The sequence below is a fragment of the Cryptomeria japonica genome, chromosome 5, assembly GCF_030272615.1.
Source record: "Cryptomeria japonica chromosome 5, Sugi_1.0, whole genome shotgun sequence".
Classification (NCBI taxonomy): domain Eukaryota; kingdom Viridiplantae; phylum Streptophyta; class Pinopsida; order Cupressales; family Cupressaceae; genus Cryptomeria; species Cryptomeria japonica.
In genome coordinates this window covers 597,546,915-597,691,093 of record NC_081409.1, presented here as the reverse complement: position 1 = coordinate 597,691,093, position 144,179 = coordinate 597,546,915, and positions in this window count along the sequence as shown.

The following is a 144,179-nucleotide window of genomic DNA, read 5'->3' as shown; positions in this document are numbered from 1 at the left end:
ACTATACTCCTTTATGCCACTGGGGAGAGACCGAGAACATCATGCAAACCAAGATATGAGCATTGTAGTCTATGCACAATATCCCTACAACCTTCTTTTGAAGTATATGATCATTATGTGCTAGTGCTATTAGAGAAATACATTGAATTAATGAAACTAGAGCATCCTAGACTAACTGTAATACTTCAATACTTAGGATAATGCATTGTGCTACACCAAATCATTTGAAACTTAGATGACTGAAACCTTATACCTCTCTGATCATATCCCCAATTCTGATCAAACATATCTATCAATCTAGATAAATATAGACCATTCTGGTAAACCTCTAAGACACTTTATTATAGTGCAATCTAAAGAATAGCCAATCCTAACTTTTACTATGGAAAATGTTATGACATGACAAATTGGAAATGACCTCCTTGGTAACTGACAATATTAAATACTTTGGAGATGGTAGCAGGTGAGGGTAGCAGAGATGGTAGTGGGTTGTAGAAAGATGGCATTGTTGAAGGTGATGGAGATGGCAATAATGTTCCAAGATAGACAGTTGGTTTTTCATCCTTTGTTGGAGCTGTCACGAGCACAAGAACTGAGAGTGATTCTCGGTTTCTCACGACCCATCACCTCAGGTGGACCCAGATAAAAAATTGGCTTCCAACAATGGTTTTAAATTTCCCCAAGGGGATTCACATGATGCTAGGGGCCTTGTTAACAATGCACAAGATGACTCTGCCTTGGGGCCCAGTGTCGGTGACTCTGTTTCTGACAGAAACATTCAGAATTTAAATTTGAAATTGGGTCAGAAAGAGGTTGGGAAAAAAAATTTGGGCTTCCCCCTTTGGAGTCAAACCAAATGGTAAATCCTCTTTTCCACCTGTAAAGGTTTCCACTGATCTCAGCAGTGGTTGTGTTTCAATATTGGTTCTAGACTTGGTGATTGACCATAGCATTTCCTTGATATCATTATCTCTGGTTAGGAAGTTTATGGATCCAAGGCCAAATATCAAAACTCTTAGAGAGTTTGTGAGAAATAAATGGTGTTTGAAAGGGCAAGTGGAGGTTGTTTCTTTGCCTAAAGGCTTTTTCTCCTTCTCATTCTCATGCGAAGAGAACATTTCAGCAGACTATTGTGGAGGGCCTTGGGTTATTGGCAAGTCATCGTTGGCTTTAAAAAAATGGGCTCCTAATGGTCTTGATTCTTGAAACTTCTATGAAGTTGTTTCGGTTTGGGTTAGGCTTCCTAGGCTCCCCGTGGAATTTTGGAATGAAGATGTGTTTAGAGGAATTGCAATCTCTTTCGGGGAGATATTATCAATAGATCAAGTGACTACTGCTAGGAAGAGGTTGGTCCTCACCAGGATCTATGTGAGTATTGTTCAATCCACTTATCTCCCCTCTTCAATTGAGATTCTCTCTAAGTTATGGAAATGGGTTCAACCAATTGAATTTGATACCCTTCCTTTTGTGTGTTTCAACTATAAAAAATAGGGTCATTGGGAAAAAATTTGTCCAAACAATGGTACGATACCAAAAGGCAAGGGAAAAAAAGTCTAGAAAGTTAAGAATGATCCTCTAGAAGGAAAAAACCCTAAGGAATCTCATGGTACCAAGGAAGTGGTGGCTGGTAACAATTCTACCCTTGATGGTGGAGAGCATCCAATGGAGGCAGAGAAAAATGCCCAACCTAAAGGAAAATTTTTGGAGGAAATTTCTAGTGAAAAGGGGGAAGAGATTGTTAGGGATTCTCTTTAGAAGGAAGATAATGTCCCTAGGTCTGTTCAAAAGCAATATAATAGAGAAGAAACTCATCATGAGGTGATCCCTAACTCTCCCATCCTGTCTTTGGAGGAATCCTTGAATAGCTAGAGTGAGAATGTGTCTTAAGACTCAAATGAAATTGTCAATTGTGTCAAATCTACATTCCCCCCAAATGGCGAGGTTGTTTTGGGGAATGTTTTTCAACCTACCACTAAGGAGCACATTCAGAGTTCAATGTTGAAAAAGAAAATAATTGGAAAGCTTAAAGAGAGAAATTATGATTTAGGCAAAGAGAATTTGAGTGTGGAAGAAATAGATTACAAAGAGTACAGTGGGTTCTCTACAGTTATCAGGAAGAAAAGTAGAAAGAAAAAGAAAGCTCCTAGAATGTCTACACGGAATAAAACAAGAGTTAATGTGGGGCCGAGAGGAAGTGTTGGGATCTTCAAGATGGCATAGAGAGAAAGATAGTAGCTAAGACATTGCAGATGGGATACAACGTACTATCCCTGAGATTTGTCAGAACCTAACTCTAGGTAAGAAATGAAGATAATGTAATAGAATATGCGAGGAATAAATAGCTCTCATAAACAAAACAAAAAATTGCATAATCTAATTAGAGATCATAAACCTAATATTGTTCTAGTTCAAGAGTCAAAAATGCCAAAGGATAGAGTGGAAAGATTGAGGTTCTTCACCTCCAATGGTGTTCATGATAACATCTCTGAGGGGGCTTCTGGAGGAATTGCCTCTTTTTGGACTCTTAACATTATTAGTGTTACTCCTATTTGAGAAGATTCTAATAATGTAGCTACTAAATTTCATCATGTTAGAGATAACTTTAGCTAGATTCTATCAAATATCTATGCCCCAAATGGTAAATCTGCAAGAAGAAAGTTTTGGAAGTCTCTAGCTAAATTTAGAGCCAAATACCCTAATGATATCTGGATTGTTATGGGAGATTTCAACACCCCAATCAATGATTCAGAAAAATTAGGTGGATCCAAAGTGCAATTGGATAGTAAATTGGATCTATTGGAGTTTAAAAACAATCATGGCCTAATTGATATGGACCTTAAAGGTGCCTCCTTCACCTGGACTAATTGAAGAGTTGTTAAGGATCTTATACAGGTCAAACTTGATTGAGATCTAGTTTCCAATGATTGGTTGTGTCATTATTTGTGTTCTCTTTCAATGCTTTCAAGAATTGGTTCTAATCACTTTCCAATTAGTTTTGCTGCTGACTCCTTTTCAAAGAAAAGAAGTTTTCCAATTAGATTTTGAGAAAACGTGGCTTGCTCATCCTTCTCTTCATGATAAAGTCAAAGAGTGGTTGAATAATGGTATCAATGGTACAAACATGTTTAGAGTTGCGAAGAAGCTAGGAGAGGTAAAGAAGAATACCAGAAAATAGAACAAGGATTCCCCTGAGCACATATTCATCAATAAGACTGCTATCTAGATGGAGTTGAAAGAGATCCAAGACAAAATCTAAGAAGAAGGTTATAAGGATGGTTATTTAGCCAGAGAAAATGATGTTCTCTCTAAATACCATGACATTATTACTAAGGAAGAGGAATTTTGGAAGGAAAGGTCAAGAGACACTTAGTTAGCTTCTGGTGATAGGAATACCAAGTTCTTCCACCCATCTACTATGAAACGTCAGGCTTCCAATATAATCAATTCCATTTTAAGAAATGGCACCAAGTTTGAATCTGAGGAATAAATTAGAAGTGAAGGGGTCCTGTACTTTAGTGAGCTCTTATCTACTGATTTGAGATGAATCTTGAGGCTCAATAGTGTCTTATTGAGGCCATTACATGCATACTTAATGATGAGCATAATAAAATGCTCTCGGCTATTCCTTCCAGTCAAGAAATTAAAAAATTTGTAATTTCTTTTGAAGGCAATAAGGCTCCAGGTCCCCATGGTTTCCCAATGTTCTTTTTTCAGATTTTTTGGGACATTGTTGTTGATGATGTTTTTAATGCTATGAAGGGGTTTTTTGGTGCTAGGGGGATCTTAAAAGATATTAATTCTACTTTCATCATTCTCATCCATTCCTGGAAGAGATTCTTTTGATACTTTCCATCCTATCAGCCTTTGTAATTCCTTTTACAAGATTATATCTAAAGTGCTCACTTCCAGATTGCTGACTGTTCTTCCTCTTCTCATTTCTTCTCAAAAAACTGATTTTGTTCCTGAAGACAAATCCTTGATTCAATTGTTACGGTGCGTAAAAATATTCACTCTCTTGTGGAATCCAAAAAATAGGGTTTTTTGTTAAAGCTAGATTTATCTAAATCATTTGACAGAACGGACTGGAATTTTCTTATTAAGGTCTTGGTGGCTTTTGGTTTTGGTAATAAGGTTTTGGAACTTATCTAGCAATTGGTTTATATGACCAATACTATTATTCTGGTTAATGGTTCGCCTTCTCATGTCTTCCAATCTTATAGGGGGATAAGACAGGGGCATATCCTTGGTCCTCTTCACTATAATGATGGAAAGTCTTGGAAGGTACTTGCAAAATATGGTTAGAGATGGTTGTTTAAAAGGGCTCCACCACTCATCTAATACTACTATTCTCTCTCATCAACAATTTGTTGATGATACTATTCTCCTGGGAACTTCAGCAATTGGAGAGGTCAGAGCCTTCAAAAAAGTCCTCATCACTTATGAAGAAGCATTAGGGCAGTTTATTAATAGAGGTAAATATTCTCTCTTTTTCCTGAATACTCCAGCTAAAAGACAACAAAGAATTGATAATATCTTGGGGTGTTGTATTGGGGATTTCCCTTTAATTTACCTTAGTCTTCCTTTCGAAACTATGCCACTAGATTCTTTATGGTTGTCTCTTGTGGAAAATTTTTATAAGAAGCTTGTTGTGTAATGCCCCGCCAGGAACCCTAAAGGATTGCAACACTACAAGGCAACTAAAGGGTGAAATATTTTTTATTTTTTTTAAGATTAAGTGAATTAATTATAACCTTGCACAAATAATTAACACAAGCGGAAGTCTATCATTGACATCCTAAAGGGTTACCAACGAAGATTACTTCTAATTAAAACTACATCACATTATAATCCAATTATCCATCTAAATTAGGGAAAATCAATTACGATAAATTAACTCAAATTCATAAACTGTTTTCAAAGAGATAGGTTCAAAGAGTTACAACATATATGCTTCCAATGATCCATTTATACATAAGATAAAAGGTAACTAAAATACATACAATCCATTGAACTTTAAATTACAACATTCCATAAATTACAGGGCTTCAATCGAATAATTAAAGTACATAGGTTACAAAATTACTGATATAATGACCACACGGGCCTCAAAGGGTACAATATCAAGAGCATGAGTTGATACACGAAGCATGAACCAAGATACACCGGCGAAGCCAATCCTTGCATGAAGGTAAGAACAAGATATCCGATGGGAAGTGGCACTACCACCCGACCATGTGATCCCATAATGGAACCACCCCACCGTGCTAGGAGATAGCAGAAGACCCTCAAGCAAGCAATAAGATAAGTACAACAGTACACATGACTCTGCAGTACACAAGTGACTCAACTCACAAAACACTAGTGACCCTAAAGAGAGAGTGTCATCACATGGCTTAAGATGGTTACCCTAGGTAGGTCTCCATAGGTCCCGGGCCCCATCTTGGGTTATCTTGGTAACCTCTCCCAAACCCCCAGCTCCATCTAAGCATCATGCGGACCCTACCAACCTTTCGTGAGGACAAGGCGGTAGGTTTTCCATTCTAGGCCTTCCCAAACACCTTGAGCCTATACAAGCACTCAACCATGTGCGGGGTACATTATCTTAATTAATTTAATAACTACCCACCCCCTAATCAAGTTATTAGGTTATCACTTAATAGCTGACTTTCGAGGGGTTATCCTACCATTCACTTTGGGTGCACCCCCCGCTCGAAAGCCACTCTCTCTACAAGGACACTAACAGGATAAGACTCTCTATGAGAACTCTATGGCGAAACTGACAGCCATATCTAATCCTGACATTACACAGGTGAAGGACTCACAGTCACAAACCCAGGATTGACCATTAGGAACATAACACATAATGGCTCACATCCTCAAGGTTTAAACATCGACACCTGACTAAGGGGTAAACATCAATGACATAATGACAATTTTAACAATATTGCAATGACATTTAAACAACTAGACTGCAAATATTATTAACACAAGATCCTACACAAGCAATCTTTCTTTTAAGCAGTCAACAACATAAAATACTTGCAATAAAGATTTCTGGAAATAAAGAAATCATATCTATTTAACATAAAGAAACGGTGAAGTCACATGTCTAATAAGGTTGAATTGGAACCACATTTAAAATTTTAAACCCCCAATCAATTGATTATGATAAAATTATAATTTACCCAAATCGACCATAACCAAGTCAACATTTAAATCAAATTTAAACAAATATATAAAATAACATAAAATAATCCCAATATAATATATATTCATTGAATATAATATCATATGATTATATTACATTACTTATATAAAGAAAATTAATATTTAATGTAACCAATTTCACTTTTATTCCAAAAGTTAATAATAACTTCCATTTATTTTTATATATTTTTCCAAAATACAAAAAAAAAGGAACTAATCGCTAAATAGAAGTAATATTAATTAACATTAATATTATTATTAATAATAAATAACTTTAATATTATTATTTAATATTAAATAATATTAATATTATTATTATTTTTAAATAACAATAATATTATTATTTATTATTAAAATAACATTAATTATTTTTTTTTTTAACATTAAATTTTTTTTTTCTTAACTTAAAGAAAAATATTAAAAAAAATTAAAAAAAACCAAGTTCCACGTGGGGCCCCAAGCCTCCACGGCAGCAAGTGCTGCTGCCCCAAGCATGAGGTAGCAGTGCTTGCTACAACCTCAAGCTTGGGATAGCAGCACTGCTGCTAACCCCAAGATTGGGGACGCAACAAGCTGCAGGGGAAGGGGTGCATGCGCTAGGTTGAGCCCAGCTCCCCGCCACCGCCCCAAACTCCATTTTAATCAATTTTTTTTTTCTTTTTCTATTAAATTAATTTTTTTTAAAAGAAATTCTGATAACATTTTAAGGAATCAAAATTGAAATACAGAGATGAAAATCTCTGTTAAAAAAAAATAACAACCAATCCCCAATTAATTTTTTTTAACAAATATTTTAAACAAATAGAGATATCAAATAAGTCACTAGTAATAAAAAATTTACCAGCAATAAAATCTCTGAGACAAAAAAAAAATAGTGATAGGAAGAAGTCTCTCAAATCAAACCAATTCATTACTAAAATCAAATTGAATGGGAACAAGCTTGATCTCCATTCCCCAATTGATTTTCTTTGCCCAAACAAGAATGGACAAGAAGAAATTTAACTCATAATTATTTTTCCAATCTGGAAATTACCAAGAAGAAACTATTTGGGGAAAATCTTGGCAAAATTTTGCCAGCATATCTCTACTCAAAAACACAAAAACAACCCAAACTACAAACACCAAGAACAAAGAATTTCTTGCTTAAACAAAATGAAAAACATAATTTAAATTATGAAATTGCTTGGAGAGTTTGAGTTTGAAATTTGATAACCAAATTGATGGGATTTTTTTTTTCAACAATCTCATGGCAAACAAAAATTCATAACCCAATACTTATAAAACCAAACTTTTAACAACAATAAGAAATTGGAAAGAAGCATGGATTTTTTTAAAATAAACAAGCAGAATTCAACCAACCTTTGGAGTTCCCAAGAAGAAATTGTGAGCTTCAACAGAATTCCAAGCCAAATCAAAACCCAAAATCCTCCTTCCAAGAAATTTTTCCAAAATTTTGTTTTCTCCTCCAAACAAGCATATGCTTCCAAAAATATTTACAAGGGTAAAATAGGAAAAATATTTTAACCTAATCTTTTAGGTTGAAATATTTTTCTATTAAAAAAAACATTTAAATAAATACAATTGACTTTTTTCCCATATTCCTCCAAAAATAAATGGGAATTTCTTTTTTTTGAAAAAAAAATACATTTCTCACATTTAGAAATTTAATCAACTTTTCAACTAAAATAGAAATCAATAATTTAACTTTATTTTGTTTTTCTCAAAGCAATTAACTTTATTTATCTTACTTCTTCCATTTGATTTAGACATGATTACTTTTCCAAAATAAAACAACTATAGATTTAAATCTAATAAATTAACCAAATAAGCTAGGTTCAAGACATAAAGGCATAATAATGAATAAATTGCTTATACCAACAATGAATGACAACTTAAACTTAAATAAATAACCGAACCACTATGGCATGCAAATCGAGGAAATGCAAGAAGACTCAAAGGTCGAACAAAAGGGATGGACGACTGATTGACGACACTCACAAGAGTAGACTGAGGGTAAGAGCTAGGGTCAACAACTATCTCCTCCACTCCCATCGGACATATAAGGCACGCTCAGACCTGTGAAGCCAGGTGGAGACGATACCTCGTACCTACCCGGTACTTGTACTTGCAATATCCTGTATCATCAAATCACACATGCATGCATATAAATATAGAATACACGACACACACACCGATGAAGGAAAATCGCGACGTTCCCTGTCTCACCAAAATGAGTGAAGGAAAATCGTCCCCTTGCATCCAATACAATTGCAGACATGCAACATATATATGACACATCGCCTAGATAAAGTAAGATGTCGGTACAAAGTAATAATCCATGAAATACTACAAATCACTAGTACCAAAATACTGAAAATAACTCATGCATCTAATATCCAGATAAACATGAAATAATATCAAATACATCTGAATAATGTCAAGCAATAAAGTGTCAACTGAATAGTAAACTGCAACATAATATCAGTCTAATAAGTCCGATCGAGAAGGGGTACTACATGTTGGCTGGAAAGGCGATCTTCTCAGTCAGGCTAGGAAAATTCAATTATTGAAGGCTACTTTGCAGAATCTTCCTATCTATGCTTTAAGTCTTTTTAGAATCCCAACTAAATTTGTTGAAATAATTGATAACATTCAAAATAGATTCATGTAGTCTGGTGCTGAGAATAAAAAAAGAGAATTCCTTTGATTTCCTAGAATGAGGTGTGCAAGCCTAAGAAATTAGGAGGCTTTGGGTTGTGGGACATAAGAACTTTTAATGAGTTGTTGTTGGCAAAGTAGGTGTGGAGAATTTTCTCTAATAAAATGGAATGGAATTCGATATTGCATAGTAAATACTCACGTCAAGTTACCTCTTTCAAGGACTTCATTTCTTTTGATTGTTTACCCCGAGGATCCTATCTCTGGAACGATATCATAAAGGTTAGAAGTCTTGTCGCTAAAGGTGTTGTATGGAAGTTGGTTAATGGCTCTAGCATCTACTTTTGGGAGGATTCTTGGATTGGAAATGAGCCTCTTATTTTTAACACTTCATTCAATCCCTTCAGAGAAGATTGTAGGGCCATATGGTTGCAGATTATTGGAGGGTTGTTGGGTTAATCTATTTTAGATTAGTTCAGAGTTATGTCTCTTTAAATTCTTCTGAACTGGTCGGAGGACATGATGGTGTGAAAAGATGATTCTACTGGTTTGTATTTGATTTCCTCTACCTTTTCTCTTCTTTCTTAGAGTCATAATACCTCAAGCCCTATTTGGGTCAAGGCCTGGATTAAAAAACTTATCCCAAAAGTTAATATCTTCACCTAGATTCTCATCCAAAACAAGATCCTTATCACAGACAATTGTTGGCATATGATGAAGCGGTGACAATGTATGTTGTCATTGATGTCAATAGGTGAGCCAATATGAACTGTTATGAAGATTGGAAGTGGTTATGGTCAACCGAGATGGAGTGGACTGGTGTTGGGGTTCACTAAGTGTGACTACCAGTTGGTAGTCTTTGTTCAGCTCTAGGGTTTCCACTTTGGCTTATGTGGTGCAACTGATGACATTCTGTGATGAGTTAGTTAAGAGATAAGGATGAGATCATGGTGTCATGTCAGTTATGTGCATGTGAAGGATTTCTTTGAGGATATTGCGCATGAAGATCGAATGTCTACCTCAGGAATGCATGATGTTTTGAGCGGTGTATGGAGTGTGCATGATGGGTAACTGATTTCCAGATGCGGTGAAGATTGGATGATGTAGAATGACTTGAGATCTATTTTAGATCGCTTCATTATATGCAATGGAGCTAACGGTCAAGATTGGACCGCTCGTAATTGTAAACCTAAAATTTTTAGGGTTTAGGATTTATGCTACCGACCTAATTGTTGTCTATAAGGTCAATGATGTTTGTTATTGTTTGTGTTGAAAAATGATGTGTCTGTGTGTTGAGATACTTGCCAAACCAGAGTGTGGAATTTGTAGAGTGTGATTGCAGAGGAGAGGAGCTGAAAAGGATTTGCCTTAGCAAATAATGTTGTTATCAGATCAAAGATTTACCTATTGACTTCTAACCATTTCAACAAAAGGAAAATCCCTTGACCGGGTAGCTTTAACAGGCTTGTTGCAAATCTTCTAACCAGGTGACTCAAGTTCATTGAGTTCTTTAAATCCTCTAGCGAGGTAACCTTTAACAAGGTTTCAACCTTTAATAGGGTTTATAGCCATCCCTTAATCGGGTGATCCCTAACAGGATCGGTTCCTAACAAAATTATTGTAAAGTCTTTAATTGGACTAGGCTCCTAACAGAGAGGACTTCAAAAGAGTTCAAAACAAGCTTGTGGGTATTCATCCCCACCGTGGTTTTTCCCATTTGGGTTTCCAAGTGAAAAAATCAGTGTGTTATGGGTTGTGAGTTTTCATGTGATGATTGAGTAGTTGTTGATTAAGTTAGTTATGCATGCAGTGCTAAATGATTGTGGTATTGTTGATACAACTCATGCTTGATTATATCAGGAAGTAGTCATCAAGATTTAAGATCTGTCAAATGATGTCTGAAGTATCTGTGTTTAATTGGTATACCCATGGTTAAGTTCAGTGGTGAAAACAACCGGTCAACATTGTTTTAATATGATGAAGTGTTGAGAAAGTTTTTGTCTGTACTGATTCACCCCCCATCTCAGTACCATTTAGGGTATTATTTGTTCATCATTATTCATCAATTGGTATCAGAGCAACTCCAGGTCCTCGGTGATATAAGCTTAATCGCTTGAGGCAAAAGATCTAACTTTAATGATGAAGATGGAAGGTCCTAAGTTCAATAGGGATAACTTCAAAATATGGAAGGGCAGAATGAAGATTTATATCAAGAGTTTGGGTGCTCAACAATGGAGCTATATTGAGAATGCCTATGTAATCCCCACTGGCACTCTAAGCGATGATCAGAAAAGAGAGATTCAAGAAAATGGGCAAGTCATGGAAGCCCTTATTAGCAGCCTATCCAATATTGAGTTCATTGATGTACAAGATAAGGACAATCCTAAGGATGTATGGGACACACTGGAAACCATTTATGGCGGTGATAAGCATGTCAAGCAGGCTAAGGAAGAAAGCCTTAGAGGAAAATTTGAAGACATGAGGATGGTTGAAGGTGAGACCATTCAACAATATGGCATAAGGATCAAGACTGTGGTTGAAGATATCAAGAGAACCAGTAGAACAATTGATGATGCAACCATTGTTAGTAAAGTTCTGAGATTATTGTTACCGGTCTATGCAATCAGGGTTGCTTCTATTCAGGATTTAAGGTCTATCAACAAGACAAAGGTATCTCTAGACTTTATCATTGCAAAGTTGACTTCATATGAATTGAATAACTATGATGGTAGTGTTCAAAAGACATAGTCAGTCTTTAGAGCATCCATTTCCTCCGCACCAACCAGGAAAGGAAAAGAAGTCAGCACCAGTTATGAATCTAGGCCAAGCAGAGACATGGATGATGAGGAGATTCTGATGGAGTTTGAAGCTCTTCTTGCCAAGAGACTTCCAAAAGGCACTAGAAAATATAGAGGTAAGCTTCCTCTAAAAGTTTTTCTTTAAATAAGATAGGACATATAGTTGTTAACTGTCCTAACAATGACAATAAGGATAAACCAGAAAGGTTTAGAAAGTAGAAAGGAGGAGGTGGGAGAAATTGTCTTGTTGCAGTAGATGAAGGTGTTACCGATGAAGAATCTAAGGATGAAGAGAATGAGTACATAGTGTTTGTAGCTATAAAGGAAGAGTTGTCTGATCAGGAAGCCCTTATCTCTTGCATTGACAACTCTAATGAGTGGATCATTGATAGTGGGTGTTCTCACCACATGACTAGTGACCAGAGAAAGTTTTTGTCTCTAGAAGAATATGATGGAGTTGTTGTCAGGTTTGGCAATGATGCACCTTGCATGGTGAAAGGAAAAGGATCCATCTCACTAAATGGAAAAAGCAGTGTGGATGATGTCTATTGGGTGGAAGGCCTTAAGCACAACCTTTTGAGTGTTGCTCAGCTGAACGACAAAGGACTCATTCTGGAGTTTAAAGGTGGAGTTTGTAGAATAATTGGAAAGAGTGGTGAACTTATTACCACTGGTAAGCAGACCAGAGGAAACCTATTTTAGCTGAATGCCAAGAATAGTTAGTGCTTGATGGCAATGTTTCATGACATTTGGATATGGCATAGGAGACTTTGTCATATGAATTTTGATAATATTGTAAAGGTGAGTAAGATCAAGGCAATAAGAGGATTGCCTTTGCTAAACAAACCAGAGAATGCTTTATGCGGAGAATATCAACTTGGGAAGATGTCTTCCTCAACATTTATAGGTAAGTCTTTTTCAGCAGAGAACCTACTTGATCTAGTGCACACTGATATGTGTGGTCCAATGAAAACTAGAACCATTTAGGGAGATCGATACTTCATGATTCTCACTGATGAATGCTCAAGAATGATGTGGGTCACATTCTTGAAAGACAAGCCTAAGGCGTTTGAAAAGTTCAAAGCCTTTAGAGCATTGGTGGAAAAGGTGAGTGACAAAAGAATAAAATGCCTAAGAATTGATCAGGGAGGTGAATTCACTTCTGATGAATTCAACAAGTATTGTGAAGAGAACGATATCAAGAGGCAGTTGTCTACCCCAAGGACACCACAAAAAAAAGGAATAACAGGATTGTAGTTGAAGCGGCCAGAACTATGTTGATCCAAGGAAAGGTGTCTCACACTTTTTGGAGAGAAGTGGTGAGTACTGTAGTCTATACCATGAACCGGGTACTCATCAAGAAAGTTAAAGACAAAACCCCCTATGAGTACTGGAACGGGAGAACTCCTAATGTGAGTTATTTCAAAGTGTTTGGCAGTAAGTGCTATATCAGGAGAGGTGAGCATCTAATTAAGTTTGATGCTAAATGTGATGAAGGAATATTTCTGGGATATTCCACTAAAAGCAAAGCTCTCAAATGCTACAACAATAGGACTCAAAAAATTGTTGAGAGTATCAATGTCAGGGTTGATGAATCCCCTGAGGAAACCTGCAACAAGCAAGCGAAAGATGAACCGGGTGTAGCCTTCTGGGAACCGGTTAAGAAAGAAACAATTTGCAAACACCAGAAAGACCTCAGTGTTCCTATATCGGTAGAAGTTGCAGTAGGTGAAGAAGAAGATGAAGTGGAAGAAGAAGAGGAAAAGCAAGCAGAACCAGCTAGGGTCATTCCTAGGTATGTGAAACTACATCATGATCCGAAGCAGATCATAGGAGATAAAGATACAGGGATACTCACAAGGAGAAAGGTGAAAAAAAAATCTTGCATGATTTCAAAATTTGAGCCTAAGACCACTAGAGAGGCACTTATCGATGAAAACTGGATAGAGGCAATGGAAGAGGACCTAGACTAGATAGAAAAGAATGCAACATGGTCCTTGGTACCCAAAATGGAACACAAGAATGTAATAGGTACCAAATGGGTCTTCAGGAATAAGCTGAATGAAAAAGGAAGAGTGGTAAGGAACAAGGCAAGATTTGTATGCAAGGGATATGCTCAGGAAGAGGGAGAAGACTATGGAGAAACCTTTGCCCGAGTGGCTAGACTGGAAGGTGTCCAAATGCTACTTGCATTTGCAACATTCAAGGGATTTAAGGTATATCAAATGGATGTGAAGTCTACATTCCTGAATGGAATCCTAGAAGAAGAAGTGTATATTGAGCAACAAGATGGGTTTGCTTTGTCAGAATATAGTAACATGGCGTGTAGATTACACAAGGCCGTGCATGGATTGAAACAAGCACCAAGGGCATGGTATGAATGGTTACACTCTCATCTTGTGAAGATAGGATTTTAGAGAACAAGTGAGGACAACAACATCTACCTAAAATATGAAGGTGATTAGATTATGATCTGCGAAGTATTTGTAGATGACATAATCTTCGGAGGAGATGATGAAATGAGCCATGCATTCGCAGATGAAATGAAGAAAGAGTTTGAGATGTCTTTGATTGGAGAGATAAAGTTATTCATTGGTCTACAGATTCAACAAATGAAGGAGGGTGTCTTCATTACCCAATCCAAGTATATCAAAGAGGTATTGTGTTAGGTCCCGAGGACAACTGAGAGGGGGGGGGGGGGGGTGAATCAATTGTCAACTAATTTCAAACCAAAAACAATTTAATCAATTACTGCTTTAATATCGGTGAGACAGTCTGTTATACCAGTGAACAATTTTAACAATTAATTGCTATACCGGTAAACATTAATGCATGAAACATAAACAAAAAGTCATCCACAACATAATAACACCAATATTTGTACGTGGAAACCCTGTAAGGGGAAAAACCACGGTGGGAAACCTTACCCACAATCAGATGATACTACTGCAGATAGTAAGTGTACATAAATGGGGTTTGCACATGTAGAAAGGCCAAGCGCCTAGAGCTCACTGCTCAAACATAAATGGGAGTCACACTGACTACAATTTGGATGGTTAAATCTAATAAGAATGTACTGCTTGAAATAGCATCTTCATATGCTGGATTCAATACTAGTGTAATGTTGATATGCCTTCACAAAAACCCTAACTTCACCTTTAAATGATGTCTTCATGTATATCTCTGCTTAATCTCGCATATCCCTTCACAATATGCCTTCTTCACATTCCACACTTGATCTTACAATCGAGATCTTACATTTATACCATAACCTATGACCAATTTTAGTAGCTCAACTCTACAAGATATTATAATAAAACATTTTACAAACAATATAATATCCGATGCAATAACCGATTGAACATGTCGGCTTAATGCATTTACAACATTAATTAATCATTTCCATAGCGTGCCATGCTGATTTGGAAAAGATAAACCTACTGGTGTAACCCTAGGTAACCCTGGACCTATTTGTCGGTAAAAGCAAAATATGCAAATATGAATATACCAATGATTACTTCTCCAAGATAAGATGTCCACATGATGTCTTTATCATTTCCAAATGTCTTCCATGCCATATCAGGTGCCGGTGATCATTATATCCTACTGATGTACCATATACCAGTAACTGTGCAATAGTTACTTCCTTGCCGGTGAGTGCTGCTGGATCTCCAAAGTGCTAGTGTTTTAATAGGTGTTGACATCAATGACAAAACCATACCAAAATACCAACAATCTCCCCCTTTGGCATTAATGGCAACACAAGATGGAAAAACCATCAAAGTGCCAGAACAGAAATGCCAAAAACCAGCAATCTCTAAAAGAAATCATAACCAGAATACAAAGAGTAATAGTCTCTCCTAAACAACAATCTCTCCCCTTGGGAGAAACATGTGTTATCCAAAGTTTTCATACCAATCTCTCCAAAAGAAGATAATGTGTTTTTCCATAGATATCTCTCCCCCTTTGACATCAAATGCCAAAGTTGTAACATACCAATTGTTTTATACAAAATAACAACCAATTTCACTATACCAACTACTCCCCCTGAGAAGTAGCTTCCTCATCAAAGCTGGAGTAAGAATATATCTCAGTTAATTCTGACGGTTGATGATAGACATCAACTCTCTAAGTATCTATTGGTGGGGATATGACCCCAAGTTGTTCTCTAAGATATTCAAAGGTCTCCTTAGGAAAAGGTTTAGTGAAAATATCTGCAAACTGTTCTTTAGTATTCACATATTCTAGTTGTATTTCTTTTGCTTCAACTTTTTCCCTTAGAAAATTTAGTTTGATAGAGACATGTTTTGTTTTAGAATGTAATACCGGATTCTTAGGTATACAATTGTTGTTGTGTTATCACTATAGATAGTTATAGGTTCTTTGCATTCTACCTTCAGGTCTTTCAACATTTGTTTAAGCCAAATTACCTGTGTACAGTTAGTTGCTGCTACAACATATTCTGATTCTGTTGTTGATAATGATGTATAGCTCTGTTTCTTACTTAACCAAGAAACTAATCTATTTCCAAGAAAAAATGCTCCTCCGGTGGTGCTTTTTCTGTCATCAATGTCTCTTGCCCAATTTGTATCTGTGTATGCACATAATTCAAAGTTTTCATTTTTAGGATACCATAGCCCAAGATTTGGGGTGCCTTGTAGGTATCGAAAAATCCTTTTTACTGTTGATTCATGATTTTCTCTGGGATTACTCTGAAATCTTGAAACAATACATACTGCATTCATGATATCAGGTCTTGTTTGTGTTAAATATAGTAAACCTCCTATCATAGATTTGTACCTTGTTGGATTAACTGGTGTAGATTCATCTCTTAAAGATAGTTTGTCATTTGTAGTCATAGGTGTGCTTACCGGTTTAGAGTTTTCCATCCCAAATTTCTTGAGTAACTCCTTTAAGTATTTTGATTAACTCAAGAATATACCTTTCTCAGTCTGTGAAATCTACAATCCTAAAAAGAATCTTACTTCACCAATCATAGACATTTCAAATTCTTGGTGCATTTTGATAGAAAATTATTTACACAATCCATCTTCTCCTCCAAAAACTATATCATCAACAAAAACTTCAATAGCCAAGATGTCATCATTAGTCACTTTATAGTATAATTTACTGTCAGCATTACCTTTAGAAAAACCAATTTTCAAAAGATACTTATCCAATCTTGCATACCAAGCTCTTGGGGCTTGCTTTAATCCATATAAAGCTTTCCTTAACCTGCAAACCATATCTTTGTTATTTGACAAAGAAAATCCATCAGGTTGTTCAATATAGACTTCCTCTTCAAGATTTCCATTCAGAAATGCACATTTAATTTCCATCTGATATAATTTGTAGTTCTTATGTGCTACAAAAGCCAAAAATAATCTAACTGCCTCAATTCTAGCTATCGGTGCAAAGGTTTCATTGTAGTCAATTCCTTCCTTCTGAGAATATCCCTTACACACTAGTCTTTCTTTATTTCTGATAACTTTACCATCTTCATGAAGTTTGTTTTTGAATACCCATTTGGTTCCAATTACATTTTTATCTTTAGGTCGAGGAACTAATGTCCAAGTATTATTTTTCTCAATTTGTTCTAATTCTTCTTTCATAGCTTTAGTCCAATACTTATCTTCACATGCCTCATTAACTGATGATGGTTCAATTTGAGAAATAAGACATACCTCTTCATTTGTCAATCTTCCTCTTGTCATAACTCCTTTGTATTTGTTTCCAATTATCTGATCTTCAGAATGATTCAACTTTATATACCGGGGTGTCTTTGTTTGTTGTTGTTCTTCAGGTATAGTGGAATTTTCAGATGATACCGGTGTACCTAGATCTTCACTTTGTATCGGTGGATTCAGTGTAGGTTCATTTATTAGAATTTCTATTAATGGTTCAGAATCTATGTACCTTGAAGTTCCTTTAAATTGTTCATCAATCTTTACATTTGTACTTTCATCAATTTTCTGTAATCTCTTTTTAAAACATCTATATGCTTTACTCTTAGATGAATAACCAAGAAATATACCTTAATCACTTCTAGGATCAAATTTCCCAATATGCTCATCTCTTCTAATGTAACATTTGCTTCCAAATATTCTAAAATATTTAAGAGTAGGAGTAATACCAAACCATAGTTCATGAGGGGTCTTACCGGTTTCACCTTTGATGTGAACTTTGTTGAATGTATAGACCATTGTACTGACTGCTTCTTTACAATACACGTGGTAAATTTGCTTCTGATATCATACTTCTTGTTGCATCCAAGATAGTTCTATTTTTTCTTTCAACAACTCCATTTTGCTGAGGTGTCAGGGGTGCTGATAGTTGTCTTCTGATTCCATTCACTTCACATAATGTATTAAACTCTTTAGATGTGAATTCTCCTCCTTGATTTGATCTTAAGTACTTAATTTTCTTACCAGTTTCATTTTCAACCATTTCTTTGAACAATCTAAATTTTCCAAGTGCTTCAGATTTTTCTCTGAGAAAAGTAACCCAACACATTCTAGAATAGTCATCAATGATTAGCATGAAATATCTATCACCTTGTAAGGTTTTGGTTCTAGCTGGACCACATAAATCAGTATGAATTAAATCAAGAGCATTCTTTGATTTTTTAGGAATGCTTTTGAAACTAGCTCTAACCTGTTTTCCAAATTGACATTCCTTACATATTGTATTATGAGGTTGACAATCTTAGGTAAGTCCTAACTGCCTTAGTAGTACTAATCTTTACCATGCAATCAAAGTTTACATGACAGAGTCTCTTATGCCATAACCAACTTTCATCTATATGTGCAATCAAGCATGACTTTTCACTGTTATTTAAATGAAAGATATTACCTCTAGTCTGATTACCGATTTGAATTTCTAAGCCAGTTCTGTTCATGATTTTGCATTTTCCATTCTTAAATTGTAACTGAAATCCTTTCTCAACTAATTGACCAACACTCAAAAGATTATGCTTTAAACCTTCAACATAGTAGACATTATCTGTGTTATGTTTACCATCAAGAGATATTGAACCCTTACCTCTAATTTGACAAGCTTTGTCATCTCCAAATCTTACTAAGCCACCATTGTATTCTTGAAAGTTTAAGAATTTAGCTTTATCACCTGTCATATGATGTGAGCATCCAGAGTCAATGATCCATTCATCTTTTACCTCAATTTTAGCTACCAAGGCTTGTTCTACTGGTTGCACTGCAGGTGCCGGTTGATCTTCTGTTATAGCAACAAAAACCCATCCATTGTCTGTCGGATCCTCATCAGGACCATCAGTCACACCTTCATCTACAATGTAACAAGATTTGTCTTTGTTTTTCTTAAATCTGTATCTCTGATATTCAGGATTAGGCTTGTATGTCCTTCTAGCTTCTTCTCTTAGTATAGCATGTCTATCAGGGCATCTCGAAGCCATATGACCAATCTTATTGCAGTTAAAACATTTAAAGGGTGCTTTACCTTCATACTTACTTCCAATTGGACCTTTAGGCATTTTCCTTGCAAATAGTGCTTCAAGTTCTTCAAGTTCTTCATTTTCTTTCCTTCTTTCTTCAAGTTCTCTTGCATAAAAGGCTTTCCAATCAAATTTTTCAAATGATGGAGTAGATGATGTTGATGTTTTAAAGGCCAAGTTTGTCTTTATAGTAGCAACAGGACCAAATTCCTCAATTTCAAAAGCTGAAAGTTTCCCAATCAATGTGTCCCTAGTTACTGATGTATTAGGCATTGTTCTTAATTCATTTATAGTAGTAACTATATTTCCCAGTCTACAATTGAGGCAGAGTATGTGGCAGCTTTTATGAACTACACTCAGGCAATCTAGATGAAGCATTTACTGAATGGCTTCAAAGTGCCTACATCTGAACCAGTGAGTATTTTCTGTGATAATACCAGTGCAATGAATATTTCCAAAAATCCGGTATTGCATGCTAGGACAAAGCACATTGAACTCAAGTATCATTTTTTGAGAGAAAAGGTTCAGAATAAAGAGGTTGTATTAGAACATGTTTCCAACAAGGAGCAACTAGCAAACATATTCACTAAGCCCTTACCGAAGACTACATTTACCTATTTGAGAGGTGAATTAGGGGTTCTGCCCCTTCATGAAGTTAACTAAACTTATGTGCTCCACATCAGTCAAGTACTACCATGTCAGATCTTACAGGGTTTTTGTGTTGAAGGATGCTACTCCACAGGGGGAGTAGCATAGTGGAGCTTGGAAGCTTGTGCCTCCACTTTGGCATTGTTGTCAAAGGGGGAGAAGATATATGATAAAGAAGATATATTGTTTGGGGAGAACATATTGAGCATGTACACACTAACCAGTCCAGATGGTGGTAGAAGTGATCATTTGACATTGAACCAGTATATGTTACTAAGCAATGATACACTGAGTATTGCTATCAATGCCAAAGGGGGAGATTGTTGGCATATGATGAAGTGATGATAATGTATGTTGTCATTGATGTCAATAGGTGAACTGGTATGAACTGTTATGAAGATTGGAAGTGGTTATGGTCAACTGGGATGGAGTGGACCAGTGTCGGGGTTCACTAAGTGTGACTATCGGTTGGTAGTCTCTGTTCAGCTTTAGGGTTTTCGGTTTGGCTTATGCGGTGCAACCAATGCCATTAAGTGATGAGTTAGTTAAGAGATAAGGATGAGATCGTGGTGCCATGTCAGTTATGTGCATGTGAAGGATTTCTTTGAGGATCTTGCATGTGAAGATCGAATGCATTGAATGTCTACCTCAGGAATGCACGATGTTCTAAGTGGTGTATGAAGTGTGCATGATGGGTTACTGATTTCTAGATGCAGTGAAGATTGGACGATGCAGAATGACTTGAGATCTATTTTAGATCGCTTCATTCTATGCAATGGGTCTAATGGTCAATATTGGACCACTTGTAATTGTAAACCTAAAATTTTAAGGGTTTAGGGTCTATGCTACCGACCTAATTGTTGTCTATAAGGTCGATGATGTTTGTTATTGTTTGTGTTGGAAAATGATGTGTTTGTGTGTTGAGATACTTGCCAAACCAGAGTGTGGAATCTGTAGTGTGATTGCAAAGGAGAGGAGCTAAAAAGGATCTGCCTTAGAAAGTAGTGCTATTATCAGATTAAAGCTTTACTTGTTGACTTCTAACCATTTCAATAGAAGGAAAATCCCTTGACTGGGTAGATTTAACAGGCTTGTTGAAAATCCTCTAACCAGGTGACTCAAGTTCATTGATTCCTTTAAATCCTCTAGTGAGGTAACCTTTAACAGGGTTTATAGCCATCCCTTAACTGGGTGATCTCTAACAGGATCGGTTCCTAACAGAACCTTATGGTAATGTGTTTAACCGGACTAGGCTCCTAACAAAGCGGACTTCAAAAGAGTTCAAAACAAGCTTGTGGGTATTCATCCCCACCGTGGTTTTTCCTATTTGGGTTTCCACATGAAAAAATATGTGTTATGGGTTGTGAGTTTTCATGTGATGATTGAGTAGTTGTTGATTAAGTTAGTTATGCATGCAGTGCTAAATGATTGTGGTATTGTTGATACAACTCATGCTTGATTATATCAGGAAGTAGTCATCAAGATTTAAGATCTGTCAAATGTTGTCTGAAGTATCTGTGTTTAACCGGTATACCCATGGTTAAGTTCACTGGTGAAGACAACCGGCCATCATTGTTTTAATATGATAAAGTGTTGAGAAATTTTTTGTCTATATTGATTCACGCCCCCCTCTCAGTACCAGTTAGGGTATTATTTGTTCATCATTATTCATCAACAACTTATGCAAAAGGGGTTTTTTTCTTCCCAACATATGTCTTCTCTGTATGGCCAATGTTGAATCTATTTCCCATATTTTTATTGAGTGCCCCTTTGCTTAGGAAATTTGGGGAAGAATGCTTCAACTCTGGGATCTTTGTTGGGTTTTTCCATCTGCTATGCCATAATTGTTCTTTCTATGGAGAGCTCCTAGTCAAAATCAAGTAATCAAAAGACTTTGGTTTTATACCTTCCTCATCTAGTTTGGGGTATATGGAAAGAAAGGAACAATAGGATTTTTAGAGACTCTGCCTTATCAGCTGAGATTGTTTTCCATAAAATCTACAGAGTTGTGAAGAAAAATTTCAATTGTCTTAACAATTTCCATGTGAGAAAAGAGATTCAAAGTTGCATTGACTATGATCATAGGATTGAAAATGCTTGGAAAATTCATTTGGATATTGCCAGAGTTTTCAATCCTATCAGAAAACCCCGTGAGGGTACTTGCTGGCATGTGCCTCCTTCGGGTTGGGTTAAAATTAACTTTGATGGGGCGGTGAAGGGGAATCCGGGTCCAGCTGGGTGTGGGGGAGTGATTAGGGATTGTAATGTCATTTGCATTTTGGTAGTGGCACTCCCCTTGGGTAGCCAGGAAAACCACATTGCCAAAGCCATTGGAGCCTACCAGGATCTCTTGATTGCTAAACATACAAATTATTCAAAGTCATGGATAGAAGGAGACTCCAAACATTATTCAGTGTCTCAAAAAAGAAACTAATCCATCATGGAACATTGCTAGTTGGATTGGTTTATCCCATAAAATTATTGGTTCTTTTGAAAATCATCACATTTCCCACATATATAGGGAAAGTACTAAAGTCACAGATTAATTCACCAACTTTGGAGTTCAAGTTTATGATAAATGAATATGGTGAAAAGAGGACCAATTGGATGATTAAGTGAGGGGATTATTAAGGTTGGATAACCTAACTAGCAGAGAACTTAACCTGCCATGAGTGTTTGTCGAGCTTGTTGTGCAAGGAACATGTCACGAGGCTCCTTGCATTGATTTTCATTCTAGAGGTTTCTCCTCGCATGTTTTCTTGGTGCAATTGGGGTTATTGTGTATGGACCTTCAGTTTGGGGCCATTTCCTGTTCGAATAACTCCAGCACTTCTATCAAATACAGAATATTCCCTCTTCCTGTGTATAGTGGTTATCACAATATGGGTGGGGACTTGAAATAGGTGGAGCCGATGGACAACATTGAGTTGAAAAATAACAAAACCATATGGCGTATTCTGGAGAAGGGTGGTTTTACTGCCTATATTGAAAAATTGCATGGCGTCAAAGCCAAGGTGATGAGAGGGTTTATAAAAAATTACAAGGGGACGGTCACCCTTTTTGGAAGTGAAATTGTTGTTAATGAAGACCTTATTACAGAGGTTACTAGTCTTTCAACTGATGGAGTGAGGTTTTATAAAGAACGAAAATTCTCTGATAAGGTGGTCAATATTTTTTCGAAAGAGGAGAAGGAGAAGAAAGACTTGGTGAGAGACGGGACTGCAAGCTACAACATAGCGAAGATAAAGACTATCTGGGGTGATGTCCTGAAAGTGCTCATGGAGTACATTACCCTTGAGGGGAGGTACACAAGAGCTTTTGCCTACCACTTTGTTCTCCTTAATCACTTTTGACATAAGATTAGAATCTCTTTCCCCTTATTCCTTGCATCCTCATTGAATGCCAACATTGTAGAACATAAGAAGGATCTTGTTAAAAACCCTGTATTGCACGAAGGTTTGATCCTTTTAATTTTTGAACATGCTAAGTCTCTTCCGCCTATGTCCTCCTCCCCCCCTGAGGTTAATCTTGATTCAGGTTACTCTCAGTCTTTGAGGGATGACTACCATACTAAGACTGATAATGATGACTTCTCTTCTAGAGAATCCCTCCTAAGACCAATGGTAAATCCCTTGCTATTAAAATCCCCAAATCTAAAAAACCTTGTAGATCTAGCTCCCCTCTCCCTATCCGAAATCTTTACCTAGGCTCTAAGACTATTGGTATTTTGGATGACTATCCTTTGGGTCATGACAAGCCTCCCTCCTTCAGCTTCCATTGATTCTCAACCTAACCTTAACACTGAGAGGTGACCTTCTTTTTGAATACCCTTGACCCATCTTCACCTTTGCTCAGTGCTGAGAAAGAGTCCGTATCTAATGCCCTTGCCTTACCCAGAGATGGGGCGATGGATATATTCAAAATTTTAAAATGGATCTTCCATGAGATCAAATATATCCAACTTAAACGAAGAGAAAATAGTAGTAACTTGGAGGTAATGAAAGAAAAATTTAAGGATATGGATAATGTGCATGTTTATGATGAGAATGGTTCCTGGTCTGAGAAAGAGAAGGCCTTTGTTATCAATTGTCTAAAGACAACTATGAAGGCCTTTGATAATTTCAAAAAAGACTATGAAGCTAGGATGGTGACACAGGAAGAACAGATTGGGAAAATAAAGGATTCCATCAAAGTTGTTGTTAAAACTAGTCATGGTGTGATTGGTTCCACAATCGAGAGCTTTAAGAATATGATTAACAAACTTGAAGAACAGTTTCAGCTGAAAGACATTGTGGATATGGACACCAATAATGATCAGGATATCTCCTCAGGCCCTAGCAAAAGAACGAGAGGAATTTTGAAGAGAAAGGTTGGGGGACCTCCTCCTAATTTTCAGAAGCTAAAGAAGATCACCAACACAATGATTGAGATTGAAAAGGAAATGGCATAGTCAAGGAAGTTGTTGGACTAGTGTTGGTATTCTACTGCCTCTTCGCTGAATTTGTTGTTGCTGAAATTTTTGTTCTCTGGTTTTCTCTACTGTGTTTAGGCTTTTGTTTTTTTTGTCTATTTTTTTGTTTGCCCCCTGTTTATTATGAAGCTTTATGCATATCTTATGGGGTAGTTTGGTCTTTTGTTGTCTCTTTTTGGCTTAATGTCTTGTTAAGTTTTGACTACTCTATGTTATGTTGTTAATGAGTTTTGAGTCCTTTAAAACCTGTTTTTACCTATATAAAAAAATGACAATATTAAATCTAGAACTACAAGGCTAGATATTGTAATGTGGAGGAATGTAAACCAAAATGTTGAGACTTTGTCAGTAGAAAATATACTACTTATGTCTTAGACAAATTTTATCACATGCACAAGTATGCATAAATACTCAACTGATATTAATATAACTCCTTGAAACATGCAGAAACCAATCTATTCCTCATTCAAAGTATGAAATATGTGAAACTAACATAACCATATATATACCATACTTCTAGATTGTCTTACTATCATCTTATGTCATGATTACATATGCTTGGTATTTTGGATTTTGTTACTATCATCAAGTATATTGATTCTATGTGTTCATAAATGTCAATTCGTCTCTCTCAATCATGGTACCGATTCCATGTCTTCATCTATGTCAAACCATCTCTCTCAATCATGTTGGTCTCAAACCATTTCTCTAACTCTTCAACTACGTCAATCCATCTCTATACAAAAATGATTGGTTGACATCAATGACAACATATTGCACATATTGCAAAATATATCCCCCTTTGTAGTTGATGGAAACACTTAGTTACTCTCTCTCTCTCACACTCTCCCTTTGACATCAAGGGAAAAGGGCATAAGGTCTCCTTCTTATGAAAACCAAATTTATGCATGTACTCCCCCTAATTGTATGATATCTACCTGAATGCTCCCCTTAAGATGGAGATGCCCCAAAAATTGATGCTATGTATATAATGTCTTGATCAAAAAACAAAAACTAGTATTGCAAGCCTCTCCAAGTTTATACAAAGATAAAAATGTCTTATCTACATCAATCTTGTAAATCACTTGGAGGATAGAATATTCTTGTAAATTACCTTGAGTTGAGTAAGAGTTGTGTCCCAGTTTTCTTTTGTTGAAGATAGGATGTGATTCTGACATACAAATTGAATGTATAGGTCCTCTACCTCGTCTACATTGCTAGGTGCCTTCATCTTCTGATCAATCTTCTTCACATCAACTAGGAACCCAAACAATGATGAAAGCCTTAGGTTAACTTCTTCCCTTATATGATTTAATCATTTCTTGATTTTCTCTCTCCGATCTTGAAGCAGTCATAATTGTGAGTGCATATTTTTAATTTTAGCTCTTGTTGATGTATCCTTATATTTTCTTAGATCATATATGATGTCCATTTGTGTGATTTGTGACTCAATGAAGATGACCCTTTATGATTTTGGTGGAATTTGGCCATCTTAGGCAAAACTAATATAGTGTGGTGACCTCATCTACACATTCCTAAAAGGTCTTCATATTTCTTGTTTCTCTTTTTGGATTCGATTGTGTTTGTATTTTCGCATCAACATTTTGGATCACACTTTGTCATCCATTATCAAGATGTTAGAGATCTCAAGGATTAGAAGGATGGATTTTTGTAGACCCAAGGTGAATAAAAATATGTAAGATAGGGAGAGGAGAGAGAGAGAGAGAGAGGTTACACATGGCACAAAGTGATTGGACACTTTAGAAATTGAATATTATAGAAACTATAACAAACAATGTTAATATGTAATATACTACCACATATGTATTAATAATATAAAGGAAACAAAAGAAAAGGTCTTATTATTTTCTTGCAACTTGTTGTGTGCATTAACACAACTATTAGAGGCTTCTTCCATCCTCTTATCTCTTATATTTCTCAATGACTCTCACTCTACCTTTTCTTCAATTTGAGAAGAATGGACTTTAAACGAGTCCAACAAAAGCTTCATCTTTTTCTTTGGAGGCAGAGATGAATCAATGTTTATCTCAGGTAAACCTTCTTGGATAATCTTCATAACATCATCTAAAAGAACAATAATCTCTAAATGTTATTACATGATATCTTTTCTTGCCAATGAGTGCAAGATATCACCAAGTTGCAACTTGTGAAGTGGAGAAATACTGGACAAGTCAACTTGTCCCTCATGCATAGGAATTTGTAGCGATTGTGGTGTCACTACTAGTGAAATTGCATCTATAGTATCGATATGCCTTTGAATGAGTCTATTGAGGGAGAAGAGGATCCCTGACCTATTTCATGGTTGCCCTTGGAATCATCAATTTCATTCTTACCAGTTTGTTGATCTCTCTTAGGATTATCTTATGTCTTCTTCTCATCATACCATGTCTTCAAAAGAGGTGTTTAGTTATTCACCTTGATTTGTGTTCCTCGAAGGAGGGATACCCAATGATCCTTGTTATCCTGCATCTCATGCATATATGGTCTCTATAGGAGTAGTATCCTTGTTTTGGTTATCATTCTTATCTACTGCATTATTTTTTGAGATGTTAACATCAAAAGATGAAAGATCTATGTCCTAGGAAAACAAATCAAGTATATCTTACAAGTCAAAAGCATCCAAAGGAGCTTGTTCTTCAAAAACCACTTCAACCTTCTTCATTTCCTCCAAGATTTTAGCAACATTTTCTTTATTTTCTCTTTCCATCCTCTATATATATTCTTTTCCCATGCCCATTAAAATATTAACTCTTTCTTTGGTTTTGATCTCTTATGCCTATCTTTGATATAATCTATCTCTTTCTTCTTGAGTCATGGATGATCTAGCCTTGTTAATTGCCTATTGTCTCATCTTAGATTCTTTTAGTGTTTCTTCTTTCCTATTATAACTAATTATAATTGCAAGTCTCTCCAAAACTTGATCAATGATTATTGAGAGTGACATTAAAAATCATCTTGTACATTACTATGCACTTTTCAATAATGGCCTTGTAAGTAGGAGGTACCTCAGCATAAATTTCTATTGTCAATTTTAGTGCCTTTAATTATACGATAAAATTTAAATTTCTCAATTTGTAGAGGCACATGTGGATGTGGAGGGTATTTTTTAGTTTTCTTTTCTTTTTCCTTTCATTTTGAGGTCCCTTCCTCTTCACCTTGTGGTTGTCTAGTTCTCTTCTCTCTTCTTTCTATCTTAGAAGATCATTCTTCTTCTTCTTCTTCTTCATCTTCTACAACCATCAGTTTGATTATCACCCTTTTGGCATACTTCTTAGTCATTTTCTTCTTATTTTATGCAGACTTTATCTGCACGAGTACTTTAGAAGTTGGTCTTCTTCTACTAGGGGATGTTTGTGAAGGTACGAATGGTTGAGCAGAAGTAGTGGTAGAAAAATTGGACCTACTTGTCCTTCTAAGTCACTATGGTATTTAAGGAGTGGTGGAAGCAACTTGTGGCACAACCATAGGGCCCTCACATGTGGATTTTGGTGGAATGTCCAACTTTCTTTCTAGATCTGGCCTATTTTTTCAATTTTTTTGTCTACACTCTCCCAATTTTGCTTCTAAATGATCTCATTGTAGGTTCAAAATCTCTCAACAGTGGTTTCCTTGGGTTTTGAGCAATATGTTAGCATATACAATCCATTCTAGTCCAAAAACCTCATAAAGGTAACTTAGGAATCCAAATTGTCCTTATTTCAATTGCCTCAGTATAGCAATTATGTTTTTCCACCATAAAGGTAATGAAACTCTTATAGTTATCCACCACCTCATCAGGTATTTCATACCTTATGTGCATATGATTTTGGAATGTCTTAGAAACCCCCATTACATAGTGCTACATTGTTTACTATTAGGAAACCTTCACATATGATCCCTAATTCGAGTGGCAACTAGAATATATCTTTTCTAGACCACACCCTTGAAACCAAGTAATTATTTAAAAAAATAAAACATAAGACATATGTTCAGGGTTCCATACCAAAAAATGTAGCATGTCTCCTTAGTTCTTTGCAGATTCTCTATCAATTGTTGTCACAAGAGCTCATAGATGTCATAATCCTTTCCTTTCTTCACCATTTGATGAGAAGAGTAGATGGAAATGGCAATAGTAGATCCTTCTCTACTCACGTAATAAATCTTGTATGCAATGCCCATTGTGGCATATCAGACCCCTAGGTCAATGATATCATCCATAATTAGAGTTCTCTTCTCAAATCTTTCTTTGATAAGCCTTATAACCTCATCATTTTCTACCCCTTCAGTGCTGGCACAAGTCTAGTGGAGCACAACCGATTCACATCCCTAATTGCTTCCTTTGTAATCCAGATAGGGTTGATCAAGATGCATACATTCTTCATGAATCCGAATCAAAATGATTCTTACCCAATCATCTTCTTAGAAAAAATTGGGGAAATCCTTTGACACATTTAATCATTTTGCCTCCACATTTGCATACTTCAAATTGCGTAGGAAATTGTCATCTAACAACTAATTACTCCTAAACTCTTCCAACATCAAGTGGTTGTATTCATTTAGTTGTGAGTGAATATAGATGCAAACATATTTAGTATGTAGTACATTGATCAAAATGTGGGAGAACACTCCATCCTTGTTGGCCTTTGTTGATTTGTATAGATGCTTTTTTAATGTGGGTATTGACCTCTTAGAAATATCAATGACCCTAGGTTTTACCATGATGCAACTTTACAAAACTAGGGTTTTGCAAGAAAAATTTACAATACTGGTATGAATACTGTTGTTAGGGTTTTAATGCAAGATCCCTAAAAACCTTTTTCTCTTCCTTGGCTCTTGAACACATTTGATATTTGTTCAAATGGGATCATATTTGATCAAGTAAGGTTAAATATGATTCACGACTGCCCTAGTTACTCCACATTAAATTCATTTTTATTTCTTGACAAAGGTAGCTTTTCACTATTCTAGGATATCATAGGGATCCATGATCATTCAACAATCTTTCTCAAGGAGTTTAAATGCTCTGAAAACTTAAGAAAATATGGTGATATCACTTGCTAAATGAATCCAAAGGTTAGGATGTCATCATTTAGCTTGTATACTGAAGATTTTAACATCTCATGCTTCATAGGGGTTTGAAAGATTTACAATTTTAACTCCCCCTGAGCCAATACTTTCATTCAATTACCAGAGGATTGTTTTGCACCTGGCATAGCCAAAAACCCTTCCTTCACTTCATTATCCTTTTCTAACTTCTTTCTCCATATATTTTCCATCTCCTTTTTCTGATCTAGATCAATTTTTGTTTGTGGAGTAGAAGGTCTCATATTTTTCATCTTACAAAACCTTGCTATATGTCTAGAGTTATTGCATTTATAATAGGCTACATTATTTTGTGGAGCATAACCATTTTTTCTTACATTTGATATGCAATCAACATCCTTATGACCAAACGTGATGCTTGTGTAGTAGTAGCCATAGAAGGATTGAGAGATCGAAGTATTGTTCATTTCTCATGTAACTATTCATCCTCACCTTACTTCTATAGTCAATAGCTTTATGACCAAACTTGTTGCAAGAATAGCACTAAACATGAAAGGATTGATAATTTATGGAATTCTACCTTGGAGGCCTAAATGAATTATTACTCATCTTTCTACTACATTCAATAGCCTTATGACAAACCTTATTACAAGAATATAAATTTACCATTAAAAGATTGAGAGTACCTGGTTGGAGAAGTTTGTTTAGAATTTTGAAGTTCTTATGTATTTGAACTTATGTGAATTTATTCTTCTTTCCTTCTATCTTATTAAATTTTTCATGTGCATTCTCTTCCTTCTTGTCAACCTTATCTTTAGCCATATTTGTTTAGAGATTTCCCCTTTTTCAAAACCAGGACCACCATTATCTTTTAGTGATTTTTAGCTACCAATTAACTCATCAAGCATGTTGGTGCTCTTCTTAAATTATAGAAGTTTTTTCACCTAATATTTGGTCTATTGTATCTCTTTCCTTAGGTAAATAATTTATTCTTCAATCTTAGTGCATTCTGCAAATTTGTCATCAAGCTTTGAATTCAAACAATTAGAATCCCTCTTACATTCTTCAAATTGATATTTTAGGTTAACAAATTTATCTTTAGCCTTCTTGACTTTGATTTCACATTCTTTGTTTCTTTGAATTTGATATTTCAGTTTGAAAATTGTCTTTTATGCTTTATTGAACTTGATCTTGTATTCTTTTCACTCTACCCTTGTAGATCCATGTCTTCAAGAGCAGACTTGAGTTATCCTTCAAGATCTACTTCATAATCATTTGGATTGAGGGGCCAAATTCCTTCAGGTTCCATTGACTCTAGATCTACTTCAAGAATAATCATACCATTAAACACCACTTCAGTTCCCATGTGTTAAAGTGCAAGATCTACCTCAGTTGTTAGACTATTATCACAAAACCTTACTTTGATACCAATTGATGAACACACTGGAATACTGAGAGGGAGAGGTGAATCAATATTTAATTTTACTTAAACAATTCCATTTATAAATTAAACATGAAATCATATTTTCTAAAGTGAATAACTTAAAGAAAAGCATGCACCACAATATTCCACACAAGGACACCAATATTTTTACGTGGAATACCTAATGAGGGAAAACCATGACGAGAGTTATCTCACAATATATGGAAAAGTATTACAATTTTTTTAAGGCCCTTTACCTAAGGAAACTATAGACACTTAAATTAATTATTTTTATTTATTTATTTAATTTTCTCTCATAATTAATTTATTAATTATGCCAATCCCTATTCTTTCTCAATATTAATTAAATATAATTAATATTGTCACTATAGTCTAGTGATTGATTTATTTAATGAATCAATCTACCTTTATTCTTCTAAAATCCTTAAAATTAATTCTCTCCAAATTCCTCCTTTTAATTAGTTAATCTCAATTAATTAATTGATCCAGGGGATTCCTACAAATCACCTTTTCCTAATCCATCATTAACCTAATGAATTCTTCTAGAAGCACCCCTAATCTCACTTATCATTATTCTTCTAATTTTTAATTCCCTCCACTCATTCTCTCTCCTAGTCAAATCCTCCTTCAAATCCCATTTGTCCTAATCCCACCTAATAATTCTTCTAACCCCTCTCCTAATGAGTTTCTAGTGGCTAATCCTCATGATTAGCCACAAAGTCAACTCCTTGCCTCCTCACTCACCCACCTTCCTTAAATGCCCTTTCCCTAGGTGAATCTCCTCTAGGTATCCCCCCACCTAAGGAATTTTTAATTCGTCTCTATTCCTCAAATCCCTATGAACATTCTTTTAAGGAATTTTTAATTCCTTCTTCTCATCTCTCAAGGAATATTTTATTCCTTTTCTCTTCCCTAGGTGCATTGGGAAGCCTTCCCAATGAACCTTGAGGAGTGTGGAGACAAGAAATGCCTTTAAGGCATATCTCTTGGACTCCGCACTTGTCTTGTCATCTCTTCTTGGGCCATGTGTGGGCTCACATGCAATCCTAACCCTCCACCTTGGATCAATCTTAGAACTTCATTTTCTCCCCTCTTCTCCTATAAATTAGAGGCTCCACTCGTTCATTTGACATCTCCAAGTTATCCAAGTTTATGCTATCTGTTTGAGACTAGAAAACCATCCAAATATCCAAACTCTAGCCAAATTATCATTCACCTATCACTTAGCCAATTTCTCATCCATTCCATCTCATCATCCAATACCTTGTGCACAATTTTGGAGAGCCATCCACATCAAACAAGAGAGCCAATCCAATCAAGCCAATAAGGGGTGCATCTTTGGCTTCATCAAAGGCTCAATCCGAAGGATAAGGAGAAGATTACAAAGGTATAATGGTTTCTTAGGTGTTTTCATGTGTTTCTTGCATATTTTATTATATTTCATCATTGTATCTTCCTTCCAATCTTTCCCCCTCTTTATTTTGGCACGCCCGATGGGACCCACATCCCTAAATTTAACCTTTTTTTGGAGTTTTTGTAAGTTTTTTGATCTCATGTATCGAAATAGCCCGAGTGACTACAAACAAGCGTGACCACCTTGGGATCAGTGCAATTGATTCATACTTCAGCGCGTGTGCAAGCGCTTCAGCGCAAGCAATTTGAAATTTGAAATACTAACCCACCTTCTACAGGATCCTAGAACAATGCAAGCGCTACCAAAACAACGCATCCAAAAGCATATTTATAAGAGTTGTTTTTCTGATTAGCATCTTAGTATATTTTCTGTCTTATTACTTAATTAGCAGTAAAAAAAACACTAAAAAAATTAGGAAAGGTAGAAAAAAAAATTAAAAAAATCCTTAGCATAATCTAACCATATTTTGTTTCAAAATTTGTGGTTCAGTGTGCACTCTTTGCGAATAGCCTAAGTGCTCTAATAGAGTTCCCGCTTGTTTTTAATTTTTTAATTTTGCAGATTTTTTTTTGTTTTCTGTATTAACCTGTTTTAGTGCGTACGTCTGCGCTTCAGTACCTCAGAAAGCCTATCAACGCAATCACAAGGTATATTCTGTAGTTTTTAATTCTCTGTATGATTCTGTTGTTTTTATTTTCTTCCCCCTTTAGCGTGTACGCAGACGCTTTAGTGCAGGTGTCTGCAGAACAATGCGAGCGCTATTTTTGCAAACTTGCCTTTACTAATCATAATTTTGTGAGTTTTGCAGGTCTATCTAATTGTCCAAGGCTTAAAATAAATCTACTAATCAGATTTTCTGCAGGTTGCCTAAGAAAATCCAACCAAACTTTGTGCTTTCTTAATTTTTCTAGGCACTTAGTTTTAATTAGGAGTGAAAGAACTAAAGTGATTGGTCTTGTTTGAGAAAATTGTGAAAGTAGGAGAGTATGCTCTTGTCTATCTAGAAAATCAGAAATCCAGACCTTTGGTACTTTTCTAGCTTATTGTGTGCTTTCCCTTAGCGGGCTTGCCCTCTCAATTTTCTTAGGCATTGGTGAGAGGGGAACGACCCAAGTGAGTATAGCCAGACCTAGGCATTTTGACTCACTATAATAAATAGGCCTCTTGAGACAGAAGTTTCAGAGGACGAAGCTATTTGAGAGTTCACTCTCATATTGGGAATTTTGTAGGGCCTTTAGGTCTCAATCACGCTTGTGTGACTACATCTTGCTTAGTACTTTGTAGGGCTATAGGCCTCAATCGCTCTTGTGCGACTACAAGGAGTAGTCTTCGAACAAAAATCCTTATTAAGAACTCTAGGATTAGAGACCACCTGGTTCACCTCAGAAAGGTGGATAATCTTTGTGCAAGGGAGTTAGTAACTCCCCCAAGAGACTTGTCATATCATGCCCCCATTAGCATTTAGAGTCGGCTAATGCGGCATTGGGAATCCATTGCATGAGACTGAGCATCCGTATTCTAATTAGCTATTGATTGTGTACTTGAGTCAGCAAGAAAAGGTTTTCCCCCTCAGCCAATTTCATAGGGTAGCTTCATATGCTTGATGTGCTTATTTGAATTAATGGCCAATGTGTTTGCTTTGTCTTCTTGCCAAGAGTAGAATTAGTTAACATCCTAGTCATTATCATCAAAATAAAGTCTAGTCCACATCATATTCAATTCATACCCAAATCATGTCCTAGTTATACACAAATTTTGGGCCAACATCAATCAAGTCCAAGTCATAACAAACTCAAGTCTTCCAAACAAGTCCCAAACTACATAAGAACTTCGTCCATCTCATGTTTCATAAGCTCAAGTTGTATAAGAATCCCAAAAAGTCAATCTACCGACCAAACAAGAAGAAGAAGCTCACGCAAGCACAACTCGTTAGACGTCAGAAGTTTTGGTACACCAATCGCAAACTCTTGCTTAAACATAGGACCTTTTTTCACCATTACCATGATTACATCCATGGTCATAGCAACGAGTTTGATGCTAGTGATGAATTAAGAGTCTGTGCCCTCTATCAAGGTTCAAGTTTGTCTTTTAACACCAACTATCATCAGAATCAGGGTGGTCGCATCCCTTCATACAACTTGCCACCTAAACCAATTATCTATTGATTCATGTTCATACCAAGAATAGTCTAGTCACCAAATTTATTCTAATCATCACTATCACCTCTCTTTGATCAATCATCCTCAATCTTTCCTAAAAACTTAGCGCATGAACCAATTCTCAATGAATCATTTTTAATTAAATCAATCCTCAATCAACCATATTCAATCAATCATCCTTTAATCCAATTAACCTCACGTTAAGGTTTTATGACTTGTGAAGTTTTATTTAGACCTCATCTTTAATCAATCAATCATTTGTCTTCTATGCTTGAAGAAGAAACCTCTCCAAGTACCTTCTCCCCATCCTTTGAGTCGATCAAGACTCTTATCTTGCGTCTTTATTTTGCTTAGGATCATTCGTCAATCCTTAGTAGAACAAAGACTTTGATCATCATCCTAAGGTCTAAATTTTACCCAACTTGTGGCTTCATCAACATCCCCCACCTAAAATCCCCATTCAAGGATTAAGGTGCAGTCTTAATCAAACTCATGTCCTAATCCAAGGACTTTATCAATCAATCAAATCCAATTTCGTCAAATCCAAATTAAATCCAAAATCCAAGATCTCTTCTAAGTCCTTTCATCAAATCTTTTTCCTCTAATCAATCTTTCTAAGGCTATTCTTGTATGGTCACAACTCGATCTCAAAAGAAAAAGATGGTCGAACAACAATATGGCATGTCGGACATTAGTGTCCTATATCAAGACTCTACACAAGATCTTACACACAGTGTGCAACCCAGCATCCAAAATCAACCACAAGAGGACCCTAATATGGTTGATCAAGATGAACTCTCTCTGGAGGTGCAAACATTTTTAGAGGACTCTTATAATCAAGAAATGATGGAGAAATTTATCTAACATAATCCTAGTTCTCTTCTAAAAACTCTTATTGAAAATGGAGCTCACCTTCCCCCAATTTTGATAGATCCATTCTTGATCAACAACCACAAGGAGACCTTGATCCTACTCATATCATCACACCCGTTATTCAACCTCAATCAATTGTGCCCCCACCCATCATCCAACCCCAATCAAAAGCACCCACGACATCTATCCCCGTGGTCTTCATTCCGCCTTCTTCCTTCTTAGCATTTATGCCAATATCCAATCTGATCGCGTTTATTTTCCAACATGCTTCTATACCATCTTCTTCTACCCGACCATACATTTCTATTCCACAATCCTCCATTCCTCTCAACAATGTCGCTAACTTCATTCGAGCTTCACTTCGTCCATTCACAACAATTTGTGGGTCGCAACCAATTGTCACTCAAGTCCCCGTGATATCGGTCATCACATCTCACATCCCCGATTCCTTGTCATATCAATACATTAGTGGTGGTGGTCCACCTTCCATGGCTCATCCAATTCTAGGGGCAAACACAATTCATGATGTTCAAAATCCATAACAAGATATCATTAAGGAAATCCAGGACATGAAAAACATTATCAAAAACATGAAGGGAGGGAGTAACAAAAGAAAACCTTACTCATTTGAGGAATTTTGTCCTTGTCCTTATGAACCATCTATATCAGTTGCACCATACCCACCAGGGTTTGAGATGCCTAAGTTCACAAAGTATGAGGGCAAAGGGGACCCCGAGACCATGTTCATGAGTTTCAGATCTTATGTCAAGAAGTCTCCTATAGTGACTTATACCTTCAAAGGGTCTTCCCTAAGAGTCTCACGGGAGATGCTCTTGCATGGTTCTAGTCCTTACCTCGAGGTTCTATCACTTCCTTCCCAAAATTAGTAGAAAAGTTCGTGGCCCACTATGCCTACAACATTTTTAATGATGTTTCTATGATGGACCTTTGTAACACAAAACAAAGGCCTGGAGAGACTTTCGCTAACTTCTTGCAACAATGGAGACATCTCATCAAGAAATTTCAGTGGGACATGCTAGAACAACACCAAATTGAATTATTTCAAAAGAATCTAGTGCCTGAACTATCGAGACCCTTGACATCTTAATGTATCAAATATTTCCAAAAATTGACTGACAAGGGCCTAGCTGTTGAACGCGTCTTGTTAGAGGAAGGAACCTTAAAACATTACAAAAATTCAAGTCAAAATTATTCCTCTTACCATAATGATAAACCAAAATTTTGGTCCAAAAACAAGAACGTAGTCAATGATGATGCGACTGATTTAAAATGGGTCCAGACCGTGGCCGCTCCTCCAAATCCCACCACCACCAATCTCCAATTCAACAATCAAAACAATAAAAATCAATATTAAAAGCCTCATAATAATGTCTCAGTTTAGGGGCAACCACCCTGATCTAACAACAAGACTCCAAGAGACTTCACTCCTCTTGTTGAGCCCATTGAGGCTGTGTTCCAAAATCTTGTCCAAGCAGGCATGGTAGTTTTTCTGATAACTCACTCGTTTTGATCCTAATCAACCCAAACCTAGGTGGTATAATAAGAGTGAATATTGTGAATATAATTGTATCAATAGTCATGATACACGAAAGTGCCTAAAGTTGAAAATCTACATACAAGACCTCATCGATAAGGGTGATATTGAAGTAGCGACAACCAAACCTTGTAACAACAATGACAAACTTAAGATGTACCAGGAACCTTTCCCAAAACATGATAAAGGTAAAGGCTCATCATCTAATGATGTGAACTATGATTACACTAATCATATAACAAGCTTTGAATTTTTAGTGGGTCGCATTGAGCCCGCAAAGAACCATGTCAATGTCATAACTATCCAAGAAGCTAACCCTCCCCCTTCCCAAAGTAGACCTAACCCTGCTAAGATAGTCATTGAAGGTGCCACACCTTCTGCTTCCCACTCTTAGAATGACAACAACATAACCACCTACTAAGGCAGAGTCTCTATCCAAGGAGCCCCTCCCTCACCAAACCCTCCCCCCATGTCCTCCACCCACTGATATGACCTAATTGACCATCTTGGGAAGACCCCCACATGGATCTCCATCCTAGAACTTCTCAAGACTTCCCCTATCCACAAGGATATTTTGGAACAAGCCCCGCTTGAGTCTCACGTTCCCAATAATATCAATGCTGCCCAATTTCAAGCTCCCATTGGAAACCTTGTTGTCCAACAACACCTTGTGTTCACTTCCAATGACGCTCCTGCAGATAAAGACCATAATAAACCTTTGCACATTGAAGCCCTTATCTAGAAGCACAAGGTTAAATGTATCTTGATAGACAGTGGATCCAGACTCAATCTGTGTACATATAAATTAATAAAACAATTGGGGCTTTCTGAGGACCTGGTAGATACATCAGGAAGAATCAAAATAAAAAGTATATGATGACATAGAAAGAGTTTCTAAAGGAATGATCACCTTGCGTCTTCAAGTGGGCCCTATTACAATTGAGACCCCTTGCAAGGTCCTGGATCTTGATCTCCCTTATATCATCCTCTCTGGATGACCGTGGATTCATTCCCTCCAGGCCGTCCCTTCCACTTATCATCAATGCATCAAATTCTCCTTTAATGAAAGAGAGATCACTATCAAAGGTGATTTACAACCCTTTCAATATTGCGAGCTCTTAGAGGGGAAGCATCCATATCATTTCCCATTAAATAGACCCTCTCCAACTCCTCCATCTGACACATCAAACGTCACCTCCACCTCATCCCAAGCAGAGCCCAAAATCAAGATCTTGGATAATGGTTACGGGGAATACAAACTCGAGGATGTCTTATTAATAAGCAATATCCTCATGTCTCCCAAGTCATTTGGCAAGCCAAAAGAAATTAAAAAGATGAAAAACTTATTATACAATGCAAAGATACCACCTTTCAGCAACGGGTTCCACTTGATGAGGAGAGTCTTGAGACATATTTGTCTTCATGGTTGTATCGGGAAGAAGACTAAGACCTAGCAAAAATACGTAAGAAAATGTATCCAAAAGCATCAGCTATAGTAGAAAAGATGGGTTACAAAGGACATGGCCTAGGACCAGAAGAGAAAGGAATAAAAGCACCAATAAATCCCATCTTATACAAGTATAATAGGGGCTTGGGTTATAATTCAGTGCCTAAGATCACTATCACTGGTGCCCCTTCAAGTCCTTCTTTGAATGTTGAAGACTCTGATGAAGATGAGTTCCATGAAATGCCTTTTGAATATGAAGATGGTATCTTCTTTGACACCCACATTAACAACATCACTCCCATAACCCCTCCCATTCTGCATGATCTACAACTTGTCCATCCTGAACTTATAGATTGGGGCCAACGAGACAAACCTGCTTTAGACGTCTGCGTCGATGACAATGCTCTCATGACTCTCCTGACTATGAGCAATTTTGAAGATGTAACAAAGTTCATGGGATTCAACTACATGAAAAAGGATACTTTGGTAGTCATTTCAATGCCCTTAGTCGCAAAATAAAAAATAAAAATAAAAACCATGATTCCCTAGGTGAAAACCTCTCTGAGGCACCTTTGGATGAATAAAAAGAAAAAATAAAGGGCGTATCTAGAAGTGAAAACCTAGATCAGGCACTTGAGGATGAGGGACTTGACCTCCCCACCATTGTTCCTCCTCATGAAGATAGGCCAACTTTACTGATAGAGGAAACAAACAATATCAATATGGGCACCGAAGACACTCTAAAGAACGTGCTCATTTCCAAATCCCTCATGGATCAAGAGAGACATGACTTCATCAGTTTTATCACAAAAACAAAGATAAATTTTTCCTAGTCATATGCTGACATACCAGGCCTAGATCTTGACTTGGTAGTTCACATTCTTGTTGTTCATCTAGATGCAAATCTAGTAAAGCAGAAGTTACACAAGATGCATCCACATATTGCACTCCTGGTCAAAGTAGAACTTCAAAAGATGTTGGATGCAGAATTCATCAAACCAATAGACTACCCTGAATGGGTATCCAACATTGTACCTATCGCCAAAGTTGTTGGGGGCATCCGCATTTGTACTGATTTCTATTATTTGAATAAAGCCTGCCCCAAGGATGATTTCCCGCTCCCCAACATAGACATGATTGTAGACCTCACAATGGGACATGAGATGCTATCACTTATAGATGGATTTTCTAGATAATTAGATCAGGATCGCAGAGGAAGATCAACACAAAACAACATTCACAACACCATGGGGTACCTTTTGTTATCGAGTCACGCCCTTTGGTCTCAAGAAATCCGGAGCTACATATCAACATGCAATGACAATAATTTTCCATGACCTCTTGCACAAAATCATGGAGGACTACGTGGATGATCTTTTAGGAAAATCCAAGACAAGAAATGAGCACATCCCTAGCTTAAGGAATTTTTTTGAAAGATTGGAAGAATACAAACTGCGCCTCAATCCTAAGAAATGTGTCTTTGGTGTCAAATTGGGAAAACTGCTAGGTTTCATCATTTCCCACAAAGGCATAGAGGTTGATCCCGCAAAGGTGAAAGCTATCATGGAAACGCCTCCCCCAAAGACCCTTAGATAGATGTGCAGCCTCCAATGAAAGCTCTTGTCTATCAGACACTTCATCTCACAACTTGCAGACAAATGACACCCATTTGCTCACTTCTTATGCAAAGATACCAAATTCAAATAAGATTGCCTGTGTCAAAAGGATTTTGAGAAGCTTAAGGAATATCTTGCATCACCTCTGGTTCTCATGCCTCCTATTCCAGGAAAACCACTTCTTTTGTACATATCTGCTACTGTAGTGGCATTGGGGGTATTATTGGCATAGACAGATGATCAAGGAAAACAACATGCTATATACTACATCAGTCACACACTAGTAGGGTATGAGATCAATTCTACCCCCATTGAAAGAGAATTCTTAGCACTTGTTTTTAGCACGCAAAATATTCAACACAACATTCTTCACAACAAAACAAAACTAATTGCTAAGATTGACCCTCTCAAATACCTCTTGGCAAAAGCTGCTCTTAGTGGTAGAACTACTAAATGGGTCGTGTTGTTAAGTGAATTTGACATTGAATATGTGAACAAAAAAGAAATCAAAGGACAGGTAATAGCATACCAACTGGTCGACGCTCCATTTCCAGGTGACCATCCAATCCTTACAAATTTTTTAGACGAATTCATAATGACTATCACCACATCCTCCATATGACAGATGTACTTTCATGTTTCTTGCACCCAAAACAGATCAGGGGCAGGAATACTATTGATCACACCTCAAGGAGATTGCATCCTAAAATCACACAAGATAGCCTTTGCATGTGCCAACAACATCGCAAAATATGAAACATTGATTACTGGACTATGCTTGGCTATCTAATGGAAGATATTGGAATTACATGTCTATGGTGATTCCCAACTTGTCATAAAACAAGTCAATGATGAATATCAAATAAAAGATGACAAGATTCTTCCCTATCCTGGTATGGTTGAAGATCTCATGCAACACTTCACATCAATCAAGTTTTGATCAAATTCCACAAACAAACAACAGAGTTGCAGATGCAATTGCCATGATTGGCTCCCTCCTTCAAATGTCAGAACATAGTTAGAAGTGTGAGTTCTTGGTCGAGCAACTCTTCATAGCGATATATGATTTACCAGTGTCTGAAATGGTGTGCATACTCATTGGTCCCAAATCCCCCTGGTATCAAGAGACCTTCGCTTACCTAAGAGAAAAAACCATTCCCCCACACCTCACCAAAACCCAACAACAAACCTTCATTTGTTGATGTGATCGTTACACTATCCTTGGAGACACCTTGTTCAGAAGGCATTTTGATGGTTCCCTCCTAAGGTGTTTAGACAAATAAGAGGCTGAATGGGCACTCCATGAAGTGCAAAAAGGTATTTGTGGGGCACACTCAAGTGGGCTCACTTTCACTAAAAAGATCTTGTGAATGAGATATTACTAGCCTACAATAGAAGTAGATGCATATAATTATGTGAAGAAATGTATCCCTTGCCAGAAATATGGTGACAAGATCCATGCTCCATCACGAGAATTACAGTCGTTCATTACACCCTCGCCCTTCTCATAATGGGGGCTCGATCTCATTGGGAAAATCTACCCTACATCCTCCAACGGTCATAAATTCATTATCACCACCACCTAATATTTCACCAAGTGGGTGGAGGCAATCCCTCTTACCTTCACCACTGGTAAGTAGATCTCTAAATTCATTCTAAACTATTTGATATCTCGATATGGAATCCCCAAAGTTATCATCACAGATAATGACAACCATTCAAAAATAAAGATGTTAAAGAGCTCTGTCAAAAATTTGACATCCAATACTGCTTCTCCACTCCATATTGCCCGCAAGGTAACGCTCAAGTTGAGGCTTCTAACAAAACCCTAATCAAAATCCTAAAAAAGACAGTCAATGAAGTTGGCCATGATTGGCACCTCCAACTCCACCCTACTCTATGGGCTTACTACACCTCCATCCACACACCCACAGGTGCCACCCCATATTCTCTTGTCTTTGGCTCTAAAGTCATCCCCCCTCTTGAGATCGAGATCCCCTCCCTAAGGGTGTCATTGCAGAATATCCTCCTAGACGAGGAATATAGAGTTGCCAGACTACAAGAGCTAGAACTGTTGGATGAAAGGCTCATAAAGGCATTAAACCATCTTCGAGTATATCAGAATCGACTACGCTTGAGTTACCACAAGAAGGTCAAAACCTAGGAATTTGAAGTTGGTGATCTTGTCCTCATGGAAAATCAGAAAAAACCTTCAAGAAAGAGAGAAGAAAGGCAAGTTTGAGCCTAATTGGATTGGACCATATGTGATCACAACAAAGTATGGATTAGGGGAATATCAGTTGGCTACTCCTAAAGGAGATCCTTTGGATGATCCAATGAACATCATGCACCTAAAGAGATTATATGCCTAGTCCTCAGAAGGTCATCAATTGTCATAAAACCAAAAAAATCAAAAAAATCAAGAAAAATGCTAAAAAAAGATCACCACTCTGGTGAAAACCTAGTAAACAAGTGGCTTGTGAAACAAAAAAAATCAGAAAAAGTAAAGAAAAATCAATTAGTCCATTAGTGAAAACCACTTTGTGGCACTATGGGCAAGTACCTTGGTGAAAACTTGCATGCAGGCACCAAAGTAAATAATCTAGATCAATCATCTTTTAAATCAAACCCCTTCACTGCTTGCCCATCTGATATCCATAACACCCCCTACCATGCTCCTGGTAGAATAATCACTCGTATGATGACGAGTCTTTTCCCAAATCATGAATAAGGATTGTCCCATCAAACCGAGCTTTATCCCATCCACCTGTGATTTTATCTCCCATTTCCTGAGCTTGTGCCTCCATGTGAGCTTCATCAAGTCTTGATGTTAGTCCTACATTTATAGGTTGGTCCTCATGCTCATCTGGTCAATTGTCTATTCAATCGTAATCCACCCCATCCTTTTTCCCTCAGGATGAATCCTTCCCTCATCCAATACTTTAATCTTCCATCCTAATCCTACTCTTGGTAAGAGACATCAGATGGTCATGTATGGGTGACTTGTTTGATTTATTGGATTTTCATTTTGACTTGCATCTTTTGTCCTACGACCGCATCTATCTACGACTGCCCGAATCTTCCATATCTGGGTATGTTTACAATAGGTGTATATTGGGGCATATTTTCATGGCATGGCATGTTTTGGATCTCTCTTGTATGAACCAACGACCTGGTACTGGTGTTTATCAACACTTACCTTGTCGTGTACAAGAGATATCGGTGTGTTTCAAGGTTTCCTTGCACATACCCACAACTTTGTACCAGTGTTCTTCAACACTTACATAGCTGTGTGTAAGGAATTCCTGCTTGACAGTGAGTCAGTCCACGCTTTAGGTTTCTCATGACATCTTGGTTCCTATAATCAATGGTGCACATTACCTAGGGCAATATTAAACTAGGTTGGATCTCCACATCTTTTGTGCACAACTCTTCCCATCATTCCATAAATTCCTAATTCCCCCATCTAATAACCCAGTGGAGTCTTCAATTTTTCCCTCCTATTCTTCTTTTTTTAATCTAAGATCATTGTATTATCACGGGTATATTCACAAAAACATTTTCCAGTACTCATTTATATTGCATTATCCATTCATTTCATTACCCACTTATGTAGCATCTTTCATTTAGATTGCACTATACATTCATTTCATTATTCATCTAGATTGCATTATCTATTCATTTAGCTTACATTATCCATTCATTTCATTGCATTATTCGCTTATATTACATTATCCATTAATCATTTCCACAAGCATTAACCACTTAGATTGCATTGCAATTTACATTCATTTTTCATACGTCATTTAGGTTACATTATCCGTTTATATTATAATCATTCGCTTAGATTACATTCATCGATCATCTTACATTTACATTGCATTATTCATTCATTTCATCATACATTTAGATCTCATTATTTGCATTGCATTATCCATGTAGGTGGCATTACATTTATCATTCATTTCTCATTTAGATTGCATTTATTACTCATTTAGACTAAGTTATCATTAATCATTAATCATTTGCATCCACATTTATTATTACATTGCATATTCATTTTCTCACATCATCATATCCATTATACATTAAACATCATCATATACAACATATATACACACCAAAACATCTCAGAAACATGTGCACCCACATAATCACTCTTCCTGCATCCACAAAATATCATACACACATGCACATGCATCCATCCTGCATCCATGAACATGTTATTAATGCATCATAAGCATAGATATATAAGCATCCATCCTGCATCACAAATAGGTCAGCACAATACATCCATAATCATCATCCATGCATCACATCATAATATAATAAATAGAGTCCATCATAATAAGATACATGTATCACCACCACCAAAAATCATATATGTATAAGCTCAAAGATGAAAATGTTAGTCATAATACAATGATCACTCCAAGGGTCAAAATATAACACACAAGCTAAAGTGGAGCTATCTCTCTCCTCCCTTGGATCCTCCTACTCCCCCTGCTCTAGGTGGCCTAAAACCACTGATCCACCCATCCAGTGGCTCTGTGTGGGTCGTTGGTTGTGTGTCCTGTGAGATTGCACACTCTTAGTGTATGAGGCTTCTCATTGCTCCACAGGTACCACTCAATGGCATAACCCTCTATAATAGGCTACCTCCTGACATGCCATATCTGCTTTCTCTCTCTCTGCTACATCATATCAGAATACATCTACCCAAGCCCTATGGGGAACAACATCTAACGTGATGCATCCCTCTCCCCCCACAGATGTGTATAATTTTCCTTTGCCCTATGCACCCTCTCTCGTATCCCCTCCAACTCCTCATCTTGTATTCAAAGAGTGTCCTGTAATGTGCCAATGGCAGTCCTTGACCTAGCCTCCTCCAACATCTGCTCTGACTCCTCCCTATCCATCCTCAGATCATCCACCTTTGTCCTCGCTATCTGGAGGCTCTCTGTCAAATTTGTTGCCTCTCGTCATAACCACTCAGCGTTTGCCTCTAGGCTTTGTCCCCTAGCTCTCTCAATCTGTAGCTCATCCTCGAGCGAGTGTAGCCTCTCCCGGGTGGTATCTCTCTGCTGCTAGAGTCTGTTAAAATTAGCTTGTGACACTCCTCCCCTAACCCATGCCCTTGCAACCTGTACCCGTGCCTCTGGAATGTCCATAGGTACAGCCTCCTCTACCCCACCATCCCCTCCCTCGACTGCCTCCCCTACCGCTAGTGCTCCTGCCTATCCCTATCCTGCCACAGGCTCTCTCCTCCATACCACCCTAACCCCCCTTTGTTGTCTGCTAGCACCCCTCCTTGCTCCCACCAGAACCCTTTCACCAGGTGCATCATCCTCTCCACCGACTACCTCATCTACTGACAGCTACAACTTATCATCCTCCAAAAGTCTAGGGATGGTAAAGTGCACTGGAAAATGTACCTCCCACCAGCTCATGTATCCTCCAGTGCCAAATTCGCTTACATCCAAGTAAACCACTCCATAATCTCATATTCTTGGCCGTATCCTATTCTCAATGACTTATGGTGCCCCTCCAAGCCATATTCTATACCAAATCTCCCATTTTATTCTCCCTTGGCACACACACCGACTTACTTAGCACTCGCGCCAAACTCGTGGTGTTCGCACTATGCCACAATTGCATGCGCTAACCGACTCCGATTTTGGGTCCTCAGACCTAATCAATGCAAGCGCCCACACTGAGCGACCTTCTTCCCTCCCCAACCTAACCCTAACTTGCCCTAGCACAAATGCTCACGTTGTGCTACCCTTTCCCAACCCTAAACCTAACCCTAATTGTCCCTAGCATGAGTGCCTGCGCCAAACATGATTGCTCGCCCTAGAACCCCTTGTTCTTCCCTTTGACCCGTGAGTGCTCGCGTTACCCTAGAGGCGCATGTGCCAAAATGATGATCAACTTGTTTGCCTCATTAGACTTCTATGCCTATTCTAAGCCCTAATTCTAACCTAAATCTATAAAATCACAAAGAAGGTTAGTCGTACATATCGGTGGTCCATAGCCTTGAGGTTTGTCATACCACCGAACCCTCTCGGAGTGGTGTTCACGTATTGGAATGCGATGCATCTCTCTTTCTCTTCTTCCAGGCTCTAAAATGCTCAAATTCTTATGTATGACAATGACCCTTCATTGGGCCCACTCCCTTGCTCAAATGCTTACGTATGACAATGACCCATCATTGGGCCCTACGTGGCTTATATGCACCCCCTTGTGGGCCCACTCCCTTCGTGTTCTCCCTTCTTCTATCTTCTCTTCTATTTTCTCAATCCCCTCTATGTTTCTTTCTCATTCACTCATCACCCCTTCTCCTTCCTTCTTCTTTTTGAGAATTTTCGTCAATTTTCCAAAAAATTCTGAAAAAATTCTCGAGGGGGCATACACCACCCACGCTTTGTGCTCGGGCATCTTACTTCTTCTATCTTTTACCCATCGCTAATTTTTCCATTGCGTAAAAGAGGGGCAAAATGTAGACACTTAAATTAATTATTTTAATCAATTTATTTAATATCCTTGCATAATTAATTTATTAATTATGCCAATCCATATTCTTTCTCAATATTAATTAAATATAATTAATATTGTCACTATAGTCTAGTGATTGATTTATTTAATAAATCAGTCTACCTTTATTCTTTTAAAATCCCTAAAATTAATTCTCTCCAAATTCCTCCTTTTAATTAGTTAATCTTAATTAATTAATTGATCTAGGGGATTCCTACAAATCACCTTTTCCTAATCCATCATTAACCTAATGAATTCTTCTAGAAGCACCCCTAATCTCACTTATCATTATTGTTCTAATTTTTAATTCCCTCCACTCATTCTCTCTCCTAGTCAAATCCTCCTACAAATCCCATTTGTCCTAATCCCACCTAATCATTCTTCTAACCCCTCTCCTAATGAGTTTCTAGTGGCTAATCCTCATGATTAGCCATAAAGTCAACTCCTTGTCTCCTCACTAACCCACCTTCCTTAAATGCCCTTTTCCTAGGTAAAAATATTACATTCCTCTAGGTATTCCTTCACCCAAGGAATTTTTAATTCCTCTCTATTCCTCCAATCCCTATGAGCATTCTTTTAAGGAATTTTTAATTCCTTCTTCTCATCACTCAAGGAATATTTTATTCATTTTCTCTTCCCTAGGTGTATTGGGAAGCCTTCCCAATGAACCTTGCAGAGTGTGGAGACAATAAATGCCTTTAAGGTATATCTCTTGGACTCCATACTTGTCTTGTCATCTCCTCTTGGGCCATGTGTGGGCTCACATGCAATCCTGATCCTCCATCTTGGATCAATCCCAACCCTTCATTTCCTCCCTTCTCCTATAAATTGGAGGCTCCACTCCTTCATTTGACATCTCCAAGTTATCCAAGTTTATGTTGTTAATGTGAGCCTAGAAAACCTTCCAAGTATCCAAACTCTAGCCAATTTTTCATTCACCTATCACTTAACCATTTTCTCATCCATTCCATCTCATCATCCAATCCCTTGGTCACAATTTTGGAGAGTTATCCACATCAAACAAGAGAGCCAATCCAATCAATCCAAGAAGGGGTGCATCTTTGGCTTCATCAAAGGCTCAATCTGAAGGAGAAGGAGAAGATTGCAAAGTTATAATGGTTTCTTAGGTGTTTTCATGTGTTTCTTGAATATTTTATTATATTTGATCATTGTATCTTCCTTCCAATCTTTCCCCCTTTTCAGAAACACACTGCTCTCTGAAGGATTTGCTAAGCAAGATTCAAGGACCTTTTCAAAGAAGGATATATGAAGATTACAATGAATGAAAAAAATGAACTTGAACTGCTATAAAAGATGCATCTATTATCAGTGGATTTTGTAGTCCCTTTTTCATACACTTACTCCATCTATCTAAATTGACACTCATCATAGAATGTTTGTTCTTTTATTTATATCCTTTGCAACATCTCAAAACTTCAATTAGGTTGGCTCCAAGATAGATTTTAATCAAAAGCATATAACACTCTACTAGTCAGCCTAAAACACATGCATCTTGAAATATAATGATTTGTGAATCAACTCAAATCATAATTGGGCCCAAAAATTTTACATCCTCTAAAAAAAATATGATTTGTTAGGATCAAACCACAAGTGAAGGAAATAAGACTGTCGGCCCAAGAGCAACAACTTCACCAAAAATATTAATTGTACACCTTTATACCACCAAGGAGAGACCAAGAACACCATGCAAACCAAGATATGAAAATTTTAGTCCACACAAAGTATCCCTACATCCTTCTTTTAAAGTATTTGATCATTATGTGTTGTCACAAGTACAGAAATACATTGAACTAATGAAAACAGAGCATCCCAGACTAACCATAATACTTGAATACTTAGGATAATGCATTATGGTACACCAAACCATCTAAATATTGCATGAATAAAACCTCATACCTAATTGATAATATCCCAAAGTATGCAAAAACATATCTACAAATTTGGACGTATGTAGAGCATTCTAGTAAACCTTTGAGACACTTTATTATAGTGCAATTTAAAGAACAATCAATCCCAACTTTTACAGATACTTCTATCTCCTTATCTCTCTCCATATCTATCTCTTTTCCTATATGTTTGTTATCACCCTATATCTATGTCTCATTCAGTCTCTATCTCCTTTTCTCTCTCCCTTTTTATATATTGATCCATGTATCCCTCTCCCCCCCTCTCTCTCTCTCGCTCTCCACCTCTCTCTCTTTGTCTCACCTTCTACCTATATATCTCCCCTTATTTCCCTCCCTCCCTATCTCTCTCCCTCTCTTCCTCATTTGCTTCCTCCTACCCCTCTCTATCTCTCTATCTCCATATCACTCTTTGCCCCCTACCCCATCCCCCCCTCTCTCTCTCTATGTGTGTGTGTTTAGGATTGTGTGACAATTGTTATATGGACCCTAATCAGTCTCGAAGGTTAAATTTTCCCTACTTTTATCGGTACAATTCCCCCCCTAATTATTTGATGGGAGTTTGGGGGTATCTCCCCTTGGGGGGTCAACCAACTTTTATTATTTTATAAAGGCGTTGGGTGTTTTTTTTCTATTGGCTGACATATTGTAACCAACATAAGTCTTGATAAAATGGATAAGGGTTAGGGTTTTCTATAGAATTTTGCAACAGTATTGAGTTATAAGGAATTGTTGGTTGTAATCGGTTCGATTTACTAGATAATATTATTGGACTCTCTTTTTGGTGGACATAACCCAAGTTTGGGTGATCCACATTAAAATAGTCTCCTCTCCTTTATTATGTCTATTTTTTTCATTCCTCTATTTAATCTTTATTTGCATATAATTGATATTTTTTGCATGCAATCCCTAATAGTGGCAAAATTGTATGTTTTTAGGACCAATTTGATGAGCATAATATAATTACAATCTACAATCTAGTTTGGAATTGAATGACCAGAAGCCCTTCCATACCCCCTAAATTTTGGTATATAGATTGTTCCTAGTGTTTGTGTCGGTCAAAAGTTGATTGCGATGGGATAGTGACTATGAAAATCAACCAACGAGGACTATTATGGCTTTTTATTTTTTGTCTTGCAAATGGAGACAAGGAGTAGAAATTCCTATTCGTTAATTTGGCTAGCAACTTGTGTGTTCTACATCACTTGAAGGACTAATTTTTATTGTTGGGAGCTTCTTTCTGAATTGCAACACAAAATGTTATAACAAATGGTGTCTCTCATCTTGTAGGAATGTGGTTTTGGTGATGTGAAGGCATGAGGTATCAATAAAGTCTGACAAAATCTTTACATGCACAATAACTTTAATTTTAATAAAAACATCCCACTAAAAACAATTGTATAATGAACTATATATGACATCTCCTTCAAATAACTATCTTAGAAAAGAATAGCAAAGCAACAAACATGTTTGAAATACTCCTTACATGCATATTAGAATCTATGCATAGATACAAAAAATATCTCTAATTTCAACCTTTAAAAGAGTAAAACAACAATACTTGTTAACTACAAATTATAAACTTCCACAAAAGTTTATCTAAATTTAAGCCTCCTTTATTTTGATAGGTTATGGTGAATTTTTTGTTTGTTATATTATGGTGAATAATATAAATTTAGAGCTGTAATTATTAAATGAGAAGTAAACTAGGAAAGGGCACTGGTGTTTGCATGTAATTCTATTAATTGTAGCTATACTACAAAGTGTTGTGTCCCCTTCTAGAATTGAATATGCAATTCTATGGATTGCTTTCAATGGTTTCTATAAGTGTAGTACCCCTGCCCTAATCATACTTTTAGACCCAATTTGACCTTGGTTGACTTTTTAGTGGCCTACTTGGATGGTTGATATACCATGTTGTGATGTTATATTCAAGTATTATGCTTGATGTGTGTATCAGTGAATGTTGATTACACATTGATTCTTATGTATGATGAGTTTTTCAATTGATTCATGTTATTAGCCTTGGGCTAACACTTTCATTGAATATATATGTATGCATGTGTGTTTCATCGTTGCAGGAGATTGCAGGTACAAGTACCGTGTAGGTACGGGGTATTGTCTCCACCTGGCTTCGCAGGTCTGAGTGTGCCTTATTGGTCAAAAAGAAGTGGATTAGGTAGTCGTAAGACCCTACATTTTACCCTAGTCATGCTCAAGTGAGCGTCGTCAATCGTCCGTCAGTTTCCCCTTTTGTTGGGATGCAGGTCATGTATTTATTTGGTTTCCTTGAGTTGCATGTTATGCGTTTGGTAAAATTGATTCTTAAATCTTAAGTATTTAATTAGATTAAATATGTTTTTATGCATTGGTAAAGAAAAAAGGGATTAAATTAAATAGGACCCCTGTGGTGATTAATCAATAAATCAAATTGTTTAATTCATGTTCCTAGCAAATTTGACTTATTGTATTTTCAAATTGTGAATTAAATGATTTGTATGCATTGTTGTAAAAAGGTAAACTAGAAATTGGAAAATTAATATCTTACCCTCATTTGGCATTTTGAAATAGAAATGTTAGTTTTTTTTCTTAAAATGGAGAAAATCAAACTTTGGAGAGAAAAGTATTTTTGAATAATGGAAATGATTTTTAATTTGGTTAGAAAAATAATTTTATCCTAAAAACAGATTTTAGGTCAACATTTCCTTTTAACCTAGGTTTTCATGTAATTTGGGCAATGGTTTTTGGAATGGAGAATTTTTTGGGGGCATTTTTTGTTGGAAGAAATTCTTTATCTTGCAAGTTGGGCTCTTCATCAAATCACTTCCAGGATTGCTAATAGAGGTTGGATTCTTGTTTATCTCCTTGATTTTTAAAGAGATTTTGTTTTGATTTAAAAGAAATATTTGTGTTTGTTTTGTTTGAAAAATCTCTTGAATTTGTGGATTAAGGAAGAGTTGTAGTTAAATCTCGAATTTAAATCCTCCTTGCTTTCATTTCCAACCTCTATATCAAATTCTTGTTTGTTCAAATTGATTTCATACTGAAAATGGGTGTAGTAGTTCACAGTGGGTTTTGTTAAGAAATTTCATTTTGAATCTCTTATTTTGGTTCATAAATTGTGAAATTAGTTTCTGTTTGACAAAATTGGTTGGATGAATGTGTGTGATTTGTTCAAATTTTCCCATATATGGGATTATGCTAGTGAAAGCTTCCCAGTTTTAATTTTTTGGGATTGGTTATTTTCAAATCCAAATTTGCATGCTCCTTCAAATTCTCTGTCATTTCTGAGTTTATCTTGTTTGTTTGGGGGTTTGTTTTCTTATTGAAAAAAATAAAAAATAAAAATAATGTATATATGTATATATATATATATATATATATATATATATATATATATATATATATATATATATATATATATATATATATATATATATATATATATATATATATATATATATATATATATATCATTATGTATTCTCAAAATTTATTTTCTCAGAATTTTCTCAGTCTAAGACTGCACAGGAAATGGGGATTTTCTTTATATATATATATATATATATTAAAATAAAATTTTGATTGGGGAGAGCTTTTTGTTGGGACCACTGCCCTCGACCCATGGTTGGGGAGATTCGTGGCTTCCCCAAACCATGGGGAGAGGCCATGCCGTGGCCTCCACTTAGTCGTGGCTAGGTGGAGACCATGACATGGTCTCCTTTCCTTGGGAAAGGGAGGCCCACGTGGGTCTGCTTTTGTTGTTGCGAAATATATTAAAAAAAAATTAAAAAATTAATATTATTTTATTTAAAAAGTAATTTTTAATTATTAATTAATATTTAGTTTGTATTTTTTTATATATATATGCAAGAAAATATACCTAATTTGGGAAAAAGATAAACTAGATGTTTCTTTTTGAGGAAAATAGAAATGATTATTTTATGTTGGAAAATTAATTATTAATATTCCTCTTGAGAAGCTTAACTGCTTGAGGAAGACCCGAAATGGCAAATGATTTCACCTACAAGGCTCCAAATTATGCTTATTGGAAAGAAAGGATGGAGTATCATTTAGCAAGTTTTCGAATTGAAACATGGGAAATCATTAAGAAGGGATATACTTCTCCTTAGATTAGTCTTACAACTCCAAATAAAATCAAAGCATGTGAGAATAATGTAAAGGTTATAGTTGCAATTATCACCTATTTGAATGATGCATTTAGAAAAGTTATAGGTGCAAAGTTGGCTAAAGAAATCTGGGAAAAGTTGAAGAGTGTATTTGAAGGTGATGAAAAGACAAAGCAAGCCAAGATTACAAATATATAGCACAAGTTTGAGAATGTGAGAATGTCTAATAATAAAAACATTGAAGGCCAAATTCATCAAGTGAATGAAATTGTAAATGCAATTAGAGGTGTTGGTGGAATGCTAGAAGAAAGTGAAGTTGTAAGGAAGATAATGGAAACATTGCCCAAAAGCTATAAACCTAAAAAGTATGTTATTGAGGAAAGTCATGATATGAATAAGTACATTGTTGATAAGCTCCTTGGTTCACTCTCTACCTTTAAGATTATTGAGTTGGATGACATCAAAAAGGAAATGAAAGAAGAAACATTGAAAGTTACAAAGAAGGGCCTGAAGAAAAATCGGAAGAAAATGAAGACATGGACGAGATTGAAGCAAACTTTGTGAGAAGGTTGAAGAGAGGAACTGGAAAGTACCAAGGTAAGTTACTCCTAAAATATTTTAATTATGGAATAATTGGTCATTATGCTTATATACGTATGTATTAAAAGATTATTATGGTGGAAAATCTAATGATGATTATAGAGGAAAGGAGAAGTACAAAGGGAATAACTAAAATCCGAGAAGAGATGACAATGATAAGAAAAACAAGAGTTTATGTTCAACAAAGACCTGCTCATCTGAAGAAGAAGATGGTGAGGAATCAAATGAATAATATTTGTTCCTAGATATAGAAGAAAAGAATAATGAAAGGTCTAGAAGTTTGGAATATGTGAAGAGCAATGAGAGACTAGTGAGTGTGAAGACTACACTACATGCATAAGTGGGACGTAAAGCATGGATCATTGACTTCAAATGTTCAAATCATATGACCAATGATAGAGGTAAGTTTATTAACCTTTAAAAGTATGATGGTAGATTAGTTAAGTTTACAAGATAGGAAGTTGAAACCATTTGTGGAAAAGGAAGCATCTTTATTAATGATAAGCATAAAATTGGCAATGTCTATTATGTTAAAGGTCTAAGGCATAATTTTTTCAGTGCGAATCAAATGTGTAATAAAGGTTATAAAGTCATATTTCATGGGACTAGATGTGAAATTAGAAAAGGAGGGTTCATAATACTGGTTGCAGAAAGTATTAGGACTAATGGAAATATTTATTATGTGAAGGATAACAATGGAAGCAGATGTTTGTTGGCACAAAGTAATGAATGCTGGTTGTGGCACAAAAGAATGGGACATATCAACTTTGATAATATGGTGAAGATTATTTGTAATCATGTTGTGAAAGACTTACCAAGAATTATTAAACTTATTGATACTATGTGCAAGGAATGTTAGTTGGGAAAGCAAACAAAGAGGAGATTCATAAACAAGGAATATACTACTTCACAACTATTGGAGTTGGTTCATACATATATGTTTGGTACAATAAGGACAAGAGAAATAAGAGTAAAAAGGTATTTTATGTTACTTATAGATTATTAGAATGACATGGTTTACTTTCTTGAGAGAAAAATCTAAAGCATTAGATAGATTTAAAGTATTCAAGTCAATGATTGAAATCAAATAGATGGTGAAGACAACAAAGTTAATATACTAACTAAATATTTAGGAATGAAACACAAGCCAAAACCAAATAGATAGCATTAAACCTTCATATTATCCTTGGATTGAACTTGAAGTAGATGCACCCACACTCTACTTGATTTGTTCTTGACTTTGTATTGCATGTGGGTTGTTCTCAAATTGTATAACAAGGGATGAATTCGGAATCAAAATAGCACCATAAGTTTAGCTTTTGATTGTGTTATGAGTGTAGGAGGGGAGGCTATAATTTATATATTGTTGGAAGGAAAAATGGACGATTGAGATCAAAAGTTGATGGAGGGCTAGGATTGAAGGAGGAAAAGTGAGGTGGATTGGATTCCTAGCCTTGTATCAAGTGTCACAAGGTGGATGTATTGGGAATAACACTTGTCATGGGGAAGAGGGAAAGGTGTGCTCATGCATGTATGAGCACATGTTGGGAAGAACAAGAGGATGACAAGTGGAAACAAAGGTGGCAAAGTGGAAGAGGTGTATTATGGGGGATATGACAAATGGATGAAAGGGGAAAGCATAGGGTGGATCTATTGGGAAGAGAATTCTCACACATATTGTTGGTTCCCAAATCAATAGATTGGAAAGTTATAAGGCTATGCCAAATCCTATCTTCAAAGTTTCCAATTGATTTGGCTAGTTAACAAGAGTAACAAAAATATGGTTAACTTCCCCTACACTTCAAGTTCTGCAGGACCCAGGTGGGTGTACCTACTCACCAACTGAACCTTCAAGTTGATGCCTTTTATAGAAGATTAATCACTTCTATCTATTTCTTTCTTCTATCTCAAAATAGAATAAATTTATAATATAGATTGATTTGATAACTAATTGTTTACTTCTACTTGTCTCTAGTCTACCCCTTACTCTTATCTCCTACTTATATCTACTAACTAAAAACTGAAAAATGTAAGAGTTTTGAATAAGATTAATTGTACTTGATAGACGATCAGTTACTTCCACCTTTTGGGCTACAGAGTCACCACTTTCCAGAATCTCATGTATAACCCCTATTAAAAAATTTCTAAATCTACTGTAGGACTGGATCTATCAACTATTCCAACCTCCAATACTAATCTACTATTGCTTGTCATAGCAATTAGTCTAACTGAGTTTACCTTCTACTTAAAAAGACTAGTAAGACAAGACTCATAAGGATAATAAGGTCTCAAATGAAATTACTATACCAATGAATAATTTTTTCATAAGGAAGTTTAAGATAGCATTCATCTACTAGAAATGAATATCACGGGAGAACTGCTATCTTAAACATAAGTTATTCTTTAGCACAATTGAATTGAAAAAACACTAGGATCAATTACCAAAACTGAAAATTTGTAGACTAGTATCTATCTTCTACTGATTTATTTTGAAAATGATTATATTATATATTTGTAATAAAGTGAGGGGTCAAATCCCTGCAAAGAGTCTTTTGGATTTTTAAGAGCAACATGAAAATAACTTACTAACTAAAGATCCCTAAGACCTAATTAACCAGAAATGCACTTTTGTCAAATGATCGCTATATTTTCTGCTCAAATAGGTATCACAGTCTTCCACTAGACTCTTTTCCACATTTTCTGCAAGGATCATTGCCTCCATATGGCCGCTCACTGCATCAGGATCTCCTTTTTAAGCTGCTTTCAGAGCATCTTGCAGGTACTTTTGGAAGTGTTGGATCCATCTGATTTGATCCTTCAATTTCTTGTCCTTGGTCAGTAAAGATGGTATACCTTTCCCTTCATCAAAGATAAAAAACCATGCTTCATCAACTAGATCCCATGCATACTTATTATGATATTTTATGAAGCCTTCAATGTCTTGCATAATAGTGGCATTTGGGTTGCTCCTTCTTTGAATCTCATCAAGCTTCTCCTTTAACCATCCTCCCAACCTCTCATGTTCTGCAATGGCAGATTGGTTCTTAGAACAAGTATTCTAGCACTTATCCATGCATTTCATCATAGTGGTAAACCTTTTCTAAATGAATATAGACATAACATCAAACTTTACATTTGCCAACTGGTTCTTCAATTGTTGGTTTTCCTCTTTAAGCCTACTATTTTTGTCTTTTGGTTGTGAGCTCTCTCCTTGTATAAGCATGGGTGTCTTCCCTGTTGTATTCATCATGTCCTATAAGAGTTGAAATTATTTAACCAATCTATGATTCTTGAGCCTGTAGGCATCATTTTCCTTCACGACCAACTGGATTTGAGCTTTATTCAATTTGACTATGTTAATTCCCAAATCAGCAGTGACTATAGGGTTTATTTCCCCTACTTTAAAATTCATCACATGTCCAAAGGATTTCTTGGTGTCTACAGTGATAGGATTCTTGTGTGGTGGATATAGTGCCCAAATCCAGAGTGAGTGTTCATCTTGGTTATATCCTAAGCCAATAAATATTTGAGTCACTCCTGCACGAATCAACTTATGTTTTGAACTACTATTATGCAGGAAATTGACAAACACTAAGGCAGATTTCAAGTCCCATCCCAGAAATATTAGTACATTTGCATCCTCCAAGAGATTTCTCCCTGTTTCAGGAGTCATAGTGTCTATCTCATGCTCAATATCCATCCTCAATGTCTCCAAAAGTTGACCTTCATTATTGTTTGTGATATCATCAATTGTTTCTCTTATAGCTTTTCCCTTTAATTTATATAAAAAATACTTAAATTCTTGTGTTTTGATGAGCTGATCATTAGAAATAAAAATATTGCAAGCCAATTTCCTGGTGCCTTCTTTAGCAAGATCTCCAACTTCTTGTTCCTGGCTTAATAGATGATATGCCTCAATTCTGGTAGTTGGAATTTTATTTGTTTCAGGATGTGGATCCTCTTCATCAGATGACTCATCATTGGTTGAGGAGAGGAATTGTGTACACTGCATCTCCTTCATCCTTGCTTTTACCTCCATATTATATATTTCAATGGCTCTGATGGCATCAAGTTAATCTAGATTTCTCATTGCATCTTCTTCTAGACAAGGTTTGTGGGTATACCCACTTAGTTTTTGTGCTCACTTGGCACTATGAATGAATCCTTCTGGATCAAAATATTTCCTTGGGGTAGCCCTATTCATGTTATAATGCATTAGCTTACCCAATCTCTGATCATACCCCTCTTTGGAAAGAACAGTGAAATCATCGAAACACAAATTTGCTTGCATGAAAGACTGTTTTTCATAGGACCTTAAATGTATGACATTAGAATAATCCAATTGCCTTACAATGTCCAAGTAAGCTATTCTATCTGGTATAATTCTAGGCAATATAAATGGTATATCCTCAAAACCATTGACCCTTATTATGGTAGCATCCAAGTAATAGTACCAATCTCCCCAATTGTGTTTTACTGTCTTTGGGCCACCAAAGTCCTTTGGCCTCAATAACCTCTTGATCTAATTTGACAAGGAATTGTCACATGGATGGTTGAACATCCTAAAAATGGTCTTTACAAAATATTCTTCAAAATAAGGATAATTCGACCTAGAAAACTTGTTGTCCCAAATGGATGTCCATAACTGAACTGGTAATGGTTTGCCTTCATGATCTAGTTGTTGTATTTTTAACACCTCTGACCACATTCCCTTTTCATATCCAAAATACAAGACCATAGGCATCATAATAGAATAATTCTTAAGTGACATCTGAGAGGGGTTCTTCTTGGCTATTGTGAGGGCTAGGTCAATCAATCGGTGAACTAGTGTTGCATGGTCAAAGTTTCTGGGATTGTGGTTGTGGACATCTGCAACTATCACCATAGGCTCGATTGACATGAGCCCAGGGAATTCAACCCCTAACACCTATCCAGTAGTATAATATGTGTATCTAAAATAATTTTCAAATAAATCCACACTGAATGGTGGCCCATCATCATCTATCAATGGTATTGTATTCCCATCCACATGTGGTCTGTATAATGGCAGTCTCCAACCCTGATATGTGGTGTCCAGCCTCCAATATTCATTTTAAAAATCCTCATAAACAATTTGATAGTCGCATACATCCTCAAAACCAAAGACTTCCTCAAATTCACTTTTGGACAAATGCACAAATGGTTTTCCTTGCAAATCACAAATAGCCTTAAGGTTTGAATTATAGTGTTTGGCCAAAAGCTTGACCAGGTCTACATTTACAAATATATTTGGGACAACTATTTTCCCTAAATTCATCCTCCATGGGTTGTAAATAGGTTCATGTTTGGTTCTTTGACAATAGTGGAAAATGAACAATTTGAATCCTTGAATATCAGTCCATATATCCCCCACATTATGGTATTTGTCTTCAAATTTGTTAACATTAGGGTTCAATTGAACTACTCTCCTAGCCATATCCCCTTAACCAGACAATTGGTCAATTAAGTCTTGATTCAACTTCCTCTCTTCTACTTTTTCTTTCAACTCAATTACCTCTGATTGTTTTGGAGCTTTCTCTTTTTGTGTTTTATGTTTTTTTCTTTAGTTTCACTAGTTTCTCCTTTTCTTCTCTTCCCTTTTGATGCTGTAGGTCTATCCATTTTGTGAATGACAGAGCACAATCTGAAAATAAATTTTATAGAGTTAATAAAAGGCCTCAATTGCTTACCTGTTACTACCTGGATGCTCTGATTTGATCCCTCGCTTCCACTGCTAGCAATTCTTTACCAATTTTCTTTGTCTGAACCGTCTAGAATTATCCTTCTCAGATAACTTTGATTGTGTGCCATTAATGTCATCTTTAATAATTGATGCTCAATAAATTTTGAATTTTGAATTTTGAAAGATCTGGTTGTTGTGACAATTTCCTTCTATTGACGTGACTTTATATGTTTATACATCGCCAAGACTTAAGTGATATGTTTCCTATGGGGGTGTCAATCAGTCACCTTGTTTGATTCGGTTTGACAACCGCTAGTCTTACCGATCCATTTGTTAATATTTCATCTTGTCATGTTTTGATCATTGAGCAAACTTTCTTTGATCTCTCTTATCGCCTAGATCTCCTTTCCCTAAGGTCATCACTCAGAGTTACAGTGATCAAATATCATCAGTGGGATCATTGATGTCGGGGTTACAAAAGAAGTTTTTGGCCGATGGTCATTTCCTTGCCAATGTACATCACCTCAGACATAAAGATGTTTGTTATTTTCCTTCTATCGGCAAGACTCTCAAAGTCGGGTTGACCCTAAATATTTCTTCTCGATCTGCATAGGTCTGGCTGATAGAACAAATCTCTTATTTTGCCTTTTTGGAGGAACAAGTGGATCTCATACCGATATATTTCATGTTTTCAATTGTCAAGGTAACTCATCTAATCGGCCTGCGTTTTGTCATTTCCTCCCGACAACATCTAGTCTTGCCAATCATTAGATTTTTCCTTATGATTCATATCAGAGTGACTTGAGATGATATATTTTCATATAGTTTCATTAGTGTGTCTTTTATTATCAGGTTGACCTTTAATATGTCTCTCTAGCTTCCTAACTCATATCGACATTGAATCCATCAATTAGGTTGTTTCCGATGTCTTTTTACTCAATGTTTTCTGTCAGGCTGACTTGTCTAATCAGTATAGCTTCTATGTTTTTACCTCGACGGTTTAATCTCTTTGATGCTTCATAAACTCTCCTCATTGTTCAGATCGGGTTGAGTCATGTCGATATATTTACGCATATTTTCTATTGGTATGACTCTAATGATAGGGCAGATTCCTTAGTGTCGACCTTATAACTCTTCTCAGTGTTGTTCCCATTGGCCAAACTCATGATAATAATCATCTTCTATGGATGTATTTCAGTATGACATGTGAAATTAGTCTAACCTCTTTGTTCTTACTCTGGTGCAGGTTTTTACACTGATAACCAACCTGTTCTTTTATCGATATGTGTTTCCCCGATATAAGTGGAGGTTTATTTTCTATGATGGAAGTTCTCATCGCTATGATATGAATATGTCTCCCCAATGAGTTCTTGTGTTGCTAGTTTGAGAGACCATAATGCGAATGGTATGACTTTGATAGGGTCTTGTCGATTTACTTATTTTAAGGCTTTTGTTATAATGAAGTTTTGGGCTTATATATTTTACAAATTTCTTGTATGTTAACAACTTTAGGTGCATCTAGGTAGTACTACCAAGGTTAATGAGGACCAAGATGCCTGATAATGGCTATTTTAGGCTTATATGAGAATCTTCACATAGGGAGATTACTTCATTTATCTAGGTGTTTATAGTCCCCTCATGGCTATATGTTGGGCTCTACCCTTTATGGGAGACCAGTTTACCCCACATATATTTGTTATTTATGTCTAAACTTGCGCTACCAATGACTCCATCTGACAAATAAACCATTCTTCTCAAGCCAATGTCATGGATTCAAAGATAACTTTCATCAATACAGGGAATGTTTTCAAGGCTGTTGGAATATAAGGAATTCATTGATGGTCAGGAAAAATGGCTACATGAAAGTTATAAGGGAAAATTTAATTCCACCAAAATTAATTGTTCCAATAATGGCTCTATCTAGTGATGTATACCCCTAGTGGGTATAACAAGAATTCAGAAATATCTCTAGAGAGCAGACTAAAAATAAAGTGAGGGGTGAAATGGCTAAGTGTACAGATGGAATGGTGAAAGTGAAACCTATTCTATTGTGCATGGAGCATATCTTATTTTAAGAAAATAAGTATCTCAAGAATTGTCCATGCACTGGCAATTATTGGATTTCTCCTGATGTGTTTTGTAAATAGTATGAATCCTCTCCTCCTTTTTCTATAATCACAAATGGTCCAACCCTAAGTGCTTCAAACTTTCTATGTTTTCCCTAATCCTGATTCCTTGCATTCCACATGAGGACCCAATCTCCTTCCTCAAACTTCATGTCACTAGAAATGTTATCATGTAGGGTCTTTACCTGCTGTTGAATTTTGATGTTACACATCCAAGCTTCCCTTCTAACTTCATCAAGTTCAACTAACTGCACCAGTCTCTCTTCCATAGGATCTAGGAGCTCTATTTCTTCATCAATTATAAATTTGTGAACTAGTAGTAGATTCCCTAATGGTAACTTCACTTGTTTTCCATACACCAATTCAAATGGAGACTTACCAGTAGATTTCTTAGTAGTAATCCAGTCTACCCATACTACTAGGTTTAACTTATAATCCCAAGCCCTTTTGTTCTTATCAAGCATTCTCCTTACAATTTTCAAGAGGTTTTTATTAGTGGATTATGCCTGTCCATTTCCTTATGGGTGATAAGGTGATGCATATGAGACAATAATGACATAATCTTTCCAAATGGTAGTAAACTCCTATGATTTGAAACACATGCCATTGTCATTTATAAGCCTAGAGGGTACTCCAAACCTAATCAGGATATTTTATTTTAAAAAATTTATCACTATTTTACTAGTTGATTGCTTATTAGGAATGACTTCCACCCATTTAGTGAACTAATTTGTCGCAACTAGTATCCTTTGATGTCCCCCACTTGACTTATTAGATATCACCCCTATAAAATCCAAGCCCCACTGTTGGAAGGGTTCATCAACTTGCATTGGCCTAATTGGTAGTGCTCCCTGATACTTTAGCTTCCTTGAGAACTTCTGGCAAGCTTCGCACTCCTTAACATGTTTGTATGCAGCATCCAAGACATACGACCAATAATAACCTGCCTTAAGTATTCTATGGGTCATGGTCTTAGCAAAAAAATGACCACCACACACACCATTGTGAACTTTTTTTAGTATCTTTGTTGCCTAATTTTCATCCAAACAAAATAATAGAACTCCATCTTGACTTTTCCAATACAAGTCCCTTCAATAAGAACATATTTGGAGGCCTGTAACTTTAGAAATCTCTTCTGATTGTCCTTCATGCCTTCTGGACACTTTATGTTTTTCAAGAAGTACACAATGTCCTTATACCAAGGGAATGTTTCAATACTCAAAATGACATCTTCCCATGTCACATTGTTAACTTGTGTAGCATCCAAGTTGGTTTCAACCATTAATTTTACCAGTCCTTGTCCTCTAACAAGCTTAGTTATCTAAATGTCAATATTGAACTCTTGTATCTGGTTGATCCATCTACACCTTCTCCCTGTCACCTCAGTTTTTCTGAAGATGTCTTTTACAGAGGAATTGGGTACACATGCAATGTTTGCTCCCACCAGATATGGCCTAAAAGACTCGACTGCCTTGACTATTGCATAAGCCTACTTCTCATTTATGTCATATTATAGTTCTACATCATGTAGAGATTTACTAAAGAAGGAAATTGGTTGTTCATTCCCCTCATCGTTCTTCTGCAACATGACAACAACAATCGTATGGAAATATGCAAGTGGAAAAAATTGAAATGGTTTAGAAAAATCTAGTGACTTTAGTACGGGGGGCCTCTTTGATTGCTCATTTAATATCAACAAATGCATCAAGGGATTCTGTTGTCCAGTCTAATTTTTCTCTTTTCTTCGACATTTTGGATATTGGCTTAACTATTTCTGCAAAATTTGAAATGAATCTTCTTACAAAATTCATTTGTCCAAAAAACGATTGGATTGCCTTCATAGTTTTAGGGATAGGAATCCTGTCTATGGCAGCAACTCTCTCAGGGTTGATCTTAATTCCATCCTTAGATACTATGTGCCCTAGTAATTTTCCTTATGTGATTGCAAATTGAAACTTTTAAAGGGTTAGGGATATTCAATATTCTAATGCCCTGATAAATATTTTTTATAGGTGTATGCAATGCTCTTCCTCCTTTTTTTGAATAGGCAATTAAGTCATCTTGATAAACCACCATGATAGCATTAATTAGATCTGCAAATGCCACATTCATGGCCCGCTGAAAAGTTGCCCCTACATTGGTTAATCCAAAAGGCATTCTAACATAGACATATGTGCCCCATGAAGTTGTGAAGGTATTTTTATATTGTTATAATTCCTTGACTTTAACCTGGTTATAACCTGAAAATCCATCCATCATAGATAGTAATTCACAACTTGTAACCTTTTGCAACAATGCCTCCATATATGGCAATGGATAGTGGTCTTTCAGAGATGACATATTCAGGTTTCTGAAATCTAATGTCTCCATTTTTCTTACTAACTGGTACCGGGTTTGAAACCCAAGAAGAATGCCTAATAGGCTTTATTATTCCTTTGTCTCTTAATTTCATGAGTTCTTCCTATATTTTTTGTGCTAAAGTTGGGTTGATAGGTCTTTGCTTTGTCTGAATGGTCTAACATTAGGTTTGAGAGGTATCTCACGTTGAAAGAGATCCTCCCTATAGGCCTTTAAATCATCATATGACCATGTAAATACATGTTTATATTGTCTTAATAGCACTATCAACATTTCCCCAACCTTGGGTGTTATCTTTTTTCCAATGTACACCTTTTTTGGAGCATGTTTTGTCCCTAAATTTATTTTTTCCAACTGATCATTCTGTGCTACTATTGTTTTAACTGGGCCATCATTTCCATAAAAAATCATCTCGAATGCAACAAGTCCCCTAGGGATCTTATTTATTTTCAATTGTACTAATTCTTTCCCAAAAACCATATCCTTTCCATCAATGTTTTCAACAAATGCGTTGAAATCTATTTCTTGTGCTTCATATTTTTCAATGCACTACAAAAACTTTATTAAGTCATCATCATCCTCGAATACCTACCAGCAGTAAATGTTATCTGGGATAGAGGGTATACTCTTGATTTCAATTTCAGATATGTTTTCCATAGTAATGTCATCCCTTTTTAATGCTACATTTGCAAGGAAAACAGTTGTTAGATTCTTAGCTCTTTCCACCCAATTGATAGAGAAGGCATCAAATACTTCAACACAATCCCAGACCATATTTCTATATTGTTTAAGTCTATCATTATTTTATGCATACTTTGATTTAATGTGAGAGATAACCAGTTTTGAATCTCTGAAGACACTTAATATTTTCACTTTATGTTTGATAGCAAGGTTCAATCCAATAAGAAGGGTCTCATATTCTGTAACATTATTAGTACATTCAAAGGATAGAACAAAGGAATACCTGAACATTTTCCCTTCGGGTGAGACAAAAACTATTCCTGTCCCATTTCCATCCTTACTACATGCTCCTGTTGGATATGGTTGTTCATTGTTGCTGCTAGGATATGTTGTTGCCATATGTGCCAACATATTACTGTGATTTATTCTAGTGTGATTGGGAATATTTTCTAATCTGGTTTTGTAGTTTGGTTTTGCTAATCACTATATTGTAGAGGTTGATATTTCCTCTGATATATTCCATTGTGATCAGATCTTGTACTAAGACTTTGGGATATTATTTTTGTTGGTCTTGTGTATCTTCATTTCATATGGTTTGTGATTTGGTACTCCGCAAGTTATCTTTCTTCGTGATAGTTGTTGATTAGTTGTGTTCTTGAGCTTCTAGAGGTTGATCAATGAAGATTTGAAAAGTGGTGTTGGTGCAGTTGTTCTGGATGATTCTAACATGCTTGTTGGTGTTTCCTAGTCATTTCCTATTTGTTTTGGTGATCCGCATTGATCGTTGTGCATATTTTTGTGATTTTCATCAACCGGTATTGATTTTTGTGTAATGTAGTATTTTTGGTGGTGTAGCGTATTGCGGTTGATATTGGCATGATTCCTGGTGGAGTTGATCATTTGTGAATTTGAATTAGGTCCATTCTATGCTAGGAAAATCATTATATTTCTTTGGTGGTCAATCTTTGTATCATGTGATATAATTTTGTAATTGAGGGTTGAGGGTTTAGCCGACCTTGTTATCAAGGTTGATGAATTGTATATATAGGTGACTTATTCATGTAGTTTGGGTGTCAGTGTTGTGTTTGCATTATCAGAGAGTGGTGTATGTGTGAATAAATGAATTGTCATTTGGTGTTGAGGTTGAGGTGAGATTGGTGTTGCACAACAAACAACTATGCTTAATCAGAACTGTAATCGGGCATTTGAAGATGTTATTCTTTCAGTTCATTTCTTCAGGATTGTAGTCTGAAGCTTGTTGTAAGTCAGTGAGACTTCCCTGAGGGTTGTAACCTACCGGGCAAATATATTTTGAGTAGTGAGCTCTAGGAAGTGAGCCTGAATGCATGTGAATTCTCCATTGTAATATTTTAACATACCACTATAGAGTATCATCTCACTGTGGGTAGGTTCCCACCATGGTTTTTCCCTTAACCGGGTTTTCCATGTCAAAAATATTGGTGTTGTGTGTTGTGTTGTTAATTTTCTTATCTATTTATTGTTGTAGTTTGTTAGATCTATTGTTGTGCTTAAATTTTTATATTCCAATGAAGACTAATTCACCCCCCTACCCCTCTCAGTCTTCCTTCTTTGTTGTTGCTAACAATTGGTATCAAAGCTAGATCCTCCAGTAGAAGCTTAATCACTTGAGGAGATTCGAGATGGAATCTCAAGGTATTCTCTTTAAGAAGGATAGTCTGAGGTTTTATGGAAGCAACTGTACTATATGGAAGAACCAGATGGAAGTGCACTTCAAATGTCTTGGAGAAGATTACTAGAAGATTACAAAGAATCCCTATGTTGTTCCTCAGAATAGACCATCTACTCCTGATGAGGTTAAGGAAGTAGAATACAATATTAGAGTGAAGGAAGAATTTCTTAGTGCCCTGACTAATTCAGAGATGACAAATGTTATGGGACTTCAGACTACACATGAAATTTGGTACAAGCTTGAGATCCCGTATGAAGGAGATAAACAGGTGAAAGTTGCTAAGTTGCAAAGTTTGAAAGGAAAATATGAGATATTCAAGATGGAAGATGATTGGAAGATAAATTATTTTATGGATAAGGTGAATGACCTTGTCCTAGGTATCATATGTGTAGGTGGAAGCATTGAGGAAGATTAAATTGTTGCTAAGGTGTTGAGATATTAGTCTCCTACTTATAAACATAAGGTTGTTGCTATTGATGAGATCGGGAGTGTAACTATAGTGACAAAAGATGTGTTGGTTGGAAAGATTACTATATTTGAACTGAGTGAGTTTGGAGAATCTCATGGAAAGTCTAAGATAATATTTAGAGCATCTGCATCTATATTTAGTAAGAAGAAGTATGATCTCGATGAGTGCGGAATATCTAGATATGAGTGAGAGAGAGAGAGAGAAGAGATTGAAGAGCAAGAAAGAGAGCTTGATGAGCTTGAAGCATTGATTTCCCAGAGATTAACTAAAGGTGTCGATAAGTATGATGGAAATTTGCCTTTGAAATGTTTCTCTTGTAATAAGATAGGACATTTTTCTTCTAGATGGCCGAAGAGAATGGCTAAGTATGACAGGTGTGATAAGTTTGACAAGCATGTTAGGAATGATACATATTAGAAGCATGAGAAGTATGATAAGCCTTATAAGTTTAACCAGAAGTTTAATTATCAATAGAAATGTTATTTTGTTGTTGATGAAGGTGTTACAGATGGTGAATCAGAAGGAGATGAAGTTGTGTTTATTGTCATTAAATAAGATAGACCTGTACCTATTGATTCCACTAGTTGTTATGTTGAGGAGAAAGCTTTGGCAACTAAGGTAGAAGAAAAGGATGAATGGGTTATTAAAAATGGTTGTTCGCATCATATGACCGGTGACAAAAGCAAATTTGTGAGCATGGAAAGGCATGATGGTGGAATAGTTAGATTTGGAGATGACAAAGCCTTTATAATCTGTGGGAGAGGTTCTATTTCTTTTGATGGTAAGCATAACATTTATTATGTCTTGTATGTTGAAGTTTTGAAGAATAATCTTTTGAGTGTTGGATAGATGGTTGATAAGGGTTATTGATGCAAAGAGTCTTGGAGCTTGGTTCAATACACCTTCTTGAGTGACTTGTCCTACTCAACCCTTCAACTACTCAAGTCCAACCAATGGCACTTAGTAGGGGTTATGCTAATGATACCTCCAAGGTGTGAACCTATTTTTCTTGCCTCCTATTTATAGCCATGGTTCTTTGGACAATCAACTCCACCTCTTGAGGTTACCGCCTCAATCACGCACACTCCTCTCCAGGGCTCCAACCAATCCTACAAGAATCTCAACACACAACCACTCCCAATGGGTTCCCAATGCATCTATTACGTGTCTTTGAAGTATTTTGAGGCTTTAGGCTCACAAAACTCATCGCTTTAGCTTCCTACCTTTCTAAGTCCCTACTAGCTCAAAATAGGCCTAATTGCATTAGCCCTCCCTTGGCGGTTTTAGGGTCTTAGTTTGTAAAAGTCTCAAACAAGACTAGAAATAAATCATGGATTCGAGTACCCTTTTGGAAGTTATAGACAAAACTAGAAAAGTACATCTATTTTATCGGTACAAATGGGGTTTCCAATGCTGCACTATTTTGAAGGGTTTAGGCCTCACCAAGTGACTTGGCAAGATGGGTCTAAAACTCTTCACCAGTCAAATCTCCTGCTTAAAAAAATGTATTAATATTCTAGGGAACTCAGAGGGATTTCCATTCATATTACATGTGGTCCTGCACCAATCCCCATGTGCTCATAAATCTCACTTTTCTTGTTGTCCATTTTCTTGCTCTTAAACCCTACTTGCAAGGGTTTTGCACCTAGTTGCAAAGAATCAAAGAAATATCTTAAATCTAGGACAATCAAACCTAAAAAAAAAATGTTAATGAATAAAAATACAATGAACACTCAATAATTTCAATGAGTTTACACCATCTAGTCCGTACTGGACTGTACAAGCAATGAAACCAAGTGAAAAACTGCCAAAAACTGATGGAAACAAGTTTGCTTCACAATCCAAAAACTTGCTCTTGCATTTCCAATCCTCCAACCCATACAATGAAATTAATTTTGGATTTTATTCTCCTATTTCACTCGATTTAACCAACTTTTTAACGTCAATAACCAAAAATGCAACTTTTGCAAGAAATTGCAAAATGTTGCTCAACAACTTTTACATCTTTTGGCTCCAAGATGCAACTTTGCATTATAATGCATTTTAAGATTCCTGAAGGTCCTCAAACACCCTAGAAGACATAAACACAACAAAATTGACCCCTAATACATGAATACATTCATCTAGAGTACCTTACATGTGAACTACCCAAGCATCTCACTTCTCAGGCTGTCAGCATCCTGAACACACTTGACTCAAACCAAAACTTGGAGAACTCAACCATTGCTCTAATGAGTCCTAAATGGTTGGTCCATTATTACATCACAAATATAACTCACAAACTTGAAAGAAAATAAAAAATTTGATACTTGGAGGGTTAGGTGCCCTACACCATACTCCAATGGGACAAAGAACTCAAGTCCCTTGAGTTAAAAGGTTTCCAATCTCCACTCCATGCTGAAGTATATCTGCCTCTGACATACACATGGAATCTGAATCAGGTAACCCTTCCCACTTGACAAGATAGTTCTTGTAGACTCCTTTCCTTGTCTTCTTTACTATCTTGGTATCCAAGATACTCTCCAAGTTAACTAGTTGACTAGGTGGCAAATCCTTTATCCAATCTTCATGAATTGGTGATTTCATGTCCATCTGATTTGTTGGTGACTCTCCCTTGTAGGGGTAGAGATCACATACATTAAAAATAAGAGATATCCCCAAGGTAGGAGGAAGTTCAACCTCATATGCATTCTTCGCATACTTGTGCACCACCTTGAGAGGCCCAATTTTCTTCATCATGAGCTTGATAGGCTGCCCTTTTGGAAGTCTCTCCTTCCTAAGGTATGACAACACTAAGTCTCCCACTTTAAATTTTACTTTCCTCCTTGTTTTATCAGCTTGAACCTTATACTACTCAGATTTTTGTTGTAAGGACTGCCTTACCTTATCATGCACCTCTTTAATACCTTCTGCAAAGTTCTCCCCTTGTGCACTCTTGGGTGCCATTGAACTAAGATCTATGATCTCTAATATGCCCCTAGGATGGAATCCATACACTATCTCAAAAGGAATTTTACCTGTGCTATGGTTCACTGAGTCATTATATGCATATTTTGCCTATCCAAGTACTAGATCCCATGTCTATCCATGTTGTTTTGTAAGACATCTTAGCAAATTACCCAATGATCGGTTGACTACCTCTATCTGACCATCTGATTGAGGATGATAGGAAGATGAAAAAGATAACTTGGTGCCCAACTTCCTCCAAAGTATCCTCCAAAAGTGGCTCAAAAACTTCACATCTCTATCACTAACAATGTTGATTGGAAGACCATGAATTAGGACTATCTCCTTGAAGAAGAGGCCTGCAATATAGGTGGCATCATTGGTGCTCTTGCAAGGTATTAAATGTGCCATTTTGTTGAACCTATCTACCACCACATACACACTATCAAATCCTCTTGGGGTCCTAGGCAAGCCTAACACAAAATCCATGCTCAAACATTCCCAAGGCCTCTGAGGTATGACCAAGGGTTGATATAGTTCTGCGTTACTTGAGGTTCCTTTTTCTCTTTGCTAGATGGTACATTTCTCTACAAACCTTCTCACTTTTGATTGCAACTTGGTCCAATAATAAAACCTACCAACCTACTCCAAAGTTTTATCAATGCCAAAATGACCTCCTAGACCTCCTTGATGCTTCCCTTGGATAATATTTTGCCTCATAGAACATTGAGGTATGCAAAGAAGATGTCCTTTGAACATAAAACCCTCTTGTATCATGTATTCTAAATAAGAGACATGTGAGGTGTTAGAAAAATCAAAACAAACATTATATGTCTCTACAAAATCCTTATCATCCTTGTAGAGGTCTTTTAACTCACTCAAACCCACACTTTGCAATTGTATCTCCTGCATAGTCATGACTCTCCTACTTAGTGCATCAACTACTTTGTTGGTTGTCCCTTTCTTGTTTTTGATAGTGAATGTATAGGATTGTAAGTACTCAACCCACTTTAGGTGTCTTTGGTTCAACTTCTCTTGCCCATTGAGGAAACTAAGGGCATGGTTATCAGTGAAGACTACAAATTCTTTGGGAAGCAAGTAATGATGCCACTTTTTCAGTGCTTGAATCATTGCATACAACTCCAAGTCATATGTGGAGTACCTTTTCTTAGCTTCATTTAAATTTTCTAAGAATAAATCTATAGGATGTCCCTCTTGGCTTAAAACTACCCCTATTTCCCTTTGCCTTGCATCACATTCTACTCTAAACAATTGATTGAAATCGGGCAATCTAAGGGTTGGTAGCTCTTCTATCTTGGTTTTCAACATTTCAAACCCCTTATTGGCTTCCTATGTCCACTTAAAGTGACACTTAATCCCTCCTTTAATGGTATTGAGAATAGGAGCACAAACATGGCTAAAGTTTCTCACAAACTTCCTATAAAAAGATGCCATTCCATGAAAGCATCTAACTTCACTTATGCCCCTAGGGATGTGCTAATCAAGTATTTCTTCTACCTTATTTGTATCCATCTTTAAACATCCATGAGAAATAACTCACATCTTTCAAGGTTAATCTTGATTTCAGCCTCCTTAAACTTCTTCAAGACCATCTCCATATGCTTGAGGTGTTCCTCCTTCGACCTTCTGAAGATCAAAATTTCATCAAGATACACAATAATAAATCTACCAATAAACTCAACTAAGACTTCATTCATGAGCCTATGGAAGGTATTAGGTGCATTGGTGACGCCAAATGGCATCACCAACCACTCATAAAGGCCCGCATTGGTCCTAAAGGTTTTCTTCCATTCATCTCTAGGTCTAATTCTGATATGATGATAACTAGACTTCAAGTCCACCTTTGTGAAGTAGCTTGCACCTCCTAGATTGTCCAATAGGTCCTCAATCCTTGGCATGGGAAACCGGTACCTTATAGTAATATTATTGATTGCTCTAGAGTCCATGCATATTCTCCATTTGCCTTTCTTTTTAGGCACTAACATAGTAGGAGAAACACATGGAATCAAACTCTTCTTGATAAACGCTTTGTCTAAGAGTTCTTGCACTTGTTTAGTGATCTCTTCATTTTGACTAGGTGTCATTTTATAGGCATCTTTGTTTGGCAGATTGGCCCTTGGTATTAAGTCTATTTGATGATTCACATCTCTCATTGGAGGCAAATAATTAGGCATGTCATCCCCTATTACTTTTTCATATTATTTGAGTAGACCTTGTACCTCTTGAGGCACTTCACTCATTGGATCTACCTTAGCTTCATCTCTAGGCTTCAACATTATAGCATGGCCTTGATGACCTTCTTGCTTCAACACTTTGAGAAACTCTTTACCTCTCATCAACATCATATTGGAGCCCATTTTCTTTTCTTCCTTTGGATCAAGTAGTGGATCCATTTGGTACTTCTTTCCATTCTTGGTGATAAGATAGTTGTTCTTTTCCCCATCATGAGTAGCTCTCACATCATATTGCCATGGGCGGACCAAGAACAAATGACAAGCATCCATAGGCAATATGTCACATAGTAATATGTCCTTATACTAACCAATTTCAAAATCCACCCATGTTTGTTCATCAACCAAGACATGTTGACCCCAGTTGAGCCATGATACCTTGTAAGGAGTGAGATGAGATAATCATTTTAGTTTGAGTTTGTCCACCATTTCAACTGAGTCAATATTCTTAGTGGAACCTAAATCTACAATCACCTTACAAATCTTCCCATGTGACCTACAAGTGGTCCTAAACAAACTTTTCCTCTATGGTGGCTCTTGAACTTGGGGTATCTTGAGCATTGTTCTCCTAGACATCAATTTTTCTCCATCTGTCACTGGCCCTGCCTTCCTGATTGAAGAAGTTACACTCTGAGTGTCCTCCTCTTTCAACAATTGAGTTCTTCTTTCCCCCAATGTATGATCTTCTTGAGCTTGAGGCTTTTCTCGGGCACTTACTCATGGTATGCCCAAATTGATTGCAATGATAACACCTATCGATGAAGACTACATTTCATCTTCCTAAGTATCCAAACCTACCCCTAAAATTTCTCCTTCCTCTATAGGATCCTCTAAATGCTCCTCTCTAAGAGTCCCCACTTCCTACTTGGCCTTGCTTCTCTTCATTTCTTGGTGATTTCTCCACTCTACCAAAGCTTCCTCTACCTCTGAAATTCTTACCTCCCCCATGTTTCTAATTTTGTTCACTCCTCCTTTTGATCTTCTCTTCTGCCCTTAGGGACATTTGAAAACACTTATGGACAATGTCTGGTGTGAGAATACTTATCTCATCTTGTATATTTTTTCTAAGGCCATTCATGTATCTGGCCAACTTCTCCACTTCATTCTCATGTTTACTATCCCTCAAACTGAGTTTGTGGAATTCTTTAGTGTATGCATTGACATCTAACTCCCTTTGTTCCAGATTTTGTAGTCTCTTGTGGATTTGAACTTCATAATTCCTGGAAGAATTGTGCCTTGATTCTGATCTTCATACTCTCCCATGAGGTTATCTTCTTCTTGCCTTCTTGTATCTTTTCTTCTTTCATCATATTCCACCAAACCAATGATGATCCTCTCAATCTTAATTTGGCCACATTTACTCTTTTCTCTTCTGCTACCTCTTTGTAATCAAAATGATTATTGAGAGCCTCTATCAGATCTAGCAAATATTCTCCATTGAGGTTTCCTCCATAGGTGGGTAATCCATCGAAGTTGTCTTTAGAAATGGATTTGATTGCATCCAAGAATAGTTTTTGGTCTTCAGGCATGGCTATTGCTGTTGGTTCCTCTCCATCTTCCACTTCTTCATCAGTCTCATCACCCCATTCTGTCTTAACCTTCCCCTTCTCCTTCTTGACCTCTCTGGTTCCTCTGCTTCCTTCTGCATCATTCAATCTTGCTATCATCTCTGCCACCAACTATCAGATGGCTTCTGGAGTCATTGCCTTTGGAGGCATGGAACTTGCTTCTAATTCTTCACAATCTGACATACACCAAATCTTTCAAGGAATGTCTCTAATACCACTCTGATGCAGAGAGTCTTGGAGCTTGGTTCAATACACCTTCTTGAGTAACTTGTCCTAGTCAACCCTTCAACTACTCAATTCCAACCAATGGAACTTAGTAGGGGTTATTCTAATGACACCTCCAAGGTCTAAACCTCTTTGTTTTGCCTCCTAGGTATAGCTAGTGGTTCTTTGGACAATCAAATCCACCTCTTGAGGTTGGCACCTCAATCACACACACTCCTCTCTAGGGCTCCAACCACTCCTACAAGGATCTCAACACACAAACACTCCCAATGGGCACCCAATGCATATATCAGGTGTCTTTGAATTATTTTAAGGCTTTAGGCTCACAAAACCCATCGATTTAGCTTCCTACCTTTCTAGGTCCCTACCGGCTCAAAATAGGCCTAATTGGATTAGCCCTCCCTTGGCAGTTTTAGGGCCTTAGTTTGTAAAAGTATCAAACAAGGATAGAAATAAATCATGGATTAGAGTACCCTTTTGGAAGTTACAAATAGTACTAAAAAATTTCATCTATTTTATTCGTACAAGTGGGGTTTCCAATGTTGCACTATTTTAAAGGGTTTATGCCTCACCGGGTGACTTGGCAAGATGGGTATAAAACTCTTCACCAGTCAAATATACCACTCCAAAAAATGTAGTAATATTCAAGGGCACTCAAAGGGATTTCCATTTATATGACACTTGGTCCTGCACCAATCCCCATGTGCTCATAAATCTCACTTTTCTTGTTGTCTTAACTCACCTACTCCCAGCGATGAGACTGGGGCTTCATTGTTTCTCCTCCACAAGGACCTGAAAAACCACAAATCCTATCCTAAATCTATGTATAGACCCTAACCTATCATTCTTAGTGATTTTAATAGGTGTCATCAAAGAATGCCGAGGTTAGAGATATTTTCTTGCTCTTAAACCCTACTTGTAAGGGTTTTGCACCTAGTTGCAAAGAATGGAAGAAATATTTGCAACCTAGGACAATCCAACCTACAAATCAACCTTAATGAATACAAATACAATGAAAACTCAATAATTTCAATGATTTTACATCATCTAGTCCGTACTAGACCGTACAAGCAATGAAAACAAGTGAAAAATTGTCAAAAAACGGTTGAAACAAGTTTGCTTCACAATCCAAAAACTTGCTCTTGCATTTCCAATCCTCCAACCTGTAAAATGAAGTTAATTTTGGATTTTATGCTCCCGTTTCAATCGGTTCAACCAAATTTTTAACTCCTATAACCAAAAATGCAAATTTTGCAAGAAATTGCAAAATGTTGCTCAACAACTTTTACATCTTTTGGCTCCAAGATGCAACTTTGCATTCTATTGCATTTTAAGACTTCTAAAGGTCCTCAAACACCCTAGAAGACCTAAACACAACACAATTGACCCCTAATACATGAATACATTCATTTGGAGTACTTTACCCATGAACTACCCAAGCATCTCACTTCTCAGGCTGTCAGCATCCTGAACACACTTGACTCGAACCAAAACTTGGACAACTCAACCATGACTCTACTGAGTCTTAAATGGCTGGTCCATTATTACATCACAAAGATAACTCACAAACTTGAAAGAAAACAAAAATTTCATACTTAGAGGCTTAGGTTCCCTACACCAGTTATGATATACAATTCAAGGATGGTAAATACAAGATCTTGAATGCCTATGGTATAGAGATTGCATCTGGGACTAAGACTGAAGGTAACATTTTTCATTTGAATGCTGGTGAGAAAATTTGTTTGATTGCTAAGATAGATGAGAGCTAGTTGTGGCATAAGATAATGTGTCATGTAAACTTTGATTAAATTTTTAAGATCTGTTCTACACAAGCTATTGGAGATCTGCCTAAGATTATTAAGCCTGCTAATCCGGTATGTAAGGAATGTCAGTTGGGTAAGCAAACAAGAATTTCTTTCAAGAGCAAATAGTATACATCTGATGGACTGCTAGATCTTGTGCATACTGACCAATGTGGACCTAAAAATTTTAGAAGTGTGCAGGGAGATATTTTATGTTTCTAATTCATGATTATTCCAGGATGATGTGGGATGTCTTTTTGAAGGAGAAATCTTAAGCATTGGAGAAATTCAAGATATTCAAAGCTAAGGTGGAAACTGAGTCTGGATTGAAGGTGAAATGTTTGAGATCTGATAAAGGTGGAGAATTTTGTTCCAATGAGTTCAACTCATTCTATGAGATGCATGGAATTAGAAGACAATTATCTACTCCTAGAACCCCATAACAAAATGGAGTTGTTGAGAGGAAGAACATAAATGTTTTGGATGCTGCAAGGACTATGTTGATTGAAGTAAATGTTTTGAAGATCTACTGGAGAGAGGCCATTAGCACTATTGTTTACACATTCAACAAAGTTCACATCAAAGGTGATATCAGTAAGACCCCTTATGAGCTATGGTTTGGTCATGTTCCTACTCTAAGATATTTCAGAGTATTTGGTATCAAATGTTATATCAAGAGAGATGAGGATATAGGAAAGTTTAATGCTAGAATTTATGAAGGTATCTTCTTGGGATATTCAAATAAGAGAAAATCCTACTGATGCTATAATAAGAGATTTAGAAAGATAGTTGAAAGTTCAAATGTGAAGGTGGATGAGAATCTTGGGAAGGAGATCAGAGCATGTGATTAGGATGATGGTAAACATGTTGTGTTGGCTCTTGTTTAGCCTGAAGAACCTAAGCAAGATGATTCTGTAGAGACTGTTAATCCGGATGTTGCTACTGTTGATGAAGAAGTACAGGAACTAGAGAATCAGAACAAATAAAAGACTCTAAGGTATGTAAGACTGAATCATTTTGAAAATTAGATTATTGGTTATAAGAATAAAGGTGTGATGACTAGAAGAAGATTAGTTGTTGAAGAAGTATGTTTGATTTCTAAACTTGAACCTAAAGATGTTGCTAAAGCTTGTAAAGATGAAAATTGGATGGGAGCTATGGAAGAAGAACTAGATCAGATTGAAAAGAATAATACTTGGGAACTTGTGCCTTGACCTAAGGATAAGAATGTTATTGGTACTAAATGGGTATTTAGAAACAAATTGAATGAGGTCGGTGAAGTTGTTAGAAATAAAGTTATACTAGTCTGCAAAGGATACTCACAACAAGAAGTAATTGATTATGAGGAGACTTTTGCTCCAGTTGCCAGACTTGAAGCTGTTAGACTATTGTGCTTATGTTGCTTATAAATATTTCAAGGTATATCAGATGTATGTCAAATCACTCTTTTTGAATGGTGATCTAGAGGAAGAAGTTTACATTGAACAACCTAATAGAGAAATGGTATGTAAGTTGAAGAAATCCCTTTATGGATTGAAACAAGCTCCTAGAGCCTCGTATGCTAGACTAGATAAATAATTTCTTAAAATTGGGATTTACCAAAGTTGTAGTTGATAGTAATTTATATTTCAAGATTGAAAATGAGAACATACTGATTGTTGAAGTCTTCGTTGATGATATTATTTTTTGTGGTGATGATGACTTGAGCATGAAGTTTGTCAGTGATATGCAAAAAAAATTTAAGATGTCTATGATTGGTGAGATGAAATTCTTCTTAGGTTTGCACATTGCATAGACAGGAAAATGTATATTCATATCTCAAACTAAGTATGTGAAGGAATTGTTGAAGAAGTTTGGGTTAGATGATTCCAAACTGGTTGGAACTCCTATGGTGACTAGTTGTAAATTGTCTAAAAATGATGAATCTCTAAAAGCTAATCAGAATTTGTACAAATCTATGGTTGGAGGACTGCTATATCTTACTCAGACTAGGCCTAACATTATGCATGTTGTGTGTATAGCTACTAGATATCAAGTTGATCTGAAGGATAGCCATGTCACTGTTTTTAAGAGGATATTCATATTTCTAAAGGGAACTATGGATTATGGTTTATGGTACCCGAGGAATGATGATTTCATGTTGTGTGCCTACACTGATGCTGATTGGGCTGGTTATGTAGATGACCAGAAGAGCACTACCAGTGGATCATTCTTTTAGGGTAAGAAGTTGGTTTCATGGGCTAGAAAGAAACAAGATTCAGTGTCCTTATCTACTGTTGAAGTTGAGTACATTGTTGCTGCTAGTAATTGCACTCAGGTGGTTTGGATGAAGCAAATGTTGAAAGATATCAGAGTTATTCATGGCGAGCCTATTGTTATTTGCTATGATAATTCCAGTGCTATCAACATGTCAAAGAATCTAGTGCAACATTCAAAGACTAAGCATATATCAATCAAATATCATTACTTGAGAGAATAAGTCAATGAAGAGAAGGTGAAGTTGGAGTATGTATCTACAAAGGAACATATAGTTGATATTTTCACTAAACCCTTGCCTGCAGATACATTTTTCTATTTGAGAGACAAGTTAGGGGTATCCACCCCTCTTGATGAGAACTAGATGCATTGAGTAATTTCAGAGTCTTATATTTCTATCTAGCTTGGTGAGTTGGTGCTACTCCTCTGCTAGAGTAGTATGTTGACTTGGTTGTATGTCACAGGGGGAGAGAGATTCATGTTTCTATTTGGTTATCTATTTTGAGATCTTTGGTATTTCTTTTAAAGGGGGATGAAAGATCATGTGAAAAATTTATTTATTTGTCTTGACCTTATGGGGAGTTTGTTGGTGATATATTATTTCTTTGTATTGACTGTTTTTCATATTCATTTGTTGGCATCAATGCTAAAGGGGGATATTGTTGGATATGGTTGTTCAATTCTGCTTCTAGGAAATGTTGTTGTCATTGATGTCAACATATTCCTATGATTTATTTTGGTGTGATTGGGAAGATTTTCTGATCTAGTTTTGTAGTTTGGTTTTGCTAATCACTGTTTTGCAGAGGTTCATATTTCCTCCAGTATATTCTGATGTGATCAGATCTTGTGTCGAGACTTTGGGATATTATTTTTGTTGGTCTTGTGTATCTTCATTTCAGATGGTTTGTGATTTGGTACTCTGTAAGTTATCTTTCTTTTTTATAGTTGTTGATTGGTTGTGTTCTTGAGCTTCTAGACGTTGACTGATGAGGATTTGAAAAGTGGTGTTGGTGCAGCTGTTTCAGATGATTCTAACGTGCTTGTTGGTGTTTCCTAGTCGTGTCCAATTTTTTTTTGCAATCTAAATTGATCATTAAGCGATTTTTTGTGGTTTTCATCAACCGGTATTTATTTTCATGTAACATGGTACTTCTGGTGGTGTAGTGTGTTGTGGTTGATCTTGGCACGATTTTCAATGGAGTTGATTGTTTGGGAATTTGAATTAGGTCCATGCTATGCTATGAAAATCATTATCTTTGTCCGGCGGTCGATCTTTATGTTGTGTGATGAAATTTTGTAATTGAGGGTTGGGGGTTTAGCCGACCCTGTTATCAAGGTTGATGAATTATATATATAGGTGAGTTATTCTTGTAGTTTAGGTGTCAATGTTGTGTCTGTATTATCAGAGAATGGTGCATGTGTGAACAAGTGAATTATAATTTGGTGTTGAGGTTGAGGTGAGATTGGTGTTCCAAAGCAGACAACTGTGCTTAACCGGAACTGTAATCAGGCATTTGGAGATGCTATTCTTTCAGTTCATTTCGTTGATATTGTATTCCAAGTATTGTTGTAAGTCAGTGAGACTTCCCTAAGGGTTGTAGCCTTTCAGGCAGATATCTTTTGAGCAGTGAGGTCTAGGCGGTGAGCCTGAATGCATGTGAATTCCCCATTGTAATATTTTCACATACTACTACAGAGTATCATCTTACTGTGGGTAGGTTCCCACCATGGTTTTTTCCTTAACCGGGTTTTCAAAGTCAAAAATATTGGTGTTGTATGTTGTGCTATTAGTTTTCTTATCTATTTATTGTTGCAGTTTGTTAGATTTGTTGTTGTGCTTAAAGTTTTATATTCCAGTGAAGACTGATTCACCCCCCCCCCCTCTCAGTCTTCCTTCTTTTCTACTGCTAATAGCTCCATCAAAGAACATTCACCACATATCATCAGGACTTTTCTGACTATAAATGTCCATTGGATCACTATTTTACAACTCTGATTTTGTTATCTACATAGTAAAGTTACCTAACTCTGTATCACAAAAATCTACCATGGGACCATCATTTGGATATTCAATAATGTATGGTGACCTTGGCTCTCTTTCTATCCAAACATGTCTTCCATTGATAGGTATTGTGGCATATGATATATCTAACTGAATAATCCCCCCTACCAACCCCATCCATTGTCTTGAAAGTAACATTCCATAACTAGGGTGCACATCAATGACTGTGATATATATCCTGTATGTGGCTTCTGGACATAATGTTATTTTCACCTCTATGTCTTTTATGACTCCCATAATAGGGATTGATTTTTTATCCACAGCATAGCAAGTGCCATAATGGTCATCAACCTCCAATCCAAGCTCCTTCATAACTCCAAAAGGAACTACATTTATAGGTTCTCTTGAATCAATCATACAATTTCTCATCAGCCTATTATTCATCAATAAAGTCAAGTAGAATGGATTGACTTGGGACAAATGATCAGGAGGGTAGTTCCTAAATATATTTCAGGAGCTTGTTTATACTCCGCTGATTATGTTGGCTTGTTTTTCTTTTCATTTTTGGCACCTCCCAAACTAGAAGGAACTTCAGAGATTAATGCCAAGGTGTTATTCATATGTTCAGAATCTTCATCATCTCAAGCAAGGGGACTGATATTTTCATTTATGACAATGCATTGGTGATATCAAATGAATTGGTGGGTGATGGTGATACTTTGGTAGCTTCTACTTGTGGTACATCCTTCTTTTGAGTTTCTTGGCTCTTTGGTGTATTTGGCATTTGTTTAGTCACTGTCATTTTAGGTGTCCCTCCATTTCTAAGCTCCTTTGTACCCTTCTCCTTTATGAACATACTAGCAGGATTACCTTGATCATGATTAACAACCTTGTTTCTTAGATTGTAATTATTCTTGGCTTGTTCAATGCCAAAAATAGTGAGGGATTTAATTTCTTCTTCAGAAGGTCTTCTCCATGACATTGTGTCATACCTCCCCCAAGCCTTTCTAGTAGTATTGTCATCACAATCTAAAAATATCTCCCATTGAAAGAATTGTTTGTTCTGCCTTTGATGAGAAACGTCATATTCACATCCTCCATCATCTGATGTGTCATATTCTCCCATAGTATACAACATGTTAATGGTCCAACTATCATCATATTCTTCATTTTCATGGTATGGTTGTTCATCAAATTGCAAATTTTGAGCCACAATACATTATACTAGAAAATGTGGTAAGTTGCAGGCCATACACCATGGGGCTTCTTCCACAAAATGATTGTTTTGTTTCATCAATGGGCGAAGAGTTTCTTTCTTCTCATCAATGGGTTTTCCATCTTTCCAGTTAGTCCAATAAGGCATGTCATGCAATCTTGTCCTGTCATTTCTCTAAAATTGTGGCCTATCATTTTGAGTCACCTTCTACATGAGATCTTTTAAAGCATTAATGACTTTTCCATCTTGTCCTCTTCCTTAACCTATTTATTTTGTGTCTTGGGGTTATAGATTTTAGTATCATCTCTTCTACCCATTTTACCAGATGCTTTCCTATTACTCTTTATGATAACTGCAACTTTATAGGTTTCATTTAGATTAGGGGTATTTCTTGTCCTTAATTCGTACCCTATCTTAGGATTAAAATCATCAATATAAAATTGTTGAGCCATAGAATGATTAGGTTTAAGGTCATGTGGTAACTTGTTTAGTAATTTTTTGAATCTTGTATTGAAACTAGACACAGATTCATTGTATCCCTTTTGTATATTTGCAATCTCATATAAAGCAAATTTTGGATCAATATGGCTTCCCATGTGCTCAATAAAAAGTGTTTTAAATTTATTCCAATTATGGATTGACAAGTCAGGTAAACTTTCATACTAGTCTCTGACATCCTCAATGAGAGATTGCATGAACAATCTCATAAATACATCCTCATCCCGTACATCAAAGTCATCCAATGTGTTTTGAAAACTCCGCACATGGTCTTCTCTTGATGCTTCTCTGTTCCCTAAGAATTTTGGAATATTTTTTCTAAGCTCATCACTAATTTGATTTGGATACCCAAGAATCCCTGTAAATTTCATTTGTTTATTTCTATCGACATTCATTGGTCCTCTTACAAACATGTTTTATTGTTGTTGGTATAGGTTTCCATATTGGTACTGATGTTGATAATTTTGCATTTGTGGGCCTTGTTGGAACTGATTGTCCTATTGGTTGTATTGGTTTGTATAATTTGGCATCCCTTGCTAGTGCAATGGGGGGTTGTGCATACCTCGGCTTAGTCCAGTGTAATTATATGGGGGAATTTGATATCCATGGGAGTTATATATGTAATTGAACTGTCCCATACTGGTTTGGGCTGCAGAGGTTTGTGGAATGATGGTATGTATTGTGGTACTATGAACATTATTAATTGGTGGATTAGTGGTAGACACATTCATGTAAGATAAAGGATTAGTGGTTGTGATAGTTTGATTGTTTTGTATGTTTCTATTCATTGGGATACTCTATGGGATCTGAGTGGATGTATGGATATTGTATATACCTAAAAATGGTCTAAAGATAATTAATTAAATAAGAAATTATTTAATTAATCCCCCTTCCTAAATTAATTGAATTCATTAGCAATTTGATTAAAGTCTCCCTTTCATCTACTTATTAATAAATCTAAGGACTTATTTAATAGGTTCATTTCAATGGTTCCCTTTGATTAATTAATCCTCTTCCCCATTTCAATAAATTCTTCTAATCCCCTAATTAATTAAAACAAATCAATTTATGAGTTGTTAAAAATTAATTAGTCTTTTCCTATTATTTGAATTTTTAAATTCAAATTACCCACAAGCCTCCTAACTTCTAACCACCTAACCTAACCATCCCCCTAACCTAGCTCATTCCACCTAACCTTGGGTTTGCCTAACCCTATCCTATCTTACACATTCTAACCTCCTTATCCTAACCTCCTATGGTGTGGATATTCTTCCCTTGAGACACATGGAACTTTGGCCACATGTCTCTTCTCTTGGACACTTGCCCTCTTATGAGAAAGGCTCCTTGACACTTGTCACCACAGAGATGACAAGTTTCCTTTCCTCCAAACTCTTCTCCAACCTCCTCCAATTTCACCCTTGACATCTTCAGAACCAATCTTGACCATTGATTCCTACCACCTCACCCCTGGCCTTGGAAATCCTATAAATATCCCCCATTTTGGAGCACAAAGGATCCACCTCATTATCAATTTAAGCATTGTTACTATAGGCATGTCATTTGAGCATTGTTGTTATAGGAAATTGCATTAGCTTAATTTGATCATTTTCTAGCATAATTGTTGAATCATGTAGCTTAATCAATCTCTTTTCTAGATTAATTGCATCATCATCATAGCTTAATTATGCATATCATTAGCTTAATTATTCTCTTGGATCAATCTAGCATAATCAATATCATCTAGCTTGTATATCATTATCATTTCAAATCCTCCATCTAGGTGTAGTCAAGTCACTAGGATTGCTTATCTAGATCTAAGAGAAAATCCATACTCGCATCTCTTAGGAGACGATAGGTCACTTTGTCATGGTTCACCTTTCATTTGCTTATTATTTTCTAACCATGCTTGTAATGATCTATTGAGTGTTTGTGTTGCAGCTGCAGGTATCACACTTCACAGGTACGACAGACATTAGTAACTAGTGGTGGGTATGGTGGATACAATGGAGCATTGCATTGAGGTGGTTTTATCCTATTTACCAAATATTGCATTTGCTGGGTCAGAGAATCTAGCTGAGCCATGAGATTTAAGCGCTCCATTTTCTCTTGTATTTTGTATATTTGATCCTACAATTCTTGGGTGCTCTCCTCCCCTTGTGTCCCAGATTGATTAACATTATGTATCTAAGTGAAACACATCATCTGGATACTAGGTGAAGATGAAAAATTGGGTGGAATACTAGGTGTTTGATGTCCACTTCATGGGCTAGATGGATGGCTTGATGTTCCACATTGAGATATCTTGTAAGTTGTTGTATCCCTAGCTAACGCCTATTCCTCCTCATATTGTCTCTGCAATTCTTTCTCTGCTTGTTTAAGGTATTCAAATGTCATCTTTGTACTATTTTTGGTTTTTGAATTACAATGTTGATTTATTTCCTCAGTCGATGTTTTATGGTTATTTGATAGACTTCTATCTGAGTTGTTGTTCCTTTGATCCTTATTTTTAGTATGTTTGACTTTTAGAGGGTATATAGGGTGTCCTTGTTTTAATGACCTCCTCCCATACATATTGACAAATCTTCTCAATGGTTCAACAACTAGACCTTGAAGTCATACCTCAGGGATTGGAGATCCAACTAAATAGTTATCTTTCATCATGAAGGCTCATTTAGTTATCAACCTAGGGCGTATACTTGAAATGGGTTTGCAAACTATATCAAACCTTGGTTTTCAAGGCTGGGAGACCTCTTAATTGAGTTTATACCCCGATGCACCGAATGAATCCCTTACTAGTTCCGATTAAAATTAGAAACTACCTGATTCACCTCTGAAATGGGGATAATCTTTGTGCAAGAGAGATAGTAACTCTCCCAAGACACTTGCCATATCATGCTCCCATTAGAGTTTGGAGTTGAATAATACGGCATTGAGAATCCATTGTGTGAGACTTAGCGGTTGTATTCTTATTAGCTATTGGGTGTGTGCCTAAGTTTGTAAGCAAAGGTTTTCTCTCTCAGCCAACTTCCTTCAGATTTAGCATGATGTGCTTGAGATCACTTATCATATCACATGTTTGTTGTGTGTTCATCCCTAAAACAAAAAAATCAGACATCTAAAACAAGAAAACAGAAGCAAAACATCATACTTCATTGATCAAAAATTTGTCCAAACAAAGTTTTTGTCTCTGTTTTGTCCTCTGTCGTACGAGTTTGTTAGTTTGTCGTATGAAGCATCTAGTTTATCGTCTGGTCTAGTGAGAATTGTCATACGAGTCATCTTAGCAGAAAACTTTGTATTATCTTTTATCATCTGGTCCAGTGCGAATTGTCGTATGAGTCATTTTAGCAGAGAATCTTGTGTCATCTTTTGTTGTCTGGTTTTGTGAGAAAGCTCATACAACTTTATGTCTTTTATTGTGTGAAATTTTTGGTTTGTCGTATAAGCTTGTCTAAATTGTCGTTTGGGGTTGTATAAGGTTTCGTACAAATTTATGTCTCTATCTGTCCAAAAATGTCTTCTTGCATGTCTTTTTCAGACCTATCATATTTGCTTGGTCAGTTTATAGTGAGCATAATGTTGGTATTTTGGTATGGTTTTGTCATTGATGTCAACACCTACTAAACTCTTATCAACTCTGGCACTTTGGAGAATCAGCAACATTCATCGGCAAGCTAGTGACTCATGCACAGTCACTAGTATTCGGTACACCGACAAGATATAATGATCACCGACACTTGGAATGATATGGAAAATACATGGTTATGTCGAAGACATCGTTTGGACATCTTGTCCTGGAGTTTTTTTCATTGGTATATTCATATTTGCATATTTGCTATTACCGGCAAATAGGTCTAGGGTTACACCGGTAGGTTTATCTTTTCCAGATCAGCATGGCACGCTATGGAGATGATTAATTATTGTTATAAATGCATTAAGCCGACATGTTCAATCGGTTATTGCATCGGATATTGTATTGTTTATAAAAAAAAATTATTTTAATATCGTGTACAACCGACCTACTAAAATTGGTCTTAGGCTATGGTATAAATGTAAGATCAGATGTGCAATGCGAAAAAGGATTGTGTGAAGGTATATGCGAGAATAAGTAGAGATATACACACAGACAACATTTGAAGATTGAAGGAGGGTTTTTGTGAACACAATCAAAACTACACCGGTACTGAATCCAGCATATGAAGATGCTATTTTGTGCAGTACATTCTTATTGGATTTATCCATCCAACTATAGTCAGTGTGACTCCCATTTTGTGATTGAGCAGTGAGCTCTAGGCGGTTGGCCTTTTTGCATGTGCAGAACCCATTTATGTACACTTACTATCTGCAGTAGTATCATCTGATTATGGGTAAGGTTTCCCACCGTGGTTTTTCCCCTTACAGGGTTTCCACATACAAATATTGGTGTTATGTGTTGTGGATAAATTTGAGTTTATATTTCATGCACTAATCCTTACCGGTATAGCAATTAACTATAAAAACTATCTACCAGCATATTAATTGGTTTACCGGTATTAAGCATTAAGTTGGTTAAGTTGTTTTAGGTTTGAATTTATTTGACAACTGATTCACCCCCCCCCCCCTCAATTGTCTCCGGGACCTAACACATAAACACCCGATATTTGTCATCTTTGTGCTTAAATTGTCTCCTTGGTTCGCTTGGTCAAGTTATTATCTATCAAATTAGATTCTAGAAATAGACACCCTAAGATTTTCAAGTATTTGCCTTCAACAAGTTCAAGATCTAAACATCTCAAAGTGCTTTATCACCCTCTTTGATAAACTGGTCACTGAAAACATAATTTCTCATCAGGATATATCATCCTCTATCATGAAACTACAACGTTTGGTCAAGACAACCTTGTCCCACATCGTAGGATATATAATTCCTATTGGACTTAATTTTTATCAAAATCATCATCATTGCACTCCAAAACCAAAGATCGAAAAACTTGAAAACTTTTAAACACTTGAATCATCTTTTCATTTCATATCACTCTATCACATTTACATTGATATTTTATCACTTCTCGAAACTGTTGGCATTTGTGCTGAGTATGTTGACATGATGATATTATGTTGTCATTGATGTCAATATGTTGGAGAATGAACCGACAATATGCTAAAATGTGAACTGGTACAATGTGGTGAACCGGTATATATGCAAAAGCAGTGAACAAGTATACTGAAGCTAAATAGTTGGTGAAGTGAACCGGTATAGTGGTATAAACCAGTATATTGAGCAATAGGTGAAGTGGTGTGTTTGTCCAAGAGAACTAGTATGATGAAATGTGAACCAACATATGGAATGTTCTCTATGAAGACTTAACATGAGATGACTACCGGTCGGTAGTCTTAGCTTAAGGGTTTCCGGTTGAAGTATTCCAAGCCTGTGTGACTCAACCGATGACATTGTGTGAGGAGTTAGCATTTTAATGAAGATCTGATTATGTTGCCATGTCAGCTTGAGTGCGTGAAGGATATTGCATGAAGGAGATTGATCCTATCTACCTCAGGAATGTGCGAAGTCCTTGTAAATGGTGGAGAACGCGTGATGGGTTACAAGCTACCATGAAAGTGGTGAAGAATGAATGATGGAGAATGTCTTGAGATATGTTCAAGACTTTTGTATTCAAATGCAAAGTGTTCAATGGCCAGGATTGAACCGCCTAAATTGCTTAACCTAAATGTTTAGGGTTTAGGGTTTATGCTACCGACCTATCTGTTTCCTATAAGGTCGATGTTGTGTTTCTTTCTGAAGTTATTGGCAAATGGTGTGTGTGTATCTAAGTGAAAAGATACGTGATTCTTGTCAGACCAAATGAGATAAGAGGATTGATTCCTGCATTGTGTGTGTGCAGAAGGAAGGAACTTAAGTGGATTTGCATTAGGCATTGAGTACTATTATCAGATCATTGTAATACTTGTTGATCTTTAACCACTTCAATAGTTGAAAATCCCTTAACCGGGTAGCTTTAATCAGCTTGTTGTAAATCCTTTAACAGGGTGACTCAAACTAATTGAGTTCTTGAAATCCTCTAACAAGGTAACCTCTAACAGGTTTTAACCCTTAACCAGGTATTTAGCCATCCCTTAACCGGGGGATCCCTAACAGGATCGGTTCCTAGAAGAACCTGTTGTAACAGTCTTTAACCGGACTAGGCTCCTAACAAAGCAGACTTCTAAAGAGTTCAAAAGCAGCTTGTGGGTATTCATCCCCACCTTGGTTTTTCCCAGTTGGGTTTCCACATGAAAAATTTGTGTGTCATGTGTAGTATTTTCCATGTGATTATTTAAGTGATCATGTTGAGCTAGCTGTTATTATATTTCTGATAATAGATTACCTATTCATGCATAAAGGTGAAATGGAAGTGTAGTATTAAGTTGAGTGGAAAACTAAGTGATTAACCAGTTAACGCTTCTCACTGTCATTCCTAGCCTTAACGGTTGCATTCTGTTTCAAACCGGTGTTACTGTCTATCAAACATTTGCAGTGTTTGCAGTCAAACTGGTTCAGGAAAAGTTTTTGTGATTGTACTGATTCACCCCCCCTCTCAATACCGGTTTGGTACTTATTGTTCATCATTGAGTTATCATTTGGTATCAGAGCATCCTCCAGGTCCTCTATGTTGTAAGCTTAACCACTTGAGGGAAAGATCCTATTGTAATGATGAAGAGAGAAGGTCCAAAGTTCAACAGAGATAACTTCAAAATTTAGAAGGACAGAATGAAGATTTACATCAGAAGCATGGGTGCTCAACACTAGAGCTATGTTGAGAATGTTTTTTTTATTCCTACCGGTACTCTCACCGATGATCAAAAGAGAGAAATACAGGAGAATGGGCAAGTCATGGAAGCCCTAATCAGCAGCTTATCTGACATTGAGTTTATTGATAACCAGGACAAAGATAATCCCAAAGAAGTATGGGACACTCTTGAGAATATCTATGGCGGTGATGAGCATGTAAAAAAAGCTAAGGAATAAATCCTTAGAGGGAAGTTTGAAGACATGTAGATGGTTGAAGGTGAGACCATTCAACAGTATGGAATAAGGATCAAAACTGTTGTTGGAGATATCAAGAGCACAGGTGGTAAAATGGAAGATTCCACTGTGGTAAGCAAAGTTCTGAGATCCTTATTACCGGTCTATGCAATAAGGGTTGCTGCTATTCAGGAGTTGAGATCAATAGATAAGACTAAGGTATCCCTAGACTCCATCATTGCAAAGTTGATAGCCTATGAGCTAAATAGTTTTGATGGCAGTGTTCAAAAGATTGAATCTGATTTTAGAGCTTCTTTTGTACCATCGAGAAAAGGAAACAAAGAAAGCACTAGTGGTGAAGCAAGACATAGTAGAGAAATGGATGATGAGGAGATCCTGATGGAATTTGAAGCTCTTCTTGCCAGAAAACTTCCTAAACGAACCAATAAATACAGAGGTAAGCTCCCTTTGAAATGCTTTTCTTGTAATCGGATAGGACATATTGCTATAAACTGTCTTAATGGTGACAACAAGGACAAACCAGAGAGGTTCAAGAAATTAAAAGGAGGAAACCGGAGAAACTATTTTGTTGCAGTTGATGAAGGTGTCATAGATGAGGAATCAGAAGATGAAGAGAATGAAGATATTATGTTTGTTGCAGTAAAGGAAGATGTGTCAGACAAGAAGGCTCTTGTCTCCCGCTTTGATAATTCCAATGAGTGGATTATTGACAGTGGTTGTTCTCACCATATGACTGGTGACTGGAGCAAGTTTCTATCTTTGGAAGAATATGATGGTGGTGTGGTTCACTTTGGTAATGATGCACCATGTATGGTTAAAGGAAGAGGGTCCATCTCTCTGAATGGAAAGAGCAGTGCTGACAATGTGTATTGGGTGGAAGGTCTCAGACACAATCTATTGAGTGTTGCCCAGCTAAACGATAGTGGACTCACTCTGGAATTCAAAAATGGAGCGTGCAAAATCAAAGGAAAGAATGGTGAATTGATGGCCACCAGTATGCAGACCAAAGGTAACTTATTTCAGCTAAATGCAAATGTAAGTACATGTCTTATGGCTAAATTTGATGATAGATGGATATGGCATAGGAGACTCTGCCATGTAAACTTTGATAACATTTTGAAGGCCAATAACACCAAGGCAATCAGAGGATTGTCGGTGCTGAGCAAACCGGAAAATCCTTTGTGCAGAGAATGTGAACTAGGGAAAATGTCTTCCTCAACTTTCAAAGGTAAATCTTTCACGGCAAACAATTTACTTGATCTTGTGCATACTGATTTGTGTGGTCCTATGAAAACTAGGAGTGTGTAGGGAGATAGGTATTTTATGATTCTTACAGATGATTGCTTAAGAATGATGTGGGTCACATTCTTGAAGGACAAGTCTAAAGCCTTTGGAAAGTTCAAAGCTTTCAGAGCATTGGTCAAAAAGGAAAGTGGTAGAAGAATCAAATTCCTTAGAATTGATCAAGGAGGGGAATTCACTTCCGGTGAATTCAATAAAGATTGTGGAGAGAATGGCATCAAGAGGCAATTGACTGCCCCCTGAACTCCACAGCAGAATGACTTAGCGGAGAGAAACAACCGGATAGTGGTTGAAGCAGCTAGAACTATGTTGATCCAAGGAAAAGTTGCTCACACCTTTTGGAGAGAAGCGGTGAGCATTGCAGTATACACAATGAACTGGGTACTCATCAAGAAAGGAAAGGATGAGACTCCTTATGAGTATTGGACTGGTAAGACACCAGTGATAAGCTACTTTAGAATGTTTGGTAGCAGATGTTATTGTGTGGGGGAAAAAGTGACACTAGGCAAACATGCCCTAATCTCATTTTCAATCACACACTTGTGGAATACGAAAGAGCCTAGAGGTATCACACAATTGGCTACTTCTTTTTGTGGAAGAGAGAGCCACGGGCTACCTATTAGGATTTCTACTCCTTTGTTGCAAATGATAGATAAAATGATGCAAGTTCAACTATTAACCCTAAAGTGTAAGTATGAACTAGTAACAAGATTGCAGAATTAGGATTAAACAATGGAAAGCTGTAAACACAAGGACAAGACAAGAATGCAGATGTGTACCTGGAGTTAAAATTTGAGTGAAAATGTTCGGGACGAGGGCATAGGTGCCACTGTCCTGATTTTGCTCCTGAAACTGTTGTTTTGCAACCTGAAAAGCTGTCAGAAAAATGCTGAAACTTGTTGTCTGATAGAAGGACCAGGGCGCCCAGGGCGCCCAGCGCCCCTGTCCTAGGGACCAGGGCACCCAGCGCCCCTGTCCTAGGGACCAGGGCACCCAGCGCCCCTGTCCTGGTAGGACTAGGGCACCCCTGTCCTAGCTTTCTAGGCTGGAATTTGGTGTGAAGTTCTGTCTCGGTCCGCTTCCGTTGGATCTGCAACTTGCGACGTCCTTCGAATTCGAAAATCTGCACTTATATCTGAAAAGGGTTGTAGGTGGCTATATAGGGTTTTGCCTTAGTCAAACCCCCGCTTTGGTGGTTTCCACCTCCACGAATAGCCAAATTGTATAGTAAAAGTTGTGTGTGCAGACCTTGTGTGTGTGCAAGATCCTAAAATGAAAGTAAGCAAACTAGAGCAACCTAGAAAGTAAACCCTAATTGCTTATAAATGATAATGTAAATGCTCCAATCAAGATGCAAAGTGATCTAAAGCATGAATACAAATGATATAATGAGGCTTATGCAAAGACATGAAAACAACATGAAATCATACCCAACCCCAAGGGAGGGGTACAAGCCAATCTTCAGTTGGTGATCCCTTATTGCTCTTCAATGTCTTCAAAGCCCTAAATGGATGAATGAAATTGATGAATGCTTGATGGATGGATGTTGAATGTTGTTGAAGTCTTCAAAGATCTACTCTTTCACTGCATAGAAGGCCCTTGAAACCAAAAACCTGGATCCTTTCAAATGAAGAAAGAGAGCTCTTATATATGAAACCCTAGGTCTTAATTTCAACTTTTGGCCGACCTAGAGATTGAATCTCCCACCAATTTCTTGGGGTTAAGCTTTATTTTATGATTGGATTGTGCTCCTAAAATTTTGGGAAAAATGTCCAGGACCATGTGCACTTCGGGCGCCCTGGTCCTCTCCGGGCGCCATGGTCCCGACAACTTTTCACCAAATTTTTAGGGTCATCGGATGTGATGATTTTAGAGAGAATCCAGAAGTTACAGGTGATTTCGAGATGTTTTGACCCCCGAAATCAAGCCCCCAAGTTCAAAATAGGACCTAATTAGGGTTTTTGATTAAATGATGTATTAAAGGAATAAAATGAAAGGGGCACACTTTAATGTAAAGGGCCCAACTTTATGATATGGAAGATGATGAAATAGGACCTTAGACCTAATTACTTTAATTAATTAAGTGCTAAAGGGGAAATGCAATGCAAAATGAAAAATGCGCCAAGGCGGGTGCTAAACTAGGTGTGAAATTGTACCACCCTAGCAAGTGCGTACAATTTACGATGCTACAGTTATATCAAGAGAAGTGAACATCAGAGCAAGTTCGATGCAAAATGTGATGAAGGAATATTCCTAGGATATTCTACCAAGAGCAAAGCTCTCAAATGTTTCAAAAATAGGACTCGGAGAATTGTTGAAAGCATCAATGTTAGAGTTGATGAAAATTCTGGAAAATCTGAGGAAACCAGTAGTAAGCAAGTAAGAGATGAACCGGTAGTAACCTTCTAGGAACCGGTTGCTAATCAGCCAAGTACCAGTAATAGTGTTCCTACACCAGTAGATGTTGATGCTGATGAAGTTGAGGATGAAGAAGAAAAGTGGGAGGAATCAGTCAAGAGCATTCCTCAATATGTCAAACTAAATCATGATCCAAAGCAGATCATAGGAGATAAGGATGCAGGAATCCTTACAAGAAGAAAGGTAAGAGAGAATTCTTGTATGATCTCTGAATTTGAGCCTAAATCATTCAAAGAGGCACATAAAGATGAAGACTGGATCAAGGCAATGGAGGAGGAACTTGACCAGATAGAGAAGAATGGTACATGGTCTTTGGTACCCAGACTGGAGCATAAGAATGTCATTGGAACCAAATGGGTTTTCAGAAACAAGTTGAATGAGGATGGCACGGTGGTAAGGAACACAGCCAGACTAGTATGTAAAGGATATGCTCAAGAAGAAGGAGAAGAGTATGGAGAAACCTTTGCCCTAGTAGCTAGATTGGAAGGAGTTCATATACTTCTTGCATATGCAGCTTTTAAAGGATTCAAGGTATACCAAATGGATGTAAAATCTGAATACTTGAAGAGGAGATGTATATAGAGCAACCAGATGGGTTTGCCTTATCAAAAGACAGTGACATGGTGTGTAGGCTACATAAAGCCTTGTATGGACTGAAGCAGGCACCTAGAGCATGGTATGAATGCTTGCACTCCCATCTTGTGAAGATTGGATTTGAAAGAACAAGTGAAGACATCAATATCTACTTGAAATCAGAAGGAGATCATATTCTGATATGTGAAGTATTTATTGATGACATCATCTTTGGAGGTGATGACAAGATGAGTCATGAATTTGTTGATGAGATGAAAAAGGAGTTTGAAATGTCACTCATAAGGGAGATTAAGTTCTTCATTGGACCGGATATTCAACAAATGAAAGATGGAATATTTATTACTCAGTCCAAGTATGTCAAAGAGGTGTTGAAGACCTTTGGCATGGAAGATAGTAAATCGGTTGGTACACCAATGGTGACCGATTGTAAGCTATCGAAAGAAGATGACTCAGTGGTGGTAAATGAGAAGGATTACCAATCAATGATTGGTAAGTTGCATTATGTAATGCATAGCAGACCGAACATTGCACATGCAGTGGGTATTACCTCTCGGTTTCAGCAAAGCCCTAGAGAATCCCACTTGGTAGTAGTCAAACGGATTCTTAGATATCTGAAGGGAACTATTGACTGTGGGTTATGGTAACCATATAATAATGATTTCAACCTGAAAGTATTCACAGATGCTGATTGGGCTGGTAATGTAGATGACTAGAAGAGCACAACCAGTGGTGCATTCTTCCTTGGTGGTAGACTGGTCTCATGGATGAGTAAAAAGTAGAGTTGTATCTCTCAGTCTACAGCAAAAGCGGAGTATGTTGCAGCTTTTATGAACTACACCCAGACTTTTTGGATGAAGCATGTATTGAATGGCTTCAAAGTTCTTGTATCTAAACCGGTAAGCATATTTTGTGACAATACAAGTGCAATTAATATTTCCAAGAATCCAGTTTTGCATGCTAGAACCAAGCACTTTGAGCTCAAGTATCATTTCTTGAGGGAAAAGGTTTAGAACAAGGAAGTTGTACTGGAACATGTTTCCAGTAAGGAGCAGTTAGCAGATATATTCACCAAGCCTCTACCAAAGGCTTCATTTACCTATTTAAGAGGTGAATTAGGGGTGTTTCCCCTTCAAGAGGTGAACTGAAATTATGTACTCCACATCAGTCAGGTATTGCAGTGTCCAAATTTTTTTGGATTGATATGTTGAAGGATGCTACTCCTCAGGGGGAGCAGCATAGCGGAATAGGAAAGCTTATGCCTCCACTTTGGTATTGTTGTCAAAGAGGGAGAAGATGTGAAGCAGAGAAGATGTGATGCATAAAGAGAGATCTTTGTATATTGCCATCAATGCCAAAGGGGGAGATTGTTGGCATTTGTGTTGAGTATGTTGACATGATGATATTATGTTGTCATTGATGTCAATATGTTGGAGAGTGAACCAGAAATATGTTGAAATGTGAACCGATACAATGTGGTGAACCAGTATATGTGCAAAAGCAGTGAACATGTATACTAAAGCTAAACAGTTGGCGAAGTGAACCGGTATAGTGGTATAAACCGGTATATTGAGCAATAGATGAAGTGGTATGTTTGTCCAAGAGAACCGGTATGATGAAATGTGAACCAGCATATGGAATGTTCTCTATGAAGACTTAACATGAGATGACTATCGGTTGGTAGTCTTATCTTAAGGGTTTTCGGTTGAAGTATTCCAAGCCTGTGTGACTCAACCGATGACATTGTGTGATGAGTTAGAATTTTAATGAAGATTTGATCATGTTGCCACGTCAGCTTGAGCGCGTGAAGGATCTTTCATGAAGGAGATTGATCCTATCTACCTCGGGAATGTGCGAAGTCCCTGTAAACGGTGGAGAACACATGATGGGTTACAAGCCGCCATGAAAGCGGTGAAGAATGAACGATGGAGAATGTCTTGAGATATGTTCAAGACTTTTGTATTCAAATGCAAAGTGTTCAATGGCTAGGATTGAACCGCCTAAATTGCTTAACCTAAATGTTTAGGGTTTAGGGTTTATGCTACGGACCTATTTGTTTCCTATAAGGTCGATGTTGTGTTTCTTTTTGAAGTTTGGAAATGGTGTTTGTGTATCTAAGTGAAAAGATACGTGATTCTTGCCAGACCAGATGAGATAAGAGGATTGATTCCTGCATTGTGTGTGTGCAGAAGGAAGGAACTTAAGCGGATCTGCATTAGGCATTGAGTGCTATTATCAGATCATTGTAATACCTGTTGATCTTTAACCACTTCAACTGTTGAATATCCCTTAACTGGGTAGCTTTAATCAGCTTGTTGTAAATCCTTTAACAGGGTGACTCAAACTAATTGAGTTCTTGAAATCCTCTAACAAGGTTTAACGCTTAACCGGGTATTTAGCCATCCCTTAACCGGGTGATCCCTAACAGGATCAGTTCCTAGCAGAACCTATTGTAATAGTATTTAACCAGACTAGGCTCCTAATAGAGCGAACTTCTAAAGAGTTCAAAAGCAGCTTGTGGGTATTCATCCCCACCATGGTTTTTCCTAGTTGGGTTTCCACGTGAAAAATTTGTGTGTTATGTGTAGTATTTTTCATGTGATGATTTAAGTGATCATGTTGAGCTAGTTGTTATTATATTTCTAATAATAGATTACCTATTCATGCATAAAGGTGAAATGGAAGTGTAGTATTAATTTGAGTAGAAAACTAAGCGATTAACTGATTAACGCTTGTCATAGTCATTCCTAGCCTTACCGGTTGCATTCTATTTCAAACCGGTGTTACTGTCTGTCAGACATTTGTAGTATTTGCAGTCAAACCGGTTTAGGAAAAGTTTTTGTGACTGTACTAATTCACCCCCCCCTCTCAGTACCGATTTGGTACTTATTGTTCATCATTGAGTTATCAGAAACAACTTTTGGACAATCGAATCCTAGCACAATATCTAACACACGTGTATGCATGTTTTAACTAGAGCACAGAGACAGAAGATCACAGAAACGGAAATTGAAACATTGGAAATAATTGAAGATTATAGAACCATGGAACCTGAAAATGAAATACAAGAAGAAGGGGAAATAACATAACAAAATCTATGAGAAATCAAACATGATCCTAAATTCGATAAATTTATGGAGAAACTATTGGAGGGAGAAAAAGAAAAATACTTCCTAATGTTAGCTAAATCTGGTGCTACACTCCCTCGAGATTTTGATGTCAGCAAATTAGCACAAAAGAGAAGTGACTCTTCCCCTGATAATGAATGACATGAGGATATTTTTTGTCTCAAAATGAATGGCACATCAATTCCTGATAACACAAGAACTAATGAGGAAACTTCCATTCCCAAAAAGAATGACGTAGATATTCTCAACCATGTTAAATCTAATGAAGACACGAGAAGGTTTCAAGATGACACAAGAAAAGATCAAGATCATACTAGAACACACACTCATACAAGGACAAATCATGTTGATAACCCTATCACAGATCTTACACAACAAATACAAATGTTGCAAACACAAATTCAAGATATGCAAAGAGTGACTGTTAGAAGATACTCACTTCAAGAAATATGTCCTTACCTCTTTGATAGAAATCTAAACATGATACCATTTCCTATAGGTTGTGAAACTCCTCAATACAATAAATATAATGGAAGCACTAATCCCTGAGATCATATATAAGAATTTTGCACGGTGAGTATGGAATTTGCACATGAGGATACCTACCTGATGAGATTATTTCTGAAAAGCTTAAGTGGACTAGCTATGGAATGGTTCTCAAAACTTCCACCTGGAATTAGATCATTCACAGAATTGGTGGATAAGTTTGTTTCACAATACTCTTACAACATTCAACATGAGGTAACAATGCTTGATTTATGTAACACTAAACAAAAGAGTGGAGAACCTTTCATGACATTCCTACAGAGATGGAGACGATTAACTTTACGATATCCTCGAACGGTGTTAGAATATGAGAAGATAGACATATTCATTGACAACCTAAATGGACAAATGAGTTACCATCTAAAAATGAAATGCCATCAAAATTTTGAAAAGATGATTGATAATGGTATCAGAATGGAAGAAGCTATGGTAAATAAGGGTGAGTTGAAGCTATACAAAGAAGGTGTTAATCCTCCTAACAACAATGTTAGCAACAATAACAATGATAAGCCTAAATTTTGGAATAGAAATCAAAATGTTGTCAGAATGGAATACTGGATAAAAATAATGTAAAGCCAAAACAACCAGTTTTCAATTTATCCACTCACTCAGCAGTAGCTCAACAAAACAACAATCACCAAAAATCAACTTTCAACAATTTCTTTCGAAGGAAATTTATAAACATTGGTGAACCACTTGGGTCAGCACTAAAGACACTTCTCGCAACTAAAATTGATTACTTTTCTAGAAGGAAGGAACTACGAACCTCAAGTAAAACCCCCTTGGTGGAATGATAACCATTATTGTGATTTCCATCAAAACAAGGGACATCACATAGATAATTGTCAGTGGGTGAAACATGTCATCCAAGATTTGATTGATAATGGAGTAATAACTATGGATGGACACACGACAAACGAATCTCATACAGATTTTAAAACTCTACTTCCAAACTATGAGAAGGGTAAATCATCAGCAACAAATAATGGTAAGGGTAAAGCAAAGGTAAACTACACTCATACATATGATAATGTGGTAAATGTGATTGTAGTTAAAGAAAAGCAAAAACAAGAACCTGCTCATGCTATCACAAGAAGCAAAGCTAATTTATTCTGCCGACTCCTACCACTTACATATCATCCACTGCAAAACAATATAATATAGTGGAGTAATTGCAGAAAATACCCACACAAATATCCATCTTAGAACTTTTAAAGCTTTCACCTACACAAAAAAAAAATCTTGAATGACCATTAGTAGATACAACAATGTCTAAAGATCTTGATATAGATCAATTACAAACCATGTTGGGACACCTCACAACCCCTCATTGCTTATCATTCACTGAAGAAGATGACATGTCCTTGCAACATCCCCATAATTCTCCCTTGCATATAAAATTCATCATTCATAAGACGCGAGTTAAACGTGTCCCAATAGATGGAGGAGTCAGCTTAAACATTTTCTCTTTGAGTCTTGTCCATGCTCTAGATTATTCAAAATATGCAGTTGATCCCCACAAAAAAGATCACCATCAAAGCCTATGATGAAGAAGAGTGTTCCTCTAAAGGAATTGTGATGTTGCCCATCAGAGTAGGACCTTTATAGAAAGACACAACCTACCAAGTTCTATACTTGGACTTATCATACAACATACTCTTGGGAAGACCCTGGATACATGACATACAAGTTGTTCCATCGACATATCATCAGTGCCTAAAATTTCCCTACAATGGGCAGGAAATCATGATCTCAGCAGATTTGAATCCATTTCAGTAGTGTAGTAATCTCAAACCAGTTCAAGAGGTCATTGTTCCTCATAATAGGGAGGCATCATCTTCGAACACACAATCCAAAGAAAAATCATTTGCCTCAATTTTGTCAAGTATGGAAAAACAAATGCAGCTAAGAGATCGAGGGAATGGAGAATATTCAATATCACAATTACCACTCTCTCCTAAGTCCTATGAAAAACTATCAAACTCTAAACAACAACCAATTGTAAAACATCTTCCAATATTTTATGGAGCATTTCTTAGTGTTGAGACCTTATCATAGGAAATAGAAGACAAAGATGTACTAAAGTGGCTATACAAGGATGAAGAAGTCCAACAAAAGATCAACAATGTCTACATACCCATAGAAAAGTATGGGAAAGGATTTAACATTCTTAGAAAATGGGATACACTAGAACAGGCCCTATAGGAAAAAGAAAATAAATTATATCAGAACCTATCCAACCTTACACTCAACAGGCTACAGACAAAGCAAGCTTAGGGTATGGACAAGTTACTCTACCAGAAGACACATAGTCTAGCCAACAACAAGAAGAATATGAAAATAGACAAGAACAACTTGCAATTGAAAGAGAAGAAGCATTAGCCAAGTAACAAGAACAAGCAAACATAAAATGACAAAAGAAGCAAGCCTCAAATCAATAGAAAAAAACAAACTAAAAGCACATCCCAAGCAACATTAACAATAAATCAAAGCAAGCACGAACCTAGTACTACTCAAGGAGAACTCATAGCAAGGTTGACAGAACTCAATATCAGTCTAGAAGAGGTTGAATATGAAAGAAGAAAAGATATAGCAAGAAAAGAAAAATAAACAAATCAAACACTATATGAACAAATTTGTAGATTACAAGATGCAAGAGAGACAGACTAATGGATGGGAATGGGATTCCTATCACTCTGAAGAATTAGCTAAAGAAAATTTCTTTGAAGAAGATGTAGGAGTCAGTGTAGTTCACACGTATGCAGGGAAAACGTTAGGAACTAGCTCACTTGAATTAGAATCACATTCGACTGACTTGGACTTAATCGAGGATGATCAAGAGCTCGTTGTGGGAGGTAATTCTAATGAGAGTAACATTATAGACATTGATATACATATCAAAAACTTTGACACGTCTATCATGACCCTTGATACCCTCGAAACATCTTAACCTGATGACCCCTACCTCTAATCTACCCTGAAATTATTGATTGGTAAAATGAAAGACATGTTGCCATTGATACCTTTCCTAATGACCATGACATATCTATGTATCTTAATGCAATTGAACCCGCAACAACTTTCACCAAAAATTTCAACAACACATCTCTTTGGTCAAGTCGCTGCCAAACCTCCTAGTCGCAAAAAGGAAAATAAAGAAAATAATATCAGTTCTAATGTTGAAAACCATTTATTGGCAACATTAGATTGAGAAAAAGTAAAAAAGAAAGGATGCATCTAATGGTGAAAACCTCCTTGAGGCGCTGGAAGATGGGAGATTTGACACTTTACCTGCACACTATCAAGAAAAGTCATCCATTTTAATTGAACCAACAGAGGCAATTAACATTGGGACAACAGAGCAAACAAAGATCCTACATCCAACAACTTCTCTGTCAGAGCAAGAAATGCAACAATATATGGAATTATTCAAACGACGGCAAATGAATTTTGCGTGGTCATATGCAGACATGCTAGGGTTGGATCCAAAGCTTATTATGCATCACTTAAATGTCAGTCCAAGAGCCAAACCATTTAAACATATATTAAGGAAAATGCATCTGCATATTGCTCTTCTAGTCAAAGCAGAACTAAAGAAATTATTGGATGTCAGATTCATCCGACCTGTAACTTATCCTCAATAGGTATCCAACATTGTTCATGTTTCCAAACTAGATAAAAGTATTAGAATATGCACAAACTTCAGAGATCTTAATAATTCATGTCTAAAAGATGACTTTCTTTTGCCTAACATTGACATCATTATAGATTTAATTGCTGGACACTCCATGTTTTCTCTAATGGATGGTTTCTCCAGATACAATCAGATTAAAATAACACCTGAAGATCAACAAAAGACAACTTTCACATGTGCATGGGGTACTTTATGCTTGAACATCATGCCTTTTGGACTAAAGAATGCAGGTGCTACATATTAAAGAGCTATGACAATGATATTCCATGACATGATGCATACATTAATGGAAGATTATGTGGATGACATATTGACCAAATCATACAACAAAAAAGACCATATAGGAATACTAGAAAAGATCTTTGACAGGTTAGAAGAGTATAAGCTACAACTCAATCCCAATAAATGTGCCTTTGGTGTCACTTCAGGCAAGCTATTGGGATACATTGTTTCAGCTAAAGGTATCAAAGTAGATCCAGCTAAGGTCAACGCAATCATGGAAATGGCATCTCGCAGGAATATCAGTCAACTAAGATCACTTCAAGGAAGACTACGGTCAATCAGAAGATTTGTTTCTCAGCTAGCAGATAAATGTCAACCATTTACTCATCTATTGCTTAAGAATGTTCATTCTAGGTGGGACCATCAATGCGAAGATGCATTAAATAAGATAAAATCCTTTCTCATGCAACCAACCATCCTAATATCGCTAGTTCCAGGAAAGTCATTGTTACTCTATGTATTGACCATCGAAGTATCATTAGGAGTTATGCTTGAACAAAAGGACAATGAAGGAAAAGAATGAACCATCTACTACATTAGCAAAACATTAGTAGGATATGAAATCAACTATTCACCAACAGAAAAAGCATGCTTGGCGGTAGTTTTTGCTTCTCAAAAAATAAGACACTATCTACTATCTCACTCCATAAAGTTGATTGCTAAAATTGATCCATTGAAGTATTTGCTCAGTAAGGCAACATTAACGGGATGACTAGAAAAATGGATCATGATTCTAAGAGAGTTTGATATTGAGTATGTGGATAGAAAATCTATCAAGGGACAAGTCATTGTAGACCAACTAACTGAGGCACCACTTCAAGATAATCGTCCTTTACACATTGAGTTTCTCGGTGCTGATATCCTAATGGTCACCACAAAAACATAGCAATTATACTTTGATGGTTCATATACACAACATGGATCAGGAGCACGCATTCTATTCATCACACCACAAGGTCATACAATTCCAAAAGCATACAAATTAAGCTTCCCTTGCACCAACAATACAGTAGAATATGAAGCTTTGGTTATAGGTATCAAAATGGCTATAGAATGGAACATTACATAAATTCAAGTCTTTGGAAACTCTCAGCTCGTCATCAATCAAATCAATGATGATTATCAAACAAAGGATGAAAAGCTAAAGCCTTATAAGAAGATGGTTGATGATGTTAAGAAATATTTTGTAGAAATAATTTTTCAGCAGATTCCAAGGAATGACAACAAAGTAGCAGATGTCATGGCAACACTTGCTTCTCTCCTTTAGACACAGGAAAGAGCGTTATGAATTCCTGGTGGAAGAGTTGTTTTACCCTACTCATAAATGTCTTGATTCTCAAACTATCTGTCACCTTGTTGGGCATGATTCCTCCCGCTATGGCCAAACTTACACATACCTGAAAGATAATATCCTCCCTCCTGACTTATCAAAAAATCAAAAGAGAAACTTTACTCGCCAATCCTCCCATTATACTCTTGTCACGGATACCCTTTTTAAATGAGGTCTGGATGGTACTCTTTTAAGATGTCTGGAACAAGAAGAATCTGAGAAGGCCTTAAATGAATTCCATAATGGAATTTGTGGCACTCATTTAAGTGGTCTTACCCTTTCTAAAAAACTCATATGCTTGGGCTATTATTTCCCAACTATGGAATGAAATTCTTTTCAGATAGATAAAACATGTCAGATCCATGGAAATTTGATTCATGCACTAGCACAAGAACTTCATTCTTTGGCAACATCTTGGCCTTTCTGCCAATGAGGTCTTGACCTAGTAGGCAAGATAAATCCTTCTTCATCCAATGGTCACAAATTTATCCTTGTAGCTACAAAATATTTCACAAAATGGATTGAGGCAGTACCTCACAAATATCATAGGAAAACAAATTGTTGCATTTATCTTGAACTACATCATCTGTCACTATGGAATACCCATGACCATTATCACTGATAATGGATGACCATTCAAGAATCAGGATGTCCAAGAACTATGTGACAAATTCAAGATCCAACACAGATTTTCAACACCCTACTATCCACAAGGAAATGGGCAAGCAGAGGCATCAAACAAAACCATTTTGAAAATCCTCAAAAAGATCATGAATGATGCTAGCAGAGATTGGCATATTCAATTGAACCCTACTCTATGGGCCTACCATACCAATATCTGCACACCAACAGGTGCCACACCTTTCTCTCTTATTTATGGATTAGAAGCAATACTACCAATAGACGTAGAGGTATCTTCTCTACGAGTATCATTAAAAGGTCTTATCCCAGATGAAGAACAACGAGTATCTAGATTACAGGAGTTAGAATTAATCCATGAATGGAGACAAAATGCCTTTGATAATTTAAAGGTATATCACCAAAGAATGTGTCGCAGTTACAATCACAAAGTCAAACCGAGAACATTTCAAGTTGGGGAACTAGTACTAAAACAAAATACATGCAACCAGGCAGATCAAGAAAAGAAAGGGAAGTTTCAACCAAACTGGTTAGGTCCATTTGTGGTCACAATAGTATTTGGGTCAGGAGCATATCAGCTATCAACACAGGATGGGGATCAGCTCGAATCTGAAGAAGTTTTATGTCTGAAAAGGCAAAAAAATCCAAAAACAGAGAAAAAACAGAAAAATCCAAAAACAAAAAAAATCCAAAAACAGTGAAAAAACAAAAAAATCCAAAAACAAGAAAAATATTTAAAAAAATCAATAATGAGAAAAAGTGCAATAAAAATAAATGGTGAAAACTTGGCAAACATGCGCTATCTGTTAGCTAGCTCTTCCATCTATTGGTTCATGCATCCTTTCGCTTGCATTCTTTTTCCATCAACATTGTTCATATCCATCATAAAGCCTTTGTACATATGCAGGCATCCCGGGTGGCTTCTTGCCATGGTTTGGATCATTGGGAATATCATGATGATTTGTTTCTAGGCTTGGGGCAAAATCCTGAACCTAGCTGGGGCCAAAAGTTTTGATCATTTTTGAGCTTAATAGTCAGACAACTCTTATCAAGCGAAAACTGAGAAACATCCAACGTTGAACATGAGATCAAATTGTCAACCATCAAACTATCACATGTCAGTCTAAGCACATCACACACTTTTCAATAAATGATATCTTTTGACAATGATTTTAGCATGATTGTTCAACTTTTCTATCTAGATTTTCGCTATCATGATTTCTGAGTGACTCTAGGATGTCTCTGACTAGAGGAACAAGGAAGGAACATGATATTTTTCTTGTCTGTTGTCTATAAATTAATCATTAATACAAGAAAATTTGTCTGAGTACATGGTCATCTGAGTATCATCGAAGACATTTCCGATTTGTGTATTGAAATGGTTAATACTACCTATTTTATGCAAGCAACACTTAGGTCATCTTGGTTCAATTATACCTCGATGCTTGTGCTAACTTGCAATATCAAAATCTAGGAAAGTAGTGCTCAGGTCATCATGGTTTAAGTATACCATCAATGTTTTCACTCACTTCTCACATTTTAAAAAGCTTAATGATGACAAAACGTAATAACCCAATGACTGCTCTAGTCGTAGCTTCGCATTTAGCTTGCATTTCATTCTTGCATGGGATCCCACATGCTCATTTTATCCAAGGTTAAATCTATTGCAAGAATCATCAAGGTATCATCATAAGGGTATACGCAATCAGACTGATGACTCATCTCTCTCTAGATATTGTCGACCCAACACAAATTTAATGTTACTCCCTCAACAAAACCAACATCAGCATATTTGAATCTTCCTACAACTTGAAATCAACAAAATGCCAGTTCTTTATCCAATCAACCTTATCCATTATATCAATCGATCACATCTAAATCAATTCTATCATGTCTTATACAGGATGTATCTTTCTTGGAACCAAATGTTCTAATCAAGTCTTATACAGGATATATCATTTCTGAAACCAGACGCTTTGATCATCTTTGTCTTATACAGGAGGTATAATTCTTGAAACCAGACTAATCTCAATCTTATCAATCTAATCAATCAAGCTATATCAATCATTGTGAATCACATCACCGTGATCATAGAACTCGCACTTTCATCAATCACAGTTGCAGAAATTGAATCATATCTAATCGGCATATCAATTTTGCAAAAACTCACATACTCCAAAGATCAATTATCTCAATTGTTCTCCAAAGGGGGCATCATCATATCACAATTTAGCAATCAATGGTTGGGGCATCCTATCAAACCAATATCATCATCAAAATGAGATTATTCTTTGAATCAACACATCATCACACCTCGCTTCAAAGAGGGGCAAAATGTATACACCTAAAAAATGATCTGAAGATAACTAATTAAATAAGAAATTATTTAATTAATCCCCCTTCCTAATTTAATTGAATTCATTAGCAATTTGATTAAATTCTCCCTTTGATCTACTTATTAATAAATCTAAGGATTTATTTAATAGGTTCATTTCAATGGTCCCCTTTGATTAATTAATCCTCTCCCCCATTTCAATCAATTCTTCTAATCCCCTAATTAATTAAAACAAATCAATTTATGAGTTGTTGAAAAATAATTAGTCTTTTCCTATTATTTGAATTTTTAAATTCAAATTACCCACATGCCTCCTAATTTTTAACCACCTAACCTAACCATCCCCTTAACCTAACTCATTCCACCTAACCTTGGATTTTCCTAACCCTATCCTATCTTGCACATTCTAACCTCCTCATCCTAACCTCCTATGGTGTGGATATTCTTCCCTTGAGACACATGGCACTTTGGCCACATGTCTCCTCTCTTGGACACTTGCCCCCTTATTAGCAAGGCTCCTTGACACTTTTCACCATAGAGATGACAAGTGTCCTTTCCTCCAACCTCCTCCAATTTCACCCTTGATATCTTCAGACTCAATCTTGACCGTTGATTCCTGCCACCTCACCCCTGGCCTTGGAAATCCTATAAATATCCCCCATTTTGGAGCACAAAGGATCCATCTCATTATCAATTTAGGCATTATTACTATAGGCATATTATTTGAGCATTGTTGTTATAGGCAATTGCTTTCGCTTAATTTGATCATTTTCTAGCATTATTGTTGAATCATGTAGCTTAATCAATCTCTTTTCTATCTTAATTGCATCATCATAATACCTTAATCATGCATATAATTAGCTTAATTAGTCTCTTGGATCAATCTAGCATAATCAATCTTATCTAGATTGCATATCATTATCATTTCAAATCCTTTGTCTAGGTGTAGTCAAGTCACTGGGATTGCTTATCCAGATCTAAGAGAAAATCCATACTTGCATCTCTTAGGAGGTGATAGGTTGCTTTGCCATGGTTCACCTTTCATTTGCTTATTATTTTCTAACCATGCTTGTAATGATCTATTGAGTGTTTGTGTTGCACAAGCACGAGAGATATTAGTAACTAGTGGTGGGTATGGTGGATACAATGGAGAATTGTGTTGAGGTGGTTTTATCTTATTTACCAAATCTTGCATTTGTTGGGCTAGAGCATCTCGCTGAGCCATGAGCTTTAAGAACTTCATTTTCTCTTGTATTTTATATATTTGATCCTGCAGTTCTTGGGTGCTCTCCTCCCCTTGTGTCCCAGATTGATTAACATTATGTATCTGAGTAAAACACATCATTTGGATACCAAGTGAAGATGAAAAATTAGGTGGAATACTAGGTGTTTGATGTCCACTTCATGAGCTAGATGGATGGCTTGATGTTCCACCTTGAGATTGCTTGTAAGTTGTTGCTGCCCTAGCTAATGCCTATTCCTCCTCAAATTTTCTCTAGAGTTCTTTCTCTTCTTGTTTAAGGTATTCAAATGCCATATTTGTACTATTTTTGGTTTTTGAATTACAATGTTGATTTATTGCAATGACCCTCGATTAATAAAGATACCTCGAGTACTTAATTTTGTCAAAGACACAATGACCATTGCCAATTAAAATAATAAAAACATGAATTGTTATTTGTAAATATTAATAAGGATAAATAGTAAGTATTAATATAAATCAAGTAAATAATAAATGATAAAACATTAATCATAAAATATTATAAAATAATAAAGAATAATTATTATTATTACAACATAAAAACAATTGTAAGTAAATCATTAATCATAAAACAATTGTAAGTAAATAATAAATAATAATTAGTATTATAAATTAAATCAAGAATAAAACATGATTATTTAAATACTAGTAACTAGTAATAAATAATAGAGAAAATCATCAAAATATAAAAGTAGCGAATAGTAAGAAAAAAACCATTAACAAATAAAACCATCATTGAATATTCAAACAAATAGATTAAAAAACGCACTTAAAGATCGATTAAAACATAGCAAACTAAAATAAATCGTGACATTCCAAAAGTCACGCCCACTGGTCATGGCCGCCGAAGAAATATATAGTGCCTGGCAAAACACGAGAAGAAGGGAGAGGAGAGGATAACGCAAAGGTGTGGAGGTGCGATTTCCAGAAGTTGGTTAAAAACGTTGCCATAAAGCAAAGCCACATGATATAGGCTTAGAGAATATACCATGTAGCTCCAGTGTGCAGACAGGGGCGTAGGGAAAGCTTCAACAGTGCGAAAGCCTGCTCATTACCAGCAAACGGTGAAGGAAGAAGGCCCCGGTATGGACATCCCAGGACGAAAGGAATACACAACTAAAACACAGGTAATTTACAATATTAAATGTGAAGAAATCGGGTTACAGAGCTGCGTTAAAACAGTGATTGGAATTTAGAGGGGGATTCATGATGAATTCCTTAGAGGCAATATATATATTGTGTAGAGATTGATCATATGCATATGTTAGAGATAGGGAACTTGGATAGGGGTGGGATCCCTGCCAAGTTATGGAAACATATAAACTGATTAGTTAGTAATAGAGATCCCATAGAGACCTTAGGCAGATATTACCTGGGTTGTCTTAACTGAGAAAGAATTCTCAATAGAGAGTTGGGACAATCCATGGTAAGAATCAACCTAAGTAATGCTTTTATCTTGTATAATTAGTAACATATCAATAAGTATTTAATTGTTAAGTATGTAGAATAATACCATTTTGCTACGTGTATTAATGACACACATATTTATTTATATTGTATATTATGGAATAGTAACATTTTTTGCAGGTCTTGAACTCCAAATAGGCAACTTACCCACTAGGGACATTACATTTATTTCCTCAATCGATGTTTTATGGTTATTTGATAGACTTTTATCTGAGTTGTTGTTCCTTTGATCCTTGTTTTTAGTATGTTTGACTTTTAGAGGGTATATAGGGTGTCCTTGTTTTAATGATCTCCTCCCATACATATTGACAGATCTTTTCAATGGTTCAACAAATAGACCTTGAAGTCATACCTCAAGGATTGGACATCCAACTAAGTAGTTATCTTGTTGGTATTATGGATGACTTTGTCATGTGTTGCATTGGTTTTGTCATTGATGTCAACACTTATCTTCTTGGAGGTCTATATTGGTGATTTGGCTCTATGGTTATATTGGTATGCTGTTGAACTAGCAATATGGTTCACTGGTATGGTTAGTGGCTTATGCACAATCACCCGTATATGTTCACCAGCAGGTTATATGGTTCACCAGCAGCGATGATAACTTGGAGATCATTTGGTTATGTCAAAGACATGGATTGGAAGTTTGGTTTTGGTGTTTTTCTTATTGGTCTAATTGGGTTGATAGATTTGCCTTTACCAGCAAATAAGTCTAGGTTATGGACCGGTATTCTAGATCAGCACGACACGTCATGGAGATTGTTTTATTGATTGGTTATTGTGGTAAATGTATTGAGCCGACATGTTGTATCACATCAAGACTCATTTGTAATTGATTTGAATGTAATATCTTTAGTGAGACGACCTATTCATTTGGTCTTAGGTTTTGTATAAATAATTGTAAGATCTTATTGAAGATCGGGAATATAGATATGATGAGTGTGTTCAAATATTGAAGAGGGAAAATAAGCAGATCCTTATGTGAATCACGCAGGCATTATTTGAAGGTTGAAGGAAGGTTATGAAGGTGTTTTGACACTCATGTTCATATCTTAACCAGTATTGAATACAGCATTGGAGATGCTATTTTGAGCAGTACATTATCATTGGATTTAACCATCCAATTGTGTAGTCAGTGTCTCCTAATTTGTGATTGAGCAGTGAGCTCTAAGCTGTTGGCCTTTCTACATGTGCAGACCCCATTTTGTATACACATACTATCTGCAGTAGTATCATCTGATTGTGGGTAAGGTTTCCCACCATGGTTTTTCCCTTACTAGTTTTCCACGTCAAAATCTATGTATTATGTGTTGTGGATATTGTTTTTGTTTCTATTTCATACCTTAAGTTACACCACTATTAAATTGTTTTACCAACACTTAATTTTGGTTTACCGACATTAAGTTTAAGTTGGAATAATTTGTATTTGGTTTATAAATTAATAACAATTGGTTAACAACTAACTCACCCCCCCCCCCTCTGAGTTGTCCTTCCTGGGACCTAACAATTGGTATCAGAGCTAAGTCCTCTTTTTGCAAAAGCCTAACAACTTGAGGAGATCCTATGGAAACAAATATTTTTAGGAAGGACAGTCTGAAGCTTGATGGAACTAACTATGGCATATGGAAGATCATAATGGAAAAACATATGAACTGCATTGGAAGAGATATATGGGATGTTACAAAGAATGGCTATGTTGCTCCTATTCTGAATCAACCTCATCCACCAACCTTGGCTAAGGACATGGACAATGATTGCAAAGCAAGAGAAGAACTTTTGAGTACATTATCATATCAATAAATCATGGGATTATCATATCAATCCACTGCAAAAGCTATTTGGGATAAACTAGAGACACTGAATGAAGGAGATACTGATAACTCAATGATGAACCACTAGTACCAAACCGGTACTAAGAGGGGAGGGGTGAATCAGTAAAAACACAAATACAGTCCAAAACTGATTTGACAGCAAATACTCCAAATGACCAGGACAAACAGGGATACCGGTAAAACAGAGTACAACCGGTAACATCCAGTACAGCTCAATTAGCCATGAACCGGTCACTCAATAAGCTTTCCTCTTAGCTCAATACTTCAGTATCATTATATTCTCATGCATAAATAGGTAAACTTAATCATCAGATCTTCACAACAGTGAGTTCAATATGTGTTATAAACAGGCATAAAACATAGAACCTTCATGTGCTTAACAAGTAAAACAAAGCATCACAAGACAAAAGCATTTCACATGACACACATATTTTTCATGTTGAAACCCAACTGGGAAAAACCACGGTAGGGATGAATACCCACAAGCTACTTTTTGAACTCTTTAGAAGTCCACTCTGTTAGGAGCCTTGTCCGGTTAAGGACATTACAATAGGTTCTGGTAGGAACCGATCTTGTTAGGGATCACCCGGTTAAGGGTTAAACTCGGTAGGGTCACCTTGTTAGAGGATTTCAAGAACTCAATAGCTGAAAGGATCTCCTAAGCTCTATAGCTTCTTAGAACTCATTAGCCTCAAGTTACCCAGTTAAGGGATTTGAATCAAGCTGGTCAAAACCACCCGATTTAAGGGATTTTGAATCAAGCCAGTTAAGGCTACCTTGTTAGGGGATTTTACAACTGTTGAAGTGGTTAGAGATCAATAGGTATTACAATGATCTATTAACAACACTCAATGCTAATGCAGATCCATTTAGGCTCCTCTTTTCCTTCTACACATTCACTTTGCAGGTATCTCTTGTCTCCTTAGGTCTGGCAAGAATTACGTATCACTTCCCTTGGATACACACTCACAACTTTTGCCAACAACCTCAGAAAGAAACACAACATCGACCTTATAGGAAACATATAGGTCGGTAGCAAAAACCCTAAACCCTAAACCTGTTAGGTTAATTCAAACAGTTTGATCCTGACCGTTGAATCATACTGCATTAAATGCAACAATCTTGAATCAATCTCAAGACATTCTCCATCATCCATTATCCACCGATTTCTTGGCGGCTGATAACCCATCACGCGTTATCACCGTTTGATAGACTTCGCTCATTCCTGAGGTAGACAGGAATAGTATTCTTCATGCAATATCCTTCACGCACACAAAGCTTACATGGCAACACGATCTGTCCTCCATTATACTGCTAACTCATCACACTAAGATCACTGATTGAGTCACACAGACTTGAGGTACTCCAACCGGAAATCCTGAAATGGAAGCTACCTACCAACTGGTAGTCATATAATGCTTCCATGTGTCGGTTCCCATAACTACATGCTAGTTCACCTTGAACAAATATGTCACTTCACTTTGGCATATAAACCGGTTCATACATATAAGGGTTCCTCTCTCTTTTCACCTATCACATGTGCCAATTCACACTGTGTCTCACATTGACATCAATGACAACATACAATATCATTATGTCTTCATGCCGATTCACATACTACCAACAGATACCACTATCAAAATTGTAAAATTGCGAAATTGGAATGTTACCGAGTCAGGTATGAAAATTTAAAAATGGAAGAAGATGAAATTGTTTTTGCATTTATGGAAAGAGTTAATGAAATTGTCTTAGGAATACAATGTTGTGGAGGATCCTTAAGTGAAGATGAAATTGTGTCTAAATTTTTAAGAGCTTTTCCACCGGCTTACAAAATGAAAGTGACTGCTATTAATGAAATGAGAACAATGCCTAATACTTTAGTTTCTAGAGATACTTTGGTTGGAAAACTTTCTGCATTTGAACTTGAAGAGTTTGGTCCTATTGCTATTGTAAACACTGATTTAGCCTTCAAAGAATCATCATCATCATCATCATCATCATCAACATCATCATCATCTGACAAAACTGATTGGAAAGCACTTTATGCAAAATAACTTGAAGATATGAGGAGAGAAAATGAAGAACTTGAAGCACTATTTGCAAGGAAGATGCCTAAAGGTCCAACAGGGAGTAAGTATGAAGGTAAAGAACCTTTCAAATGTTTTAACTACAATAAAGTTGGTCATATAGCATCTATATGTCCTGATAGAAATGCAAGGTTAAGGGAAGAAGCAAAAAGATCATAGAAGCCTAACCCTGAATATCAGAGATACAAATTTAAGAAAAATAGAGATAAGTCATGTTACTATGCAGATGAAGGTGTTACAGATGACTCAGATGAAGATCCAACAGATAGCAGATGATATTTTGTTGCAATAAAGGAAGATCAATCGACACCTATTGTCAAACCAGTAGAGTAGGCACTGGCAACAAAAATTGAAGAAAAGGATGAATTGATTATAGATTTTGGATGCTCACATCATATGACTGGTGATAAAAGCAAATTATTATCATTTCAAGAAATTCATGGAGGTCTAGTAAGGTTTGGAGATGATAGAGCTTGTCAAATCAAAGGAAAAGGCACTATATCTTTGGATGGTAAGCATAATACTGACAATGTTTATTATGTAGAAGGTTTAAAGCATAATCTTTTGAGCATTGGTCAACTAGTTGAGAAAAGATTTCAGTTACAGTTCAAGAATGAGAAATGAAAAATCATAAACAGAACTGGATTGGAGATTGAAACCGGTAATCATACTAAATGTAATATCTTTCACTTAAATACTAGTGATAAAACATGTTTAATTGCACACATTGATGAAAGTTGGTTATGGCATAAAAAACTTTGTCATGTGAATTTTCATTGTATTGTAAAGATTAGTTCAACCAAGGCAGTAAGGGATTTACCTAAGATTGTGAAACCTCATAATCCGGTATGTAAGGAATGTCAAATGGGAAAGCAAGTTAGAACAACATTTAAGAGCATTACTGAGAAATCTAATAATATTCTTGATTTAATTCATACTGACTTATGTGGTCCAGCAAGAATAAGAAGTCTGCAAGGTGATAGATACTTTATGCTAATAATTAATGGTTATTCTAGAATGTGTTGGGTTACTTTTCTCAAGGAGAAATCAGAAGCTTTTGGAAGATTCAAGATATTCAAGGAAATGGTAGAGAATGAAACCGGCAAGAAAATCAAATGTTTGAGATCAGATCAAGGAGGAGAATTTACATCTAGGGAATATAATGCAATCTGTGAAGTGAATGGAATCAAAAGACAACTATCAGCACCTCGGACACCCCAGCAGAATGGAGTTGTGGAAAGGAAGAACAGAGCTCTTCTGGATGCAGCAAGAACAATGTTAATGGAAGCAAATCTACCTCATGTGTACTAGAGAGAAGCAGTGAATACAACAGTTTATACTTTCAACAGAGTTCACATCAAAAGTGAAACCGATAAGACCCCTTATGAACTATGGTTTGGTCATATTCCTGCTCTCAAGTATTTCAGAATATTTGGAAGAAAATGTTACATTAGAAGAGATGAGTATATTGGCAAATTTGATCCTAGAAGTGATAAAAGAATATTTCTTGGTTATTTATCTAAAAGCAAGGCATATAGATGTTATAATAAAAGGCTAGAGAAAATCATTGAGAGTACTAATGTGAAGATAGATGAACACTTTAGAGGAGATTCAAGATCTGTTGAATCGGCAGTTGAAATGATTATAAATGAACCGGTGCAAACTCCACTGGTACAGAATGAAGACCCAGTCACACCGGCATCATCAGAAAACTCAATAGTGACTGAAGAACTGCAGTCTGTGAATGTTAATCAGAACAAACCCATGTATGTAAGATTGAATCATTCAGAGAATCAGATAACTGGAAACAAAAATCAAGGTGTTATGACTAGAGGAAGACTGGAAAATGAAGAGGTATGTTTAATTTCTCAAAATGAACCAGCATCTGTTATTGAAGCATGTAAGGATGGAAATTGGATAAAAGCAATGGAAGATGAATTAGAACAAATTGAAAAGAATAATACTTGGACATTGGTTCCCTGGCCTAAAGACAAAAATGTAATTGGAACTAAATGGGTATATAGGAATAAAATTAATGAAGATGGAGAAGTAATCATAAATAAAGCAAGATTAGTTTGTAAAGGCTACTCACAGAAAGAAGTAATAGATTATAATGAAACCTTTGCACTGATAGCCAGAAATGAGGCAGTTAGACTATTTTTTGCATTTGCAACTTACAAGAACTATAAAGTTTATCAAATAGATGTAAAATATGCATTTTGGAATGGAGATATTGAAGAGGAAGTTTACATTGAACAACCTGATGGATTTTCTTTGACAAATAATAAGGATATGGTTTGCAGGTTAAGGAAAGATTTATATGGATTGAAGCAAGCTCCCAGAGCTTGGTATGCTAGATTGGATAAATATCTTTTAAAGCTTGGTTGCACAAAAGGTAATGCTAACAGCAATTTGTATTAGAAAGTTACCAATGGTGATATTTTGGTTATTGAAGTCTTTGTAGATGATATCATTTTTGGAGGTGAAGATGGATTGTCTAAGGACTTTGCTAATCAGATGCAAAATGAATTTGAAATGTTTATGATTGGAGAAATAAAATTATTTTTAGGTTTGCAAATTTCACAAATGGATAAAGGTATATTCATATGTCAAACTAAGTACTTGAAGGAAATTTTGAAGAAATTTGGTATGGATAATTCCAAACCGATAAGTACTCCTATGACTACAACTGATAAATTGACATTGAAAGATGATTGAACTCCTATTAATCTGACAAGGTACAAATCTATGATTGGAGGTTTACTGTATTTGACACAAACAAGACCTGATCTAATGAATGTAGTATGTATTGTTTCAAGATTTCAAATCAATCCTAAAGAAAATCATGAATCAGTAGTTAAAAGGATTTTTTGGTACCTACAAGGAACAACAAATCTTGGTTTATGGTATCCTAAAGATAAAAATTTTGATTTATGTGCATACACTAATGCAAATTGGGCAGGTGACGTAGATGACAAAAAGAGTACCACTAGCAGTGCATTCTTTCCTGGTAGCATATTGATTTCATGGATAAGCAAGAAGCAAACTTGTACATCATTATCAGCAACAGAATCAGAATATGTTGCAACACCAACTAATTGTACTCAAGTATTATGGATCAAGAAAATGTTGAAGGATATAAAGGTAAAATGCATAGAACCAATAATCATTTATTGTGATAATTCAGCAGCAATTGACATATCAAAGAATCTAGTATTTCACTCTAGAAGACAAAACATGTTTCTATTAAGTATAATTTTCTGAAAGAGAATGTTGAAGCAAATGAAGTGAAATTGGTTTATGTGAATACTAAAGAGAAAATTGCAGATATCTTTACAAAACCTTTGCTTAAGGAAACATTTGAATATCTTAGAGAGCAGCTTGGGGTAATTTCCCCACCGACAGAGACCTAGACATTGATGATTGGCATCAAACTGACAAGAACTAAATAGAAAAATCTTTTTTCCAGTTTTGATGGAGGAGACCTACTTCTCAGGGGGGTAGTTGGTTGAATGTTAAGTTTGAATTCTTAACTTCTTTTCCATTTGATGTCAAAGGGGGAGAGATATCTATGGAAAAACATTATTCCTTGGAGGAGACATTATTCATTAGGGGAGAGATATACTCTTTGGATATATGTATTTTGGTTTTGGTTCTGAAATAAACTTTGTATTGATCTATCTTTGGCAGATTGTTTGGTTTATTGGTTTTGGCATTCTATTTTTGGCACTTAGATGTTTTTCCATCTAGTGTTGCCATCAATGCCAAAGGGGGAGATTGTTGGTATTATGGATGACTTTGTCATGTGTTGCAATCATTTTGTCATCGATGTCAATATCTATCTTCTTGGAGGACTACATTGGTGATTTGGCTCTATGGTTATATTAGTATGTTGTTGAACTGACAATATGGTTCACCAATATGGTTAGTGTCTTATTCATAGTCACTGATATATGTTCACCAGAAGGTTATATGGTTCACTGGAAGCGATGATAACTTGGAGATCATTTGGTTATGTTGAAGACATGGATTGGAAGTTTGGTTTTGGTGTTTTGCTTATTGGTCTAATCAAGTTGACAAATTTGCCTTTACCAGCAAATAAGTCTAGGTTATGGATCAGTATTCCAGATCAGCACGACATGTCATGGAGATTGTTTTATTGATTGGTTATTGTGGTAAATGTATTGAGCCGACATGTTGTATCACATCAAGACTCATTTGTAATTGATTTGAATGTAATATCTTTAGTGAGCCGACCTATTCATTTGGTCTTAGGTTTTGTATAAATAATTGTAAGATCTTATTGAAGATCGGGAATATAGATATGATGAGTGTGTTCAAATATTGAAGAGTGAAAATAAGCAGATCCTTATGCGAATCACGCAAGCATTATTTGAAGGTTGAAGGAAGGTTATGAAGGTGTTTTGACACTCATGTTCGGAGCTTAACCAATACTGAATATAGCATTGGAGATGCTATTTTGAGCAGTACATTATCATTGGATTTAACCATCTAATTGTGTAGTCAGTGTCTCCTAATTTGTGATTGAGTAGTGAGCTCTAAGCAGTTGGCCTTTCTACATGTGCAGACCCCATTTTGTATACACATACTATCTGCAGTAGTACCATCTGATTGTGGGTAAGGTTTCCCGCCGTGGTTTTTCCCTTATCGGGTTTCCACATCAAAATATTTGTGTTATGTGTTGTGGATATTGTTTCTTCTTCTGTTTCATACATTAAGTTACATCGGTACTATTATATATGTTAAACTATTTTACTGACACTTAATTTTGGTTTACCGACATTAAGTTTAAGTTGGAATAATTTGTATTTGGTTTATAAATTACTTAGAACTGGTTAACAACTCATTCACCCCCCCCCCCTCTCAGTTGTCCTTCCTGGGACCTAACATATCTTTCATCATGAAGGTTCATTTAGTTATCAACCTAGGGCGTATACTTGAAATGGGTCTACAAAGTATATGCACTAGAAAGACTAAAATAATCACCTTTCTTATTACTGGAAATGAAATGTTGTTGAAGGAAAATATTGAAAAAAAGCAACTGAAATTATTGAAATAGAAACTATCTTCTAAGCAACAACTGGGAAAGACAAGACTCTATCCATGATCAATAAATGGGGTTCTACCCAGTTTGCAATGGTTGCATGAACAGTAACAAGAAATATTCCAGTGGCTACAAGAATAGTCTGTGATCAAGATAATGTAGGTGCATAATGAAAAGTAATAGATAAAAGAAATCAAGGGAATACTCACTAAGTGGGCCCCCTTAGTAAGCATCCAAATAGTGGAATCAAATGCCTGGAACTTAAAGTATCATCTTTATTAATGCTAAAGTTATTGATAACATAACATCATACTGCTGGAAGTTTGTCTCTCAACTAAACTAGAACTATATTACAAAATCTGAAACTATTCTATTCTAACCACCTTACAAGAGAAGATGGAAGATTATTTAAAACATGAAATTCCTAACTAACTAGCATACCACTCCCAAAGTTCAAGGAGGATGCTTTTATTAAACAAGGAAGTTGCAAGTGTTGAATAAGTCAAAGTCTGTTGGAACAACAAAGAGAGAATCTAGTGTAACCTCTATCCTAAATTTACTCCTACAACAAAGGAAATCATTTAAGTCTTCAGATAAGTCATAATGAACCATCTTCAACTTCTAGTTAACTCTTTCAATGACAATCCTTATTGTCTCTTTTTACCGGCCAGCAACTCCATGATATTTATTGTTGAGCATCTCAGACTGGTTCAACATTCTTCTTTAGTCCTACATGAAATTGTTAACATGCACAAATATAGGCCTATTTATCCCTATTAGAGTAACATTCAAAATCTATATGCAACATTACCATGGATATTCCTCATAGAATAATTACCTATTATATTGCATCAAAAAGGAACATATATCAAATAGGTTCATGTCATACAACCACACCATTAAAACATATAAAGTCTTATCACTTAGCAAAGGTTCTGAACTCAAAAGACACATCTAGACTCCTAATGTCCCAATAATGACACATAAACATAGATAAAATAGAGCCATTATTTTGGCTCATCATTCCCCCCAACCTAAAGTCTTGCTAGTCCTCCAGAAGAAGATGAAGATGTTGCATTGCTCCCTCTTGCCTGAATCCTGTAATCAATGACTTGAGTTTTTCCTGAGCCTCCTATAGCAAGGCTCCAATAAAATCCCTTATTCTTCTCAAGTCTATCCCATCTATATTTCTCTACTGTTTCATCAAATGAATTGGAAAATCTATTGCAATTTGGTATTGGCCATAGAAGCATAGGTGGTTGAAAGAGTAATGGAAGCCAATTATTTGTTTTTGTTCGACCCAACTTAAGGTACCACAAAGTTATCTTCAAGGCTTCATAGTAATTCTGTAAAGAGTATGGTTTTTCCCTCTACAATTTTTTTGTAAGAATGTTCCACCTTCTTGTTGTTGGCATTATGCATGAATTGATTATGTGTTGTCATTGATGTCAACACCACCCTGGTTGGTTGTTGACCTGTTCCAGTTGGACATGGTTTTGGCTGAGGTTTTCAGAGTATCTAATCCAGTATGATTAGATTGTTGGACTCGGTTTTGGATGGTTATTTAGGATGATTATATGCTTGTCATATTCAGTTGGTTCATGATTTGGTGCTCTGGAAGCTATTGTTTATGTTCCAATTTGTCGGTTGATATTCTTGGTACCACTTGGTGATATCGATTGGTGATATTTAATGAAATGATTAATTAGTTTTGGTCCGGCTTCTAGAAATGGTTTCTAACATGTTGAAGGTGTTCTTGATCGTGTCCTAATTATTTGGTGGCTTCACATTGGCTGGCATGCTGATTTGATGATCCTATTTGGGTTTGGTTGGATATTATGTGTTATTGACACTGAGGGTTTCTACAGGTTAGTGAAACGTGTTGCATTTGGTCTTGGCGGAATTTTTGGTGGTTATAATCATTTGGAGATTTGAATTAGGTTCATGCTATGTAATGTAAATCATAATATTGGTCTGGTGGTATCATGTGATGTAATTTTTATAATTATGGGTTATGGGTTTAGGGTTTAGCTGACCTTGTTATCAAGGTCGATGATCTATATATATAGGTGATATATTCATGTAATTTGTAGGGTATGGTTATGTCTGCATTATCAGAGAGTTGTTTATGTGTGAACAAGGTTATATCATTCAACAAAGGTTTGAGTAGAGTTTGGTGTTATAGGGCTGACATTTGTGCTTTACCAGAACTATAATCAAGCATTAGGAGATGTTATTTCCACAGTTCATTTCCTCCAGATTGTAGTTTGATCTTTATGTAAGTCAGTGAGACTTCCCTTTTGTATTGAGAAGTGCACTCTAGGTGGTTGGCCTAATTGCGAGTGCAACCCCCATTCTAATATTTCACATACTATTGCGGAAGTATTATCTGACTGTGGGTAGGGTTTCCCATCGTGGTTTTTTCCTTAACCGAGTTTTTCACGTCAAAAATATTGATGCTATGTGTTTTGTACTTTCATGCTTTATCATTCACTGTGTTGTTTTCAATGTGCTCTGGTAGAAGGTTTATAATTTGCAATAATTGTTTAACTTGTGTAAAATTGATTCACCCCCCCGCTCTCAATTTTCCTCTGGTTCATTATAACAATTGGAATAAGAACTTGTTAATAATTGGTATCAGAGCGAGGTCCTTTCTGAAAAAGATTAACCACTTGAGGAGATCTGATGGCATCAAGTTCTTGATTTAATCTCTACCAGTAGGAGAGTCCCAGATTTGATGGTACAAATTACAAATTATGGAAGGAGCAAATGAAGATTTATCTGAGAGGTGTTGGAGCTGAAGTTGGGAGATAACAGAAAAGGGATATACACCTCATGATCCTAATTCTGGAACTCCAACACCTCCTGATGAACAAAAGAGAGTTGATAATGATGTCAGAGCAAAAGAAGCATTGTTAAGTGTCATATCTGATGAGAAGTTGTTGAATGTCATAGAGCTGGAAATGCTAAGCATATTTGGTTGAAGCTTGAAACTCTATATGAAGGCGACCAAGCAGTAAAGATTGAAAAACTTGAAGGTTTCCAGGTGAGATATGAAAATTTGAAGATGCCAGAAGATGAGAAGATAAGTTCTTTCATAGATATAGTGAATGGGATTGTCATGGGAATCAAATGTTGGGGTGGAATAGTTAATGAGGATGAGATTGTTTCAAAAATTATGAGAGTTCTACCTCTAGCTTACAAGATGAAAGCTACTGCAATAAATGAACTCCAGACAATGTCAAATACCCCTGTTACCAGAGATACATTAGTTGGGAAATTAAATGCTTTTGAACTTGAAGAGATTGGAGATCAAAATGCTACTAAACTAGAAACTACATTTAAAGCATCTACCTCTGGTAAGCAGAAGATAGATTGGAAAGAGTTATATGCTAAGGAGTTGGAAGACATTGAAAGAGAGAACAAATAACTTGAAGAGTTGGAAGCCCTAATTGCCAGAATAATCCCTAGTGGACCGGTTGGAAGTAAGTATGAAGGAAAAGTTCCTTTTAAATGTTTTTCATGCAATAAGATTAGTCATTTTGCTTCTAGATGTCCTGAAAGAGCTGCTAGGAATCATGAAAGATTTGTGAGGAATTATAAACCTAATCCAGAATATCAGATCAAATCTAAATATAGAAGGAATAAGGATGAATCATGTTACTATGCTGGTGATGATGATTTTGATGATGATGAAACTATAAGTGGATCCGGTAATGTAATGGAAAAGATTGGGTCTTTACTGCTATCACAGATGAATCTTTGGAATCTATCAATGATACAATTCATACTCAGGAGAAATCCCTAGCTACTAAAATTGAAGAGAAAGATGAATGGGTTATAGATAGTGGTTGCTCACATCACATGACCGGTGATAAGAGGAAATTTCTAACTCTGTGAGAATTTGATGGTGGACTAGTTGGATTTGGAGACAACAAGGCATGCAAGATCAAAGGAAAAGGAACAATATCCTTGGATCGTAAGACTAATACTGATAATGTTTATTATGTTGAAAGTTTGAAGCATAATCTTTTGAGTGTAGGACAAATGGTGGATAGAGGATTTCATTTGCAACTCAAAGATGGAAAAAGCAAAATTATCAATAGATCTAGATAAATTGCATCCAATAATCAGACCAAAGGAAATATCTTTCATTTCAACTCTGGTGAGAAGACTTGCTTGATTACTCATATTGATGAAAGTTAGCTATGGCATAAAAGGATGTGTCATGTGAATTTTGATTTCATAGTAAAGATCAGTTCAACCCAGACTATCAAAGATTTTCCCAAGATCATCAAGCCTCATAATCTGGTACATAGAGAATGTCAAATGGGTAAGCAAGTTAGGACTTCTTTCAAAAGCATACATGATAGATCTAATGAAATTCTTGATCTTATTCATATTGATCTATGTGGACCGGCAAGGACTAAAAGTTTTCAAGGTGATAGATTCTTTATATTTCTTATTAATTATAACTCTAGAATGATGTGGGTTGCATTTTTGAAAGAAAAATCAAAAGCTCTTGAGAAATTCAAAATATTCAAAGCTATGGTTGAGACTTAAACAAAATTGAAGATAAAATGCTTAAGATCAGATCAAGGCAGTGAATTTACATTTGGCGAGTTCAACAATTGTGAGAAGCATGGAATCCAAAGGCAATTGACTGCACCTAGAACTCCACAATAGAATGGAGTAGTGGAAAGAAACAACAAAACTATCTTAGATACTGCAAGGTCAATGATGATGGAAGCCAAATTGTCTGATATCTATTGGAGAGAAGTTGTCAATAGTGCAGTCTACACTTTCAATAGAATACACATAAAAGGTGATGTTGGTAAGACTCCTTATGAATTATGGTTCGGTCATACTCCTACTATCAAGTATTTCAAAAAATTTGGAAGTAAATGCTATATCAGAAGAGATGATGGAATAGGGAAATTTGATCCTATATGTGATGAAGGAATATTCTTAGGTTATTCTATGAAGAGAAAATCATATAGATGCTATAACAAAAGATTACAAGGGATAATGGAAAGCATAAACATCAGAGTGGATGAGAAAAGAAACAGTCAGATCAAATCATATGACTATAGACCGGAAGATGAGATTGTTAGATCAGAACCAATAATGCAAGAATCAGTTCAGAGCATTGATACAGTTGCTCCATTAACATCAGAATATTCCATAGTACTGTTGAAGAGCATAAAAAGTCAAAAAGTCAAGATAATCCAAAGACTCCCAGGTAGGTAAAGTTGAATCATTCTGAAGATCATATCATTGGAGATAAGAGTAAAGGTGTGATGACAAGAAGAAGATTAGTTGCTGAAGAGGTATGTTTAATTTCTCAAACTGAACCAGAATCAGTTATTGAAACATGCAAAGATGAGAATTGGATGAAAGCAATGGAGGAGGAATTGAATCAAATAGAAAAGAATAACACTTGGGAACTGGTCCCTAGGCCTAAAGATAAAAATGTTATTGGAACTAAATGGGTTTTCAAAAACAAATTAAATGAAGAAGGTCGGGTTGTATGAAACAAAACTATATTAGTTTGCAAAGGATACTCGTAGCAAGAAGGAATTGATTATGATAAAACTTACGCTCTGGTTGCAAGGATTGAAATAGTAAGACTATTTCTTGCCTATGTTGCACACAAAAACTACAAGGTATATTAGATGGATGTCAAATGTGCATTTCTAAACAAAGATATTGAAGAAGAAGTCTACATTGAGCAGCTTGATGGATTTTCACTATCAGAGGACAAGGACATGGTTTGCAGATTGAAGAAAGCCTTATATGGATTGAAACAAGCCCCTAGAGCCTAGTATGCTAGATTGGATAAACATCTTTTGAAGCTCGGATTTAGAAAAGGTAATGCTAATAGCAACTTATAGTATAAGATTGAGCATGATGACATATTAATCATTGAAGTCTTTGTTGATGATATCATTTTTGGAGGAGAAGAAAATCTATGCATGACATTTGTTGATGACATGAAGAATAAATTTGAAATGTCTATGATTGGTGAGATGAATTTTTTCTTAGGTTTGCGGATTACTCAAACTGATAAAGGTATTTTCATTTGTCAAACTAAATATGTGAAAGAATTACTAAAGAAATTTGGACTTGAAAATTCAAAACCAGTTGGAACCCCTATGATAATCGGTCACAAACTGTCAAAGAATGATGAATCTCCTAAAGTGAACTCAAGTAGATACAAATCAATGATTGGTGGACTATTGTACTTAACTCAAACCAAACCAGATATAATGAATGTTGATTGTATTGCTTCTAGATTTTAGTCTAATCCAAGAGAAAATCATGATATTGTTGTCAAAAGAATATTCATATATTTGAAAGGAACAACAGATTATGGGTTATGGTATCCAAAGGATGATGATTTCAGATTATGTGCCTATACAGAATCTGATTGGATGGGAGATGTTGATGACCAGAAGAGAACTACAGGTTGTGCATTCTTTCTTGGGAAGAAATTAGTCTCATGGCTTAGCAAGAAACAATCATGCACTTCATTATCTACTACTGAAGTTGAATATGTAGTTGCCACAACTAATTGCACTCATATCTTATGGATGAAGCAAATATTGAAGAATATAAGGGTAAGTTATGATGAGCCTATTTTTATTCACTGTGATAATACAACTGTTACTGATATGTAAAAGAATCTGGTATTTCATTCCAAATCAAAACACATTTCTATAAGGTATAATTTCTTGAAGGAAAAGGTTGAAGCAAAGGAAGTCAAATTGGTTTATATACCCACTAAGGAACAGATTGCAAATATTTTAACTAAACCATTGCCTAAAGGTACTTTTGAATATCTCAGAGATCAATTGGAGTTTACCACCCCTCTGAAAGAGACTTAGAGATGCAGAGATGCATCAATACGGCGAGCTTATCAGAAATATCTTCTAATATGGGTTGATGGGATGATGTTGCTACTCAGGAGGAATACTTAGTTGTTTGGTTTGGCAACATCAACCCTTTGCCATTGATGTTAAAAGGGGAGGGTCGCTCATGTGAAAAACAAAAAAATTTAGGGGGAGAGATATTTCAGATCAATTTTGGGAGATTATTGGTATTTCTTGGCACTTGGTTGTTTTTCACATTCAGTGTTTCCATCAATGTCAAAGGGGGAGATTATTGGCAATATGTAGGAATTGATTATGTGTTGTCACTCATGTCAACAGTGTCTTGGTTGGTTGCTAACATGTTCTGATTGGACATGGTTTTGGCTGAGGTTCTCAGATATTCTAATCCGGTATGATTAGATTGTTGGATTCAGTTTTGGATGGTTATTCGGGATGATTATAAGCTTGTCATATTCAGTTTGTTCATGGTTTGGTGCTCTGAAAGCTATCGTTTATGTTCTGGTTTGCTGGTTGATATTCTTGGTACTAGTTGGCGATACCAGTTGGTGATATTTGATGAAATGGTTAATTAGTTTTGGTCCGGCTTATAGAAATGGTTCCTAATGTGCTAAAGATGTTCTTGATAGTTTCCTAATTATTTGGTGGCTTCACATTAGCTGGCATACTAATTTAGTGATCTTATTTGGGTCTGGTTGGATATTATGTATTATTGACACTGAGGGTTTCTACCAGTTGGTGAAACGTGTTGCATTTGGTCTTGGTGGAATTTTTGGTGGTTATAATCATTTAGGAATTTCAATTAGGTCCATGCTATGTAATGCAAATCATAATATTGGTCTGATGGTATTGTGTGATGTTTTTTTTGTAATTATGGGTTATGGGTTTAGGGTTTAGTTGACCTTGTTATCAAGGTTGATGATCTATATATAAAGGTGATATATTCATGCAATTTGTAGGGTATGGTTATGTCTACATTATCATAGAGTGGTTTAGGTGCAAACAAGGTTATATCATTCAACAAAGGTTTGAGGAGAGTTTGGTGTTGCAGGGTAGGCATCTGTGCTTAATTGGAACTATAATCAAGCATTAGGAGATGTTATTTCCATAGTTCATTTCCTCTGGATTGTAGTTTTATGTTTATGTAATTAAGTGAGACTTCCCCTTTGTGTTGAGTAGTGCACTCTAGGCGCTTGCCCTGATTGCAAGTGCAATCCCCATTGTAATATTTCACATACTGTTGCAGAAGTATTATCTGACTGTGGGTAGGGTTTACCACTGTGGTTTTTCTCTTAACCAGGTTTTCCACATCAAAAATATTGGTGTTGTGTGTTCTATACTTTTACGCTTTATCTTTCACTATGTTGTTTTCATTGTGCTTCGGTAGAAGGTTTATAATTTGGAATAATTGTTTAACCTGTGGAAAATAGATTTCACCCACCCCCTCTCAATTTTCCTCTGGTTAATTCTAACAATTGGAATCAGAACTTGTTAACACTTGCTATGTGACCTAGAGTTGATTGTGCCTCAGAGGACCTCATTTCTTCAAACTCCTTGTATGTCTCTCCCCTTAGGGCCAACATTTTGGGTTTAAAGTCAGGATTGGGTTTAAAGTGGGGATGATAGAATACTCTGTACCAATCATAATAAATTTTCCTAGGATTATCACTCTCTACTCTTACTGGCAAAGGAATTTTGAGTTCTTCCTCTTGATAGGTCTTAGCTTCTTCACCCCTTGCATATTTATTCTAAGTCCAGGACATTAGTGTTCTCAAATGTATGTCACCAATATGTAATAGAGGGTTCCATTTTCTATCATGAGGCACTGCATAGTTGTGAAAATAGAACTCATAAAGTAATTTTTTAATTACAACAAGAGAGTCTTGATAAACCTGATAAAATTCTTGTGCAGTTCCCAAGGAGTGATCCCGATCTGAAAGAATCCTAGACATTTTGAAAGTGAGAAAATGTTCCTTTAAATACATTAAATAGACCCTAGGTGGTGATCTACACTTAAGGATGTTGGGCACCATGGTCACTACAATGTCTATTTTCCCCTTAAGAGCGACAATCTCCTCATCTCTCTTCTTGATTTCTTTCTGTAGTTGACACTTCTCATTTTCCCATTTTGCTTCCTTGTCCAACATATCCCAATATAGATCTAATGCAATTGACATCCAAGAAAAAGGAGTAGGCCTATGCCTAACTACTCAAAGTTTCTCTTTTCTTTTCCTTTTCCTATGTTCTTTAGTTAATTGTCCTTGCTCTACCACTTGTGCATTCATTGGTTCTTGTGCAGGAGTTTTCTTTTGTCTTATTTCATCTTCTTGATCTCCTACAGAGGTTGTTTCTTGTTCTATTCCAAGAGTCTGTTGTATTCCTTCTTGTTGTGGCTCCTTTTCACTGGCAAGAGTTTTCTTTTCTGTTGTAGGATCTTTCTCTTGTCCTATCATGGGAGAAGTTATTGCAGGAACTGTGTCCTTTTCTTGTTCAATTACTCTCTCTACTGCTTTCACTAAATTATCTAACCCACCCAACCTTACTTCATCATAATATTTCTCTTCCTGAACTTCTTGATGTTCTTCAGTTCTTTGCTCCTCCTCAGAAATCTACTCCTTTTCAGATCTTCCCCTCATCTCCTCCTCTTGCTCAACTTCCTCCTATTTTCTCTCGGACTCGAGGGTTTTAGAAGCTGATTTTGAAGAATCTATTTGTATAGGTCCTCTAGATTCCACATTTGAATTTTTCCAGGGATTTCCTCTAAGCCTATGGCTTATTCTTTGATGCATAGTTGGAGCACTCCTATGGGTTTTGGTAGGTTTAGATTTATTTGTAGTTTCTTTGAACATAAAAGTTGTTGCAAGAGATTTTATGACAACAACCTCCTTTTTGTTTTTAGGATATTTTGCAACTTCCCGGTTTCTCCTTTCAAGGGTTGAAGTTTCTTCTTCTAATTCATCCTCAAGTTTCCTTTTTACACCCTTAACACTTGAGGAAATCTTTTCTTTCTCTAAAGTCCATTTAAACCTCTGCCTCTACTTTAATCTCTCAGGGCTTTTTGTATTAGGGCTTTCTTTAATGGTATCAGTTGACTTTTTCCTCTTTGCCTATTTAGGGCTTGGGGTTTCCTCTTCTATCTCAACCTCAATTGACTCAACTACCTTACCTTTTTCCCTACAAGTAGAAGACCTTTTTCATTGGAACATTTCTACAAATGGTTGCAGGATTTGGCTCAACATTGTTAAGTGCTATCTCCACTGCATGAACCTCTACAACGGGAACATTCTTAGAGCTTGAGGCTCCAGGAGCATTTTTCCTTTTAATTTTATAAACCCTAGTATCTCTTTCAGAAGCCCTTTGTTGACCCATATAATCTTCTGCCCTAAATTCCTGAATTGAGATAAATTCCCCCATGGATAACTGAGAAACATCCCTCAATGATCGTTCAACTAACAATTTAATTAAACAATGGCGAGACCGAATTTGACCTACCTTTTTGAGTTTCAACAACCATGATCACCAGAAGGTTATACAGCACGTTTGAGATGTTCATCCTAATTCCATGCCTGAGATGGCTGAGCAACTTAAAATGAATTGAGTGCAAACAGGACTGCCTCCCTCCATAGGTCAAATATTTTATTATGTGAACAATTGCCACCATCCATTTGTCTAGTAAAGAGATTCTTCTGGCCCCTTTCTTGTCAACAATCAATGCACGATCACCAGGTCTTGTGAATTTTGCTTCGGCACTCCAGGAATCCTTAGATGCTGGGTACTTATCTCCTTCAACTGGCAACCCTATCATTTCTGTAATCCTTTCTTTAGTCGCTAGAACCCTCAGACCTTTAACATTTGTTTCACCATTAGAGAATGTGATGGAAAACTCGGTGATTATATCTTCATTAAAATCATCTAGCTTCAGAAAATAATTTAACCATCCACTCTAAACAAATTCTTGACCACATACTTGGTCTTGCAAAATGGATGTATGGACTATAGGTCATGTCTTACCAAATTACCCCACATTATGCTCTTTCATCTCAAGTTTTGCAATACTCTATTTCAACTTACTACCAGAGTCTCATGTGGCTCACAATCTTTGTCTTTCAAAGAAAAGCCTATTTTCACTTCTCAAACCTGAGCATTTGCTACCTTTCTAGATGATAATGGAAAAAATAGCAACTAAAAAGGTGGCAAGATAGTGTTATTATGGCTCATACAGGCGGAAGTACAAGCTAGCTAGAAAGGCAACTCATGCAAAACTTCAAAAATACGCATAAAATGTCACTATCACTTTATTCGCTTAAATAAGATTTGATTTTTATTAAAAGCGACATAATGATATTTTAATCACATATTTAAAAACAAGGTATTGATGATGTGGGATGTGGAAATTCAAATCACGTTGCACTCCCCCCAACCAAAAGTGTGTCAGGTGTCCTCACATGATACAAGAGAAATTATAGGAAGGCTATTTGGAATATACATTGCAATAATGATGCAGCTAATGAATGAATCTAACAAGAAATAAATAAAACATTAATTTGTGATGTACCTAGAATGATGCGGTGACATGCATGTTTGAGTCCTTTTTAGCTCACTTGCAGTTAACTTAATGAAAGTGTTGGAAAAGTGGCAGCATGTGGAGTGAAATGGAATGAAATGGAAGCTAAGAAAGTGAAATGGAGTGGTGTACAAAATTTATTATAGAGAAATGACTTCCAAAAGCATGGAAGTGTTTATTATGAATTGTTATGGTTGACTAGTCAGAAGGAAGGGCTGAGAGCCCACCTTCGTCGGCTGCAATAAATTCAGAGTTTGAAGCTAAAGGAAAATTGGAGGTTGAAGCAAACTAATGTAGGAACTTTGCTTTGGATGAGGGCTTGTGATACAACTTCAACCTATGCCCAATTACTAGCAATTTAAATCTTACAAGAGCATTTTTTGTGAGTTGAACAACTTCTTTCTCAAATACCGTTAATGCCTCATATGGGCCCAACCATCTTGTGTGAATTTTGCCCAAATTTAATTTGTACCGTGAATAATATAGGAGAGCCCAATCTCCTGATTGAAATTTCTTGTCCTTAATGTACTTATCATTCCCTCTGATTGTTTGGATTTGCAGGATTTTGGTGTGATGTAGGGTTGTTGTCCTGATTTCATCTAGCTCATTTAGTTGAATGATTCTTGCTTGTTGTGTTGTAGTGATATTCATATCCAACTCAACTATTTTTCTAAGAGTTGTATGCTCAAATTCAATGGGCATCATTTCTTTCTTCCCATATAGCATCTCAAAAGGGGTGAACCCTATTGTTATCTTCCAAGATGTCCTGTATGCCTAGATTGCTTTCGAAAATCTAGCCGCCCAATATTTACTATGGAGATCTACAATTTTTGGTCAGGATGCTTTCAATATCCCTATTGGTTATCTCTTCTTGACCATTAGCTTGAGGATGGTATGGTGTAGATTTTTAATGCTTGATATTGTATTAATTTACTAATGTTGTAACAAGTGTATATGTAAGTTGTGCTCCTTGGTCTGTGACAATTTCGCTAGGAACTCCATATCTTGTGAAGATTTCTTCATACAGAAACTTGGCAACCTTGTTATCTCTTGCATGTATCATGGCCTCAGCTTATACCCATTTAGTGACATAATCAGTACAAACCAAAATGTAAGACTTACCATTAGAAGGTGGATCAATTGGTCCTACAAAATCAAGGCCCCACTTGTCAAATGGTGTTACCACCACTTGAGGATGCAAGGGAATTTCATCTAATCTAGTTGGTATGCCCATTTGTTGGCTCCTATCACATTTCTTTGTATATCTAGCTGCATCTTTATAAAGTGTTGGCCAATAATATCATGTGTTAAGTATTTTGATAGTTGTTCTTTTTGCTGCAAAATGTCCACCATAGGGTTCATCATGGCATGTATGCAGTATGTCATAAGTCTCATCTTATCTCACACATCTTCTCATGACTTGGTCTCGACCTGTATAAAATAAGCATCATGTTGTCCATGTGAATTTGAAACTCTTTCGAACAAGTAGTTTTCTTTCTTTTGGAGAAAAATGAGAGGGTGCCTTTTGAGCAACTAAATAGTTGGCTATGTCACCATACCATGGTGTATGAACAACAATGGAGAATAGATGCTCATCTGGAAATGAATCATCCATAATCGATGAATCCTGATTTGTTGTTAATCGTGAAAGAAAATGTGTAGCTACATTTTCCTTTCTCGGTTTGTCTATAATATTAATATCAGACTCGTGCATCAAAAGAATCAATCTGGACAACTTTCATAATATTGAAGGTTTGTTCATGAGATATATGATTGTTGCATGGTCGGTATGAACAAAGACTTTATACCCAGTTATATAATGTTTGAACTTATTGAGGGCATACATGACTGCTAGCATTTCCTTTTCTATTACTATGTAGTTAAATTCAATGCCCTACAAGTTTTTGCTAACAAAATAAATTGCATGCTCTATTGTTGTTTCTTTTTGTCATAAGATAGATCCAATTGCATAACCAAATGCATCACTGTGTATATGGAATGGAAGTTCTCAATTAGGACCTTGAAGCATTGGTGCATGACTTAATGCTTCCTTTAACTCAAAGAATGCTTTGCTACATGAGGTTGTCAACTTGAATTATGCATCTTTAGTGAGGAGTGTATACATTGGTGTTGCAATTTTATTCAAATCTTTAATGAACCTCCTATAATACATCCTTTTCTTTTGCAAGTACAAGAAAGTTAGAAATAACTTCAATTTTTACTAGATCTACTTGAATTCCTTTGTGAGAAAGATAGTGGCCAAGGAAAACATCGTCTTGCATCATCACAAAGCACTTCACACTTTTTAAAGACAAGTTATGGTCTTCGCATCTTTGCAAAGTCTTTTCTAGGTTACTTAAAGCTTCTTCAAAAGTTTCACCATATGTAGTGAAGTCCTCCATGTATATCTCCATACGATCAGTAGAAATATCTAAGAACATTCTTATGAGTGCCCTTTGAAAAGCAGTTGGGGCATTACATAAGCCAAATGGAAGCATAGAGTAGGCATAATCCCCCCATGGTCATGTGAATGTTGTCTTCTCCTGATCCTCAGGTGCTATTCTTATTTTGTTATATCCACTAAAACCATCTAAGAATGAGAAATATGTCTTTCCTGCTAAGGAGTCCAACACTTGGTCAATGAAAGGTAGAGGGAAGTGATCTTTCTTGGTTGCAGCATTAAGCTCCCTATAATCTACACAAACCCTCTAGTTTCCATTTTTCTTAGGAACAATGACTAGAGGTGACACCTATTCACTATCAGAGATAGGATATATGAACCCTGCATTAAGTAATTTATGCATTTCTTGCTTAACTATTTCCCTTAATGCAGGGTTGACTCTTCTCTAAGATTGCCTCACTGGTTTATATTCTTCTTTGATGTAAATTATATGCATTCACAACTTAGGATGTAATCCATTCATATCTGTGTAGTCCCATGCAAATGCTTCCTTATGAGACATTAATACATTTGTTAGAGACATGGTTTGATCTTGAGTGAGGTTATTATTAACATTCAACCATTTATCTAGAGTCACTTCAACTTGCTTAATCAGTTCTATTATAGATGTTGCAAGAAAGTGTGGCAGTTGTATTTCATGCGGCAACAGTGTATGCAGTAAGTTTGTGGCTGCGGGAGATCCTGCAACAAAAGTTGGCAGTAACAGTTGTAAGGGACATTTATTTTCTGTATTACAGTCATCTGTTTTGTCAAGGACTCCATATTGATTTTGTAGGATATTAGAGACCACATCCTCCTCTTCCTTAAGTTGTAGGAAGGGGTCCCTTCTTATCATCATCAACTATTTTATTATATTAACTTCATCAGACTTTTTCTCTATATCTGGCCAAACTGGTTGCATGTGCTCAAGTTGAGGTTGCGCAGGTGGTTATACTGCAAGCTTTTTAGTTTTCATCCCATCTAAGATGGTCATATCTCCTGACCTACATCCTATGAAGGCATCTATTGTGGCTAACCAAGGTCTTCCCAAAATGATAGGATATCCCCCCAAATTTGCTTTAGGTGAGAGGATAACAAAGTTAGCTGGATATTCCCAAGAATCCAGTGTTACAATAAGGTCTTCCACCATACTGACTGCTTTAATAGTAGAACTGTCTGCAAGCTGCAAGATAGTAGGTGTAGATCTTAAGGTAGTGATGTTGAGTTTCTACATCACATGCTTTGTCATGAAATTTATTATTGCCCCTAGGTAAATAAGAGAATTTTGAACTTGAACTCCACTAATGATTATTTCCACAACAGGACTGCTTGGGTCTGAATACTTAGGTACACAAAGTTTCCCTAGCATAATATCTGCTAACCGACCTACAATACAGGCCATCTGCGGGTCTTACCTCTTTCTTCCTGGCTTCTTCAAACAAGCTTCTTTAATTTCTTTTCCATAGATTTGAACATTTGTTATTGCTTGAAACAAAGGAATCTTAACACACGCGTTCTTTAGTTGATCCACAATATCAAACATGGGTTCTTCTTTTAGTTTTGTTGGCTCTACTTCCAATCTTTGGGGAAATGGAGGTATAATGTAGGATTCTTGTTGCACCAGCCTTGATGGAACAGGTGGACTTGTCTCACTTTATTGAATGGGATCTTCTATAGGCATCTCAGTTATTACTGGAGGTGAAGGTGGAGGAAGAGTTATTCCTCACCTTAAGTGGATGTTACTAATATTAACAACATAGACTAGATATTGATTTGGATTAGTAATATAAACTTGTTGTTGTTGTGGTTGTTTACTATTGGGATTGGGCATAGGCTGACCTGACAACTGAGTAGGTTTAGGTGAAGTAGTAGAATTTTGATTAGGTGGTGGCATTAGAGCTTGTTTTTTGGGTTGTTGAGGAGGCTACAGGAAACCGGTGGAATGATTTGACCATTGTTGTCCTCCTCTCCACTGAGGTGTTTGTTGCCAGTTTCCTTGAGGTGGTTGCCAGCCTCCTTGATTTTGTTGCCAAGGAGGGGGAGAGTTTTGATAATTGGTCCATGCATTTTGGGGGTTATTCTAATTTGGCTAAGGAAAATTCTCATAATTTGATGGATAAGGATTTTGCCACTGATTATTAGAATTATATGAATTTGAATAAGGACCATTAAAGGATAATGGATCAGGTGGCATACCTTATCATGGAGCCCATTATCTACTTTGTGCAATATAGAAGATTTGGTCCTCCTCCCCTTCAACAGGTTTGAACTCCAATGGAGCATGCTTGTTTTCAATATTTTCTATCACCTTGCACCTACAATCCCTCTTCTTTTGCATACACTGAGGGCAATATTCAGCTAACATTGCCTCTACCTCCTCATGCTTTTCCTTTGCCTGAAGTGTATCCAGCTAGGTGGCCATGTTGTTGATAATATATTGATTGAAGCCAAACAGTAAGTGAGTAATCTCCATCCATGAAACTCCATTGGTGGAAGACTTCCCCTTGGTAGTTTGATAACCTCTACCTTTCTTTACATTTTCTCAGGAGTAGTTATGGCATATCTTCTTAATATCTTCCCAAGGAACTTGAGTGATGTCTCCTCCTCCTATCAGGTCCAGGACATTAGTACAATTGTCATTGATCCCTCTGACGAAAAGAAACTTTTGAGACTCTTGGTTAACAGTATGGTCTGAGTTTTTCTTTTGGGGGAACAAAAACCTTGATATGTAGTCCTCCAAATTTTCATCTTCCTTTTGCGGCATCTTGAAGATGTCATCTCCCCTATTACCACTTCTACAGTATTCTTTGTATTTTTGCAGAAATTTGGTTTGCATAGCTTCCTAATTGTCAACAACATCTCTCCCCAAACTCATTAACCATCTCAGAGCTCCTTCTTTCAAAGTAGCAGGAAACAACTTAAGTCTATGGGCATCAATGGTGTAATCATAGCTTTGACAAAGAATGTCAAATTCGAATAGAAATGTAGATGGGTCCTTTTTTACAAGCCCATAAAACCTAGGCAAAACTAAAGTAGGGATATTCTTGAGGTTGTTATTATCATGTTGGCTGGTGATAGGGAATTCAAAGGTAGCTGGGTTAGGCTGGTTTTGTGCAACATCAACCATCCATTCTTTATAAGGTATCAAAGCAAATGGGTTTCAACAGGTTCTTGGTCAACTAGATCCTCAAAGTTGGCAAATAACTCAACTAAAGGGTTTATATCTTGGTCTTTGTCTTCAAATAGATTGTAAGCTTGCTCTAAATGATTGTCAGGATAAGGGTTGTTAGGAAGAAACCTCCCTAGAGCATCTCTTCTCCTCGGCATGCAGTAGTATTCAGATGTAATTGTTGATCATTTCTCTATGAAGGTAAATGGAAACATAACTTATAACTACTAAAAATAAAGTACAATTATCAATAACTGCAAAGGTTTCTAGTTTGACACCATCCCCAACAATGGTGCCAAAAATGACTGATCTTCTCAATGGTTCAACAACTAGACCTTGAAGTCATACCTCAAGGATTGGAAATCCAACTAAGTATTTATCTTTCATCATGAAGGTTCATTTAATTATCAACCCAAGGCGTATACTTGAAATGGGTCTGCAAAGTATATGCACTAGAAAGACTTAAACAAACACCTTTCCTATTACTGGAAATGAAATGTTGCTAAAGGAAAATGCTAAAATTAAGTAACTGAAATGCTTGAAAGGGAAACTAACTATCTTCTAATAAAAAATTAGGAAAGACAAGACTCTATCCATGATCAACAAACGGGGTTCTACTCAGTTTGCAGTGGTTGCAGAAATAGTCATAGGAAATATTCCAGTGGTTGCAAGAACAGTTTGTGATCAAGATAATGTTAAGTACAGAATGAAAAGTAATTGATAAAAGAAATCAAGGGCTCACTCACTAAGTGGGGCCCCTTAGTAAGCATTCAAACAATATAATCAAATTCTTGGAAATTAAAGTATCATCTTTATTAATGCTAAAGTTATTGATAACATAACATCATAATGTTGGAAGTTTGTCTCTCAACTAAACTAGAACTGTATTACAAACTAAAACTATTCTCTTCTAACCACCATACAAGAGAAGGTGGAAGATTATTTAAAGCATGAAATTCCTAACTAACTAGCATACCACTCCCAAATTTCAAGGAGGATGCTTTTGTTAAACAAAGAAGTTACAAGCACCGAATCAATCAAAGTTTGTTGGAACAACAGAGAGAGAATCTAGCATAACCTCTATCCTAAATTTACTCCTACAAAAAAGGAAATCATTTAAGTCTTTAGATAAGTCATAATGAACCATCTTCAACCACTAGTTGACTCTTTCAATGACAATTATTGCTCTTTTTTTACCGGGCAGCAACTCCATGATCATTATTGTTGAGCATCTCGGACTAGTTCAACATTCTTCTTTAGTCTTGCATGAAATTGTTAACATGCATAAATAAAGGCCTATTTATCCCTATTAGAGTAAAATTCAAAATCTACATGCAACATTACCATGGATATTCCTCATAGCATAATTACCTATTATATTGCATCAAAAAGGAACATATATCAAGCGAGTTCATGTCATATGACCACACCATCAAAACATATAAAGTCTTATCACTTACTGAAGGTTTTGAACTCAAAAGACACATCTAGACTCCTAATGTCCCAGTAATGACAAATAAACATAGATAAAATAGAGCCATTCTTTTGACTCATCACATATAAATTCAACTATTTAATATTTTAATTAGAGTCGCCACCCTTTTATGGGATTAATTTTGTTATTCTGAGTTCCTCAACTAAGTCTAAACCTTTAACTTTCCCTAGCAGAGTCGCCAACTTTAACTTTCCCCAACAGAGTCGCCAATCTGTTGGTTCCCAAATCAAAAAATTGGAAAGCTCTAAGGTTATGCCAAATCCTATCTTCAAACTTCCCAATTTATTTGGCCAACTAACAGGAGTAACCAATTTTTGGTTAACTTCCCCTACACTTTAGGTTATGCATGACCCAGGTGGGTGTACCTACTCACCAAATGAACCTTCAAGTTGATGCCTTTTATAGCAGATTAATCACTTCTATCTATTTCTTTCTTCTATCTCAGAATAGCATAAATTTCTAAAATAGAATGATCTGATCACTAATTGTTTGCTTCTACTTGTCTCTACACTACCCCATACTCTTATCTCCTACTTATATCTCCTAACTAAAAACTAAAAAAATGTAAAAGTTTTGAATAAGATTAATTGTACTTGATAGACGATCAGTGCCTTCCACCTTTTGGGCTACAGAGTCGCCACTTTCTAGAATCTCCCGTATAACCCCTATCAGACAATTTTTAAATCTACTGCTGGAATGGATCTATCTACTATTCCAACCTCCAAAACTACTCCACTATTGCTTGTCACAGTAATCAGTCTAACTGAGTTTAACTTCTACTTGAAAAGACTAGTAAGACAAAACTCATAAGGATAAGAAGGTCTCAAATGAATCTTGTTTGTCAAAGTACTATAACAATGAATATTTTTTTGATAAGGAAGTTTTATATAGCATTCATCTACTGGAAATGAATATCACAGGAGAACTGATATCTAAAACATAAGATCTTCTTTAGCACAACTGAATTAATTTTTTTTTGGATCAATTACCAAAATGAAAAGATGGAGAAATGTATCTATCTTCTATTGATTGCTACTGAAAACAATTACATTACATATTTGTAATAAAGTGAGGGGTCAAATCCCTTCAAAGAGTCTTTTGGATTTTTAAGAACAACATGAAAATAACTTACTAACTAACGATCCCTAAGACCTAATTAAGTAGAAATGAACTTTGTCAAATGATCGCTATATTTTATACTCAAATAGGTATCACAATCTTCCACTAGACTCTTTGCCACATTTTCTGCAAGGATCATTGCCTCCATATGGCCGTGTATTGCATCAGGATCTCCTTTTTTAACTTATTTCAGAGCATCTTGCAGGTACTTCTGGAATTCTTGGAGCCATCTGATTTGATCCTTCAATTTCTTGTCCTCGGTCAGTAAAGATGGTATACTTTTCCCTTCATCAAAGATTAAAAAACCATGCTTCATCAACTAGATCCCATGCATACTTATTATGATATTTTATGAAGCCTTCGATGTCTTGCATAACAGTGGCATTTGGGTTACTCCTTCTTTGAATCTCATCAAGCTTCTCCTTTAGTCGTCCTCCCAACCTCTCATGTTCTACAATGGTAGATTGGTTCTTAGAACAAGTAGTCCAGCACTTATCCGTGTATGTCATCATAGTGGTAAACCTTTTCTGGATGAATATAGACATAACATCAAACTTTACATTTGCCAACTGGTTCTTCATTTGTTGGTTTTCCTCTTTAAGCCTACTACTTTGTCTTTTGGTTGTGAGCTCTCTCCTTGTATAAGAATAGGTGTCTGCCCTTCTGTATTCATCATGTCATTTAAGAGTTCAATTTATTTAACCAATCTCTTATTCTTGAGACTGTAGGCATCATTTTCCTTCACAACCAATTGGATTTGAGCTTTATTCAATTTGGCTATGTTAATGCCCAAATCAGCAGTGACTACAGGGTTTGTTTCCCCTACTTTAAAAGTCATCACATGTCCATGTTGGTATTTTGGTATGGTTTTGTCATTGATGTCAACACCTACTAAAACACTAGCACTTTGGAGATCTAGCAGCATTCACCGGCAAGCAAGTAACTATTGCATAGTTACTGGTATATGGTACACCGACAGGATGTAATGATCACTGGCACTTGGAATGGCATGAAAGACACTTGGTAATATCGAAGACATCGTGTGGACATCTTGTCTTAATTAATTGATCATTGCTATATTCATATTTGCATATTTGCTTTTACCGGCAAGTAGGTCCAGGGTTATCCAGGGTTACACTGGCAGGTTTATCTTTTCCAGATCAGCATGGCATGCTATGGAGATGATTAATTATTGTTGTAAATGCATTAAGCCGACATGTTCAATCGGTTATTACATCGGATATTGTATTATTTGTAAAAAAATTTATTGTAATATCTTGTAGAGTCGACCTACTAAAATTAGTCTTAGGGTATGGTATAAATGTAAGATCTTATTTGTAAGATCAAATGAAAAATGTGAAGAAGGTTTTTGTGAAGGTATATGCGAGATCAAGAAGAGATATACACGCAGACATCATTTGAAGGTGAAGCTACGTTTTTGTGAAAGCATATTAGCATTACACTGGTACTGAATCCAACATATGAATATGCTATTTTGAGCAGTACATTCTTATTGGATTTAACCATCCAATTGTAGTCAGTGTGACTCCCATTTGTGATTGACCAATAAGCTCTAGGCGATTGGCCTTTCTGCATGTGCAGACCCCATTTATGTGCACTTACTATCTGCAGTAGTATCATCTGATTGTGGGTAAGGTTTCCCACCGTGGATTTTCCCCTTACAGGGTTTCCACATACAAATACTGGTGTTATGTGTTGTGGATGACTTTGTGTTTATGTTTCATGCACTAATCCTTACCGGTATAGTAATTAACTATTAAAACTGTCTACCGGCATATTAACTAGTTTACCAGTATTAAGCATTAAGTTGGTTAAGTTGTTTTTGGTTTGAATTTATTTGAAAACTAATTCACCCCCCCCCCTCTCTCAGTTGTCTCCAGGACCTAACACTTGGTATCAGAGCTTAGTCCTCTTTTGTGGAAGTTTAACAACTTGAGGAGATCCAATGTCTACTAATTATTTCAGGAAGGACAGTCCTAAACTTAATGGAACCAACTATGGCATATGGAAGATCAGAATGGAGACACATCTAAATTGCATTGGAAAGGACATCTGGGATGTTACAAAGAATGGTTATACTGTTGTTGTACCAGGTCAACCTAGTCCAGCTAACTTGACAAAAGATGAGGAAAATGATTGCAAAGTAAGAGAAGCACTTTTGAGCGCATTATCAGATCAACAAATCATGGGACTATTAGATAGGTCTACTTCTAAAGCTATTTGGGATCATTTGGAAACACTGAATGAAGGAGATTCCACAATCAAAATTGCAAAACTTGAAAGCTTCTGGGTCAGGTATGAACATCTGAAAATGGAAGAAGATGAGAGGATTTCTGCTTTTATGGAAAGAGTAAATGAAATTGTTTTGGGTATTAAATGTTGTGGAGGAACCTTAAGTGAAGATGAAATTGTTTCAAAAATTTTAAGAGGATTGCCACCGGCATATAAAATGAAAGTCACTGCTATAAATGAATTAAGAACAATGCCTAATACATCAGTTACTAGGGATACATTGATTGGGAAACTTTCAGCTTTTGAAATTGAAGAATTTGGTCTTGTTGCTACTATTAAGATAGATTTGGCCTTTAAAGCATCAACATCATCTGCTCCATCATTTGACAAATCTGATTGGAAAGCCTTTTATGCAAAAGAACTTGAAGAAAGTAGGAAAGAGAATGAAGAACTTGAAGCACTATTTGCAAGGAAAATGCCTAAAGGTCCAGTTGGAAGTAAGTATGAAGGTAAAGCACCCTTTAAATGTTTTAACTGCAATAAGATCAGTCATATGGCTTCGAGATACCCTGATAGACATGCTAGACTAAGAGAAGAAGCTAGAAGAACATACAAGCCTAACCCTGAATATCAGAGATACAGATTTAAGAAGAATAAAGACAAATCTTGTTGCATTGCTGATGAAGGTGTGACTGATGATTCTGATGAGGATCCAGCAGAAAATGGATGGGTTTTTGTTGCTATAATAGAAGATCAACTGGCACCTACTGCTCAACCAGTAGTACAGGCTCTAGTAGCTAAAGTTGAAGTAAAGGATGAATGGATCATTGATTCAGGATGCTCACATCATATGACAGGAGACAAAGGTAAATTCTTGAACTTTCAAGAATACAATGGAGGCTTAGTGAGATTTGGAGATGACAAAGCTTGTTCAATCAAAGGTAAGGGTACAATATCTCTTGATGGTAAGCATAACACTGACAATGTTTACTATGTTGAAGGATTAAAGCATAATCTTTTAAGTGTTGGTCAATTAGTTGAGAAAGGATTTTAGTTACAATTTCAAAATGGAAAATGCAAAATCATGAATAGAACTGGTTTGGAAATTGCAACTGGTAATAGGACTAGAGGTAATATCTTTCATTTGAATAACAATGAAAAGACATGCTTAATTGCACATATAGATGAAAGTTGGCTATGGCATAAAAGACTCTGTCATGTAAACTTTGATTGCATGGTGAAGATCAGTACTACTAAGGCAGTTAGAGATTTACCTAAAATTGTCAAACCTTAGAATACAGTATGTAAGGAATGTCAATTTGGAAAACAAGTTAGAGCTAGTTTCAAAAGTATTCCAGAAAAATCAAATAATGCTCTTGATTTGATTCACACTGATTTATGTGGTCCAGCTAGAACTAAAAGCTTACAAGGTGATAGGTATTTCATGCTAATCATTGATGACTATTCTAGAATGTGTTGGGTTACTTTTCTCAGAGAAAAATCAGAAGCACTTGGAAAGTTCAAACTATTCAAAGCATTGATTGAAAATGAAACCGGTAAGAAAATCAAATGTCTCAGATCATATCAAGGAGGAGAATTCACATCTAAGGAATTTAATACATTTTGTGAAGTGAATGGAATTAGAAGACAGCTATCAGCACCTCAGACACCACAGCAAAATGGAGTTGTTGAAAGGAAAAATAGAACTATCTTGGATGCAGCAAGAAGTATGTTATCAGAAGAAAACCTACCACATGTATATTGGAGAGAAGCAGTCAGTATAGCGGTCTATACATTCAACAAAGTTCACATCAAAGGTGAAACCGGTAAGACCCCTCATGAACTATGGTTTGGTAATACTCCTACTCTTAAATATTTCAGAATTTTTGGAAGTAAATGTTATATCAGAAGAGATGAGTATATTGGGAAATTTGATCCTAGAAGTGATGAAGGAATATTTCTTGGATATTCATCTAAGAGCAAGGCATATCGATGTTTTAACAAAAGATTGCAGAAAATTGTTGAAAGTACAAATGTAAAGATTGATGAACAATTCAGAGGAACTTCAAGGTATATAGACTCTGAACTAGCAACAAAATTTTTGACAAATGAACCTACACTGAATCCACCGGTACAGAATGAAGATCTAGCTACCCCGGTATCATCTAAGGATTCCACAGTAATTGAGGAACAACAACAAACAAAGACACCCCGGTATGTAAGGCTGAATCATTCTGAAGATCAGATAATTGGAAACAAGTTTAAAGGAGTTATGACAAGAGGAAGATTGGCAAATGAAGAGGTATGTCTTATTTATCAAATTGAACCATCATCTGTTAATGAGGCATGTGAAGATAAATTTTGGATTAAAGCTATGAAAGAAGAATTAGAACAAATTGAGAAAAATAACACTTGGACATTAGTTCCCCGACCTAAAGATAAAAATGTAATTGGAACAAAATGGGTATTCAGAAACAAACTTAATGAAGATGGTAAGGTTGTCAAAAATAAAGCAAGACTGGTGTGTAAGGGATTTTCTCAAAAAGAAGGAGTTGATTACAATGAAACCTTTGCACCAGTAGCTAGAATTGAGGCAGTTAGATTATTTTTGGCTTTTGCAGCACACAAGAACTACAAAGTTTATCAAATGGATATTAAATGTGCATTTTTGAATGGAGAGCTTGAAGAGGAAGTCTATATTGAACAACCTAATGGATTTTCTTTGACAGATGACAATGATATGGTTTGCAGGTTAAGAAAAGCTCTATATGGATTAAAACAAGCTCCAAGAGCTTAGTATGCAAGATTGGATAAGTATCTTTTGAAGATTGGTTTTACTAAAGGAAATGCAGACATCAATTTATATTACAAAATAACTAATGATGACATATTGATTATAGAAGTATTTGTCGATGATATAATCTTTGGAGGAGGAGATGGATTATGTAAAGAATTTTCTATTAAAATGCAGCAAGAAATTGAAAGTCTATGATTGGAGAAATAAAACTCTTTTTAGGATTGCAGATTTCACAGACTGATAAAGGTATATTCTTGAGTCAATCCAAGTACTTAAAAGAGTTACTCAAGAAATTTGGGATGGAAAATTCTAAACCGGTAAGTACACCTATGACAACAAATGACAAATTATCACAAAGGGATGAATCTACACCTATTAATCTGACTAGATACAAATCTATGATAGGAGGTTTACTATATTTGACACAAACCAGACCTGATATTATGAATGCAGTATGTATTATTTCAAGATTTCAAAGTAATCCTAGAAAAAATCATGAATCAACAGTAAAAAGGATTTTTCGATACTTACAAGGCACTATAAATCTTGGATTATGGTACCCCAGAGATGAAAACTTTGAACTATGTGCATACATAGATGCAAATTGGGCAGGAGATGTGGATGATAGAAAAAGAACCACCGGCAGAGCATTCTTTCTTGGAAAAAGATTAGTTTCTTGGTTAAGTAAGAAACAAAGTTGTACATCTTTATCAATAGCAGAATCAGAATATGTTGCAGCAGCAACTAATTGTACACAGGTACTATGGCTTAAGCAAAAGTTGAAAGACATAAAGGTAAAATGCAAGGAACCTATTACTATCTATTGTGATAACACTGCAGCAATTGGTATATCTAAGAATCTGGTATTACATTCTAAAACCAAACATGTTTCTATCAAACTGCATATTCTAAGGGAAAATGTTGAAGCAAAGGAAATAAAACTGGTTTATGTGAATACTAAAGAGTAGATTGCAGATATTTTTACTAAACCTCTGCCTAAGGAGACTTTTGAATATCTCAAAGATTAGCTTGGGGTCATACCCCCACCGGTAGAGACTTAGGAAGTTGATGATTGTCATCAACTGGCAGAATTAACAAAGAAATTTTTTATTCTGGTCTTTGATAAGGAAGCTACTTCTCAGGGGGAGTAGTTGGTATATTGAATTGATTGGTATTTTGTATATGAACTTGGTTTTGTTGTAACTTTGGCATTTGATGTCAAAGGGGGAGAGATTGGTATGGAAAAACTTTGAAAAACACAAGGAAAACACATGTTGCTTCCAGGGGGAGAGATTGTTGTTTGGGAGAGATTATTACTCTCTGTATCTGTATTTTGATTTCTGGTTATGATATTTTGGGAGATTGTTGGTTTTTGGTATTTGGCATTTCTGTTTTGGCACTTTGATGGTTTTTCCATCTTGTGTTGACATCAATGCCAAAGGGGGAGATTGTTGGTATTTTGGTATGGTTTTGTCATTGATGTCAACACCTACTAAAACACTAGCACTTTGGAGATCTAGCAGCATTCACCGGCAAGCAACTATTGCATAGTTACTGGTATATGGTACACTGACAGGATATAATGATCACTGGCACTTGGAATGGCATGAAAGACACTTGGTAATATCGAAGACATCGTGTGGACATCTTGTCTTAATGAATTGATCATTGGTATATTCATATTTGCATATTTGCTTTTATCGGCAAATAGGTCCAGGGTTATCCGGGGTTATACCGATAGGTTTATCTTTTCTAGATTAGCATGGCACGCTATGGAGATGATTAATTATTATTGTAAATGCATTAAGCTGACATGTTCAATCGGTTATTGCATCGGATATTGTATTATTTGTAAAATGTTTTATTGTAATATCTTGTAGAGCCGACCTACGAAAATTAGTCTTAGGGTATGGTATAAATGTAAGATCTTATTTGTAAGATCAAATGAAAAATGTGAAGAAGGTTTTTGTGAAGGTATATGCAAGATCAAGCAGAGATATACACGTAGACATCATTTGAAGGTGAAGCTAGGTTTTTGTGAAAGCATATCAGCATTACACCGGTACTGAATTCAGCATATGAAGATGCTATTTTGAGCAGTACATTCTTATTGGATTTAACCATCCAATTGTAGTCAGTGTGACTCCCATTTGTGATTGAGCAGTGAGCTCTAGGCGATTGGCCTTTTTGCATGTGCAGACCCCATTTATGTACACTTACTATCTACGGTAGAATCATTTGATTGTGGGTAAGGTTTCCCACCGTGGTTTTTCCCCTTACAGGGTTTCCATGTACAAATATTGGTGTTATGTGTTGTGGATGACTTTGTTTTTATGTTTCATGCACTAATCCTTACCGGTATAGTAATTAACTGTTAAAACTATCTACCGGCATATTAACTGGTTTACCGGTATTAAGCATTAAGTTGGTTAAGTTGTTTTTGGTTTGAATTTATTTGACAACTGATTCACCGCCCCCCCCCCCCCCCCCCCCCTCTCAGTTGTCTCCAGGACCTAACAGTCCAAAGGTTTTCTCAGTGTCTATAGTGATAGGCTTCTTGTGTGGTGGATATAGTGCCCAAATCTGGAGTGAGTGTTCATCTTGGTTATATCCCAAGCCAATAAAGATTTGAGTCACTCCTGCATTAATCAACTTATGTTTTGCACCACTATTGTGCAGGAAACTCTCAAACACTAGGGTAGATTTCAAGTCCCATCCTAGAAATATTAGTACACCTGCATCCTCCAAGAGCTTTCTACCATTTTCAGGAGTCATAGTGTCTATCTCATACTCAATATCCATCCTCAATGTCTCCAAAAGTTGACCTTCATTACTATTTGTGATATCATCAATTGTTTCTCTTATAGATTTTTCTTTTAATTTATATAAAAAAGACCTAAATTCTTGTGTTTTAATGAGCTGATCATTAGAAATAAAAATATTGCAAGCCAATTGTCTGGTGTCTTCTTCAACAAGATCTCCAACTTATTGTTCCTGGCTTGATAGCTGATATGCCTCAATTCTCATAGTTGGAATTTTATTTAGTTTAGGATGTGGATCCTCTTCATCAGATGACTCATCACTAGCTGAGGAGAGGAATTGTGTCCACTGCATTTCCTTCATCCTTGCTTCTACCTCCATATTATATATTTCAATGGCTCTGATAGCATCAAATTAATCTATATTTCTCATTACATCTTCTTCTAGACAAGGTTTGCGGGTGTACCCACTTAGTTTTTGTGCTCACTTGGCACTGTGAATGAATCCTTCTGGATCAAAATCTTTCCTTGGGGTAGCCCTATTCATGTTATTATGCATTAGGTTGCCCAATATATGATCATACCCCTCTTTGGCAAGCACAATGAAATCACTAAAACACAAAGTTGCTGGCATGAAAGACTTCTATTCATAGGACCTTAAATGTATGACATTAGAATAAGCCAATTGCCTTACAATATCCAAGTAAGTTATTCTATTTGGTACAATTCTAGGCAATATAAATGGTATATCCTCAAAACCATAGACCCTTATTATGGTAGCATCTGAGTAACAATACCAATCTCCCCAATTGTGTTTTACTATCATCAAGCCACCAAAGTCCTTTGGCCTCAATAACCTCTTGATCTAATTTGACAAGGAATGGTCACATGGAT